This window comes from Pyrgilauda ruficollis, unplaced genomic scaffold (assembly GCF_017590135.1).
Source record: "Pyrgilauda ruficollis isolate IOZ18807 unplaced genomic scaffold, ASM1759013v1 scaffold72, whole genome shotgun sequence".
NCBI classification, from domain to species: domain Eukaryota; kingdom Metazoa; phylum Chordata; class Aves; order Passeriformes; family Passeridae; genus Pyrgilauda; species Pyrgilauda ruficollis.
The window spans coordinates 4,111,351-4,255,529 of NW_024529044.1; the positions used below are offsets into that span (position 1 = coordinate 4,111,351).

General features: G+C 39.9%; 1 protein-coding gene across 2 annotated transcripts; it reads right to left on the reverse strand.

Annotated features, from left to right (window-relative positions):
* Positions 1-19,134: 19,134 nt before the first annotated feature.
* ANKFN1 (ankyrin repeat and fibronectin type III domain containing 1) lies at positions 19,135-83,975 on the reverse strand. 2 transcript variants are annotated; one of them, XM_041485811.1, is made up of 17 exons: positions 78,818-79,004; positions 71,508-71,718; positions 66,526-66,720; positions 64,398-64,511; positions 50,373-50,470; positions 49,678-49,768; positions 46,310-46,417; positions 40,432-40,531; positions 39,165-39,297; positions 38,436-38,552; positions 34,850-35,065; positions 32,621-32,787; positions 31,070-31,220; positions 29,114-29,282; positions 25,547-25,713; positions 22,149-22,368; positions 19,135-19,931 (listed from the first exon to the last, which is right to left on the reverse strand). In XM_041485811.1, the coding sequence occupies exons 1-17, from the start codon at positions 79,001-79,003 to the stop codon at positions 19,135-19,137; spliced, it is 3,240 nt and encodes a 1,079-aa protein (XP_041341745.1). In that variant the 5' UTR covers position 79,004. The 2 variants fall into 2 exon arrangements, with proteins under 2 accessions (XP_041341745.1, XP_041341746.1); XM_041485812.1 differs by lacking the exons at positions 19,135-19,931; positions 22,149-22,368; positions 25,547-25,713 and adding exons at positions 79,125-79,139; positions 83,872-83,975 and having other exon boundaries at positions 29,091-29,282.
* Between the last annotated feature and the right edge of the window lie 60,204 nt (positions 83,976-144,179).

Sequence of the window (144,179 nt, forward strand, 5' to 3'; positions counted from 1 at the left end):
TAACACTTCAGCTGAGTATCTTTGCTGTCTAGCATGTGTCCTGAAGCCACCTCACCTTTTGAAGTACTTGTTCTCATAATAAACACATCAGCAGTTCAATAACATGCCACACACAATGGCATATATTTTAATATATTTTGACTATTATTTGTTCTCTTTACATGGGTCTATACATGTGCAATTGTTCCCATGCAGGAATAGCCTTCCCACTTCTCCCATTCTTGACAGAGTAGTGTTCCAAAGACACATGATCCTGTTCTGATTTACAAAAAGATCAAAATCAAACAAAAAAGAGCATTGCACTGACCACTCTGGAAGTGCCGCAAGAGTTCTCTACTTTGAACATGAGGGTTAACTTTGTTCAGCAAAATGAGCATTTCAACTCAAATATGAGGTGTTGAAACAGGCTCAGACAAGGGATTCAAAGAAGAGAGATGCCTCTGTAACAGAAAAAGAAGCAAAAGGAAGAATGCTGCATTGAAAGCATCTCGTGGCAGGGATGGCTTTTTATGCCACTTTCACTTAAGGTCTCCCCACTTTTCTCATCAAAAAAGAAGGTGGGAATAACCTTGCTCAGTAGACCATAATCTAAACTGCTCTCCCTAGGGAGACAGATATTGGAGTTTGCTACTCATCATTCTTGTGTGAGACCTCTTCAATAAAGAAAGAAAGAAAGAAACAAACAAATAAATAGCAGCCTTCCCTGATGAGTCAAAGAGAGCCCTGGTGTGCTTAGGTTTAGGTTCTGCCTGGTGCTTACCGCTGCAGGACCTGAAGGGAGCAGGAAGGGGGGCGAGCTGGGGGCAATCACCCTCCAACACCGGGAACTGTTTGTAAATTACCCTAAGCTTCCCTTAGTCATTATTCCATTAACTGCCTCTTGGTAGATCTGTCAGTAACTAAGCTGGGACTTATTTGTAGAGAATCAGAGGCTATTTGCTGCACTAAGTGAGCCATGAGAGCGAAAGGGTTTGGGATTTATTTGTAATTACAGTCAGGATTTTTTTCTTCTCCTTGCCTGGACCCCACTGGTACTTTCATTCACATTCCCTAAGCTGAAGCTGGCGCCAGGATCACAGGCTGGCCCTGTGTTTATGTCATTGAGACTAGGACAATATTTCAGTGTGGAGCCAGACCGCAGGGATCCACTCTATAAAACCCTCACTAAAAATAGACAGCCGCCCTGCCCCCAGGCCCGCGGACCGCCGGCTCCCTGCGTGGAGAACAGCCCTGGGCCCGGCCCGGCTCAGCCCCGCCGGCCCCCGGCCCTGCCATCCCTGCCATCCCCGGCCCTGCCATCCCCGGCCCCCTTCCATCTCCCGGACCTGCCATCCCCGGCCCTGCCATCCCCGGCCCTGCCATCTCCTGCCATCCCCGGCCCTGCCAGCCCCCGGCCCTGCCATCCCCCGGCCCCCTTCCATCCCCCGGCCCTGCCATCCCCGGCCCCCTTCCATCTCCCGGCCCTGCCATCCCCCGGCCCTGTCACCTCCCGGCCCCCTGCCATCTCCCGTCCCTGCCATCTCCCGGCCCTGCCAGCCCCCGGCCCGCTCTGCGCTTCACGGCCGTGCTCCCTCTGAGCAGCTCCTGGAGCCGGCGGAGCCAGTCGGGCTGCAGCCGGCAGCACCTTGAGGGATCCTTTGCTCCCTGACCGCTCCCTGAGCGTGGATGTGGTACCTCGAGTGCCCGGCCTCCCCTTGCCCCGAGCCCTGCTCTGCAGCAATCGCTGAGCAGCCCTGCAACATCTCTGCTCAGGCTGCAGCACCGTGCTGAGTTATCCTAAAATCCCACTGGCTGTAACTGGGAGACGCCTGAAAATATCAGTGCTTGGGACCCCTCCTTTCCCTCTCTAGCTTGTACTTAGAGACCCCAGTAGGACAGAACTGGGTCAAAGTCTTCACCTCTGTCTGATAAATCTTTCCTGCAGCAAATTAAAACATGAGCTGAACATTTCCATCTCATAGCTGTCAATTTTATTCAGAAGCATGAACCGGGGCAAATAATTCAGCCTTTTCAATGCCAGTGGTGCATGATCTCTCAGCTTGGAAAGTACAATGTTAATTGATTAGTTCAACAGCTATACCAGGTAGATACAAGGCACTTAATGCACAGATTTTAAAGGTAAGAGCCTGAACCTGCAGCTTAGATCCTGACATTGGAAGGGGTTTAATTCAAGAAGCCTGTGAAGTGACAGAAGACCCTCACATGCATTTTAATGGGCAACAGAACCTTCCAAAAGACAGCAACAAAGAGCAATCGAGCCTCTTGATTCCCTGAAATCCCTGTTTGCCTAGCTGATGAAAAAGCAGCAGATGGGAGTGTGCATGCTTGTACACACAGGTATCCTCAGCAGAGATGGTGCCAATAATGTTCAAGGGGAACAAACCCCTCAGAACATCTTCCTGTCACTGAACCACTGTCCTGGCATAAGTTCTCTTTATCAAGTCAGTAGAACCCCGATGTGCTCAAACGAGTGGCAAAACTACAGTGGGAAGAGGCAGATTTGGTTGGCTAAAGGAGCCCATCTCACCCTCCCTCCCAAGGCCCAGGACAACCTGACTGTTCTCCACCTGGCCTGCATGGCTCGTTGCTGATAGAGATGCAGCCTGCCCTGAACTGAAGAGATGGTTGCACAAGTCTATGATAGAACTGAAAACTGAGCTCTGACATCCCTGTCCGTGCTTTAAAATCCTGTAGTGCCATGTGCTGCTGCTCATAATGAAGGTTGACTTTGATTTGATTGGTTTAAATGAAATTATTCACTAGACAAAGAAGCCATTTTGTACAAGGAGATAAGGCTTTTGTAATACAGACTGAGAATGTTGGAAAAGGCTGCTTTGAAAATTTTCAAAACATCAAGAACATGTATACAGTAATATACAAGACAGCTGTAGTCTTGTAAAGAGATTTTTATCAGAACCATTGGTAAGATAATCCAACGGATTTCATATAAGCCAGTCTGTTTTCTGCACCATGCTATGGGTACTCAGTGTTTGCTCAGTGATTATTCTGTTGAGTTCAGCTCCTCCAGGTCCTTCTGCCACCATGCTCTTCCAGTGAAATGCATCAGGTGAATGTCAGTGCAGTGTAACCAGGATCCCTCTGCAGTGGGCATTGGGCATGTGTTGAACAGCAGGTCAGGGTGTGCATTCTTGATCCTCTCAACAGATAGCACAGACAAAACTTGAGAACATAAAAGGAAGTAAAGTAGCAAATCAGCTTGCCCAGGTTCACAAAACAGCAAAACCAAGAAGAGGACCAGTTCCCATCTTTTGTGGAGTATCATGTTGGCAGGGATAAACCACAGGGTCTCATGGATTTTATAGCATGTTCTGATTTAATTACAGTGGAAGTTACTCATCAATTAGAAATACATTGCTGCCTTTGTAATACTTCTCACTATTTTATCTCTGCTTTGCAAATATCCACCCTGGGGATAGAGAACCTTCAACTACCTTTAGTCAAAAATGTGATATATAAAGGAATGAAGCTGAACTGTCTTGGTGTGGAGGATGCACATTTTTGATACTGGACCATGTTCTGTCATGTGCCATTATTGTTTGAGAAGCAGCCTGAATTGTCCTCACACTTCATGTAGCACTTCATGCTACAGCTTTCCATTATTTGAGCAAGTGCCATTTGTTCCCCACACTTCTTTCTACAGTCAGTGTTTGCATTCCTTTTTCACCTCTGCGCTGGTGCGGGTGCACCTGACAATGGATATACAGTGAAAAGAAACTGTTGCAGAAACAGGACTCCCTGATTTGTTACAGTAATTAGATGATCTGACCCAAGCAGAAGATTGCAGGAAGATAAAGGCAGCACTTGCAGGAAGTGAACATCATCACAGAAACATGAATTCTCTCCCTGGGTTCTGCCATGAATCCCAGTGCAGTAGCATGAAAGCAACTGAAAAATTTCCACAGATGGCCACTTAATGTCTCTGTCTCATTTTCAACAACACTTAAGCTATGCAGCCTCACTTGGGCTCCATTCATAGCAGGGCATGCATTCACAACAGCTGCAGTGCAAACCAACTGGAAGTGAGCTTTGAACACATAAAGTCCTGGTATGAAATACCAGCTCTTAGGTGGTTTGAATAAGCACAGCCATATTTAGGGGATACTTGATAACTTTGACTGGAGACCATCTATGTCTTGGTTCTCTAGCCATAAAACAACATCACACCCATGACAATCAAGGGAGTATAAAAAAAAATTACATCCTTTGAAAGATTTATTATTTATTTTATCGTAGTACCTAAAAGATTGGACATGGACCAGCCATGTGCAGCTATGGGCCAGCGATGGACATGTGCAAATGTGTAAGAAGAAGACATTCTTGCTCCCTCAAAAATTTATAGTATAAGTTAAACCTCTGAGGTAACAGATGGTAGGACAGAAGTTAGAGAATGAAACAGAACTATCTTCTGGTTTGCCTCAGCACACCTGTACCTCAGCACCTAGGCTCAATTTTTGTTTCTAGATAAAACAGAAAAAAAGCTTTTTAAAAGAAGGCTTAAAAACATCAGATTCTGTGATATGACCCAGGAGAAACTTCTGTACAGCCTCTGCACAATGCTATACAGACTGTGCTCCCTACATTTTGATGAACACAGTCTCTTTCAAAAAGTCAGTGCTGTGAACTGCCAGAGAATTTAAAAGTTTTAAATAATGCTGAGAGCTGGAGGGGCTGTCTCCACACAGAAATGGTACCATAGTAAGAGGTAAAAAAACCTGTCTCCACATACTATAGAAAGTGATTTGAGTTTTCCACATAACCCCAAATAAAGTCTCTATTATAGTTATTTGTTTACTCTTTGTCTGCTGCTTGGCCACCCTGGTCAGGTATCAGAGCCCACTACCTCTGGCCATAAGCACAGAGATTGCTCCCATCACAATCACTTTATTATGTGATGGCTTTCCCAGCAAATTTGAAAGGCAACCATTTATCTTAATAGAAAGGTTGTTCTGAATCTGTAGATCTCTGCAAAGGGTACAGGAAGACCAGGGAATTCAGCAATCATCATTTAGCCATCTAATTTTGTACATATTTTCAAAGTATTGCAGGTATCTGTTGTGGGAACAATCTCTGGATTCACTTGGAAAGCTTATGGGAATGTATTCTTTCAAATCATTACCCAGCCTTTCTCCCTGCCCTCTACCATTTCAGGACAGAAGTAATATACAGTTCTCTCTTTTCCCTGGCATCTGGACAACTCTTCTACTGCCACCACCCTGGAGTCCTCAGCTGGCATAAGAATTCCAAAATAAACGACCATGTTGTAAGCAGGAGAAAAATATTGTGTTCTTGTGGTGTTGATGTTTTTGCAGCTCAGCTTCTCAATGGTCACCACAAGTTGAGCTGCATATTTCTTTACAAAAATATGCCTGCACTGATAACTTGGCAGGCCACTCTTTGAATAGACATTTAGCTACTTAACTGCTCACTGTTGCCAACAATGCTCAGTTTATGAACCAGGGAAGAAGGGGCACCTTGACGAGCAGCACATGGTGGCACCAGGATGGTGGGCTTTGTGGCCAGCAGACCTTTACTGCAGATCTGCTGGTCAAGAGGTTTTTAAGAGGTTCTGTAAAACCCAAAAACTAATATATGAGTAACATAGCAGAAGGTTTTTAAAGAGGCAAAGATACTGACTAAATATCTCCTAAGTTTAAGCATATTTCAAGAAACCACATAAACGAAATAAGCCTCAGCACATAATTTATAAACCTGCCCACAGGCAACTGAAGAAGAGCATGAGCCAATACTCAAACCCAGCACGGAAGTACTTAAAGGTGTTTTGCTGTGTACAGTCACACAGCCCAAGGGAACGCAGTACCCAGAGAACTCAAAGGGCAAGGATGGGATTTTTAAAGAGCTCACTGTTGGCTCAGCTCTGCCAACTTTCACTCCTGCCAAGCTGCAGCCAAAAAGGCAGGTCTTCCCTTTGCTCATCTCCCAGAACCAACACTCCTGTTGGAGCCACTTGACTCCCAGTATCTGTCACTTCTTCCAATTAGTGAAGTTCTGTCCCAGTTTTTAATAGAACTCGATGCAGAAAGTCTCAATTTATTTATTTTGTAGCCTCGGTGTTCCTAGACATGTTTTTGCCTGCCCCCATTAATTTACACCAAAAGAACCTTCACAGTGTATTAACTTGCACATTCAGTCTCTGCCTTCTTGCCAGCCTCAAGGGCACAGGGTAGAACCAGAGCTATGTATTTGTCAGGCTGGAAGATTTAAGTCAGTATCACACTTCCAATAGTTTTCCAATGTTCTTTCCAGAGGTCTCAGTGGATTGAGGAAAAGTTAACATGGAGAGCTGGATGAGATGCTCCCGCACCTGGGTGAGCATGGCACAGACAGCAAGGTCACCATCTGGGCAACTGTCCCTGCTGAGTGATGACAACCTGACCTAGCAGAGAAGCCCCTTGTGTCCCAAACTGGGGCAGCAGCAGCAAGGTATTTGTGCACTACAGCTCCAGGCTCTCTGCACCCACTGGAGGCCTCTGGTCATCAGGACAGGGACACAACGGGTACAGAGGAAGAGCTGCAGCCTGACTAAACCATTTTTTCTACAGCTGTCAATTTTCATTACAAAAAAGCAGAGAGTGTGTGTTATGAAAGTCCACAGAATGTGAAGCTAATAATAAATTGCAAAGCATCACATGGAGGCTAAAACTATGCCTCACTTTGGTGGTTACTAACATGCTGGATATTCAGCCTGGTTAACAATGTAGACCAAAATAATTTCTGTATGGATTAAAGCACAGGAGATACTAACTGTCCCACCAGCAGCACTGGCTAAATTGTGCTGAAAACATGTCCACCAACTTCCAGCATTGGGATGGGGACACTTGGTTCTTTCCACACAAATTTCACATTGAAGAGTGCAAAAGGCAAATCAATATTCAGCAAATGTCTTCAAAAGTTAACTGTACTCCATATTTCACTCCAAAGTGCTCCAGTACCCTGATACTGGGGTTGAGAAGGGAATTTCTTGTCCGTGTTAGGACACCTCTATGACCCAAACCCTCCTCATAAACTGAACAGGATGTGAACTAATAGCTCTTAGTCACCTTTTAAGTGAACTAGAAAGAGTTGCCTAAGTATCTTGCTCTAAGGTATGGTTTCCAACTCCTGAATCATTCTTACTGATCCTTCTGAACCCTTCTGAAGTCTTAACTTCCAGAACAGGATGAAATACTTTACTAATTGCATTAATATGCATTAATAAGGATCTGTATATGGTAAATCTGCTAATTTGGCAAAGAATTAAAGTTAAAATAACTGGCTAAACGACAAATGGAGGAGACATCTAGCAAGAATACCAAGAAAAGACATTAATTTCACACTTCAAATGAGATTTTTAACATGAAAGCTGAAAACTATATTATCGTCTGCTTGGACTGTAATCAGCCTCAGGTAGATTAATTTCTCTCACTGAAATGAATCTTCAGTTTGTTTTTAAAATTAATTGCCAAAACTAAACCACCTTTTCCCAAACATTGATTAAACTGATTTTTTTCTGTAAATTGATTTAGCAAATAATGTAGAGCAGGTTGAAAGTGAAATTAAAAGCTGTCCCAGAAACAGTGGCTCTCCCCTCAGCTTGCACATCCCAACAGCACAGATCTTATTTACTCCACACTTGCTCCAAAGTAAAAGCTATGATCACATGATAAAGGGTATTCTATCCATAAATGGTATCTATGGCACCTTAAATGTCATTTTATGAAATTATTTTAACAATGCAATGCTGGACATTGGATGCGATGTCTGCAGGATGTAGAACACCAGAGCATGCGATTATTTCCTTTTGAGCTGCCCCCTTTTCAGAGATTATGGGGAGTTTGTGGATTGATTTTAAGGAAGAACATTATAATAAAAACCTCAGCTGAGGAAATGTGCTTTTAAAAGCTTGTTGCATTAAGCCTTTTATTTTACCAACATTGTTACCCAAGTCCTGCCTTGACAGATGCCGATATAAGAACTGTGGTCTTCGGTTGGGTAGGTCCAGAACTGTATGTATGGATGCCAATATAAATTTGAGCAAGCAATACAGTTTCAGCAACCTCATCCTTTGAAAACCTTGGGACCCAAAGCCAACACAAAGCTCAATCAGAAATTGTTACCATCTGAGTTTACACAGCTTCATCTCTTTTCAAGTACCATGGATTGATGTTGAGGGAAAGTCAATAGTGCTAAATGCACTCTGAAGGTTAAACCCATGGATTGCCATGGCATTAGGGGCCAGGGATGAGCTCGGCCTGCTGTGGCTATGGCCATCTAATTCAATTAACATTTACATTCTAAAAAAACCGGCCCCATTTGCAAGTCCTAAGTAATATGGTAAATATGGAACAAATTATCAGCAACAGCAGGGGAGATTTAAAATATGCATCTCGAGTTTGAAGTCACTCAGGAACCTGCGGTGATGCAATCACTCAAACAGAGCGATCCTTATGAGTTTAGCTTTGCCAAGAGTCCCTGTGCTGACCATCTTCCCGAGCCCAGGCGACACACAGCTGCCAAAAACTCATCCACCAAGAACAACACCTGCAAGTTTTCGCACATCAGTTGTTTCCCAGTGACTTAAGAGTGGTGCTTCCTGACCGCTTTTTATCGGAAAACCTTTTTCAGCCCAGGGCAGCGCACAGTGCTGTGCAGCGAGCTGAAGGCGGGTGCTGATGGCTGCGCGTTCTGGGGGCTCAGCCTGGCTTTGGCGCTGTGCAAAAGTTCTGGGGGGCTCAGCCCGGCTTTGGCGCTGTGCAAAAGTTCTGGGGGGCTCAGCCCGGCTTTGGCGCTGTGCAAAAGTTCTGGGGGGCTCAGCCCGGCTTTGGCGCTGTGCAAAAGTTCTGGGGGGCTCAGCCCGGCTTTGGCGCTGTGCAAAAGTTCTGGGGGGCTCAGCCCGGCTTTGGCGCTGTGCAAAAGTTCTGGGGGGCTCAGCCCGGCTTTGGCGCTGTGCAAAAGTTCTGGGGGGATCAGCCTGGCTTTGGCGCTGTGCGCGTCCAGCCCAGGCCGCTGTCCCGTCCCATCGGCGCCACGGCCGCCGCTCACCTCAGCGTCCCGAGCGCCAACACCTGCGACGCCGGTGGCCAAAGAGAGGCCGCGATCCAAGCGGGACGAGCCTCAGCATGACTGGGGCAGGGACGTGGCGGGCCCCGGGCAGGGCTGCGGGAAGCACCGGCAGGGGTTTGGATTCCCCTCGCGTGTGGGGCTGCTGCGGGATCCCCCCTCAGGCGCTGCTCTGAGGGCACTGCCGGCGCTGGCCAGGAGGGGGCGCGGCGGCGCCCGCGGGACGCCGCGTTGGGCGGGCGTGAGGGGACACGGAGGGGACGGGCCGGGGCAGCGGGGGCATGCGGGCAGCGACCCTGGAGCTGTCCCCACAGCCGGCATGGCACAGGCTGTGAGCCCCGGGCTGTCCCACGCACACCCCGGGCTGTGCCACACCGCACACAGGCGGGACATCGGGGCAGAGAAGGGCGGGTTCAGCCCGGGTCCGGTACCGAGCCCCGCTCAGGACGAAGCTTTGTCCCCCTGCCGCAGGTTCGGTCACCGCAGCGGCACCAGAGGCTCCGGAGTGCCGAAGTGTAAATCTGGTGTAAAGCTGTGCAGCTCTAGGACTGACCCGGCGGGCGTCGCTTGAAGTTAATTAGGACACGCTGACTTAGGCTGGTAAAAATATATTTATGTTTCAGTGAAAAGTAAGTGTTGCAAGGGGTGTCACATTGGCACAGAGGGTGATATGGTGATTTATGATAAGCCAGGATGGACTGGTGTCCTGCAAACCAGGAGTCAGGCAGGAGGACAGCGCTGCTGTGCTTTTGCTGCTTTGTGCTTTGTGTTGGAGGAAAGGTCTGCAGTGCTGAGCATCAAAACTGGGCATCACCCTGCCAGGGTTTTTGTAAAATTCCCTTCTCTGGGTATCCAGGAGAGGGTAAAGCATGCTCGGCTTTGCAGTTGTGTATGGGTTTCGGCCCATGGCACAGCCAGGCCTCTCATCACTGCCTGTGGGGATGGGCTGTGGAGCCAGAATGACTCAGGACAGGACTGTGCATCTGAAGCCAAGCTGCAGAACCAGCTGCAGGGCACAGACTCAGGCTGGGACCACAAACACACGTGAAATGCTGGTTTGCCAGCATTTGTGGGGGATGCATCCAGCTCTCTAAGGCAGGACGAGCAGTCGGCGTCGCTCCGTGGCTGCTCTACAAAGTACCTGAAGCAGCGCTTGCAGCCGAGTCTGGATTTACGCTCAGTGCATCTTACATCTGGAGACAAGCAGCGTGCGGCTCGTGTGCTGGAGCCGGGCCAGGGTTAAGCCCCAGTAGTCAGAGCTGGATCCCTGGTAGCACTCGTGATGGGAGGTCAGGCGCAATGAAAGAGCCCTAGTAGTTTGAGAAGGAACACACCAGCACCTCTCCTGATGGGAGGTCAGGCACAGTGAGCAGGAGGGCCCCCCTCGTGCTGGCAGCTCCGTTCCAGTGTTTGGCTGGGCTCCAGAAGATTAAAATAGAGCCTTAGACTGTCCCCTCGGCAGCACTGCCAGCCAGAGCCCTGACAATCCTGGGGTTGTACTCAAACGTGAGTCCCTTGGGAGCGTGGGCTTTACCTTAACAGCTGAGGCTCTGAGTCGGTCGGAGCAGGCAGGGTTGTTGCTCTTGTGACTCAGACTCGAGGAAGAGAGGGATCAGGATGGAGCCACGAGAGAGCAGGGGATCAGGACCAAACTACGAGGCACAGAGGGGGGAAAGAAGCAAGTGTGACCCAGAAGAAAGCCTGAAAAAAATCCTGAAAAAAATGTTCTGCTGTGGCTGGGTTCAAAGCATGGGCAGCCATGCGAGTTGGGCATTCCTCTGTTTGAGCTTGAGTTCCAATTTAGCTCCTTTCTGTGACCATTTCAGGAAAAGAGAAGTGCAAAAAACCAAAACAATATTTTCCTTTCTCAAATATTTTAAAAAGCAGTATGGGAGAAGACAAAGGCCATGCAGGTTCTTGTGAAGAACCCCCATGTAGGTGGAAAAATCTTCTGTGGTCCAGAAATGATCACAGCTGCAGGGAAAAGGAGCCACATTCCTGTGATGAAGGGCTTCAACAAAATGCCCAATTTTCAGAAGTGAGGGGCACTCCCAAGTACCACTAAAATCAGCAGAAGTGGCAGATGTTGGTGTTTCTTACAGAGAGTGTTTCAACTCTTACAGAACTATTTATCACCATTTAAGGCATCCATACTTGAAATATTTTGCTTCAGGATTATAAGGAAGAGTGAGAGACAAAACATTTTGGCACTGCCATTTCCCCCCCGAGAAATAAAATTTGGTTGAAATTTTGAAAGAATCTATTTTGAAAATATCACATAGATTCAGTAAACAAATGCTAACATCACCAAATTCAGTGATTTTGATCTTGCAAGAAGAAGGATGTATATTTACTGGTATTAAAGGCTGTTTATCTTTAAATTTCTTTACTATTAGTTTATAAGGCTTAAAAGTTGCTGCTCCATTTATTATTATTATTATTATTATTATTATTATTATTATTATTATTATTTCTGTAATCGAGTGTGTGTGTGTGAGCAGAGAGTGGATGATTCTACCTGATTGTTTTGGTATAATAAAGATGAACTGGACAGTCAGAATAAAAAGATGTTACTCTCGCAGGTAAGAAAAAGAAGTCCTATTGATTAATTAGCACCAGTTAATTAGTATTTATTAGTTAAAAACTTTAAGAAAATAGAAACATTTTTATAGCCTTTTTCTAAAAGATATATTTATTTGAAGAGAGAGATTGAAAAAAGCAGTCTGGGGAGGAGAAGAGCAGCCTGGGGAAGAGAACAGCGAAGCTTATAAATGAAGATTTTTTGGTTTGTTTTCAAAACAAACAAAAACCCCAAATAAAACCCAAAGCTTTTATTTAAAGACAGAATGAAAAAAATAAGTTAATAGTTTGTCCAGAGAGATGAGAGTTTATATAGGTCAATACACTGGAGTGGAACAGTGAAATGGGTATCTTTTGCTGTCAGAAGAGTGAGTCACAAACATGCCCAGAGAAGTTTGTAACTTCTTTCCAGTTGGTTTAAAAGCTTTTCAGTAAAACAGCAGAGAACACAGAGGCAGGTACAGAACAGCGCTGTCCTTCATGGCAGACGCGTTGGAAATGTCTGGGACAGCTGCACTGCTCATTCACTGATCTTCTGAGAGAAGGGAGAATCTCAGCTCAGGGCAAGCAGAACATACAAACAACCAGGCTCCAAAAATGCATGGTACATGCAAAATGCACCAGAGGAACTGAAGCACATGCACACAAAAATCCTACTTTGTCCTGCAGTGTAATCCCCAGCTAATTTCTTAGATCACTGTACATGAATAATTACTTGCATTTGTTTTTTTTCCCTTTTACTAACTTAGTAAACATGGTACCAATCTTAATGTTTTGGAATTAAAAATCAAGGTAGTGGAAATGACAGACATGTTTTTTTCTTACATTTTGAGAATTATTTTGCTCTGTCACCTAACTCCACTTTGACCGTTTTTTTGGTTAAAATATTTTCCATAGGTGAAAATATCCAATATTATTCCAGTGGCATGCTGTTGTTTTTGAAGCTTGCATTGAGTTGGGATGTCACAGCTGAAATACAGACCATGGTCACCGTGGACATTGCCACATGTACCTGTGCACAGGATGATGATGCTTGGAGGATGCTAACCAGGAAATTGTGTCCCTGCTCTGCCACAAGCTGTCTGTGTGACCTTGGCCGTGACACTTACTCCAGTTATGGCATCATCTACTGTTAAAACACAGTTAGCAACCTGTGAGTCTGTGAAAGCAGGTAAACTGTGACCCAGAGCAGAACTCTTACAGTTTGACTCCAGCATTCAAAACAGAGTTGTTCTTGTTTCCCTTGCTTACGTACAGTAACACAGTTCCACACTGCATTAGAAGTGTCTTGCTTTGCTTTTTTGTGTACAAGAATATGTGAAAAGAATTCAGTTTCTGCTGTCTTTTATGGGAGGGTATTTTCACCCACAAGCCTGGAAGCCATACCTATTTCATTCAGGTTTTTGAAAATAAAGATTTGGAGACCAGATTTGAAAGCTTGGCCTTAGAAAAAGTCACTTTCCAATAAAAATAAAGGAGTTCAGGGAGAAACACAAGCTACGTTCAGATTTCCAGGGATTGTAAAGTTCACATTTGGGGGTACTTGATGATGGTCAAACACAGTTTTTTCCAAGAAACACTGTTTAAAGATTATGCACAAGTGCATGTGGTATTTAAGATCATGTGAGTGTACACACCAGCATTTCTTTGTTAATGAAGACTTGAAGTGCATAATTTTAGAAGATCACAGGAGTGGTAAGAATGCAAGAGCAATTCAAGTCTTCTAAATCTTGAAAGAGCTGAGTTTCTATGATATTAGATCAAACAAAAAAATCTATGTTAAGAATATTTTAATGGCAATGATTCACTCAAATAAACGTAAGATTTCTTTTACCAACTGATATTTTTTTTTCTAAAATAGTATTTAATATCTGAAGTTATAAAAAATATTTGTAGTCCTGAAAATTATTTTTATTGTCTATTTTATGTACTATTCATGCCTCTTTCAGGAATTATTAAAGAAGCATGAGTCATACGGCACTCATTTACTCTTGGCTTGTGGCCATCCTCAATATATATTTTGTTTTTTTTCAAGCCATTCACAGGTACATGAGCGTGAAAATATTGTGTCAAGTCCCAAGCTCACAGTTAGCACAGCATACATTGTTCATTGAGATATTTACAAAGTTTTAGAGCACATAAAATTGTGCATTATTTTGTACCAAAATTTAAACATTAACATACGCTTGGTTGCATATATAGAAACAAGTTACAATAAAAATCTCAACAAAGACAACCAATAAACAGCCAAATTGCTATGTACAAACAAGGCAGGAAGCAATTAAACACTGCCTCGCACATTTCACTTAAATTACTTTTTCTCAGAGGGGAAAAAACAAACAACCCCTCTTCCCCTCCCCCAAGTCCCCAATAACCCTATTAAGTCTTTGTTTTTATCAGCAAAGTGACTGGAACTCCCATTGCATTCAGAAGGGGATTCATTTGCACAAGATGGGAGAGAAATGTGGTCCCAGTTATAAGGAGCAATAGTGAATTGTGCAGTGAGGGCGTCCCCCAGTACAAGTGGTGTCACACAGGGTGGTGGGCTCACTCTCTGCGCCCGGCTCCAGCGATCCCTGTGACCTCCAGGGGAATATTCTGAGATCAAATGCCTTTTGTCTTCCTTACACACATCATTTTTTACACCAGCACAAATGTGTTGTTTTCATGATGACTCCACTGGTCCGGGTCTCAGGCACACGGAGCTGTGCCTCGGTGTGCTGGGCTGTACATGGTGTGTACCTGACCCAGCTTCAGAGAAACTACTGGTTTATACTGGTGCAAAGAACCTGGAGTGAGGCCCAAGGACAACAGGACTGTGCCCAGTTGAACCTTTACATAAAGTAAACCACAAAAACTCTGTGCATTCAGTTTCAAATCTGCTCAATTATTAATACAGTTCACAGTATTAAGGTAGATTAGTGCCACACCTACTTCTCCAATGTCAGATCAGTTTCACATTGCTTTTCTAAGAAAAAAAATGAAAATAACAATAAACATAAAAAGTTTGTTCCTAGTTTTTTGAAAAGCTATATAGGTGGTTTTCTGTAGCTTAGTAACAGCCAAGCTTAGTAACACCTTCCCCTGTTATGGGCTGACTGGTGTAAAGGCTGAATCTTGCCCAGGATGCTGTGGTGTGAAAAGACTGAGGAAGGCATTCCAGCCTGGCTCGTATTCACCCCAAAACCCAGGCTGAGAACCAGCTACTGGGTCAGAGCTCACAGACACCAGCACTGAGGAGAGGTGACCTCTGAGCTGGTGGGATCTCTTCAGCATCCAGCAATGATGGATGGGCAGCTCCAGAGCCTGATCAGATCAAGGTGATGCCTCCTGGCTTTGCAGGAGTGTCTGAGCCAAAGGAGGGCTCTGGGGGCTGCTCCAGGGAGGATGGTGCCCTGCTGGCCAGTCCCTGCTGCCAGCTCTGCTGTGCAGGATCGACCTTGGGGAGTGCTGCCCTGCCTTTCTGCAAAGAATATATGGGGCCAACAGCTCCCCTTGTCACTTCTGGGCATGATTCAGCCTTATGAATTCCACTTCATGCCATCCAAAGATAAGTTATACTTGCAAATAAAGCATTCTAGTTACTTATGTTTTTCTGTAGTGGAAAAATCAGAGACCCAACCTGATGAAATCTCCATTGTCTGAAAATTCAGGGCCTGTTTACTGAAAATAGTTTTTGCTGATGGCAAAGTTCAACACCTTAGAGAAATTCAGAGTAAGTTCCCAAACTGTGTACGCTATTTTCAAATACACTATACCTTTGTTGTTTGTAAGGCTGTATTGAAATTTTACATAACAGTCAAGAGCCATGCATTTAAACACCTTAAAAGAGTTGACCAGCAACTTAATGCATTTCTTTATACCATGGAGAATTTAAAGATGCACTGTCTCTTTCCAAAACACATGAATATTCAGGATAAAATATTCCATCTCCCCTCTCCCCCTTTAATGTCCGTATTCAAAAGCATTATTTTATAGATTTCTTTGTCTCACTATGTAAAAATTCCAATTAGTCTCTAAAACAAAGTAAAAAATACAATCATGGGAAATAAATGCTTGAGCCACATGTGTCTTGAGACAAACTGTCCATTTGCAGACTGCCTATCTGTGGATGCAAGAAATTTTGATTGTAAACCTTGCAGTTTATCTATATCTCACTTCCTACCAGCTGAAACAGGAAAGTTTGAGATCACTAAACAGGGAGATATGGTCTACATTTTTTTTTTTCTTTCTGTGGAGTCATAATATTAAAGCACTATATTCTTTTCTAGCCATTCCAAGTCATGCCTAGAAATAGGAGGGACTGGGTTCAGACCAGGAGAAAACATACTCCCTGAAAAATGAAGGACAAAATGGATGAGTTAGAGAGACCCAGATGTTGCAAAGCCCAAGTGCCCCTTAGAGAGAAGAGCTTCAACTGGTGCAAAGAGGGCACAGGCACCTTTGAATGAATGAACTGCCTGCTGGCCACTGGAACTGGTGTGGTGCAGCCTCTGAGCCGTGGCACTGCCCAGCTCTGTGCAAGAATTCGTGGAGGGGCACTCGAGCTCAGCCTGGATAAAGGGTTCCCAGTAATTAAAGGCCTGGACTCCTAATTTCAGTTTGATTCTGTGAGCCTTTGCTCAGCTCTACTCAGAAGAGTGACTGGTGGAGTCACTCTGTGGAGTGGGGCAGTGCTGTGCTGTGCATTTTCCAGGATTCTTTCAGTTGCTGAAGTTGCTTGTGAAATGTGTGTGTGATGTTCCTAAGAGAACTGCAGAAGAATTGTGATCTGTATTATGGCAGTACTTGAAAGGCACTGCTTTCTACTATTTATTTATCTCTGGGTGTTCACTGCTATTCTTTTAAGGAGACCCAAAATAGGTAGGGATAGCAATATTGAACAAAGAACATGTATTTTTACCTGAAGGTAAGTCAGTGCTTTATAGCCAGAAGTATTTAAAGCCAGAACTATCAATTAGTGCTTTGACTATTAAAATTTGTGAAAGAACTTCAGTCTGGAGGCAGTAGATCAAGGAAGCACATCCCATTGGCCATCACCTAAACACTACTTCCATAGCAAGGGTAAAACTAGGACAGGATAGATTTTGGCTGGTATTTGCACCCCCAGAGTCAAATTTCATCTCAGCACAGAAGATTATGATGAAGTCAAGGCCTTCCTTCAAGTAGAGAATCCAGTCCTTTATTAGCTACATCACTGCTTGTGGAAAGGTCCAGCAGCAGGAGCAGTGAAGAGATTGTTACATCCTTATCTCACCAGCAGTGTGTGCCTCTCTGTTGGAGATTTGGCTACTTCTTGCCCTCATTGTTCCTGATGAGCCAAAGAAAAGTGAGATGGATTTCATTTAGGAGCATCTTGTTTTATCACATCACTTCCTGCAAAAACATATGGCCTCAACGTATGGTTATTTTATTCTTTAATAGTTTTATGGCAGTTTTCTTTAGAGGCAAAACAGATTAGGGGAGCCCGGGCGAGGTGCTGAACACTGGAAAACTGTGTCAATTATTCTGGTTCTGCACAGGAGCATTACATTGTTTGTCTCTCCCTGGTGAAAAGCCTTCTGCTAATAAACAGAATCTAAAGTAACCAGCTGTGAGTGCCCTCAGTGACAGTCAGGCATCTCTGCTTGGCTCTGTGGTGAGTCAGGCATTCCCCATCCCCAGTTCCATACAATGTGTGCCCTTCTAGCTGCAAATGGGCACTGCCACTGCTGCTCCCCCTGCATCTTCTCACCCACAGGAATTTTCGGTGTGGGTCTCATCCAAACCCTGTGGGAGTGAATGGAAGTCTTTCCATCCTCACTGTGGATCAGGTAATGAATGAGTATTTTTTGTCCAAGAAGTTAACTTCCTGCTCCCAAAAAGAGAAGTTACAAATGTAAATCCCTTATAGAAAATTTTTGCCCTTCCTATCACTGCAAAGACTCTTCTTGGCTTCCACATACTGACCAAGCATAAAATAGTGAATAACATTTATTTTTGAATTTATGGATTGAGTTTGCAGGGATTTTAATAGCACTGGGGTTATGGAAGTGCTATTTTAATAAGGACCACAGATCATGGGCCCAAATCCTTACCTTTACCTCAAGGACTTGTAAACTCAACTATTTAACTCAAATCTCTTTATTGGGGGCCTTAGAATGTATCCACCTGGAGGCTGGAAAACTGAAAGGTAGAAGGCTGCACAAACACGGAGTGAGGGAATTTAACCAGCAGGAATGTGGCCTATAAAATTAAACTTCAAGAACTGTTTAAGAAAATTAAAGCTTGTGCAACAGCTGGGGTTTCTCTACACATTAGTTCATTTCTTAGCAACTCCAGTGTTATGGTTCTGATTAATGTAGATTTCATTTTTGAGATCATCTTCTGTAGTAGTTATTGTGGTTGCAAAGGACAAAACCCTGACTCACTTTTGTGTAATTTTGTGTTTGTAATTTGCCTTTACACAATACAGTAAGATCCCAACCTCCTTATCACATTAGTATTTTTTTGGGGCCCAAAGAAAGAAAATCTTACACTCAAACTGCACCCCAAACTTCCCTAATCTGAATTGCCAGAATATCCCAGCTTCAGACATGGTGATCAAATACCCCTGGAGTTTATGGTGAATATTCAGGAATAAAAATAAGGGTGTTTCTTTCCAATGGGTGTGTGAGAGTGATGCCAACAGAACAAAATGTGCTTTTGTTTGGTGGGGAAAAGAAAAGAAAAACTTTGCTTCAATCTCACATACACCCTGCATATTATTCATCTAGAACCTGGCCTCATTCTGCCTGCTCTTGACCTCAAAGTTTCATCTCCTGAGCTTTTAAAATAACTTGCTACTTAAATAATTTGGAATCTAAGCTCCTGAAAAAACAATTGTGATAATTATGTCAGGCTCTGACAGCATTCAGAGATGGTGTTGATTACATTTTCTAGATATTGAAAGAATTTTCATTTCTTTAAGTGGCTAGAAACTCTGGGTTATCAGTTTTACTAGACCAGTTAGTATTTCAGCTATATCCAACCTAAATTCATTCAAGATAAGCTGAAAAGTAAAAAATGCAGGAGATGGTGGCAAACAAGTTAATAGACTTTCAGGACACAGTCCTAACATAAGGTCACCAAGGATGTTACAACTTCTGATAACTTGCAGGCAGAACCACTCATGCTTAAAATTTTGCATGCTCAGAGAAACATGGAAATGAAGAGACCTGCAAAACCTGATACTCAATTGCACATTGTTACGTGGTGACTGTTATGACTCTGCCTACAAAGCTGCAGATGCCAGTAATAATAATGCTCACTTCATGACAGATGATACCTCTGTGAGACCAGAAATCTGACAAAGTCAAAAAATTAGGATTCTTTAGAGTGGCACAAGTTGCCATTTCAGGAGCTGGATTTTTACCAGTGGTTTTGAAAGTGTGGCCTTTGTGATCACAATGCTCATATCTCATGTGGAGTGATGGGAAGCAGTGCAGGATTGTGGGGTTAAAGGGTGCTGCTGAAAACTTCTGGGACAGCAGAACCCGACTGCTCCTCTGACCCCGGGATCTGTTGCATAGCACTGTGCACATCTGTGCCTTCTACAGACTCTGTGCCCATCACCCAGGACTCGCTCTCTTCATCCAGAAATGTTGTTTCATAAGGCTCCACGTGTATCCTGTGCACATCCTGCCTTGGTTCCTCATACTTGCCTTTTCCATCCTCTGGAAGGCTGGACGCATGAGGTACGAAAGTGCCCCGAGACCCATCGTTGGGAATGGTCCCCTGCTCGCTGGAGGTAGGTTCTTGAGACAAATCTGGAGATCTCATGAGATGCTGGGTGTAGACACCTTCTGACAGAGAGCCCGCCTGAGTCTCGCTGTGCACACGCAGCCAGCGGTGCTGCCGGCTGAAGTAGTTGTAATGCTGGTGTTTCCCCAACTTTTTTTTCCCTAAAAAGCCCAGCGGCTGCTTGGAGCCGGAGGACTTGTCCGTGCTTTTTGGTGTAAGCCCTGACATTGTCAGACTGCTCATCTGCTCTGTGCAACATTCAGCACTGGTGTCCACGACTCCGCACTCTGTCAGGCCTTCCCTCAGTGCCAGGCAGGGCTTCATGTCGTGGGCTTGGAGCACGTTGGGTGCACTGCCACCCAGGACACTGCCAGCCTGCTGGGAGATGTCCTGGGATGAGGAGTAAATCAGGTCTAACTCCCTCGGGCTCAAGGCATCGCTGGAGTCGTAGTCGCTGTCGGTTGGGAGGAAGACCTCGGAGCAGCCTTCTTCATCCGAGCAGGGCTGGGAGTCTGCAAGGAGAACTGGTTAACACTCACAGGACAAGCTCAGCAGAGACGTGGCTTAACTGTCATTTATGTTGGTTTTTGTCCTAATTTTAAATCTCCAGTGCTGGAAATGTATGTGTGTTTCCTCTGTGAAATTGCCACAAGCCAAGGGGACAGCAAAGGCAGTCAGGGAGGATTTGTCAGGGAGGAGTCACAGATGGGTTAGACAGGTGGTGGCAGAATTAGGAAAACCAGAAAGAATTAGTTTATTATTTTAAAGACAGGAAAAAAATCGAATTTGAATTGGGATTAAGTTCTGAGAGGACCTGTTTTCTTTTATTTTGCTTTCACTAAATTTCATAGACATGGAGATTTGTGAGAGAGAAAATCTCTAATCCAGATTCTGTTTTCATTAAAGATGTCAATTAAGTTACTCTAGATTTATATCTCTGTAATGGTGAGCAGTGTGCAACTATAAGTGTGGTAAGAGGCTCAAGGCACAACATGGAGGTTGATAAATAAAAACTGCCCTTTTGGCCATCAGGTGCATTGTGTGTTCAAATTCAAAACAGACACACAGGATTCAAATGCGAATTTGTGGACCAAATCTCACACTGGCACTGAAATTGCTGCTGTCTTTGGGCTTCAGAAGGATCAATAAGTTAATGAATAGTGGCATGTGTGATAGAATAGATTGATGCTCCATTGCCCTGGATAGTTTATCTGAGATTCCAGGAATTAAACATTGATTTTATACAGTGCTGACTGCTCACTTGGAGCTTGTGTAAATTGCCATACAGCCCACTAATGAACCCAGGGTGTGCAGGACAAGATAAAACTGCAGTTTGCACTGTACCAGAGCCAAGAATTATTCTGTATTCATGGTCTGCAATACAGGGGAAAAACAGCTCAGGGAGGGGTGCTGAGAAAGAGCACCACTGTATAATGGAGTGAAGCAAAGCACCAGCCTCTTCTTTCATGAGGTTAAAATAAAAGAAGCACCAGGTTTCTTTTCTTTTAAACTCCTGAAATCTAATCAGAATAGATTTATTAATTTTCTTTAACTGTATAAAAATGCCAATTTGAAAACCCCCCAAATTATTATTACTATAATGATCATGGCAGTTGTTTAATGCAGCATCTGTTGCCTTTGTTTCTACTGTTTCATTTACTTGTTGCTTAAAGACAGCTCAGCAGAATGATGGTTTATTTTTTCCTCCAAAGTCCTTATTCTGTTAGCAAAATGAGTGTTGCTGTTCCATTTGCTTCATTTTTATTTCCTGTGATCCATTTCTTTCATCAGTTTAATTTTCTGGCTATGCAGTGAAGTAATAATGGTCAATGAGGTGGGTACTTATTTGTGTAATTTGTGTAATTCAAAATGCTTCTCTAAAACACTGAAAACTCTGAGAAGTGCGTGAAAACAGCTGTTAAACTGGACTATTGGTCTATCTAAATTTGGTCTATCTAAATTGGTCCACTAAAATTTGCTCTATCAAAACAAAGCAAGAGGGGCATGAGAAATAATTGCTGAGGAACACTGAGGAACACTGAAAGCCTGGAAAGAAAATGGCTGTAATACCTGAGAAACAGAAGGTGGCAAATGGAAACTTTGGAAAAATTTGAGTTAGATTCTGTCAAATTAATGAAAACTGTGGGGAAGAATAACAGATACATGAATGATGAGAATGGATCAATAGCTTTTGCTAACAATTCATGTCTCATCAGTCAAACAGAACTCTGAACGTGTGCACAATTAATACACAGCTATTGTCAGAGCTCTGAAGAGCTTTTGGTAATGATCTTTACCACAGGCTCTGCAGCTGTAATTAGGACAAAGAGAAAGCTCCCTCCATATGAAAGAGCAGATTGTTGGTGTAGGCAAACAATGAAGCAGCCAGCTTTCACCATGGATGAATTTTACTGGAATTCTGGACATCGTGGAGAAGCCAGTGATAGCACTTGTCTCTTCCAACCTGCTCATTAAATGATCTGGAACAGTGAGGTGACAAAGTTGGCTGATGATGAGCAGTTATTCTGAGTAGCTGAAAGTAAAAAATGATTGTAAAGATTATAGAAGGATCTCAGTATACTAAGTGGCAAATGATTGGTAAAGTGATTGTTAAAATACCTTGACAGGCACGGGAAAAATCTACTCATTTTATGAAAGGACATACAAGAATTGTTATAATTAAAAGTGAATTCAAAGAGTGCTTGGTAAAAAAAGAAAAGTTCTCTTACCACTCATAGCTTTTCTCCTCTGGATTCTAGGCTCAGGAGAAGAGGGAGGTGAAGGAAGACAATCTAGATGTGAAGAGGTGGAGCTCATTTTCTTTTGAGAGTGCTCTTCTGAAAGATCCACAAGCTTCTTTATGGGCAGGCCTGCTGCTGGCTGCTTGTATCTTGCATACTGCAGTGCTTCTGTGATCCATCTCATGTCCCTCCAGATCTCATCAATTTGCTGTGAAGAAAACAATAGTGACAAAATACAGTTAAGTATGAGTATTAATTCTACCTAAGTGTGTACTTCTTCAAGTGCCCAAGTAAGTCTGTAGTCACTGCCAAGAGAGAGCAGCATCATCCCCCAAAAGAACATTCACATTGAGGAGGTCTGAACTGATTTTGGTTAAGAGGTACCTCAATTAAGAATGTGTAGTTAGTAAGGGTGAATCCAGACCTAAATTCTGACATGGAAAGAAAATTAAAATTGTATTTTGACAGAGTAAAAATTTGATCAGTTTGTAGCACACCTGGAAGTTGGTTTGATTCTGCACTGCAATAAAAGTGAGACTTGTGGAGCATCTTTGCCAACCCAGGTCAAAGCAATTGCTCAGGTCACACCTATTTTTTAACAAAGAACATACACATGTGCAGATACATCAGTGGAGAGCAGAAGTACAGCTATGAGCCAAACTGCAGTTTCTCCCTTACCATTTTAGTCTGCATACATTTTAAAAGTATAAATCTACACAAAAGCAGTTCTAAGACATGCCTTTTGATGGCAATAAGAGACAAGTGCCTAAATCAATAGCAGGATGTAGGTTTAAGTATCTCTGCAGAGAGGAAAGATGCTGTTTAATGTGGGTCGGAAGAGTGTTTTGATAATGGAACACTTTCAACATCTTTTAACATCATCTTCAAGCCATTCAAGATCTTTGATGGCTGAGCAAAAGTTGCAACCATCAAATGAGAGTAGCTGTGAGTAAATACCCTCCTGCTGCAGTGTCCTTTCTAGAACTTCCCTCTTACTTTTCCTGCAGAAGGTTCTGAGTGTCAGGTGAGCCTTCCTATTAATATTGCAGTGTTTGACACAAGCTGCTTTGCAGTTACACAAGCTACGTTCTGCAGGAATGCAGTGAGAGTTCAGTCAGTAAAGTGAGGGGAACTCTGTGCAGTGACAATTGTCTGCCAGGGGAGTGCCAGAGGGATCAGAGTGCCAGAGGGATCAGAGGGCCTGCAGACTGATGTTTGAAGATGACTTCTCTTAGCTGGAAATACTTCACAAAATGCGTATTCAAAGTGTGAAATTCACTCCCAAGGGATACTGTAGATGCCAAATTTGCTGGGGTAGTTCCTGATGAGCTGTGTTGGAGGCAGGATAGCTGGGCAGCTGGATCTTGGTTTTGACCTAGTATGGCCATTTTTATGTAAAGGTGAAATCCCGACTCCAATGATGTCAGTGCAAGTCTTGCCACTGAGTTAATATGAGCTAAGAATATCCATCAATAAGAATAGCAAATGGTTCAGAGATTAATTCATAATCCTGCATAATTTCAAGACTTCAGTGTAGCTCCATGAAGAGAATTCCAGTTAGCAAATATCTCACCTATTTGATTTTAGAGATTTTATACATCCTTTCTGTGATCCTCCCTCAACTCCAAACAAGAATCATCCTGCATGCAGTTTATTAAAATGCAAATCCTGTTGGTTTTCCCCCTGGTGCTGTTCTGCAGGACATTGTAATGAACGGTGGTTCTTTTATAATTTAGGAACATTTGAAGCATTACATGATATGAATTACAGCTTAACTTCAGTTTTAGTTTCAGTGTCTGTAGATTTCTTTCCTTTCTCTGTAACATTCTGGTAAAGACTCCAAGTACCTTACATTCTGTCAGGGTTTTTTTTTAATAATTTTTCCTTTTCAGTTGCCCTCTGACTCCTTTTCAGAACTGCATTTATATAGACTCCCTTGCTCTTTACAATGTTTGGTTTGTGTAGTGACTTCAACACTGTCTTAGATCTGGGATCACACAAATGCTCTTGCGGTTTCGTGATCACCACTGAAGATTGTGGTATGTGGTAGGCAGAGATATTTTTGCCAATAGGTGGAATACAGCTGGTTTTCATTTGAGAGGAAACCTGACAGGCCTAATACACTGTCACAATAATTCAGCATGAAACACTGAAGTTTAAAATGTTCTCCCATATTTTCCCAGCATAGATATGTGGCTCAAACACTTCAGAGAAGAGACAGAACTGTCTCTACAGTACCTGCATATTAACATAAAAATGCCTGGGTTTGATGTGAAGGATAAAAATTTTCCAAATTCTCCTGCAGATGCAAGAAAGCTAGATTTTCTGAGTGTGAGAATGGGGGTGACTGAGAGTGGAAGTACAGGGGATCTTCCCTCTCTGACCTGCTGCAGGCTGCCCAAGGCTCCAAGTGGACAAGGCAAAGGGGGTCTGCATGCAGAACAAAGAGAAATAGAAATATTATCCTTTTGTTCATAACCACGGAGGGCCAAACATCTTGTCAATGGGATGAATGGTGTCTTGGACCCTATTCCAACAGAAGATAGCTTGAATATTAAGAATATAGAGCTGAAAAGTTATTTGCATATCTCTTGTAGAAAGACAGGTCAACCATGCCCGTAGATATACTCTGCAAAAGTAATGAGCTTTATCTATAAATAACCAATTGTCAAAATCATTAGCAAAAGGACAGGCTTTGCTGTGCTACACAATGGAGTGTAGTTCAAAGAGCCCTGAGCTGAGTAGGTAAAGTCTTGATTTGGGAGCAGTAGAGGAAAATCAGGATGAAGGACAGAGAATAAGCAAATTGGACAAGTATGGTAACACTGGTGATCCTCCTGCACTGCAGGACTGAAGCAGTGCCACTGCATGGTGCTGGCCAGGCTCACAGCTGCTTTTGGGGCCAGCTTGACATCTGAAATGCAGAGCTGTGCTCCTGAGTGTGATATTGTTGGTGGAGATTGTCTGCACAACCTAGACTCAATTTTCATTTTAATTTTTTTAATTGCCACATTATCGGGGTGAAAAATGTCCCCAATTCGTACAGACAAAGAAAAACTCTTACACAAATGAATGCCCAGACATGGTGCTAGCTTACCTCCTTAGATGGGAGGGAGTTTTACAAGCAGACTGACACATTTCTTTATAACAGTCTAGTATAACTGTCATTTGATTTTACCCATAAAAATCCTTCTATAAAAGCAACAACTAAGGAAAGCATGTTCTGGGTTTGAATTTCATAAAAACAGAATTGCACTTTTGATACAACTGCTCTTTTTATGATGTCTGTGAATAATTCTCCATTTAGATTTCAAATTACAGCCCCATGCAATTTTTAAGAAAGCCACCTTAAAATCTCCTTGGAATAGTCAGAAACAGACTATTACCTGTATGTAGTCTATAACTTGCTGGTGTCTTTGTTTGGCTGCAGCTACTTCACTGTCTGAAATTGCTTCCCTCAGGGACTGCTGGGTTTTCAGAGAGTCCAGCTCTATGACAGCAGAAAGGCGGCAATACAGGCTTATAAATTTTTCCTTGTAACAGCAAAAATGAGCTGTGAAAAGACCAAGTGCAAAGGAAAATTGTTACATTCTGGTTATGAAATATGAAATCCTTAGCTTTCAGAACACAAATTTTATTAAATATAGTAACTAACTCTGGATGGGTTTCTTTAAGCTAGAAATGAATAATACAGGCTTCAGTTCTCCTCTCATTTACACTGGATTTACTCTGTAGCTTCACTGATTTCAAAAGAGTAATTTCTAATTATATCTAAGTGAAGGGATAATCAGATCCTTAGTATGCAGGTCCAGAGGCTATCTTGCCCTTGACAGCTTTGATCAGAAAGGCAATTTCTGAGGCCTTTATAGCTCATCATTTCTTTTATCAAGAAAGTAGTGATGTGGCTTGAAAATGAAACTAATATTTAATTTTTTTCTTAAATTGAGTGCTTCAGAATGAAACAATGAAAAAAATTTGAAAGCTGATAACTTTCTCTTGGGCTATGCTGGCTTAAATCAGAAACTTCAATGTAAATGACTCAGCAGGAAAAGGATTGCACTGATATCACAGTTTGGGGGAAATAATTAAAACTCTTTTAGGTGTTACCGTACATCATCCTCTGAACTCTCCTGCAGAAGGGTATCACAGAAAGTTCAAACGTGACCTCTTGCTTTGTGTAATTTGACTTTGGAGAAGCACAGAACTATCCTCTTTACCAGAGGTAACAGAGACAGAATAGCTACAGTGCCATGGAGCTTTGCAAATGTTAATTTACCTCGTGTGTTAAAGATACATTATTCCAGAACCTGCCACTGCTCAGGCAAAACTGAGCAGTTACCTCTCCAAATGGCAGTGCAGACGTACTGAAACTTGCTGAGGGAGAGCAAGTTTTCAGAAATGCTTCCCCATTCATTGGTGCTGCAGTAAATGCAAACAGACAGCATGATCTTGTTAGAGCAGCGAGTGCCCAGTCGGATTTACTGCTGCTGCTCTCCTGGACTGGGGCAGGGCATTTCCAAATGTAAAAGGTGTAAAAGGCATATATTCTTCTCATAAAAAATATTTTAAAAAAGAAATTAAAACAGCGTCTGCTTATCCCTTACAAACAACATTATTAGAATAATTGAGAAGAGTTTGTTCAACTGAGAGATCCAATCACAGAAACATTTTTAGCATTAACAATAAAGGCCTAATCTGAACACAGAAATCTCACAAAAAAGAGTGAAAGAATGAATTCTACCTTCTGGTTTCAGCAATGCCTAGATATTGCAGGGATCCAGTGTGAATAGTGTGTGGTCTTCCAGTACATATGCCATATGTGGTGGACTCTTGAGTGAATTACAGCTGCGGTTTCGGCTCCAGTGCTGAAGTTTCGAGCCTTTGTGGTTTTAAGTCAGACCCTTTAATGTTACTTTAACAAATGTTACTTCAACGTAGTCTTTTGTGGTTATGCAATTATATAGTTGGTAGCCACCAGCTAATGGGGAATGGAAGCTTCTAATATTTGAGATGTGAATCACAGTCACTTTATAGAACATCAGGGATACATATATAATAAGTCATATTGAAATGTCATCTGCCTTTGGCCAGAGGATTGCTTACTTAAAAAAATACTCAAAAGTAAGATTCAGCTTTCCATACTGTTTTCTCCACCATGAACTGCTTTCACACTGCAGCAACATTGCAGAACAGAAAAGGTTGCACCAGAAATGCCTTTTGGGAGATGGCTCTATTGCATGTTTGGTGGCACCACACCATCCCATGCAGGCTCTGTTGATTTGTCAGACCCATGTAGGCTGTGTCCCTGAAATGAGAGGCACTCCTGCCCCTGGCCTGTGTTCACCTAATGAGAATAAAATAGTCTGCACAACCTCTAATGAGGAGATTAATTGCATCAGAGATTAATATGCTCTGTGCATTAATTTGCGTAGCAAGGCAGCAGACCCCTCTCACCAGGAGAAATGATGTGCTCCATGCTCAGAGGCCAACAGGCTCCAGGGTGGCACATCAGAAGATAAAAGTCTGGCTTTAGGGCGCTGCAGCCATGGCCATGTGACCCAAAGCACTGAGCTAACTCTTACATTAGCTTTCCTTTGAAGGGGTAACTTTTCCTTGGCAGAATACACCACGTATTGTGTGGCTGTTCCACTCAGAATTGTGTGGCAGCTCAGCTGGCATCTGTCCTCCCACAGGCAGCAGAAACCCCCAGAGCTGTCACAGCACCACAGTGTGCTGTGGCTGATGTGGCATAAATCCAGTGCTGTACTCCTGCCTGATCCAAATGAAATTTGTGTTGCTGGGTGATGGTAGGTCATGGATGAGTTGTGACTGCAGAAACAGAGGCAAGGCAAGACACTCCATTAATATCTAATCTCCATAAATGATTTGAGCAGCACTTGGTACTGATACACAGGAGATAGGAAAGTAATGGTGTCACATAAGCATCTGAGAGGGACATCACTAGGGACACAGTTGCCACTAAGGCCTTTCCTGCAGTGGCTCCTGGTGCACTGACTTGATCAGTTTTGGCTCATATCTTTCTCTCTTCTCAAAGGCAGAGGAAAGAAAGATCCCCAGTTTTACAGGCCAGAAGAAAACAGAGCAGACTGATATGTAAGGCTCAGCAGCCCCCACATTTTAATATTCTTTCTAAAAAGAACTATTAAGTCTTTATGAGCTGCTTTTATGTGGAACCTTTTCTTTTCTCTGTGGACCAAGAAGAAGAAATAATGAAATAGAGGACCTTGAAGCTAAAGCATCTTATGCCTTCTGTGAAACAGCTGGAAAACTCTCTTTTGGAGAATTCTTGCCCAGTCAGCAATGCAGTGGAAGAAGGGAACTGATAAGATGTGCCTCCAAAGAAAGAGATTCAAGTTCAGTGCTTTGGCATTTTTCACAACAGGCTTTTGCTGCCCCACAGCAATAGGACAGTCTATTTTTCTAGGTATCAAAGGGAAAAAGATGCCCCTCACATGGGAAAATCTATTCAGACCTTTCACAAAGCTGTGAAGGAGTCAGACGTTGAGTAGGACCATCTATAATCAGGATCTGCCTAAATCCCCATTACAGAACCAGCCATGATCCTTGTGACAACTTAGAGAGAGACGACTTCTGCATCTCCTGTCACACTCCAGCCTTGCTGCTGTGTCATGTGTAGTTTCTCTTGGTTCTGAGTTTTAAAGAACATCATCTTGCAGAGAAGCTTATAGACACATAGTGGATGACTGTGGGCCTTGCTCTCTGCTTTGCATTTCAATAACGATGGCTACAGTGCATGCTTTAACTGCCCTGCTCCCTCTGTAACTTGTACAGCGTTATAGGGAGTGTTGTTGCCAAAGCCATCATGTGATTTATTGACTCTCCACTGGGACAAGGGGGAAAACAGATACAACTTTGTGATTTTATTATAAGGAGACTGGGTTAATATTTCTAGGTGAAGCAAGCTACTATACCAAGTTCAAACATCTGAAGAGGGAGGTTAAGAAATCCTGAGTGTGGGGTGTAAGGATTATTCTGTCCTGGGGCAGTGCAGACGTCGTCTGAGGCGGGGAGCAGGAGAAGAAAGGAGACATTGTGACCCAGTTCCAACACCTCCTGTGTGTACAGACGGAAGTGCTTAGCCTGTACAGGGACACGCGCGGGGGAAGGAATAGGAGAGAATTACAACATGGCACTTATATAAACAACACCCCAAATGATATAAAACATTAAAGAAAATTTGCACAACATCAAGCTCGGAATTTTTATAAAACGTAAATATTTGGGGCGGGGGGGGGGTGGTGGCTAAATGTGGGTTCATGTCACTACATAAAATAAAGATTTAAAGCTGCAATGTTCCACATTAAAACAACACACACAGGCACAACCCCCCTGAAAACAACATTTATGTTTCTTATTAGGCAGAAAATGATCACATGCCATGTGCTTTTCAAGATTATGATTGCATAATTATGTGAAAACATGAAAATGGATTCAATTAAAAACCTTTAAGATTCAATTTAGGGTTGGTTAAGAGAAATATGCAGCTCTCCCTCAACACAGCACTGAAAAGGTTTAACAAGTGCTGCAGCAAGAGAAAATGGCCCAGACAGAAGTGGCCTGAGGCTGCTCAGAGCTGCTGTGTGCAGCACTGCCTTCTGCCCTGGCTGTGCCCCAGTGCCACTGTCCCTGCTCCTAGTTACCACAAAAATAATAAAAATACATAAATAAATCCGTGGAATTAAAAGTGCAATTCATTAACATAAAAGTTTGGTGCTGAGCCATCAGACCGTTTGCATCTGTGTTTAACTGCCAGGTCATGTTGATGTCTATCAGGCACAATGGATGAGCTCAGATGCTTGGCTGAGCTGCAGCCTCAGGAACATATTGCACAGTGATTTCAATATTTTAGTCCCTAACTCTAAAAGAAGAAAAAAAAAAAAGTTGCACAAAAGGTATAACCTCTAAGCAAATGCAGTAACATAGAGACCTGTACAGAGCCCTATTGAATTAGAGTGACTGACCACAAGGCAGCACACCATCTGTCTTAATTTTGGATTTACTTGAGTCTTACTTGGCTCTTCCCTAGCTAGAAGGTGAAGCACTGATGGATTCCTTCTTAAAAGCAAAGCCTAAACCTTTCAAAATCAAGAAATGTAGAACCAGGTTAATTTATTTTAAGACCACATCTTTCTAGCTGGACAAACAGAACTTGAAGTGAATATAAAGATGATTTACTTCTACTTGAAGACCTCTTTACCTTTGCAGACCAAAATAAAATGGAATTCATGTAAACAAGAAACAAACTTCTCAGCTTATTTTTTCATGGATCTTTCACATCATAGATTATTCTCCCTGACTTTATTTATTCACATATGTATTTCTTGTACCTAAATGTAAAGCCAGAAGCCAGACACCTCTCCTCACCCACAGAAATCTGGTGGTCTGGGACTTTGTGTTTTAGAAGGGGTACATTCATCTGTGTGCAAAAGAGCAGCAAAATGCTGTGTCTTTACTGGGCCTCTCCTGCAGCCTCACTCGAAGCCTCCCAGAAAACTGTCACTTGCTGTGCTTGCCTGCAAAAATGCCTCTTTTCTTTGTCAGCTTCGTAAAGGTGCCCAAAACTACGACTTTCATGCAAAAGTGCCTATTTGGACCTGCCTGAAGTTGCACAGATAAGCTAAAAGATGAAAAAAATAGAAGTCAGTTGAAATTTGCCTCTTAATCCTTGAATGTTCAAATGTCCAGGATAAAAACTGTTATACTGAAGATGTTCCCCCTTAGAATAATGGAATACAAAACTTCTCTGCTTTGCTTTTCTTGCAACCCTGACATTGAATCCCTGCTTTTCAGTGACACAGTTTGTAGCTTTTCGTTGGTTTCTTAAGAATGGGGTTTTAAAAAGGTGATAAATCCACAAAGGCAAATACCTGATGCAGAGGTAGATTGATCTGTTTGAGGAGAGCTTTCACTGCTGTCTGGAGCTCAGACAAGAACAATTGAGTAGGGCAGTCTGAAGTATGATCCATACTTTCCACGGATTCTGAGCCAGAAAGTGTTTGGATCCATTCCCACTCATCTCTGTATGTTGAGTCAAGTTAAAATTAGAAATATAACAACAGTACAATGCACAAGCAGGAATTCAGTGTATGTGCATTTGGGATCTGTTGATACTTTAATCCTCATATACCAAAACATTCTAAACTTGCGCGATCTTGATTGAACTTTGAGAAGTTTTATTTTTCTAGCACATGTACATCAGGCTGAACATTCCTCTGGAAGTTTTACTGCCCTTGAAATATTTCAGTAAGGCTTCTCACTTCAGGCTTTCTCTTTCACATTCTTAATTTCTTATCTACCACAATATTTAAAAAAAATGCATTTGAAATTGCTACAATTCACAGGAAGTTTGATCTCTGTGAAGGACTATCTTCTACTGACTGCAGCCAAAGAACTTCCTGCTTTCCTCCACATGTCTCTATTTGAGACCTGATAAACATGGGAATCATAGTTCTGGATCAAATCCCTAATTCACCCTGCCCAGTATTCAGTCTTGAATAGCAGCCAGCATCAAACATTAAAAAAAAAGAATGTACAGGAAACCCCACTACAAGACAAGTAATAGTTGTGGTATAATCTATTCCTAAATAAAGATCTGATCTGAAACTTCAAGAGTCAGGGATTGCTGTAAACTCTGAAGCTTTAGCTTTTATATTCTTTCCAACATTGTTGTTAGTGTTCACTACTACATTCTGGGTATCCTTGTCTATGTAAATATCCAGTTCCTTTTTCCTCGTGCAAAATTCTCAGCTGGTTGCTGAAATGATACATGATAAAAAAGCTACAGAAAAAGTCAATAAAATGTGTTTCCCACTGGGCAAGGACCAGGCAGTACAAACAGGGCCCTTGCCAATGGATAAGGGAAGCAGTGGACAAGGGGAAAATGGCTTTCCCAGAGCACAGAAGTTTTCTGGCATTTATAAATATGGTTTTCAATTGCTGCGTGTTTGTTGTAGTTTAGGGTAAAAAACCCAGATATCACACAAGAGAATAAGCAGAAAAAGTCCCCACACCAACACCCCATAGTCAGTGAAAATCCATGGAAAGGGTGGCACTGAATCCACTGAAGGCTGTCAGGGCTGCAGGCTACAATCTTCTGAACAGGTCATTGCCCCTGTGCAGAACTGGAACAACCATGGAATACCATCCTTGGAAACCAATAGGCCCATAACCATGTGCTCTGGATAGGTCCTCAGACTGCAGGGAAAGCTCAGGTGCACCTGTTTGGCTCAGCAGGGCTCGCTGGGATGGCACACACTGGAGCCAAACCCTTCTGCTGCACACCAGAGCCAAACCATGCTGCCACCTACAATTTTGCAATGGCAGAATTGCCTCGGCATTAATATTTGATCAATTGATTCAAACCTAAAACAACTGTTCTTCACGTGTGTGTGTGTAAGTAAATCTATATATTCACTTACTTGGAAACGTTGCTGTTGTCTCGGATTTTGACGTGACACAGGACATTGGGCAGCTTCTGCAGCACAAGCACTTTGATCTGATCCACAGAGCTGCAGAGTTTAAGGTAACCCAGATACAAGCCGGGAGGGAGGCGCTGCTGACTTCGTTTGTGATAGGAAAGTATGTCCTGTTTTAAGAGAAACAGTCCTACATAAAAATCTCATATTTTTTTCCACATAAGCAGAAGAGTTTGGGAGCAAAAAGCAACAAATGTTTTTACAGCCGTCCCCAATTCAAAAAGCATTTAAGCACATGGTTAAGCATATGAATAATCTCTGGTAGTTCGGGTACACTTGGACAACTTCTCACTTAAAGCCATGCACAGGATCTCTAAGGTCTCTGTGTCATGCAGGAATTGGCTCTGACAACCTGAGGTTTCAATCTTCTGCAACCGTGGTGTTTAAACTGGCTTAAATAACCCCCACCTCTGCCTCCTGTCTGATCATTTCAGTGGTGAGCTGGGTCAGGGAACTGATTCCTCTGAAAAACAACTTGGGAAAAGGAGCAGTTGTTTTTCAGTAGAGCAGTTCCCTGGTTCGGGTTTGGTTCGTGACTACACAGAGGGAGCAGAGCAGCGCTGGGGAAGAGCTGGGAGAGAGGGGCTGCAGGAGCCAGGGCTGTCCCCAAGGAGATGCCAGCCCACATCTCTCCAAAACCTGCTCTGTATCACCTGCTGTCAACAGGAGGATCTCTGTCAGCATGGGAGTTGGTAGTTTGCAAAATTGAACAAGTGGCAGCATTTTCTGAACAAATGTCTTTATCAACAAATAGAGCTTAGAAGAAATTAGTATTGATGGTGAATTTGCTGAGGCCAGGAGACATTTTTAGGGCTATGTATAGCAGTTCTCCAAAACTACCTGAAAAATGATGTCTGCTGCCATCCATCCTGAGAAATGTGTGCTTCTGCAGTGGGTGAGGATTAAGACACCTGGCCCTATGCCTTTACTCTTGGAATCATCAAATTATCTGCCAGTGCTATGCTTGGCTCTGACCAGTGCAATTAGACCCTCATTTTCACAAGCACTTCATGAACAAAATACCCACTCGATGATTAAACAAGTAATAGAAGAAAGGGTGGGCATTAGATAGGAATGTGTAAACCATTAGGGGAACATTTTTTCCACTAGGATCTCTGTGGAAATCTGATCAGGACTGTAGTTTGCTTTTCCTAATATAAAACTTTTGCCCAGACTGACAATTTTCTGCACCTTTAACACATTGTAATACATTAAATCTAGCATAGCTCAGGTAAGTTTTATTGTCTTTTGGAAATTTTAAAAAATTCCTAAAACCTGGTAACATATATTTTGATTGCCTGTCACTTCCCGGTATGAAAAGTAGAGTCTGTGCCCCAGAAAGTGCCTCTAATTCAAAAATTAACCACAGCAGACATCATCTCACGGACAGTGCTAAAGAAGGGACTAAGACAATGATTTGTCTTGTGTTTTGGGTAACTGTGCAACAGTTTTAGGGAGATTGGCTGCTGTTACCTACAGAAAACATGTATTAATCTTAGCATGAACTGTCTCTGTTTAATGTGTGTTCAGAGATAATTCTTGAAGGGCTGAACCCCCACAGCTCTCAGGGGTGGTTACTGAGCTGAGTGTGCCAAGCAGCTTCTGAGATCAGTCCTTACCTTTTTCTAATTGCAAGTCTAGGATCATGTGATGCAGAAATTAAAGGAGGGTTTTGGTCAGTAAAGGACTCCTTAGCAGCTACACCAGGCTCCAAGGAACCCTGAACCCCACAGAACAAGCTTATTAAGTAGAACAGTAAAGTTTAAAACCTAGATTTAGTTTTCAAGGTTGGATGGAAAAATCTTACAGAGTGTAGAAATTCTAAGTGTCTGTATAGGTGCTTAAGAACATCCCAGATAATTTTAAAGCTTTTTTATATCCCTTGCTACAAAATTCCATAGCCTGGTTTCCCGAAATTGATAGAAACTACTATTCCCTGCTAGGACTTTGAAGTAATTTCTTTAGAATCTCATGGATATTTTGCATATTAAGGGTCTGATCCCAGATCCACTGGAAGTAATATAAGTCTTTGCTCTCAATGGGAGCCTTGCCATTGATTTTATTGGGCACTGGACTAAGGCCTAAAATTCTACAAGACGTTTCCAAAAATCAGGGCTCTGGCACAGGCTTTACAAAAGCAAATAACACACAGTAAGAGAAGCAAAGCACTACCTGGATTGTTATAAGCAAGATGTCTAATGCTGTTGGCTCCTCTGGAGTTGAGAGGGACTTCCTCTGGCTTTGTAGTTTGGATACCTGCATCCATTTGCCATTAAAAAATGAGTACAGACTCTCCACTTCTCTTACAGTAACTATCAGCATATTGCCATGTCGATCCTTGATTGGCTCATAAAAAACTCTGCCTAAATTGTGAGTTCCCAGCAAATTCTAGAAAACAAATACAAAATGAAAATTATTTATCACATATCAGGAGAGTATAGTTTGAAACTTAACTTTGTGCTCGCTGACATCAGTCCTATTGGCTTCACTAAGAACGAGACACACTGTGTTTCTCAAACCCTTGCCTTACAGTCATATCATTTAGTGACAAAAGGAAATGTTTTCCCTTAGGTTGTGTTTGTGGATTGAGTTGTGGATACTCTGATGCATTTGGTCCAGCAGTGTTTACTGCAATGTTTAATGGAGAACCTCAGAAAGACTATTATTACCCAATGACTTTGTAAAAGGCAAATTAATTCACTTATTTACTACAAAGAAATGCACTTATTTGGGCCAAACTTCCAAGTTTTGCCCAGTCATGTAAAGATGAAGGATGCAATTTTGGAAAGCACTCGTTGGCCTGCTGGTGATTCCTTTGATTTGAACTTGCTTAAGAGCTGGGTGCTTATCTGAACCTTCCCACAACCAAATGTCAGAGATCACATAAAACTCCTCCTTTTTCCCCAAATCACTCATAACAGACACTTTAAATATTTTATGCTGTGTTCATTAACTATAGTCTCCATTCTCTGCTCTCCATTTTAAAATGATTCATATTATTTTCAGCAACAAAAGCAAGAGTCCCTCCTGTTTGTATTGAATGTAAATAATTCTGGAGCTAAACTGTGGAGTGTGTTTGTGAAGTACAGGATTTGAAGAGACACAAATCCTTTTACTTCAGATACCAAGAATGTGCTAGACAAAACAGGCAGAAACTCACAAAACTACCAAGGCAAAGTTCTCCAGGAAAATATGTGAGGATTAAAGAAAAGTAATTTAAAAATACTCCACATAAAATACATATTTTGGTTAAAATCCCTTTCCTCACACAGTAAGGCATCTGCTTAGAGGTGCAAACACACTCAATCCAGTGACCAGCCACTGAAGAGATTCCCAGATGTTGTAAAGAAAAATGCATAACATTTAAAATATGCTCATTACTTTGTGATTTTTCAAGAGATCTACAGCAAGCTGGAAAGGGAGAAGGGTAGTGTAAAAGGAAAACTTGAATTCACAATGAACTACATTGTATCTTTGGGGAAGTGCTGTACATTAAGTTAATGACATTGTAAACTGATAGATTGTACTGAAATTAATTATTTGCACTTAGCAGGCAATATTTACTTATCAAGTCTAATATTATTAAATTGTTTATAAACTCTCAGTAGTCAGCACAGTGCCTGGATGTGGGCACTATAAATTGTCTATTTCAGCTTTGTGCATCTCTTTCCAGGACAGACTGTTAGTATCTATATAACCCATCCCCTCTGCCTTTTTTAACTGTTCTGTCTTTTTGTCTCCTTCTCTGACTGAGTCTGGGTGTCTTGTGTGTACATTTTGTGCTAATCCCTGTGTCTCCAGCTGGGGCAGATCCTGGCAGTAGTCCTTAGCCATCCAATTGTCATATTAATCACTGCAGCACTTGAATGTGCCCAGATGAAAACAAACAGTTCTTTATTGTCACTATGTTGTGAATGACATTCCAGCACAGGGAATGGGGGACCTACTAATATCAATATGGGACTGATCCATGCCCTAAAAAACTTTTGTGTCTGCTTAGCTTGCTACACCATCACTTGTGCTTTGTTTGCTGTAGTTGTCTGGTGGTAACAACAGGCAAAGTTGAGTCCCTCTTGTCTGTGAATCTACTGATCTAGTCCCTGAGCAGCTGTGTCATCACTGATCTTTTCCATTCTGTCCTAAATTCCTGCAGAATCAGTCTATTAACTACAATCAATAAAAAGTATTCAACCATATGAACTTTATTGAGATCCTTCCACTGGTGGATCCCATTAGGCCACACGCTGTTGGCAGCTGGGTGACAATCCCTGTGCTCCTCAGGGACCCAGCAAACAGAACAGGCATTTAGGGCAATAAATTCAGCAAAACGATCCTTCCACTGGTGGATCCCATCAGGCCACACGCTGTTGGCAGCTGGTGACAATCCCTGTGCTCCTCAGGAACCCAGCAAACAGAACAGGCATTTAGGGCAATAAATTCAGCAAAACTTCAGCAGGGAATACACCACACGGGCATGTTTGCTGTGTCTCTGTGTTTCAAGCTCTGCACTTTGCATCTCTGGTAGCCAATAAAACCATGATGCCCTGGGGATGTTGGGTATCTCCCAGGGTATTTTTTTGTTCAAGGGGATCTGCACAGGGGGGATGGAGCTGAGCTAACCAAACGTGTGCCACTTCAGCTGAGCCAACCCCACTGGAACACTCAGCAGATCCAGTTAAAACTTCCTCCAGTGACAGCTCAAAGGGCTGACAAGCAGCTGCTGCTTAACACAGGTGGTCCTCCAATAAAGGTGCAGCAGGCTGCTATTGATGTATTTCGGGGCACTTTGGGGAAATCAGTCCAGACAGGTGGCTGCCCAGGAAGGCTGCTCTCGTGCACTGCATGCTCACCAAAGGTGTAGAACAAATCCCACATGCATGTTGTAGCAATGGCCCCCAGTGTGTGGCTCTCCCAGCTGCTGCACACCAGGGCATTGTGCTGACCCAGCCCTGGGGGACGTGTGGCCAGCACAGTGTCCAGCAATGAGGGTCTGCAGTGATGCCAGGAGTGCACCACAGATTTTCTGGGAAGTTCTGGTGACTTCAACAAAAGGTAGGAGAAAGTGAGGCCCGGATATATATATTTTTTTATAACAACCGTGCACACAGCTTTTTGCAAATGTATTTCCCCACAAAAGTAACTATTTTAATGAAAGTGTCTGCCTGCCATCTAGAGATTTCATGTTGTTGTGAAACTCAACCCAACGCTTCAAAGCTTTACAATAAAGGGAGAAATGTTCTGCTGGAGAAAGTGTGATTTCTATTTGCATAACAAGTAGTGAGCTGAGACACAGAAGGATTTAAGTGACCTGTTCAGTAACACTCAGTTCCTGTTCAGTAACAACTCAGGTTGCATCCATAGCAGAGGCTGGAATAGAACAGACTTTAAATGCTTCATTAAGATATTAATAATTAATAGTGAATAGGCCTAGAAGAGGCTTTTGAGCAGCAAATATTAGGATTATAACTTAGAATTCCCAATCTGCAAACTCACAAGCTTCTCTGCCTAGTCATTATTTCCTGGTTTGTATCTGTTTGTTTCTTGGTCTGTTTCTTTTGTTCTTTCTTCCTATTGTTTCTTTCCTTTGTTGTTCCTCTTTACTTGTAATAGAACTCCCTCCTTCCTGGCAGGAGAGACTCATTTCTCTGGAGATGAGATTGCTGCTCCAAAGAACAGTCCTAGGGACAGCTGGCAGCTCTGTCCCTTGCAGATCAGAAAGTCACTGAGCTGGCAGGCAGAAATATGCCATGGGACCCACCTGTAGCTGTGCTGCTGCTGAGAGCATCTTCTGCCTGGCCTGGAGTGCTGTGGAGGAGGACACGGACACTGCCATGTTCTGCCTCAGCCACCTGATGTCATCCCACATGCAGGACAGCTGCAAAAACACACCCACTTCAACCAGTTGTTGTTCTCAGCATTTGCAAAAGCAGAAGTGATACTAAAATGCAATTTGGACTTGAAAAATCAGTGGATATTGCACATTTTGTGTTTCTGCAGACGGCAATCAGCTGACTGGATAAACATGGCACAGGCACTGACTCACACAGGAGGTATTCTGTAAGCATCATGAACCTGTTTCAATTGATTTTGGACTATTGTGCAAAACTGATTTACTGTTCTTTGTGGTAAAAAAAAAAAGTAGTGTGAGACAACTTGAGTGATGGCACAACCACAACACTAAATTTAAAACCCCTGGTTGTTTCATTAGGCTCTTGCTCTAAATGTCCATAAAACCTGTAAGTACCCACACAGCAATCACTCATCTAGGATCACACCTTAGGAGTTAATTGTATCACTGCCAGTGGCCCAGTCAGGATTTAATTCACATGACTGGTTTGTGAAAATTGCCTTTAACATGAGTGATAAAGCATTTAATAATTCAGCTTTTTACTGACATCATTTCATACATTCTGAATGATGAGCTAAGGCCTATGCATTGCTAGCAACAAATTTGCAGAAGCAATAGATGAAATTAGACTCCCATTACCTTTGTGAACCACAGGAAATCCTGCATAACTGAACTACTGTGAGAGTCATCGATTTCCACAATTGGGATTTGATCTTCATTGGTTACTAACAAATTGTCTTTGTAAAAAAGTATAACAGATAAGTAGAGTCCCCTAAAGAGAGAAGGAAACACTATCAAACACCTTTCATGTCTATTCACATCCATGCCAAATTTAGTCAAAGAATCATAGATGTTACGTTCTGATGAGACAAAGTGAATAATTTGCTCTGAACTTCTGTGTACTATAAGGTCATGCAGCTTCAGTCAGTGAATTCTGAAAAATATTTGGGAAGTGTATCACTTTAGATGATGTGAAGCTGCATGAATCTAAGAGATTATGGATCTGTGTGAGCCACTGACATCAGTTTCAGTGAGAATTTTGCCAGAGTACACAGTATACAATGGAGGCCTTTAGATATCTAAAATTTTACTAAAACTTATCATTAATGTGCTTAGTTCTGCCCTCCTTTACTTCAGAGCAAATCTGAAGTAATTCAGTTGAAATCAGGTGGGTTATTATGGATTTACATTGGTGTAATTGAGTGTAATTTGGCCAACATATCTGCAAACCTGTTTACAGAGATCATTCCTTTCAATATTTACCCTCACAATCAGTTACATATGTTAAGTAGTGACTGCAGGGAATTTAAAGACTCTGGAGACCTCTTCTGAAAGATTCAAAATCTTATCAAAATACAAAGAAGAAAATGCAAATTGAACACTCCTGGCAATGAAAGACGAAATAATCCAGAATAAGCAACTCTCATTTGCAAAACAAATGATCAGGGCTGAGAGCTGGGTGACAGTGGGCTGCAAACCCAGCTGAGGATGTCAGAGTTCTATGTGTGTAGCTTGTTGCCAGTGGTTCAAGTATTATCTGAGCTCTGTGCTTTATATTATGAATGAATAAATGTTGTAGTTTAATTAATGAGCAGCAACAGATGCAGTGCTTTCAACCAGCTCAGTAGCTGCACTTTGGGTTTGCGCTGAATATTTCACTCTGTAACAATTTGAATCCACTTCCAAAAGTAACAAGGAAAAAATTCTATTGATTTCAGTAGGAGCTGGAGCATTCTTTTCCTGTCAGCTGCACCAGTCTTAAACATCTGTGATTTTATCAGCTCATTCTGACCAATTGCTGTCTCATCAGTAGTGGCATATTCATACATATTTCTAAGGTTCTTTTCTGTAATACAGAACAACTGCCTAAATTCAGAATGCCTGGAACAGAGAAGGAATGACAAACCGTTTCAGAGTCTTCACAAACTTGTTTGATGAATGGAAAAGGTGCTTCAGGCTTCTGGAAACCGATTGCTTGCGACCAGCATTTTGTAATTTAGAACTTTCTGAAATGGGAAAAAGAAGCAAACCAAACCCAGCTCTTAAATTTCAGTTAGTGTCTCATAAAAAAACTTCTGTTTCTTGAACCACAGTACTAAATTTCAGTCAGTGCCCATTACATTCCTTTCAAAAGACGACATTTAGAAAGGTGCTCAAACGCAACTCTTTGATGGTGTTTTCATTACCTGAGTGATACACAGCAGCAGACAATTTCCTTACTTGCTGCAAACTCAGACAAGATAAAGCTGTTTTGCTCTGAGGCAAGCTTGAACCAGCCCTACACACTCTTAATGCTCAGAGAGGATGGGAATTTTACAAGTAGTTTCAAAAACCCAAGAAGGGATTTAAATAATCAGTCACCATTTTAGGGTGTTGTAATTTCTAAATTTCTTACCATATGTAGCTTAAGCTTCCAAGAAGTGAATAACTGGTGCACTGGCTGACACTGACATGCCAGCATCACCAGTGTAACCTAAGGAAAAGCTTTGAGGAGACCACATTAACCTTCATCTTTCTCTATATCACATTAAATGCATCTGCTGTTGCTTGGAATTTTTTTTCTCCATCACAACAACTTCCACTCATGTATTGCCTCAGAGCTTCCACAGTTACCTTTGCTTCCTCGTAATCTGGAGTCCAAGAAAGAGGTGTTAAACTCTTTTGTTCACTTCATGTCAAAGCTGAGACCTGTTGTGTGCCTGCCAGCATCCCTGGGCCAGCTCTCCAACAGAAGAATTTTATAAAATTGTCCCAATGTTCTAAGAAAATATTGTTAAATTTTTTTATACATTTTATTCTTTTTCACTTTGATGAATTTGGCTAAATGTCTTCCCTTCTCTCATGCATGGCCTTGTAAGCCAAGGAAATATCTTTCCATGGCCGTTGAAAGCCATGAGTTCTGTGTAACAGCTGTGAACACCCGTGTGCCTGTGAGCAGGTTTGGAGGGGACACCAAGAGGTGGCAATCAGGGACATGCAGGACTTCATAATTTACTGGCAATTGTTATTCATATCTGGATTTGAAAGCAATGGGCGTTTAACACTGTTTGGGTTTGGTTTTGGTTTTTGCAATGTCTGTGCTGTTTAATGTTATTTCATGTGTAAGAGAAACAGCAGAAATACATTGAAAAATTGAATTAATTCTTCAGATATTTGCAGTGATATGAAAAGAAAGACAAAACAAAAAATGTTACTGTGAAAGTGCATCTCACTTTTCCAGGATCTGACTGTTTGTTTGGATGAAGCATGGATCCCCATTCAGACTGAAGTGTGAAACATTTTGAGGGACACCCTTCTCCAGTGGGAAAAGAAATGAACTTCTTCATGACTCATGAAGAGCCTCTTGCTGAAAGCTGCAGATCATCTGCTTAGGTGTTCTCAGAGTATTTCCCACTTACCTCTGGTGCAGAATAGGTGGTGCCCGTCTGTGTCTCCCTGGTGAGTTCTAATTTTGAATATTTGAAGAACATCTAAATTTGCTGTTTTCACAACCCCATCTGTGGAAGTGCTCGGCATATTTTAAATGCTGAATAAATTTGCACCACGATTGGCACATTGAGAGCCCCAGCAAGCAGACACATTGTTAGCAATAATTACTGCTCTGTGGAACAGCGAGTACAAAGAGAACAAGGTTCTGTTGTGGGTGAAATCATACAGTTTAGATGTATGAGACTTATTAGATCATCAAATCCTTTGTCTTTCCAGTGCAAACTTATTCTCCATGGCATATTCTCCAATGCACTCTTCAGCTTAAACAGACTCATCCAAATCCATGACTATTCCTTTGTTTTCTTCTCCTTCGAAAAATATTCATTTGTATTTCTATCCATATCTCCTCAGATAATGGTTATTTTGCTGTGAACCTTTTTCAGTGTATTGCAGTAATGTAAACCAAATGCTACATGAAAACTCCTGTCTTACTGTTTCATTCTTCCAAGGTTAAGATCAATTTAGGAATATAAATTTCATTCTAATTATTTTCTTCTGTATTCCCTCCATCTATACAGAAGGAACGGAGGAGGAAATTACTGAAGGCAAAGCAACATAATTTTGTATAAAACACCAAGAGACTGCAGCATTAAAATAAGAGGGCACATTACAAGTGAAATGTATGTTATTGGTCTATTTAGTGGTTTGGGCTTATTCCACAGCTTTGCAGAAGCCAGCAGCAAAAGAATTAATGTAAAACTAGATGGATATGGTAAACTCTCTTATGTTGCTGTTTGCTTTTATTTTACAGTATTGTGTGTGTGGAAGCCAGAAAACGTGGAGCTGAGATTAGAGGATAATTTGGATCTGCAGGAAATGGAACTTTGTCTGTTACTTAATTAACTAATAAATAACATAGAGTAACCCTCATAGAAAAGCACCAGTAGCAATACAGTAAGTTTATATTAACAAATGATACAGCAACTGAGCTGTGAGCTCTTTTAATAGAAGTTTGGGAGTGAGCACATAGCAGCCAAGATGGGAGAATTTCCAGTGATTAGATTTAGATCAGAAGCATCCAAACCTGATCTGAAATAGGCAATTAAATAAAAAGGTGTATTTATGACATTGGCAGCCTTTCTCTTTGAAGGTAGAGGGTGTATAAAGTTTTCTTTGCAGTTTTTGATATAACTACAACCCATACTTAAAAGCAACCTGTTTGGAAGAATAAGAACCATCCCCTCAAACTTGTGTGCATCTGGGGTCTCTTCTTAAATTCTCAACCTGAACTTCTCAGTCTATAGCTTGGTTCTCAAGTCCACTTTTCTATATTCTCACAAAGAATTATAGTCTAAACATCCTAAATGCCTTGTGGAATCAGAGATCCCTCTCTTTGCTAAATGCAATTAAAACTATGTGCGCTGCTTGTGAATCAAATTAAAATGAGAATATTTTTATTTGACCTCTGACTTGTCTAGTAAAATACATTTCAACTGAATTTCAGAAGGAAAATATCTGGTAAGAATTCTACTGCAGAGTTGAGTTCCTTTCTTAATGAAGCATCACACAATTACTTAATCTACTCTGAACTGTTTAGAAAGAAAGATCTAAAAGAAAAAAAATACTTAAAAATATATTTGAAGTGTTGCCAGGACGTACAATTGTTGTAACTCAGTTATAATAGTCTGTAGCATGGAATTATAAAGACAAATGGGTGACTGTTATTTGTAATCATCAGGGTTTTCCAGAAGATTAAACATATGAAAGCAAAGCTTCCTAAGTAATTCCCTAGGAGATTTCATCATATCACAGAGCAGGTTCAAAAGCAACAGCTGATCTAATTCCAAAAGCTCTTAAACTCACTGTACATTCCAGTGTATTCTTCCTGGTATTTTTGTAAGCTTGTTTTCTGCAACGCCTGCAATGCAGAGCACAGGGCAAAAGGCAGAGCCTGAATGAACAGACTTGGGCAGAGATCTGCCTGGAATGTGGGAATGTCCCCTCCCAGATCCCGCAGGAGCAGCAGCACACAGCCTCATCCTCCAGCTCCTCTGGCTTCTGAGGCTTTTGCCCGCATTGTTCAGATAATCTCAGACCATTTATATTGATTACTCTCAGTTTTTTTCCACCTTCCTGTCACTTGTCCTGCCCTCTGAGCCAACCCGAGCAGCAGGAGCGCATTCCCCACGGGAATCACTGCGGGGCACTCGGGGTGCCGGGGCACCAGGGCTGACCCAGCCCTGCTCCCCCTGAGCCCTGGCTCCTGCAGAGCCCGGTTCTGCTCTCGCAGCTCACCAGCACTGCAGGCAGAGTCAAGGATCTTCCTCAAACAGCTGCTTTCCAGCTGTTTACTGACAGGGGCAAATCGATCCCGTTAATTGGAATGTGGTAAAGGGAATCATGGCAAAGAACAGCAAAATGCCTGGGCAGGTCCTCAGCCTGTGTGCAAACAGCAGGGCCAGGCTGACTTCCACCCTGACAGTCACTCCTGCTAATTTACATTATTAAGAATAGAGATCAAGCCTCTGTATTCCATGAAGTGAAAGCTGTTGTTTGGGGTTTTCTGAGAAGCTTATCTCAGATCCTTGATCAAACTCCTCAGATTCCACCGAGGTTGATAAATATCAGAATAAAATTTCTGGGTCAAAGTGATGTCATAATTCTTACTTTTCCTGTAAACTTTGTTTGGATTCCTTATCAAATTAGTGAAATAAAAGGGATTGACATCATCATATATTTAAGGAAAGTTCCAAAGGTTCTCCTATGATGATACCATGCTGATTTATCCAAAGTATACTACTGTATAATGCTAGCATTACAAGCAATTATGAGATTTTTATTTGGTTGGAGGCAAGGGTGTTGCTCAAGCTGACTCCAGTGTGGTACATGTGAGGTCGCACAGACTTTCAGGCACAGAAGAAAATGTTCTGAGCTAAATATATTTCCTGTATTGTAATTTATTATTCAAGGAAAAGGTGTTAGGAAATCAACAATGAAGTGATCTTTGCTCAGTTTTGAGACTGGGGTTAATTTCAGGAGCAGTGGAATTTTATAAGAAGCAGGCACTGGTGTCAGAATGTCAAAAAGGAGGTATTTTCTGCATGTTTATAACTGCTTTTGTTCTGGGCTGCTATGTCAGTAAAACAATTTATACTAAGAATATTTTCAGATGTTCCATCACTTAGTCCCTGTTGACTGGAAAGGTGGCCTGAAAGAGCCGAGATAGGCACTAACTCCAGAAAGGAAAAACTGTACTACAAAGAAACCCTTCTTAATAGCACAAAAAGCCATGTAAGAGATAGAATACATCATCTGTATTTTCAGTACCAAGACCACCTGCAAGTGATAATGTTTGCATGAATTTTAATTAGAGAAACAACATTTTCTTGCAATATCTCCTTTCCAAGCATCATAGATGAATAGTTTAAGTTGCTATGGTTACAATGGGATGTGTCAGACCATGGATCAGTGTGATGGTTACAAATTTGCATGTAAAGAACAAAGGCTGCATCTTTTCATTTCAGCCAGATGATTTTAGCTCAAAATATTTCTATGATTTTAAATCAGTTGATATAACTTGACATATCATTCATACTAGGTGAAGAAAAATGAAAACTTCATGATAGTTTAACTTTTCTGTTTAAACTAAGTCCCTTTGCAATGAGGCATTATTCCAGTTAGAAGTTTGTTTTAAGAAAATAAATAGTACTTTTCAACAACCCATATAGAACAGGAGTTTTTATATAGGCTCTAAAAAAAAAGAATGCCAAGATGTTGCCCTGGCTTTTGAGCTATTAAAGGCACAGTCTGTTTCTCATGAATGAAGATTGGCTGAGATTTGAACTCTCTCCTAGTTTTGATCCATTCTGTTTTGAAATGTAGCAATCTTATCTTCCCATTGCATTGTGAAAGTATTTTTCATTATGGATTGGCATGCCATCCACTTAGTGTCTTCCATTTGGAGGCAGCCAATTCCTCTCTTTTGATCCAAACCAGTTGTTAACTGTCTAAAGTATTTCTTTATATGAAAAGACAAAAAAGCCTTCCTTAAAACATTTTAGTGGAATCCTGTGTGAAACTAATTTGTAGGGAAAAACAAATCAATAGGTGTGTAGGGTATGGAGGGAGACAAACTGTGCCTGTGTGCGCACATTGCAGCCTTCAGATGTTTTCATCCAACCGATTTCAAGGGTTAAGAGCGAGATAGTGTGCTAAAGTGATTCCAGATGGGCCAATATTAATATCTTTCTTTTCCTGATGAATGAGAAGGTATGACCTAGTTAGAAAACTGCTAAAAACTGCAGGCGCCACCGAGGCTTCAGCTGGTGCCCTACCAGGCTGCTCCTGCTCCTTACCTCTGCAGTTGTGGTGCTGATGAGCTGCTCGGACCTGCTGCAGGAGGCGTTCCAGGGCCTCTGTGTGTCCCCTGTGCCGGGGCTCTCTTCCACTGCAGTCTTTCCAGTCTATTGAACAAAGGAAATAAACAGAAATGAAACACAAAGGTGCAGGAGAGAGTCTAAAAATATTTTCTTGCCTCTGGTACTTCTCGGCTCTAGAGGAGTTTTGCATCTCGGCAGGCAGGAGTCGTTTCTAAGTCTGTTGTTACTTGTACACTGAGGTTTCTTTGCCTTGTGCCAGCTGGGTAATTAATCATAATGATTATTAACAAAGAGCTCACAAGCAGCTCTGAGAAGCTGTGTAGTGACTGACTGGACCGTGTCTGTTTCTCTCCATGAATGGGCTCTGGTGCTGCAGTAAGGGCTGCTCTCAGCCTGTCCTGGCACTAAGCCCCTCACCAAGGTCACTCCTGCCAGCACCAGGAGGTTCCACAACTTGCCTATAGTTCTGCACAGTAGAGAATGAACATCTTCCTACCCCCAGAGCTTGCCCTGTAGCCAGAGAAATGTGCTTGGAATAAAATCACTTCTGGAGATCTGCTCCCAGCAGAGGCCTGAACAAATGCTGGCAGCTCCTGCCCTGGAGCCACGGGCTGCTCAGCACTGCACTCCTGAGGCAAAAACCTGCTGTGTTTGTCCCACACACATTCAACCTCCAACAGACTTTGTTTCCACTCACTTGCTGCTAATGAGAATCTCAGTCTACATTTTAAAAAACAAACTCATCACAAATAGGAAGAAACGGTGTGTATCAGAAAGGAGCTCTTTAATTCCAGACTTGGCTATTTTCATACTTTGATTATAATGAGAAAAGCTCATTGCACTCTTTTCGTGGCCCAAAGGAGTGGTGGATCAAGGTATTAAGAGATCTGTCTGCACAGGAGACATGCTCCCATCTTGCTGGCACAGAGGCCGTGTACGTACTCGTAGCCACCAGCAGTTTGCTCACTCACTAAATATACAGATCCAGTTTCTAGTGCAAGTTTGGAGTCAAGCATTCCTTCCAATGGGCTCACTATGCCAGGGATATAAATACTTGTTTATTTACATTTAGTGTAGCAGCCAGAGTAAGCCCCATGAAAGGCTGGAAAGAGAAGACATTTGGTATCCTGATAGCCTGTGGGCAGTGTGACAGCCGCAGAGGGGCTGTCCTGTGTGCTCTGTGCTACTGCAGACATCAGGGCCAGCTGCATTTACTGCTCTCTGTGGGGAAAATGTCCTTAGAGCTCCTGGGAGCAGCAGGAGGGACCAGCTGGAACTCACCAGTCTCAGAGTGCTTTGGTGTTATCAGACTGGTAGAGTTTCAAACAACCTTGTGATTTCTCTGTCCTAGTGGTTTCCAACTTTTTGAACCTCCAGATTGCTGACTACCTTAAAAATGACACAGGAACCAGACCAGCTTCCATCACTGTCCATCACTCACCTGATAATGAATAAACCTAGAAATATTTGTCTACTGGGATTTCACAGAGAAGGTGCACAATGCTGACCACCACTTTAGAGGCTGCTGCTGTGTGGGGTAAGCGGCAAGTGCTCCCTGTCATCACACAGAGACACATCTCCAAGAGTGTCACCAGCCTTTGATGCTCTGGGATTGGACTGGATCAGCTTCAGGCCCTGAAGATTTCCTTTCCCCTGCATATTCTCATAGCTGCTGTTGCAGACAACTTTGTAGAGCATTAATGTATTCCCATTTAAATTTTAGCTCAGGGCCATATTTTGTTATGCAGCACTGGTGTAATGTCAGCTTGCTGCCTCCTTTCCAAGCACAAATCTGCTTTTCAAAACCAGTGGTGAAGGCAGTCATGTGAAGAGGGAAGTTCTGCCCCCAGTAACTGCAATGGTGAATAACATCTTGTCTCTCTAATGTGAGTATTACTTAATGAAAAGGTTTGCACTTAGGTTCTGCTGGTCTTACTGGAAAGCTTAAGCATGTGGCCCTAAACCCAGCAATTAGAGAACTTTCTGTACTATTAGCACCCTGAGATACTGTACAAGGGGAATGAGCAGAATTCTCTCCATGGCTTTTGTGCTGAGCCACTGAAATCTGCAGGAAGATTTCCTTCACACCCCAAAACTTTGGAACTGGCACATAATGTCAGATTTCAGAAGGTTAATAGCAGGGGACTATAAAAAGGGAATAGAATGCAATATGCTGAAAGCAAAATTCACATCATACAAAGCTGCAGTCTTAAATACCACCTGTCTTGCCAGGAGTGCTCCTTCTTTGGGGATATTTGGCTGAATAACTGGCAGCTACTGTGAAAGAATCTGTCCCCCAGCTGATGTAAATTTTGGGTTTCTGGGGCCAAGTCCTGTGTAGTTACACCTGGCTATAGTCAAGGTAATTGCACATCACCAAGTTATTCAGTAATCCACAGTAGATTTTTTTCCCATGACTGTAGCCCATTTTTGTTCTCAAGCAGAATATTTCTTTAGCCTAGTTCTGGTATTGTTCTGGAGAAAACACAAGAAAAAAATTGAAGCAAAATGGGACAATGGTAATGCAAAAGCCTTATTTATCCAACCCTCTCCATTATGACTACTGAGAGTAGGTACAGCTAGTTATATTTTTTCACATTAGCATGCAAGGTTATTAAATTGCTACATTAGCCTGATAAAAACTAGTGTTAATGCAATAAAAAGAGAAGTCCCACTTTACTGCAGTAATCAATGCAAGGGGAGCTGTAATACACTGAGCCAGTTTGGCAGGGAACACTAAGTCTGGAAAAGCAACTAACAATACAACGTGATTATAATAGATTAAAAATTACAAATGACAACTCATAGCCCTAATGAAGTTTGAGGAGACCTGCCAGAGATTGGAAAAAGAATATTTTCTTTTTGACATTTCTGCAACATTTACAGGCGACATCCTACCACCATGTGTGTCCTCACTGGAGTATTTTATGTACAGGATTCTGTAAGAGAGGTCCAGTGAATGGGATCTATAATGCTACAAGGTGAAGCACAAAATTACATGAGATACTTGTAAGTGTTTTGCTTCTAGCAGCTCAGAATCAGGTTTTAATCCATTAATGTACTGAAAAATGAAGTTCCATATATCAGAACTCTCCTAAAAGAAATGAGGATTAAAATATTCCTAATTTTTTAAAGTGTTCATGACTAGAAAACAATTATCTGTCAAAGGACTGGAGAAGAATAAAAGCTGAGACATAAATATACATCAATTATTATTTTGCCTAATTTTTGGGAGTTGGAAGGAGTGGAGTTTTATTATTTATTTCACTCCTAGATGGCATGACAATTACGTTGTGAACTCCAACATCACTAAGCAAACTGGAGGCCAGACCAACCCAACCTACTTGAAGGAGAAGCATATTCAGGAGTAGATTTGCATGGAGGTCCCCATCCTCTCATGTTGTATGCTGAGACACGGACATAATATCTCTGGCCCTGCAAATGGAAACAACTGGAGTCAAAACTGTCACTGGATTCAAAATCTTGGCTGTAACAACTGCAAAGCAGTTCCTCACAAAGATTTTTTTTTTTCCAACTTAAATAGCTTTAGTAATTTAAATGCACCATGATCAATTGAAACATACTACAGAGATTTAAGGATAAGGTTTGAGACCCAATTCTGTTTGGTGTAAAATAGATATGCAAGGAGAAATAGCAAAAATGAGAACGACTGCATCAACATGTACACTTCTGGAAGAAGGAGAAGAGAAATACTTGTTATTTGAGGTATTGGTCATCAGAGTCAGGTCGAGATTTCTCAAGAGCCTTTGATCTGCACTGATTATCCTATGATCCAGAAAACAGCAGCTCTTGCTCCAGTCTGTCCCAATTTCTTCTGAGAATGATAACTCAGAAATTGGTTCTATTCCTTTTCGACTTTTGGATTGGTTACCAGACATATCGTGCTCAATCACTGCAACATGTTGCTACAAGAAAGGCTCTGCAGAGATTTCCAAGGGGTGGTGATGCAAATTCTCATGTCTTTGTATCACTGTGGGGACGAGGCCATGAAGGTCTAAATGTGTCCTCTGGAACTCACCGTCCTGAGACCTGTGATGGAGCACCTCAAAGAGTGAAGATTATCCATGATTATTTCCCCAGCCAAAGGAGAAAAGTCTTCTGAAGAGCTCCATTGCACTAGAAACAAATAGGAGGAGAAAATCAAGTCAGGTACCAGTCCAAGCAAAGAAGCCAAAGGACTTGAATCACTCACAGGTTAACTTTTCTCCTAGCAGTTTTCCAGTCCATGTGAGTACTAAAAGTCATTTTTAACAGTAATGTAGAGCAAATACACAGTGATTAAATTATATCTCTGTGTATGGGAGATAAACCCAAAATATTGTTCAAAAGCTTTTCAGGAAAGAATGCTTAAAAATAGACTGCAATACAAATTACTTTGAGTCACCATTGCCCTAATTTAAGCAATTTCCTTTTAAAAACAGAGAAGCAGTTAAAAAAAAAGAAAAAAAAAAAAAAAGATGGTGAAGGAATTGGACCTGTTAATGCCATTTGGCAGTTTATACATCCTAACCAACAAAAAGCATTGGATTTGCACCGACTTGCATTTGATTTCCACAGGTGGGCATGGGCAGAGAGTCCTTTTGGCTTCTCAGACCCACAAACTACCCCTGGCTAATTAGGATAGAAATATTCTCCTTGGACCAGACACTCACTGGAGCCTCCTGGTTGGTTTCAGTAGTTCTGGCTCTCCTGGCCAGGCCTACTGCTGCTCTGGTCACTGCAATTACAGAGCTCCAGCAGGACCTGGTAAGCTGAATCCACTTTCAGAGGGATTGGAGTGCTGCTGGGCTGACAGACCCCTCCCATCTTTCCTTCAGCCCAAATTGTCATGGGCACCTTCACCAAAGTGCTCCTGTCACCCCTGTTCCTGCTGAGCTCAGGGGTTATGGAACCAGCAGTCCTGCTGTCCATACTCTTCCTCAGTACTTGAAAAAATTATTGTGCACATAAAATAGTATTGAGCAGACCAAGAAATAATATTGGATGATTTTGAAAGAAGAATATATGCAAGTGAGGAACAGATGGCTGCAGGCAGGAAACCAGCTTTTTTTAAAAGAAGAATGCAAGTGAGGAACAGATGGCTGCAGGCAGGAAACCAGCTTTTTTTTTTAAATTATTCCTTATTAATGAGAGGTGTCATCCTCTTTAAACCTGGAGTCATACCTCTGGGATTTAGTGACCTGTACCTTCAGATTCAAACTTCCAGGAAAACCTGTCAAAACCATAGTGAAATTAATCTCTTGAATTATTCTGCAGTAGAAACTGGGAAATCTCATGAATTTCCTGGATTTACACCACAGTATTCAATATAAAGCTTTCCTTTATTTTGTGAAATCTACTCTCAAAATAGTTTTTAGACAGTTTATTTGTATATTCATTAGTATTGGAGTTGATAATTTAGAATGGATCAGAGGATATAGGTATTCTAATTTCAACATGTGGAATTTTCATCTTCTGGCAGTGTCATACTGATATTTTCATGTTAAAAGAAAACGGCTTCAGAGAATTTCTTGTTCAGCATATATAACATTTAACTGCCAACACATTTTTCTGAAACAGCCAAGTATCAATAGCACAACTCATTTTTCCTTTCTCCCCTAATCACTCCTTTTCTATGATTGCACTTTGTTTCTATAATTGCACAGCATGCTCTGCAACATTTCTGTGTTTGCTGCAATGAAAAGAAGATTGGTTTTTTATATTCTCATTGAATTTTTTCACCATGTATTTTTCTAGTTTTCCATGGGTTTTAAATACCCAATTACTGCCACCCTTAGTAGAAGCTATCTCTGCACATTAGTAGGAAAATGTAGAGACTGTTGCAGTACCGTATTGTAGGGTTTTGTTGACAGTTTAATTATAGGAATGCTTAAAAGCAACATTGAACTTGATGGCCTGTCAGAGTTTTCATTGTAAACTGTGATTTTCAAGGTTTCTAACTGCACTCGTTTTAAGTCACTGCAGACACTGTACACATGCTGCAGACTTAGACACATTTTCTGTTTTCCAGAAGGAGAAACCCTGTTCAGACTGCTGAACGTGTTGTCAACAGGCTTGCAGTTGCTTCAGACACCAGTCAGAATCCATTTTCAAGGATTCATGTCAAGCAAGACAGTGTCACTCAGGACAGCTTCTGCCAGCAAATCCTGCCTTCATTGGCATCCCCAGGTGTGCCCCAGTGTCCTGCTGCAGGAGAGGGGCAGTGGTTGGGCCACACTCCGGGCAGCACAAAGCAAAAGCCAAGGATGAGAGAAGTAGCTCTAAGCAGCTTTTGATCTTCCCAAATTTTTAACTGTTCCATGGACTGGAGGCTGCCCAGACATAACTTGGTACTTTGAGAGGCATATTTAAATTTGGGTAGCTTACACAAACAAACATTGCAGCCTTGTCCTTGATGTGGGTCCCCTTCCACTTGCATTTGGCATTTAGAGGAGTGCTCCTAAAATTTCGAGATGCTGGCACACTGTCTGAGGAGGAGTTAATGCCTTAATCTGAGCAGGAGTGCAATCCTACCTGTCTGCAAGCCTGTGACCAGCAGGAACACCACAATACTGTGACTAGCAACAGCATGGCAGTTTATTCTCAGAAATGATCAAAGACTGCTGAGTTCAGGGAGAGACGCTGAGTTTCCAAGGGGATAATGGGCTGACATGATCCTCAAAGCCATCTCAGGAGCAGCAGGGAAGTTTGAGAGGTTTTGTGATAGTAAATCACAGGGCTTGCTCTGATCTCCCAGGGCAAGCTGCTGCCCCAGCTGGTGTCATGCGCCCCTGAGAGCTGAGTGACACTGGGATGTCCCAGCCCCTCGAGGGACAGCAGCTGCCTCGGGAGAGTGTCCCAGTGTCCCAGTGCTCATCCTGCCAAGAGGTGCTGAGGTGCACCCTGGGTGCCCCGTGGTCCCCCCACCATCCCATCCTTCACTGGCTGCCAGGCTGAGCCTGTGCTCCGCTGTGCCTCTCCTTGTGCAGCCAGCAATGCCAGCATTTTGCTTTCTTTTTAGCTTAGCCAGTGGTGGCTGAGCCCCAGGGAATCGAAACACAGGAATATGGTATGTGCCTGTGGATCAGGTTATGGTTATCATGGTTGAGAACCTTCCTTTTAAGGGATATTTACCGAACAAAATGGTGTATCCAAAGTTACTCAAAACTTAATTTTCAAATATATTTATTTTAAAACCTCACTTTTGGGAAAAAAACCATCCCCCAGTTTCAATAAAAATTTCCATAACTGAAAAATAAATATTTTTTCAACAGCTGTGTTGGAATAGTGCCTTCTTTTCCCCCTCATTTCAAAGTATATCTGTCATAAAGAAACTCATAACAAGTTTTGGAATTTTCTTGCTTACTTATAATTTTAACAAACTTTTTTCCTCCCATGATTTTACTGACTCAAGTGAGAAGATGACATGATACAGCTTTAAAGAAATGCAAATCGATGGAAATAATTTATCACTTAGGTTTATATCTCCTGCTCTGCATTGCCAGTTTTCAGCTCTCTACTGTAATGGTCATCTAAAAATAATACATGATATTCTGCTATACTGATTCGTTGGGCTAGAAACCTCCTAAGAGGACATGGATACCAGTTTTCCTATTTAATAGAAGTGAAAATGAAGTAAGGAGGGGTAGAGCACCTTCTTCAGTCAACAGGTCCCAAAACAAGGGCAGAGTCCATATATCAGGCCAGTGTTGCTCCCACTGCCTGGCCTTGTGGGATGTCTGCAGCTCTTCCTGGTACCAATACAAAGCCACTCACTCATGGTCTTACCCTGGTGAAGGATCTGGACCTAAAAATTATCTAATTTGTGCATGAGCAACCCACCATGAAGATTTAGCTAAATCTTTGCCTCCTTTGTGAGAGGGAGAGTGCTAGGAGAGAGCAAACAGAAATTACCAACCATTTGTGTCACACTGAAGTCCTTGGGACTTTAAGAAGGAACAAAAGGCTGCCTCACCTCAGCATGTAAATGCTGAATTATAAACATGCTCAAGTATAGAAAGCTGAGGATGAAGAGGGTCCTTTATAAGAGCCCAGGAACAGGAGCTGGTCTTGTAGACTGCACCAACTGTGCTGTAAAGGACCTGAAAGCTGTTGGGTGAATTAAGGATGGAGCATGTTCCAGTCCTGTTCTGAACACCCCAAAGGGCTGCTTTGTTGTGAACGCTGAATGTCTTTGCTGTTGCGGCTTTCCATCTGACACTTCATGTTATGTCAGAGCAGGGCTTTTTTGTGTGTTTAATATATTGGTGACTATGTGTTTTAATGAAGGTGCCCTGTATTCCAGAGCTAGCAAATGCACGATGTGTTGCTGCGGTCGCCAAGATAAGTAGTAATTTTTAAATAAACAGCAGTATAAACAGTTACATAAAACTCATGTAAATTGCTGGCACATAATTTTAGACTGGCTTAAGTTATGTAACTTACTTGTGGCCAAGTTTTTTTTTTCTGTTTTTTTTTTTTTTTTTTTAAATACTCAATTCACGCACTTTAAAATAAAGGGAGAAGTTTATTTTCACCTGTTTCTTTTCCACTCACAGTCCTTCTGTTATACTGAGCATGCCTTTAATAGCTTCTCAGAGGACAGGCAGACAGATAAAGGGCAAAGGGAAGACACAAAACATCTCCTGACCTTATTGTAGATTCATTCAGGAAAGCACCTTCTCTTGAGTCAAGTAAATAGCCTGAGCCACAGTAGAATTTGTTTCTTGTCTTGACATTTGTTTTTCCTTGCACATATGTTACTGAATTGCTGAGTAAATTAATTAGACTGAGGAACAGGAGTTCTGTTGCTGCTTGTTGGGGTCTGCAGAGTAGTGTATGGAGCTGGAATTCTGGATTTTATTCCGGCATTTGCCACTGACTTGCTGAGTGACCTTGGGCAGTGTGTTCTGTCACTCAAGCTTTTAAGGCAGGCTTGAGCAGCAAAGGTTCTGTCTCCTTCCCCTCCTCCCATGTCCGGGGCCTAGGCTGATGGTGGTCTTATCTTGTGTTCCCAAGGACCTCCAAACAAATAATTGTGTTATTTATTAGCTTCCTTAGAAATAGAAAACAGACAGAGAGCACCACCAGAAACCACTTCACGCCATCTTTTTCTGCCTGCTGATCTTGAAAAAATTTTAATGATTTACTCTCATAATGTCTTAGCAGCTGGATTTAAAGACATTAAACTCCGCCATTTATATGAATAAAATCAGGATGAAGGACCCTAAACAAATATTTATCAAACAAGTGAAAAGACCTGAACATTAGTGAAAAGCAGGAATCTGTTGGCGTAGAAACCAGCTCTGATGGAGAACATTGTTTGCAGTATTTGGTCAGCTCCTCCTTGCTGTTTTCAACTGTTGTCTCCAGCCTGATTTAGGAAAGGAACCCCATTTTTTTTCAGATTTTCAGTTCAGGCTGTGTTCATGCCTCTCTCATGTTTGGAAATCCTCCAAGAAATGATAGGAGAAAGACAAGTCATACCAGCTGGAGGGACTACTGACAGCATAATGCTTCCATTAGGAAAAAACAAATGTTTGGCACTGAGCAGTTTGTGCAAACACAGAAGTTAAAACACAGTCATGGCCTGGGACTTGGATTTCTAGGTACAGCTTAAATTAAAACCTGAGCTCCAAACTTCTCTAAACACTAGTGTTCATTATTTTGGATCTTATCTATAATTTCAGTTATTTCTGTAAACTTATTCAAGGCTCTTTGTACTGGGTTAGTAGAAGTATCAGTAAAGCTGAAGAGGAATGAAAAAAGACGCAAACAAACAGCTCTGTGCCCACCTGAGGCAAAAAAGTCACTGCTGTGGTGTGGTGGGTAAGAGCTGCAGGGGGATTTAAGGGCCTCTCAGCAGAACGAGACAGAGCAGTGCAAGACAGTACCAAAAAAAGCATATCTAGACTATTCCTAGAGAGCACATCTTCATTTGGAACTTCCATGGCTATAAATCTTCACATTACTTATTGCGGAGATTTTTTTCTTTTAATAATCAAATACTTTATTTGCAATAAATCTTCTTCCCAACAGCTCTGGGCTCCTTCGCGTTTTACGCCTGCTAATAATAACCAATGATGTTAAATAACCTTTCTTGTGGCCCTGTTTCTGGATGTTCCTTTGACCCAGGCCAGAATACTCTATTTTATGTCTTGACATTTATGGGAACCATTATGACAGCAGGCTGGGTGCCAAAGACACATCTTTGCTTGATCATGGTTTCATGACTAGTTCATCTTAAAGCAAATCTGCATTATATAAATGATTTATAAGATACTATTTTTACTGAATTTTAATAAAATTCTCACCAAGAGAATATAAAAAATAAAATTGATCTTTTTTCTCAAGTATTTGATTAGCGTTTTCTAAATCCCAGCAATTCTCTATCTGTTTGCAATAAGGCCAGCTATTCCAGTACAAGAAGGAATTTTTTTCCTCTGTTAGTGAAAATGACATTTCTTACTAACATTTTATAAATAACTAAGAAAATGTGCCGTGTGGGTGCACATGCAGCCTTCCAATGTGGGCCAGTGGTTAGAAAGCTACAATGGATTATAATAACAGCCAAGATTTGTTTCTCAGCCCTGAAATGACAAACATACGCCACTGTGGCCATGGAAGGAAAAGTGGGAGAGAACATGTGTTAGAACTGTGAGAGTGGATTGAAGAATAAATGGGGTTCTTATGCAGAGGCTTCACATCCTAGAAAAGCTTGGCATGGATTCTGCAAGCTTCCCCTCCCAGTGGGAGCGTTGCTCTCCTGTGCTCTGTGCAGCCAGAGCCGCGGGAAGCTGCCGCGTGCGAGGACCGATCGTCGTCGGCACAAAGCGCACACGGGCAGGCTCAGCTTCGGCCCAAAACATGACACTAAAATTGAATTCATAATCAGCAGCTGGGAAAATGCACACAAAAAAGTAATCTATCACAATGTAGGAGGCAAAGCAGAGCACTGCAAAGTGTGGGGAACAAAGGGAGGAAATACTCAGAGGCTAATTCAAGGAATCTGTTTAATGACATTGCACTCCTTGTCCTCTAGTTCCTCTGTGATAGGATGTCACGGTTTGGATGGGACTTTGCTGCATAGACATTAATTAACCATATTTAAGGCTTTTATTTCTTTATAAAATAATCCCTTCAGTAACTTAAAGAGCTTTCACCTTCCCTAGAAATGCAGGTAGGTGTGGCAGGCAAACCAGCCTTGATCTGGGGAGATTTTACTTAATTTAAATTATTGCAAATTAACACAAATTTCTAATAATTCATTCAAAGTGAGAGGAAAGTAAATATACTTAGAAAAACGTCTAAGTGAACACCTTCCCACCATCTTTTCAAGACTGAACTTAACACACTTGTCCTCCCGCTCTCCTACTGTCGGCTTCCTTTCTATCTCTTGGGGCTTTCACTCATTGCTGGGTTTTCCATCACACTGAGACATGGCCAGCAGCACTGTGAGCAGCACATGGCTTCTCCTGACCTCCATCACTCCTCAGCTGCCCCTGGCTACTGGAAACTGCCATCCATGCCCATCACTGTGCTCAGGAGTGAGCCAAGTGGGTGCTCAGGTGTGAAGTGACCGAGCTCAGGCTGGGTTAAGAAGGAGCTCATGGAGGAGCAAGCTGGGTGTTCATTAGTAAATTAACTGGGTGCTCGTGCACAAACTGCTGGGGTGGTCATGCCTGAACTAACTGGACACTCATGCATGGAAGCAGGAAACCCTGCAGTTTAAGCTCAATACACAAGGTAGGAGCTTGCAGCAGGTCCCAAGACCTGGTTCCAAATATACAGACAGGCATCACTTCTGGGGGTCAGATCTGATCACTAGAACAGGATCAGGCTTTGGCTGGGCAGGCAAATAAGACCTTTGATGCTTCTCAATGGTCCAAGAAAGTCCATGATGGGCCAGAGAAGACTTAAGATGGAGCTATGAGCGGGAAAACTTTGTCATAAACCCTACGAGGACATTCTGGTTTTGTTCAAGTCTTCAGTGAGTCTTCATTCCCAAATCCATTAATCAAAATATCTGCTAAATCATTGACCTCCTTCAAGACAGAAGCTGAAGGTCTTGAGTCCCAGTCCTGCCACTGACTACAAGGAATTCACCTCTTCTGAGCCATACCTATGAAATGGAAGCTGTAACAGCCATATGCAAACAATTAAAAAAACCCCAAAAGCTCAATAATTTTGGTAAGTCAAAGCAAATGTAAAAGGCAAAGCAGCGTCTAAAATTCAACAACATTATGATACGAGCCTTTTTCCTCAGAAATGAAGGCAGACAAAAGTAGAGACTGTATGTCTGGGTTTTCTCATAGCTATTCATCCTGAGCTGCTGTTCAAAATCCTTATAAAACACAAAGCAGGAGGAAAGAATGATTCAGCTGAGTAACTGGTGCTTGATTAACTACATTAGTTAATTACAGCATCACTTAATAAGTGATTCATGTTCAAAGGTGATTTTAAATACATAACAAACTTAAATAATAGAAGGTCTTAAATTTTATGTTAAGTCCAGCACATACTATAGACATTGACAGGAGCTAGAAATAGAAAGGTTTGTTTTAACTTTTATACATTTCTGTACTGGCTGGGCATAAAAATAGAAGTCAAATTGCACAGTCCTGTTAGCTACCAAAATGTAACGTGCAAATAAAGTGCCCGGGAGACCTAATAAAATGCCATAAATGAACTACTGTAAAAAATATCAGACCACACCTATTCAGCAGGATAAATTCAAATGTCTTACAAAGAAAAGTATTCTCTTTTCTTTTTATGGAGCAAGAACTGTTTTGAAAAAAGAGAGAATGAATTTCAAAATATACAAAGAAACTTTGAATAATAAGTGGAAAGGGTTCAAGACCAAGTACAGAATTCTGCTCAATTCCTCTATGGACTGGACCAGAATCAAGCAGTGACACAGCATCTACTTTAGAGAGACAGAGGTATTATTATTAAAGAGCTTTGTTTTCTTGAGACTCGCTTCCACAAGCATTCATTTCCATAACCAGGGTTCTTCTGGAAGTCAAAGAAAGCACAGGCTTGCTGCTTTCCACTCTGACACTGCTGTGGGAGCAGATAGTTGCCATCAAAGTGGAGAAAGATATATATATATATATATATATAGATATGAATATAGCCAAAGTGGAGAAAGATATACATATAGATATGAATATAGAGATATAGCAATATATCTGTATATTTAGGTCTTTGAGGATCACTGCAGGGAGCTTGCTATGGAATAAATCCAAACTTGGGCAAACATGGAAGGTCAACTTTTGATAAACATATCAAACACATAATTAAAAAATGTGGTATCTGCTGTTTTGTATGTGTTCATGGGGACAAGCAGAAGCCCACACAAAACGACGAGATTATTTGGTTGTGAAAGGATTACCCCCAAGAATAAAACATGCAGAATCACACAAAATTTATAGATCACTCCTGTAAAGTCTTGGAGGTTTTTCACACTGAAATCTTTATGTAAATTTTCCATCGACTTGGTGAGAAGCCAGCTGAGAATCGCAGGTCCATGTTTCTTTGGAGCTCGGGTCCCACACAGGCCCAAGCTCCTCATTCCTGAGCACAGGTGCTGACCCTGAGTGCAAAGGCAGCTCCCCCATCCTTTACTGGGACTCCCAGTGACAACAGCAAATTGTACTGGTCTGTTCTGGGCTGGAACCGACCCTTTTCATGCAGCTGTGTGACAGCAACATCCTGGGGCTGCTGCATATCCAGCCAGGACTGAAACAGTGACTCAAAGATAATTATTCTCATTCAAAAAAAATTCTGAAATGGATCACAAAGGAGGCAGGGAATGACCTTTTCTCAAAATTTAAGCAAAACATGACTCCTTCCTTCCTGATCTAAGCCAACCTGTTTGGTTTTGTTTTGTGTTTTAAAGAGCTACACTGACTGAAAATAAAAATCTTCCCTCTATCCAAAAGAAATCCTGGAAGGCAGCTGGGAAGTTCTAACAAACATGGAATACTCTGCTAAAAGACCAAACTAAACAAAAAGGTAACAAGGGCTAAAGTGGCCCAGACAGCTCAGCATCACTATCTGGAAAATAACTTGGCATTCACAGCTACAACCAAACAGAGAAGATTAGCTTTGTTTGCTACATCAAACATGTCTTTCTTCCTCTCTCTTCAAACATAAATAGTTCCAGGCTCTAAAATAAATTAGCTCAACTTGGGTTATACAAGCTGTTTCATTTTTTTTCCTTCAAAAGAGAATATAGATGTTTGTTTAAAAATTGTAAATAAAATATAAACAGAGATCTTTCATTGCATGGTGATCCTTTCCAGTAGGTAGTATCAGCACTATGTCCATTTTTCTTCCTTATCCTATACTTTGGTATCACAGCATTATTATGACTATTTCTCATGGGAAATGGATGAAAAAAATAATGCAGTAAGAGGAGGCTTATCTGTACTTATTCGCTGTAAAAGTAAAATAATAATCAGGTTTAAAATCTACAGAAAATAAATGGGACAAAATTACTTAACATTACTTTTAATTTTTTTTCTTTGAAAAATCCTTCTTTCTTTATGTGCATGTGTTGTGTGGAACATGCAAACCCAAAAAAGCTGGTTAGTGAAAGACAACAGTCCTTAAAGCCCAGCAAGCACTTGCTGCTCATCTCTGGTGGGATGTTCCTGGGAGCTAGTGCTGGCTGAGTGCTGATTGTGCTGCTGTGGGACGTTTTTTACCGAGGTGGTTGAAGTGCTGCAGCTCTGGGATAACAAAACCTCCTGCAGTACCAGTGTGGTGGTGTAAACAGAAAGCCCTCCCTGGCTTCAAACTGCGGCAAGATGTTTTGTATGTTAACGTGGAACGTTTTGATTGTGTTTTCAAAGATGTAAAACTAAAGCAGGTCCTAAGTACTTCCATGGTGGGATGTGAAGTTTGGCTCTAGGGCACAATTAGCCAAGGGTTTTTTTCCCTCAATATTACAGTGATGCTTCACATCCTTCCTAAAACTGGCTGGGATGAGGTGTCTCTGGCTTGGAGTCTTTCTTAGCATGGAGCAGATTATTACTTTTATTATTGATTTATGCCATGCCTGTCTGCTTCCAGCCTCAAAACACTTTACTAAGTTACAATATACTTAGGAATCATTTCACATCAGCCACCACCACGCTGCAGCCTTCTCCAGAGGGAAACTGAAGGGAGCCATTAGGATGGTGCCTGCAACATTAAACAACAATCCAGGGGAGGAAGTAAAGAATACTCTGGCTCCTTAAAGCAATGGCTGAACAGAATGCAGCCACTGAGCTGCCATCCAGCTGGGACACCAAAGTCAATACCCATTCACCGTGTGTGGTTAAAATTAAATCTCCTAATGAAGTGAGATGGTTTTAGTGGTTAGAGAGTGAGTGCAAAGTATTATTCTCCTGTATGATTATTTGTAAGTTATACAGCTAACAAGGGAAAAGATCACACACAGGAAAACAGCAGACAGTTAGATAATGTTCCAAGCCCAGTTTCTAAAAGACATTTGGGCAAATAAAGCTTTGGGCAAAAAAAATACACGACAAAAGAAGGAAAAAAAAGAGAAAAAAGAAAGATGACACAGGACAAAGTAAATTGGCAGTTTTTCACTGTTTTTAGGGAACTAAACTAAGCTGAACAGAATTGATGTCAGTTTTTATTCCCTATAGTTCAGGTCCAGAGAAAAGAACATTATTAGTTTCTGTTAATGAGCAGGTATTCCCTAAACACTTGTGCAAATGCTCCTGGATTTTAATTTGCTTAGAAAAAGAAATGGTAAAGTATTGAGGGGAAAAAACTGCCATATTAACAGTATTTTTTTTTAAATTTTGTTTTGTTTTGTTCCTGAATTAGCAAAATGCTTCGGAGGTTTATATATCTGACTAAAAAGATCCTCACACTTTGTTATCAAGCTCTCCTTTCAGGGCTAGTAATTGCTAGCTGGTTCTAATCATTCTTGCAAGTGATCATTTGAAAGGTTCATTTTATGACCCCTCAAAGTAGCACAAAGAATCTCACTCCATAATGTAATAAACAATTCTACAACCAGTGCTTAATTAATTCCTGAAAGTCACCAAAAGGAGCTATTAATGATCTTTCTTTTTATCTAACCATAAATATACAAGTCTCCTGGGACAAAGGATTAAAAAAGAATATTCTGGCAAGACTAACTGTCAACTTGATAAAGCATAAAATGATCATGAGTGAGGGTAATTCAAAATACAGGGCAGTGCTACCTGGTCTGATCAGAAAGTTAGGTCAGGTTGGATTAAATTTCTCTGAATGCTGTGTTTATCAAAAACAGGACACCACTGACATGGTACAAACCAGACTCAATCCAAATGAATACCCAAGAGAAAAGTACTGCAACCTTCACAAAATTATTTTTAAAAATTAGCTCTGTTTGGGATTTAGATTTCCTGTGAACATACCAAGAATCATTATAATTAGAGGGTGGAAAATGTTTCAGGGTTATTTAAAATACAACTATTACAAAGAACAGTCTGATATTTTCTAGAGAACTTTGGTGTTTTAGGAGCCCAAGTATTGTTTTCACAAGTAAATCAGGCAGTGGGAAGCTCTTAAATGAAATTTAGTTTCCTGGCAACACAACTCATTGCTGAAAATTAGATTTAAGCTTCTAAAGGGCTTTGATGTTTTTGGAAATCACACTTCCTGCAGCACTGCACAGCTGACTAGATGTAATACATTAATTTGCCTTCCACTGAGGCTATCAGGGCATTATCACTTTGATGGCCTCAGTAGTGTCTGGGAGGTTGGGATTTTTTTTTTTTTCATAGAATGCAAAAATTTATTTTGCTGGGCATAGCCAGTGATGAGTGGAATCTGTGACCAGAAGCAGGAGGAGGAAGGAAAGAGACAATGTACCTTTTCCAAAATAAGCTCCTGTAGTGCTTTGGGAGCTTGTGCTGGTGCCAGGGGAGCCTGTGCACTGCCTGTCCCACCTTTGGAAAGGCTCCCTGAGCTGCTGGACCCTCGAGGAACGGGGTCTTTCTGAATTTCTCCCCTTGAAACCATCCCTGGAACACCCCCATGGAAACATGAAACAGACTTCCCACCACACAGCCAGGACAGTGCTGCCTGTGAGGATGGAAACTTCAGGTTTAGGCACCTCTGAAAGGAGTTTTCAATGACTAATACAAAGAAGCAAACACAGCAGGAAGCATGAAGAGAGAAACGGGGAAATAACTGAAGAGGACTTTCAGGCTCCCACTCCTTGACTCCCCTGGGCAGGGCCAAGGAGGCTTCAGATCCCCAGTGCCTTGCCCTGTGGGAGGATTCTTGCTCCCACTGGAAGCTGAAGGCTGTGGATTGCGGTGCTGAACACTGAAGAACTTACTGTTCCAAAGATTGTAGAAAACCTGAAAGTTCCTTTAAACAGGAAATTTAAAAAATTCGCATTTTTGTTCTAATCTTCAATAAAACTTGCTTTTTTTCGTAATGTTGGAATTTCCTGTGGAACAGAAATTCTGTTTTAAAACCATCTCTATTCAACAGGGCTATTCAGATGGAAGCATTTTCTTATTCATTCCACTTTGCAACTAACTGGTGCCACCCCAAATGTATCACTCTTCCAAGAATGATGTGGCAGCCCTGGAATAGCTAATTAATTGGGCTGTATGATGCCTGTGCCAGAAGTTTCAGCTTCCAGAGGCATTCCTTTAAGGAATGGTGGTGTGGGTTTGGCTTTTACAAGGATACACATGGTTTCAGGAGCCCACAGGCACCAAAAGTTAGTTTGTGTTTTGTAACTGCTCATCTCAACCCAGTCATTGAGCTGATGCCTTAACCACAGTGAGTCAAGCAAACTTCTTCAAAGCACTCATGGAGAAAGCTTTTGGTTTATTTATTTTTTTTTTTTAAGTAAAATTTTTCTCCTTGGGTAATCTTTCAAGAAAATTCCACTTCTATGTCTGTTTACTGGGAAAAGAATTACATTTAAACACTACTTGCATCATAATATAACCTTTTGTAGATAAATACCTTTGCCACTTAGCCCTCAATTTTTCGTACATTGTTAAGGGGAATGAAAGGTGTCTAAATCCAGTACCTTTATACTTGGTCACCACAGCTGAGTTGACACTGAGGGGTTCTTGGAAGGTGACAGTGAGTGATGTGCTGCTCGTTACCATGAGACAGACATTGGTTGGCGCCTCGGGGGCTCCTGGGAGAGAAGAGAAAACATCAGCTCTTCAGCACAACAAATCCTATTCAAACAATGTTCCTGAGTCTTCAAAGAACCCACTGAAAATCACCCTGCAATTGTGAGCTTTGGGTTGTAGGTGTTTGTGTTTTCTGCCTTTTGAGCATTTTAATTAGCGACCCTGCTAACAATATCCTGCAGACACCATTTGTTTCTATCATGGTTTTTGGCTCCTTTTTGGTTAAAAATATCTTCCTGCATATATGTAACTCAATAAAACAGATCCATGCTAATTATGTCAATGAAAAGCCCCTATAAATCTCTTGGGGTGGATAAGAGGAGAGGGAAAGGACAAAACCACAAAGAGCTAATGAAGCCTTGATGGTTTCACTAACAAATTCAAATTTATCACAAACCAGAAAACATTTTTATGTTATTGGGATTCAAAAATTGCAAATTTCACAATTGTTTTTGGTGTAATAATTCCAAAATACAGTTGTCAATTGAGGTCTAACATTTTTGTTTAAAAAAAGAAAAGGAAAAAAAAAATCTTTATTTGCAGAATATCAATCAGACTCAATTCAGAAATCAAACACAAAAATGTCATGACTTACTGCTGGAATTGATTTAAAAAGTCAGTATATTAACTTTCACTATTTCTGTATTTCCTGTATTTAGTATCTAAGAGAAGGAGCACTACATCTGTCTTGAAGAAATAACATACAATAAATTTGCAAAAATTATTTGTGAGTACATTTATATAAAGGTGTTTTTAAAATGTTAATGGAAATTATTGTATTTGATCACATAGGATACAGCTAAAATATCCATGTGTCTAGAAAAAAATTCAGGCCTGTTTACTTCTTCATTGGGGCCCAAATTCCATTTAATTTGGATACAGACTCACTTGTACAACTGTTTAAAGTGACTCAATTTGTGGCTGGGGTGATGAAATGCATACCAAGATTAAGATTAGTGCTTATAAAAGTTAAGGTTACATTTTCACAATATTTATGTGCAAAATGAAATTCCACTGTTTGATCAAATATTTAGAACAATCCCATTCCAAAATAGTAAGTTCTTTTGAAAAATAATCAAATTACAACAGAGAAAAGGCCAATGTCTCCATCCCTCTTCCTGCCTATTCATATGTTGTTCTACAGCATCCCGTTTTAAATTCTGAACATGTTAAATGAGATCCAGGAGTAAATGTGGAAAGAGATATGCAGGGCAGAATCATTGCATCCTGAATGAAGAGTTGGGATGTTGGATGTTGTATTAATTTTATGCAGCTTAAGGCGCCATGTGCTTGTTTCTCTCAGATATTTGGTCCTTTATTGTTCTAACACCCATTTTCTTCTCCCTCTTGGAAAGGCCATTTCACCTTTGTGCCTCGGTTTCCCCATCCCAACCTCCTCCAGCTCCCACTCTCAGCTGTGCCATGAGGATCAGCATCTTTGGAGAGGGTTCTCAGCTGCAGATTCCTGCCTGGAATTTTGCTGTTTCCTGTACTTGGTGTCATTTTTGCCTTTTTCTGTTTTATATGTTCCCTGTATTCTCCACAGATAAATTTGGAGCTCTGTAGCCTATTGTATGAGTAGCTAGTTTGCCCAGTACTTTTCCATAGCCTTTCCTTAAGCAGAAAGACAAAACAAATTCCAGAGCTCCAAGCCCCAGGAGGTGCAAGGTCCCAGTGCTGTCTTGGTTCTTCCTGGGAACCAAGGCTGAGAACAACTCCTTGAGATCCATGTCATGGACCTAGCACAGCTAGTGCCAAGGGGGACACTCCAGAGAAAGGGCTTGACCTGGGATGGAATTGCATCACCACTCATCCTCCTAATTGGTGCTTTTTACCCATTGTGCTAATTTCCTGAAACCTATAAAAATGCACTCATCCCTGTAGGGGTGGGCTTTTGTGGTCATCTTTCTACAACTGCCCCTGAAGGCCTTCAAATAAAGATCCTCTTTTTTATTACTTCTTACTAAAATGGCCTCGAGTTTCATTTCCAAGTTGAGAAAAAGGCAACATACTCACGGGCATGCTCGTAGCCGGCCTGCATGCGCTGGTAGAGTCTGGCCCTCCACTGCCAGCCCTTGAGCTGCTTCTCCCTCTCGGCGCTCTCCGTGCCCAGCCCTTCACTCGCTGCTTGCGCTGATAGCTCCGCCACTCTCTGCTGGGCCTCCTGCACCAGCGTGCTCAGGTGCACAGACCTGCTCTCCACGGTCACAACTGCCAGGAAAAGAGGGAAACAGGAAGTGCTTGGCAAAATTTTGGCCGTGCTCAGAACACATCTTAGGTTACAATGTAAGATGTACCCAAAAGTGTGTCTTCTATCACCACCTGCATAAGCTGTTAAAGCTAGTTGGGGCAGAGTTCCTTATTTCCTTCATGACTCATCCCTGATAACTCTGAGGGATGTCTTCTGTTAATGGACCATTGAGTGTCACTGCATGACTGATAAAATTACATTATACCATTGGGAGATGCTCCACCCAGGGGGAGGAACCAAGCATTCCTACCTGGATATGAACTGAGGTTTGGAACACCACAGCAGCCTTTTCCCACTGGATTCTCAGAGGACAAGACCTCCATAACCACCACTGGACTTTCAGAGGAAAATTGAGTCCTTCTACAGGATCACTGCTTCAACAGAACCACATTTGTCACTCCAGGAGAATTGCAGCCACCATTTAATCTGACTGCTACCAACACCCTGAACAACAGGGCGTCAGGTTGTATTCTGGCAGTGTTTCTGTATTATTGCATTTATTTTAATTTTCCTTAAAGATCTGGCCACTTAAATATCATTAACAACATGAATAAATTTTCCACATTTTTTCCTCTGGTATTTCTCATATGCTTAAAATTGTCTTAATTAGACTGAAATTGCCTACCTGTTGTAAGTCAGAATATGAAAACCAAGCTAAAATAATAACCTCTCTCTAACCTCTGCTTTGGTATAATATCGTAAACTTACATTCAAAAAAAGGAGATTGTACTGGTTACAAACACAATATATAAACTTCAACAAACAAGAAGAGATCTGATTGGCAAAATTAAGAATTTTTTGTGCCTAAAGTCCACGGCTGGTAAAGAATTGATCTCTTTCCAGCTTTTTGTGCTACAGTTTTGTCCAGAGCATTTAATTAGTCCTCTGACAGGCGGTGAGCAGCTTGCCACATGGAGATTTTTTCCTCCCATGCTCAGAATAATATTAATTTGATGTTTAGCAGTTCAGATTTTCTGTGTGAACTACTGTGGTGAACATCAAGGTGAAAATTATGATCACATAGGTTACAAACTAGAATAGGTTTGATTTTAGCCCAAGTTCCTTAACAAGCCCCTTGATTGTACAGTGAAATATGGTGAATCAAGTCCTATTTTCAGAGTTGTTCTTAGCCTAAAATTGTTCAATCTCTAGTTTAGAAAGTAGGACTTGTAAAGATGTTTAATTTGAAAATAAATGCAGGTATTGATTTGATTTTCAATATGCAGGAAAGAGACACAAGAGAAGGAATTCTGAAATCACAAAAATCACTTTGGTGTTTGGTGTTTTTTGCAGAAGAGCTCTGAGATAGCCTTAATTTAAAGGGCCTCTTTTTACCATAATCAGTGCCCTGGCACATGTGGCTTCTCTTAGCAATAGTGAGGAATTGCTAAGTAGAGACAGGCAGGCTATTGGTTGCCCCAAGTCTTTCACGGGAACAGCAGGAATCTTACACAGACTGAACCCATCATTCACTTGCACAAGTCAGGAGCAGCAGACATTTCTGAAAACATAAAACAGTACCATAATAAAGCACCAAGGCTCTCAAAGGTTTTTCACACCAAAATACCACAGGAGCAAATATGTGTGTGGATATGAATGTGTTATTTCTAAACTGGGATTATATGGGACAAATTAGATTGGAAAGGACCTTCACTAGACCAGTCCTCTTCACAACAGGCTCAGGCAAGAGGTAAGACTGAGTTTCTGAAGGTATTATCCAGTCTGGTCTTGAAAACTTCCCAGGATGGATGGAGATTGTTCCACTGCTTCACTGTCCTTATAGTGAAAAAAAAGGTGTTTGTTTTATTCAGCCTGAATCTCTCATTTTAACTTTTGCCTCTGTCTCTCATAACAGTGTGACAGCCAGAGTTTAGCAGAGTCTAAGAATAACCCTACTGATGTGAAAAGTGGCCTGGAATCTTTACAGCCACGGGAGAGCAAAGAATTACTCAACACCTCTGACATCCAAAGGGTTGTTTTTGAAGAATGTTTGTCTCTAAGACTTTGCTTTCAGAAGCTGGCTTGAAGCCATCCTTCTTAAGTTTGATCATTCTTCATATGGACATCAGGGACATATGGCCAGGCTCCCTGGAACCTGCTGGTATGCTCAGAACTGTTGTTTACTGGGAGGCCAGAGGTGATAGGGTTTCCTGGATCCATGCCTACAATAAACATGCAACACATCTGATAGCACAACAGGACTGAGGAAGGAGATTTTATGTGCCAGAGCTTCAGGTGGTTGAGCATTGGCATTGGTTCAAGTTCTCACTAAGGATCTGGCTCTATCTGTTTAATCAAGGCTCAGATCCACATTTGTCGAGCCTCTGATGTCCAATCAGCCAGTGGGACTTTTAATCTTATTTTTATTTGGGTTCACATGAACAAGCCAAACCATGAGTATATGATGAATTATATAACTGAAATGATAACACTTTGTCTTCTCCCCAACTAAATTAATATTTTAAACGTTCTACTCTCTGATCTTAGTTACTTTGTTTTTAAAAGAAGTTGGGTTCATGTTGAGATTTATACAATCTGAGTTCCATGTGGAGATGAAGATCATAGTTTTACTTTTCTATTGCTTTATCTGCTGCTGTTCCAGGCAGAAATCCAGGTGATACAGATGGAAACTATCTGTTCTCCAGATCCTCTTTTCTACAGAGTTAGGTTAGAAGCTATAATGAAATTTCAGCTGAATCACTGCAGCTAATATACACAATGAAAGAGCAGAGGTTTTCTGTGAAGGAAGTTTTTTGTTTGCACTTGGAATGAGGAATTCCTCCATTTCACCTTTTCCCACTCTGTGCATCTGTCTTGTACACTTCTAATCACATTAACAGAAGCTGTGTCCAGTCCCCAAACTGGGTGAGTCAGGATTTTACCCTCCCATTCAGCCTGAGGAAGTCTTGCTCAATTGCCCACCACAGAGGAATGAAAATGCTTCTGCTGGGTGCTGGATCATGTTCCTGCAGCCCTGAGATGATACAAACAGGATTTAATTTGAACAGGGTAGTTGAGTATGAAAAGCAGAGCAGAAATCTGGACAAAATAGAAGGTGACTGCCATCAGTTCCACAAGAGTGAAGCCACGCACAAAGATGCTCTGAACTTTTGTTCTGAGGGCTGAAAATAACTTTTTGCATTTTACTCTCAAACAGCCACTGCAAACCCTTCAGGTAAGAAACCCAAACAAAATGATCAATTGCTTTTTACTGGGAATGTTTCATCCATTATTTCAATCAGAAAAACTAAAAATCAAGATAAGTGAAGTGGAAATTTGGTGGGTATATTTTGAAATGGAAATGAGGTGGTTATATATTCATATTCTCTGTGTTCATAGGCATGTTTGCATTAATTACAGGAAATGAATACTAATTTATGATTGCCCCTGCTCGCCATCAGACTGCATTTATTTACAGATGAGGTCAATGAAAAATTAGTTTAGTCTTTTTTACTGCTGTTTAGAACACTCAAGACTGTGTTTTCCTCTAGATTTGTCATGGTTAATGAATGTTGCTTCAGCAGTCAATCATGTACTCTAAATGCTGTCACACTTTTTTTTAAAGCCTCAGTCATGAACCATGACAGAAAAATAAACAAATAAATATAAAACTAAAAAACTCTTTTCACTGAGCAGCTACACTATGCAAAAATCTCCAGGGAAGGTTAAAGGAGGCCAGAATAAATGATAATATAAGTGCTGTGGATATAGAAAAGCAATAAAGGTGTACCAACACTGAGGGTCTGGCAAAAAAACTCAACATGCACATGCACACACACTCTCCAGTGAAAAAACTGGCAATGTTAGTAGCCTCAAGGTGCAATTTCCTGGAGCACTGAGATTGACATGCCAGCACTAAATGTTGTTAATTTAACTAACTTCAAATTAATGGCAGAGTCTGCAGTGGCCGAAGCGCTCAAACACAGTCTCATTATAGCCTTGCTGGGAATGTCCTAAATATAGGCATTGACAGTTTAAAACAAATTCTCTTACATCGGGGTATTTTTAGACCCACGTAAGGCGTCAGAGTTTGTGTCATGGTATATGGTTGATTAATTGGGTTGGTAAGTCACCCTCCAACCCACAAACTGGGCATAAAAAGGCCCATGAAGGAATACAAAGAAGTTTTATAACTACAATATGTAGTTATAAGCAATATTGGTGTTCCAGTAAAGTGAGAAGGTCTGTTATGTGTATAGGTTTTCTCTGGTTCTGTAGAACTTTGAAATTCTGATTTAAGTGGGATTTTAGGCCATCTGAAGACTAGTAGTGAGGGGTCTGTGGGGAATGGAAGTGATAGATTTCGATACAACCGGCCTCCTGAAGGCAGCGCAGCCAAAATCAAAAGGATAATCAAAGAAAAGCAAAGTCTAGACAACCCATCATCCTTTCATTTTTCATTACAACCTCTGCCAAACCACGATCTTTGAATCAATGAGTTCCTCTTGCCATATTTTTAAAGATTTTTTTCTCAAGATTGCTATTAACCCAGCTGCCCCAGTGTTAATCACATTAGAAGCTCAACATGATTGATTAGTTGGTGTATCTGAGAGAGAGAAAAAAAAATCTACTGAGCACATATTCAATGAGCAGATATTACTGCAAATATCCTCCAGCATTCTTGTTGTAATCATCTTTATGATAAAACTGGGCAATTTTTGTGCCTCGTGTAATTGATTTTCATTAACAACAGCAGAACTGATCTCATACAAGCAATTATCTAAGTCAATTTATGTTCTTTACTTACAGTGTGGGCTTTCCTTTGCCCCAACGTGCAGAAGGGTCCTGGCAATGGGGACGTTGTTTGTCAAAATGGCAATATCCAAAGGAGTGAGTCCCTCACTGTTTGGTGTGTTCAGGTCCAGTTCCTCCAGGGTGTATTGATAAAGAAGAATCTGAACAGCATCCAGGTCCTGCTGCTCTACAGCCTCAAACATAGCTTCATTGCACTGGAAATTCTGTGTGTCAATAAAGACAGAAATTCAGTAAAACTTTTCAAATATTAGTGCTTTAAAAATAGAGAAAATTTGTGTTTTGTGAGTTTGCTCCTGAAAATAAAATATTGTGCCTCCAGCCCCAACTTAGGCTCAGCTTGCAGCAAGACAAATGTTTGCAGTAGAACTGAGCTTGGTCTACCCCTGGAGTGCTTGAAATTGCTTCAGGTCTGTGGGAAGATTCAAGTGAGATTCAAACCCATATGAAACAAACACATTTTTATTTAGACATCTGTCCTGTAATCAAACTGTATGAGCAACATTATGTTTGCAGTGTGAAACTGGATGATACACTACAATTTTGGCAGAGCTTTGGACTACTGAGTTTTTCAAACTCAAAATTTCAAGTACAAAACTACAATCAGATGATGAAAATCTAAATCAAACAAGCAGTTCTGCAGATAAACCTTCCCAGTTCCAGCGTGACCCAGTGTGTTCATTCTACCACCTCAGTAATTTCTAGATGCCCGTATTGTTGCATTTAAGTCGTAACTAGAAAAAACTCTGAAATCTGTAGGCCTTAAAAACAGAAGTAGAAATGGGACTGAAAAAATGGACTGTAATGTCTGAGCAGCAGAGAGAACAAGCAGCCAAACCCGAGGACTTCCACGGCACCAACTCTCAGGCAGGGAGAACCACTGAACCTTTTCCTTACCAATGTCAAGGAGATAAAAGAATGGCACAATACAAAGGCCCCTGTTGTTTCCTAATTGAGCTGGGGAGAAGCAGGTGCAGGAGAGTAGCAGGGCCTGCAGGTTTCTTTTATGAGAACATCCTTCTGGAGCCTGCAGTAATGACAAGTTATTTGCCAAGATTCTTTAAATTCTCTCCCAGTGTCCCATTGCCATAATTACGTGATAGGATTTTTCCCTCTTTGGAATGAAATAGCAGGAGCAAGAGGCCCAGCAAGTCAAGGAGGGCTCAGAGCACAGATTCAGATACACAGTGTAAACCAGCTCTCTGTGTCCCAAAACCACTGAGAAAATTCTCATCACAGAATGCACTCGTTATTCCATGAAATACATATTGAACCGAAACCATCTTCTGCTGTGATTAGAAGTTTACACTTCAACCACACTAAAACTTCATTTTCTTTTTAAAATATCAATTTATCAATAGTTTTATTGGGCATATCTGTGTCCAAGTTTAATCTCAGTGAAAAAGCATTGACCTTCTGGAACAGCTGTGTCTCCTTCTAAAGCACATGGACTGAGGGTTTCCAAACAGTTCTGGAAACTGCAGTCCCCATCTCCAACTTGGAATTTGATCTGTTCTACGGGAGCTTTTTTTCACTGTGCTTGAAGTTAAAAGTGTCTTCCAAAATTTTCAGGCCTGACAGGGGTCTTCTGGTCTACTCTTTGCATGTGAAATATTGGTACCACACTAAGAAATTGCAAAGGTGATGTTAGCTAAAAGTTTTAGTACGGACCCCATCAGTGCAGAATATTGGGGATCAGCAGAACAGGAGGACAAGCGTGCAGAAGTGCCCTGTATCCCAAACTGCCAATGTAAAGAAATGAGATACTTATGTTAAGATGACAATCTAAGGGTGAGATGAGCTATGCAGCAATAATGCAAATCTGGGACAATAATGCTGACTTGGGAATCACCTTGTAGACACTGAAGTACAGAACAGCTCATGCTGGAGAAATATTTTTTCTGTAGGTTTCCATGTAGAATAAAAGATATGACTTAAACATCAGTGCTGTTCATGGGGTTCTGTCACATTCTTGGGTTTAGACTCTTCTCCAAATGGTAAGATTCAGGTTTAATTTTATAATCAGATACTTAGGCCACACTCCAGGGTTGGTATAAGATAAAAAAATCTCAGAAAAAGGGGCAGTTGATTGGTAAGCAGCTCTATTTGCCATTCTTTTTTAATGCCTTTGATCAAGATAAAATTGGTTTGTAAGGACATACACTGTCATTAGGCAGAGCACATGTCCAGAAAATTTTAGAAAAGAAGACAGCACATATTTCTCTTGTTATAAGGGAAAACTTTAAAATGTCAGAAATTTTTACTGCAATGCAGGAATACTTCTTATTATTCCAGTAGTTCCACACATCTGCAGTCTGGCTTATGTAACACCTTTATAATCTTGATATCAGAGACCTTACGGTTATTCTGGTGTTTTGCCCGTACTCTGAAATGATGAAATGCTCTTGCTAGAAATCAAAAGAATTTTAAGTAATTATAATTACAAAATATTTTAATTATTGGTATGATTCTGATACTTCTGTAAGTCTTCAGCTCCACCCAACAGTGATATTGATTTAACAGCTGTATGTCACTGTACTGTGCACTCAAAATTAACATACAGAGAGCACTGATGTTTGAAGTACAGAGCAAAAAGAAAGCTTGCTCTTCACTCCATGAGACTTCATTATTATGATACAGAATTGTGAACTGATAGACTTTTTTTTCATGGAAATTATTAGAAATGTAAAATCAGAAAATCACAGAATGGTTTGGGCTGGGAGGGACCTTAAAGACCAACTTGTGCCAACAACCTGCCATAGACAGGGACACCTGCCTCTAGAAACACATTCACCAACTCTTCTACATCAGCACTCTAAACAGCATTAATTTAATCACTATTAATGTCCATTTCAAATTCCTTTCCTACTGCTACTGGAACTTTTTCTACAGTGTTGTTTGTGGGAGTACAGGATAATTATGCTTCAGAATCATCTGGATTTTGATCCAATCAGAAAACAAATGAAAGCATATTACTCTTGTAACTGATCACAGCTATGAAAATCTACTTATTTAGCAGTGGATTAATAAAGAGCATAATACAAAGGGAATTGGTTGAAGGAAACAAAATTACTGCATTGGTCTGCGTTTCTTTTAGTTGAGTTCATTTTTGGAAACAGTTTGGGGGCAGAACAAAATGTAAAGCTGATGGTATTACTGAGTGAAAGGCCGTGGTGCTCACTCAGGACAGGAAGGTAATTATTTCTCTCTTCACATTTTTCCTTCTGTGGCACTGTGTACACACATGGTTTTCCCTTTTCTGAAAACCAGAATAAGTAATTATCTTTTAATTTGCTTTACATATGTACACAAAAGTTAAATGAGTTAGCATTTGTAGAGTGCTACCTTAAGTGCTCAATATCATTATTTGGCTTTAATTCAAATTTTGTGAGAAACTCAGGAAATCTTGCACTACATCTCAGAAGTTTCTTGCATTATATAAGCTAAAAATTCACTATCACATGATAATAAAAGAGAGATGGCCAACTTCACTATTATAGCTGAAAGTAACCCAAATTATGTCAGACAAAAGCATTTTGTACTTTTTAAATACACACACCCACACAGCCCTTAACAGATTTTACCTACCTGTCAGATTGCTGTAAAACTTTTAAAAAAATTTTGATTTAAACTGGGTTTTTTTAATTATCATGACTTCGACCTGCTGGTGTGCCTTTGAAAATGCATCTTCAGACTTGTGCTTGCCAAATGAAATATCTGAAGTATTTGTGAAATTTTGGCCCTAAGTAACTTGCTAAGCAGAATCTAAGCCCATGCTTAAGTTAAATTTGTTGTAAACGCTGTTGCCAACTGACCTGCTGGCAAGAATATTTCACCAAAAGGGAAAAAAAATACTAGCAAATTTCTATTTCTTCATTTCATTAGAAATCTGACTGAAAAAGCTGCACTGATTTAAATGAGAAACAACATGACTATTATAAGCTTCTTCATCCAATCCAGACAATTACAAGATCAAATTGCAAATATCAGGTTTTCCAAATGAGCAATTCAGACACAAGCAATAGGCTGAAATACATTGGCAGTCTTGTAACTCCAAGGAGTGTAAAATCACGGCAGCTGTGATGTGGCCTTTCTAAATGGTCATGTGTGCATCCCTCATCCATAGAAGAGCACCTCAAACTCTGCTAGACAGTCAAAAAATATCCTGGAGAGGCAGCAAAGTATCTATTACATATTCACCCTTGCTAGTGTACTGCCCCATTTGGAAGTCTGCATCCAGCCCAGCTCTCCAAGTCCAGAAAAACATTCTACACATCTGACCAACTTTTCCCAGCTATTTGATTTCACACAGAAACCAGAAATATATTTGAAAATTATATAGTTTGCTGCAAAAAGCTTATCACATTCCATGCAGAGGACTCTCTAGTATTGCAGCATGTTTCAGACATCTGCAGCCTTGGGATAAGAAATCCAAACAAGTATAAGGAGTAATATTTTTAGACCCCAGTGCTCTATTTTAGTCCAGCTGATATTGTCACAAATACCAACAAGAGCAACCATTTACCTTTACTAGATAACTTTCTTCTGCTCTGAAAGGACAAAAGCATTGAATTCAAAGAAAAAACTTAATTACATTTAAAAGTGATTGGGTGAAGTTTAGGAGCAGTTTTTCCTTGACTCAGTCCAGCAGCCTCTAATCATTAGCTGGACAGCTGTGCTATGTGATTAATTTATTTAGGTGTTACTGTGATGCACAAATGTATATACTGAAAAGAACTACAGTATTGCTTTGCAGTAAGTAATAACCATGTTCCAGTAAGTGATTCAGTGCCAGAGTGTTTAGAAATGCAATCTTATGTAGCTTAATTAAAATGAAGTGCCCCTTTCAAGCTATTTGCTCTAAGTTTGACTGAAAAAGTCCACTATGTACTACTGGAGTTGGAAAAAGTGGTAAAGTAGTTTCTGCAAAGACTTGTTTTGATAAACATGAGTTCAAGAATAAAGCTATTTTGGGACATTGCTATGTCTGCAGCAAGACAACAATTTACTGAATGGAAAGTGTTGCACAGCAAGAGAGAGTGGAAAGAAAACTCTTCACAAGCCAAAGCTGAAAGAAAACAAATTCTAACAAATGTTCTTCACTTGTCTGGAGACATGATTTTACTCCTTGACTTAGCTCAGCAGCGCAGAAACTCAATTATTAGAAAATACATGAGCTAGCAATTTAACCTGGAATATTTCCACCCCTTCACTAATAGTTTTCTTGCTGTTTATTTCTAGGGAAAACTGGAAAAACAACAAGCAGAATGGATAGAATGAGATCCAAAGCCTCTCAAGTTTAGGGGGAGTCTATTCACTGCCTGTTGTGGACACTAGCTGAGTCCCCAGACTGGTGATACCTGGGGTTTCTCTGCTGGGCTTTTATCAGTGACAAAAGCTGTGACATTCCCAGGACAGTGTAGTGGGCTGGGAGAACAAAGTTAGCACAGATGTGTCTGTGTCCCATTAGATCCCCATGCACACAACATAAAATAAAGTCTCCTAATGATGATGGCTGATGGAATAGGCACTCCCACTGCTGACAGATCAGAGTGAAAAGGGACAGATCTGAGGCTCTGAGTTACTGGCTCAAGGTTAGCAGAAGACTTGGCCCCCAGAAGCAGTGCCCTGCTCCTCAATCCTTTGGCTCAGCTCACTGGCAATTTCTCTTCTTATTAGTGAAGTATGACAGAAGAGCCCATGTTTGAAGGAATATGTAATCTGAAGGTATTTAGATATTTATTTAGATAAACACTGGTCAGAAGATATGCTCACAGACTGGCATTCATTCAGCCTGCATGTCAGTCTGCTCTGGCATCTCCCCAGGGCTGGTTTGTCCTCCTCCTTCACTCCCTCAGTCATGCTTGAAATTGAAGTTGGGAGAAAAAAAAAAAAAAAGACAAGATAAGATAGTGGCTAAAAAAATTCATCTAAAGAATCTTTCCCCACAGTTCATACTTTGAGGCCTGAATTCAAATCATCCCTACAAACTGAAAAGCATTTGGAAACCCACAGCCTCAAAAGCACAGCTGCTGACTACCATGAAAAGGCTGTCCTTCAGCTCACAAGCCTTGTTTGAATTTCAGGCTTCTCTTATGAAACAAGAATCTATTGGCTCTGGAAGAGCCGAGAGGAAGCAGCCGTGGTCCCCTGCTTCCTTCAGGTCATGGTTCTTCTTCATAGGAGAGAGACAACAGTCTCCACAGGTCATGCAAGGGTGTTCTGACTTTGGGAAAGCACAATCCTGGGGGACAGCATCAGCTAATTGAATTAAAAGTAATTTCTAATTCTTGCACTGATTTATGTAATACATCTCTTACATAACTTGTGAGTATTAAAGGAGTCTAGAGTGTCCTTCTGACAAAATGTGATATTTTTGTTATCTGGCCCAGCCATACTGCAATGCACTAAGCATCTGATTGAGTGCAGCAGAGCGCTGGCTCCAGGGGGCATCTCCTGGTGCATTCAGACAATGTCATTAGACTTTGCTCATCAGAAGTGGAGACAAACTCTTTCCTTCAAAATAATTCAGAGAAGTTGAAGAATGTGTTTGTTTTTCCTATTTAGGAAAAAGGAGGATTTATTTTGTTTTGGCAATATCCACAAGCAGGTTCATCTTCCTCCAGCAAGAAGAAAAGATTCTGTTGTACATTGAATTTACACTGGACTGTTATTTCAGAGACAAAGTCCCTCCCCCAAAATGTATGCACTGGGGGCTGTGTAACTTCACTAGCACTCGCAGCAGTGGGAGCCCTTGTGAGTGCTAATCCCAGCAGGTGTTTCTATATTTCACTGTGCTGGTACCAGAGTGCTTGGCTGGCATTTGGATGGGGGTACCCAGGCCAGACTCCTTGACATGTGATCTCTTTCTTCCATGGTGTTATCTACTGACCATCACCACAGTCTGGTAGTAGCCTTACATTTATCTGTCATGCCTGGAAGTTCCATTTGCTCTGTCGTTTGGAAAAATGGGAACTTCTATTAAAAGCCATCTTCACTTTTCTCAAAACATGTTTTATTCTTTTCTTGTAAGAGAAACACCTGCATCTATAGATTTAATTCACGTTTTGTCATGTAAGTGCCAAGTTACAACCTTACTCCTAAAATAAAGCACCACCACTTGAGCGGGTAGCCTGTCTTTACCCTTCAAGAAGGTCAAACTCTGTTTTGACAAAGGGTCATTAACGGCAAGGCTGGGAAGAACACACGGAACAAAGAGAGATGATGAGGGTGGTACAGATGAAAGGCCGGCTGATGAAGGACACTGAGGGGACAGCGGAGAGGCAGTGGCGGGCCGGGCGTTACCATGGAGGCCTTGCGGAGGCTGAGGCGGTCGCAGCGGGACCTGAAGTAGGCCTCGTCAAAGGACGTGTGGCTGCCCTTCAGCTTCTCCGACAGGTTCCGGTACAGGCGCTTGGCAGCGCTGGGCGATGAGGGCATGCTGTGCTTTTTGCTCTGCAGGAGGCTCAGGTTGTGCATTTGCTGGGTCATTCTCAGCCGGGGTTTTCTAAAAGGAAAAGAGCAGCCGTTTAGTGAGGTTTTGCCGCACCGACACCATGGATCAGAAGTGTGTCACCGAAACACAGTGCGAGGCTGCTGTGTCTAAAATCACTTTCACACGCAGCTCCTGCACAGCGGCACAACTGGGGCTTTTTCAGTGGCAAACTGCTCTTTTTGGAATTAGACCCATGAATATCTATGGAGACAGAGAATTAAAAACAGAAAAATAAAACAGACCACCTCAGAATAATTTGCCAATTCGTATAAGGATGAGGAGTTTCAATTAATGAGGGAAACAATGCTTTTGCAGAGTGAGTTCTGGTAATACAGGTGTCAGAAAAAAATGACACCCAAAAGAAAATGTTGCTATGGACAGTTTCTAATGAGTGGCTTTTTCCTCATGGAATGGGCAGGCACTGGTTGTGTCTATTTGTTGTATTGCTTTATCCTGCTCTGTGTTTGCCCTGTCCATTTAGAGTACAAACCCTTCCAAGAGGGACTGCTACCTCTCTGACTGCCACCTCTCTGACTGCCTCACCTAATTGGATTTACATATTATCTCATAATTAAACAATACTTTCTATGCTCTATCATTACATTCATTTTTCTGTATGACAAAAAATTGAATTAATATTTAACTCTGGAAGTACGTTATGTGGAAATAATTTTGCCTTTCTGAAGGGAAACTAGAATCAGATTTGACCCAACTGCAGGCAAAGGAAACTATCCCTATGGATTTCTAAGTGAAAAAGTGACAAAAATGCACCATTTCTTTGCATATTCCTTTTCCCCTGACAAGTGTGTACACATATATAAGGCAGAATGCCTCTCTAGGAGATTTCACAGTTGTAATAGCAAACCTGGCTACCTTTTCAGAGCATCTTTTCTGGAAATCATCTTTAATATTTTTTTTGGTACTATGATAGAAATTCTTTTTTGTTCTAATGGTTTCAGCCTTCTTCTGAGCAAATTGGATGGCAGACTTTAAGGACTATTTCCAGTAAAAGCATTCTTTACTAAACAGTCATCCTGCTGTGGAGGCTGGTTTTGGCAGGTATTTGTCCTTAAGATTAAAGACATCACCCAGGTTTCCTAAACTTTCTACATCTTACTTTCTTACAGTACACTGTGGTGAGCAGACACCCTGAGCATAAAAGTATCTCATTACAATTAATTTCACATATTCTCCATGCTCCTGGGGTACTGAAGAGAGACCAAGTCTCTGAAGAAAGAGAGTCAACACAATTGTCACATGGGATGAAAAGACTTCGTTACATTAGAACAACAGTGGGTGCAATCAAAAGGGAATTATGTGAGCTGCACTCCTGAAATAAATGTGCAAGTGTGGAAATGACCAGAAGCTCTCTGGGACTCAGGAGACAGCAATACTGCAAGGATTTTTGACTGGTTTTCACTGAGTTTGTGGAGTAAACTGATTAACCACCTCCCACTTTTCTATGTTATTAGAATTTTAAAGAAACTCACGAAGTTACCAAGTTTAATAATAATTTAATTCTCAGTTACTTAGAATAACACTTTCAATTCTGTTAGTACATAGTGCTACAGATTGTCCCACATAAATTTCTCCCTTTACCACTGTTTTCAAGAACTTCTTCTTTTCATCAATAAAGTATGGGTCAAAACACAGACCCAAATAGTGAATAAAAATAGGCCAGGGAGTGCCATAGGCATTTTTGTAAAGGAAGTTTCAATTTCCCAAAATAATCTGATTCCTAGACTACAAGTTTTGAATACCAAATACCACACACAAATGCTAACACACAGTTGGTAGTAAACACAGGATAGAAAGAAGAGTTTGCATTTGCCACACAAACCTAACCACCCTCAAGATGAGGACAATGAAGAGTTCACCAAACCAATTCTTAATTCAAAGGCAGGTCAGCCCTCTGCACTGTCTGCTTTGGGATTATGGGTTTTTATTTGAAAAGCAACAGGCTGAGCACATCTGAGTGGCACAAGAGAGGTTACAAGGTTCATGAAGCCAATATGGGAATTTACTGAGGGGTTGTGTAGATATTTAGGAAGTATACATTAAAAAAATTAGGAACATCTACTTAGTAGGACTTCTCCTACCTATCATGGTATTAGTTAAACAAAACAAGAAAGCCTGGTATTAATTATGCCTCTGTCAGTGTTCTCCAGGCTGACAAAGTTCTCCCCCTGTCTCACTAGACCAAACTACCTGCTTGCTTACTTTAATACTCTCAAGGATTTAAATAATTACAAAAAAAAAGGAATTTTGCCAGCCAGACTCCAAAAAAGCCCTATCTCATCTACAGCCTTCACTAATGCAGGAAGTGTATTTGTCTCCATCTTCTTAAACTCAGTTGCCCAGATGTTTTTCACAGAATCTCTTGGAAGTCATCGAGTTCAAGTTCTCTTTTCTTGAGAATGGAGAAGTTGTTTCCAGAATCTCAAATAAGTTCAAGCTTTTCTTGAGAATGGAGAAGTTGTTTCCAGAATCTCAAATTTCTACAGAGAACAACTTGACAGCAGCATTTTCTTTTATGAAAAAATACTAACCTGAGCAAGTAAAGGAGAAGCACCTGTCAGTTTTCCAGGAAATCAGTCTTTGGGAGGGGTGCTCCAGTGACACCTCTCCCAATATACATTCGAAACTCAGACAGTTGGCAGGGCTGTTTTCTCTGTTCCAGTGTGTACACTGTAAAAAGAAACTGGAGCCTCTATTACAGCATTCTAGAATGCTGGTGTAGGCTTTGAACCAAAGCAAATTTAGGCATCACTGGGGTGCTAATCTGTGTCACCAACCCAGAAAAGTTTCAGAGCAGTTAACTACCAAGCCTATTTCCCATGGCACAGCTTACTGTTCTTATGGATTGTGACTAAACATAATTTGATTCCAGATATTACTGTTCCTTGGGGTAGCTGGAGTCCTTCCCACCTTGATCTGGCCAATGAACCAGGATTTATCCATTCAGAAGAAAAGTGTGTTAGTAACCACCAAAACAACAGCATCCAAGACAGTAACCACTGCCACACCTGGAAGCTTTGTCAGTAAAAAGCCAGAGCAGGTCCAAAGTGTGTTAGTAACCACCTAAACAACAACATCCAGGACAGTAACCACGGCGTGCCCCTGCCACACCTGGAAGCTTTGTCAGTAAAAAGCCAGAGCAGGTCCATAGTCTGACACTGATGGGAGAAGAGAACAGAATCTTTTCTAATCCCATCAATGTTTCTGTGAAGTCAAGAGCAGTTGAATCTACAGAGAAGCTAAGCAAACACTCTTGAAATTGCAGCTATTTAACAATGAAACAGATGGCAACTTTGCTATCCACACAGAATTGGTGAATCACAAATGACTTGAAACATAGATGTGATTCCTGTATACTCACCACCAATATCCCAACAAGTGCAGGGAATAACTGTGGAACAATAAAGCAATAGCTGGAATGACATGATGTGAACGAGCTGCATTTTTCACCAGTGTACTGAAACAGTAAAGTGCAAAATGCCACTGCAGATTATCACACTTAGCATCCTTCCTAGTCACATACAAGGTATGAAATGAAAAAAAAAGGCAAGTAGAATATTCTGTAAAACTTTCTGGAAGTAGGATCTTATTAGGCTGTAGAAATGACTCACAGTAGAGCAATGGGAATGAGATGGGGCAAAATTGTGGGTGAAAAGCATAGTAAGAAATAAAGAAAAGAGACAGCTCAATCCACATGATTCTGTGATGGAAAGAACAAGGTTTTTTGGATGCTGTTATTTTTTTACAGAAATAAACTAGTTCATGAAAGCATTTTTAGGCTCCTTAAAAAAGTTATTAATTTTATTTCTTTTACAACCATATCCTTGCCTCAGCAATCAGGTGAAGACCTGAAATGTGCCTTGTCCTGATTGAAACAACAAATAAAGCTGAAATGCACTTAGCCTGAGGATGTGTCATTGTCAGAACTAAAATTTTTGCAGCACCTGGAAGATTAATCATTTAGAAAAAGAAGATATGCAGAACAGCCCCATTTGAGATTTTCATCAGTGGAAGCCTCTGCACAAAGCTGACACGGGTCAGGATGACATAAGGACCTCTCCATATGGTTTGGAGTAGCCCTGGGTGATCTAATTTGCACCCCCACAGCAAGGTGAGCACTGCAACAGGCAGCACAGCACCAGGTTTTACTGGGAAAGGCAGGACTAGAAAAAATAACAACAGTAGCTCCCCTTATAACCAGACATAATTAACAGCAGTTTTCATTTCCAAGAACTAAAAAGCACAAAAGTCTTGCAGCAGATCTCTGGGGAAACAGTTACTGCCCTGCCCTGGAAATACCCATCAAACCAGTCTGTGTGACAGTCACTGTGCTACAGCTAGGAACCAAACCAGGAACCAAGGTCTCCCTGGTCATATTTCATATTTCATTCTGCACATCCTGCAGCTTCATCTTTCTGATTGAATTTCTACTTGCACTTAAGCACTGAACCATTTTATTCCCCATCACCAAGGTCCTTTAAAAACCAAATTCAAATACAAATGAATATAAAATAGTTATCTTTACAAAAGATTTGTGATTTTTTTTCCTTTTTAATTGTCAAATACTGACCTAATATTCATGTCCCTCAAAAACATGTTGCAGAGAAAGAAAAAGAAATGCCTAAATTATAGATCACTCTCTGTTGTTTGTGGCACATATATGCTATACTCTATAGACAGGTGCACTGGTAGGGCACAGCACAGCTGTAAAAGCATTCTCTTAGGATTTTAGGAAAATACAACAGCTGAGAAACCACTCAGCAATGTATGTTTATGAATCAATCATACTTGAAACTAATAATTAGGAATATGTGTATTAAAGAGTTAAATTAAATTAAAGACTTACCAGCTTGGGCTATCCAAGGCAAAACGTGAACAAGTTGCTGGTAATTGTCCCCACTCTTCCTTCAATGAATCACATTAGCTCTGCTGTCTCTGCTGGCTCAGCCTCTGGGCAGAATGAGTAAATCTCTTCCTTACACTGCATGAATGATCAGATATGAAAAAGCCTATTACTAGTAATTACTGAAGTCCAAGATTGCTGCTAAAACCTCAGAGCAGAACAGTATTTAAAGCAAGTAGTATTGTATCACAGGTAGAATGTTTGCTGCCTTAACTCTGTCCCAGTTACCTGTGCAGCTGTAGGAGTGACTAATATGTGAAGTCTCCATGTGAGAGATGCCATGACTTCCGTGTGCTTTTAGCTTGTAGCCTTTAAAACTGATCAGCAGCACAGCGTCCAAGTAAAAAAAAATAATTTCTTACAGAGTAAACAAAACTGCGATTGTAATTAATTTGCCATGCAGTATGAGCAAAAAGACATTGATGCAACCATCCTCAAGCAGTTGGTTTTATGCTAAAAAACAGCGAGAGGAAGGGGTAAAAATCACAGTGCAGTAGTGCTTGTTGCATGTGATGTATTGTTTCTTCTTTCTCCAAGCAAGCTACCACTACAGCCGACTGCAATCATAGCAACAAAAGCAGCAGGCATAGCCATAGCTGTGGGACATCTGCAACATCATTGGAAAGCTCCCAGCCTGAACAGGTTACGCCTCAAAAAGATTATTAAATGGATAACAAAAGCACACTCTACGGATGCTAAAGCAGATCCTGTAATGTCTGCATTAGGAGATTCCAAAATAGGAGAATAGTGATATTTCAAAATCTCTTTTTTTTTTACTATAGGGCAAAAAATGCAATTGCTGGAACCCACAGAAACCCACAAAAAATGTTACAGAGTCAAATGTGGAATATTTAAAATACCCATATACAGAATTCTAAAAACAATGGAGGTGGTAATCAAAGATAAACAACAACCTAGAAAATTGTTATCCTTCTAGACGGTCCACTGGGTTAAATTCATGCAATCAGAACACTCCAGTGCAACATTGGATAATAGAAAAGAACCAAAACATGCCAATTCCTGGGTCCTAGCCAGTGACCATTAATATCTACAGAAAAAGTATTTTGGATATTTTTAAAGAGATACCAGAGCTACTCTTACAATCTGCTGAATTTTCTTCCCTGGTTTTATTCAGACATGATTTTTGGAAAATGTTGGAAACCTCCCAAAAACTGTTGATCAGCCTGATTCTCCCACACTTCAAACCTCAGCTAAGGGTGCTGTGCCTCATACCCAAGGGCATTCTTTTGCCCAAGTAGCTGAAGCTAAAATGTAGTCCTGGGTCTGATGTTTGTATGCCATGGAACTTGAAGCTAATCTATTTTTTAAACCAATCTGGATATGGATCAAACCATTCTTTGGGTGTTTTCTATCAACACACGTGCCTGCCTGTACATGTGTGTGTAAACATGCACACAGACGTGTGGGCATATGAGAATATCAAATGCAAATAATGAGAATATCAAATGCATATAGTTATAGGGCATAATGAGAATATCAAATGCAAATAGTTACATGCTTTGCTGCAGCAGAGAATTGTGAAGTGCTATTACAATATTCTATGCACAGCATTCCTTCTCCTGTACCTTGAAAATCACAGGCCCTCTGTTTACAAGATTCCCTCTTTTGTTCTGCTCCTTCCAAGGATCATTAGTAAGAGAGCTGACTGAGGTCACTGCTCCTTGCCAACAGGAGGGAATTGGAAATCTTTCAAAAACCACCAAATACCTCTCTAACACTGAGATACTATCTGGAAAAAAACATGCTGAAAATCTGAAATGTCTAAATCAGTTAAAAATAAATGTAAGCCTAGGAACTCCATTTTCAGTGCTGTGCTAAATATGGATGATTCTTCTAAGTCAAAGTCCCCAGTTAAGTTTTGTTTTTTTTATTTTGTTTTTTTTTTTTGCCTGTATAGACTTCACCTATGCAACTCACTTGTAAAGGAATTCTCAATTTCCAGCTGTTTTAAGGGGAAAACGTAGAGTGAATTTCCAGAAATCAGTCTATTCTTAAACATTTCTAGCACCTTCTCATTGTGGTTCAATATTTCTATCTTCTGCTTTCTCCCTTCAGCTTTGTAGAAAGCAGCCCTTTTACAATTGCCATTTTGATTTTTTTAAATGCTTAGTCCTTTTTCTACCCAAACAGTACTTAGTAGAGTAGGAAAAGTTAAAATGTTTTCTTGCCCAAGCCTAGTTCTTGTGAAATACAATTAGCTTTTTTGTCTCAAGAAAATATATTTATAATCTTCTTGACCTACGAATATAAATTCTTAATTAGCCTGTTCAAAATCCAGAAGACACAAAACAATGCTCAGTAAGGTAAAGAAAGTAATAATACATTTATAAAATGATAAAAATGAAATTATTAAAAATTACTATTCAATGTTTGTAAGTAACTGCGAGAGGCTCCTGCATCCAGTTCTGGAAATGAAGAAGACTAAAAGACCTTCAGAAGTAGCAGACCCTGGGTTTCTGATGAAACACGTGGAAGAAGATCCTTTAGCCTGATCTCCTGCAGAAACCTGCCCATCCTCAGCCTTTGATGCTTCCATCAGAGGACAGAGAAGTCATCCAGTTCTTACTGCCCTTGCATTCCAGTCTCCATAGCCGCACGGAGCGTTCTGCTGGCTGTACTGACCCTGCTCCCTTAACCTGCTGCCACAGGTTTTCCTTCCGTGACTGGTGAGTCTGAAAGCTCCCTGCCTGCAGCACACAAGGGCAGCTGATCCCACCAGCTGCTCTTGCTCTTACTGCTGCTAAAGCTGCGTGTTTTTGGGAAGATGTACATTCAGTACTACACTTTGTTTAAAGAGGCCCCCCAAGTTGGCTGATTCAGTGACACAGTCCCCCAAACCTTCAGCCTGTGTGTTCTCAGCTTTACAGGTGTTTTTAGCGTTGTGTTGGCCATTAACTCCATGTAGCAAATTCTGCTCGTTCCTCCCAGCCATGGGGACGTTTCTGGATGGGGAGCTCGCTGTAAGGTCGGGGTTTCGCGCCTGCATCCATCGATAGGTGGCAGCGTCCCCCCAGCTCTCCAAAGGCTGCGCGGGCCCGCAGCGGCCGCGCCGGGAGCGCCCGTCCCAGGACGCGATGTCCGGCGGGCAGCTCCCCTCCATCCACACCCCTGGGGGATGTTCCCTGTTCTGCATCGCCTGCCCGTGCTTGTGAAAAACATTTGGGTTTTCCCACTAGAAACCGGGTGGGAAGTTCGGAGTGAAGAAACTGACGTGGGGCCTGACTTCACTCGCAACAATGCCAAAGCTGTTGCCATCATAACAGACAAAGCTGCACTTTAGACTGTTCACAGTCCCACAAAAGGAACAAATAATACCAGATCTCCATCCACTGATGCAGCAATGGAGCCAGGCAGATTGGATACCTGGGATTGGGATCTCCACCCAAGGTAACATGACAACATGGCTAACTCTGACGCCTGTGTGCGCTCTCGTTTTAGAAACCCTTTACTTGAAAGGCAGTTAAAGTGACTCTTCCCCCTGAAACAAGACAATGGGGTAGTTTTTTTCATACAGTCAAAACTATTCAGTGAGAAAGGTAAAATAAGAACCAAACCAAACCCCCAAACACATGAAAGTGTATGTTCCTTTGTCCCCACACTCATTCTTTCTTGCACATTTTTATACATATAACGTACTGTAGTTAAATTCCAACTCTGGTTTTGGCAATTCCTGCCTCTCTGGCTCTTGTTTACCTATCATCTTTCACACATACCCCTTTGCCAATTTGTTTATTCTCTGTCCTGTTCCCTGGTTTCTTGTGTTTCTTCAAGGACATTGACTGGAGTCTTACTGTTTCACTAGTTACTTTAGCCAGTGTTCTTGATCCAAATCCACAGCAAATAACCTATTATCCACAAACACACAGAAGTATTCAGTGTGCTTATGAAAAAGACAAATATTTCCCCGTTGATCAGTCACAGACATGATCAAACTTGAAAAATTCTGAAATTGTGAGTGAAGAAAAAATAATTGTGTTTGGACTAAGCTTAGAAATAATTTTCCCAAGTATTCTGAAATATTTGAGGCAACGTGATGTCAGTGACCAAGTGGAACTGGGCTTGGCAGCCCTGGCTCCCGCAGGTTTCCTCTGCAGCCACAGCTCCCAGCCACGGTCCCGTCAGCCCAGCCTGGAGCCCGGCACATCCAGGCTCTTGGCAGATGCACCCCTGCCTGGGGCTTGCACATTCCCAGAGGAAGGATGCAGATGGGAGGAATTCTCAGCTTTGTGGCAGCTGTGGACTTGCTGCTTGTACTTCAGAATATGGTTTTAAGTGAGCTAGCAGAAATTCAGAACTGTTTGGTCAGAATTCTTTAAAGATGGCATGTTTTTCATACAGTCACAGTGGCTTGTTTACCCATGATAGTCTTTTTACTTGGAAAATTCCTGAGAATAATAATTCCTGGCTGCAGCGGAATAGAATCAGGCCTGGACTGTCAGAGCTACAAAACTACTGAGTCATTTGGGATCTTTTGGAGTGTAAGATAAGTAAACAGAAATAAAATAGTATAAGAAGTCCACCAGAGCCTCAAAGCCCTTCCTGTTTGAACCAAGGAATCAAAGGGCAGCTGCTGTTACCTAACAGGAGGTGTGCAGCAACTCTGATATATGGGAATGCTGCTCTATTGCAAAACCAATGCAGAGCAGAGCTCTTTGCTGATGGTTCTTGCAGTTGTTCCCCAGATTAGGAAAACTCTCTAAATCTGTGCAAACACATGCAGCTTCAGGAAGCCTATAAAAGTACACGAGGCCATTGGATGTGTCTGAAGATATTGCTGGTCCTCAGAAACAAATTACCCATCTGAACATCACGGAAATAATGAAGTTGTCAGCAACAATAGGCAGCTGTGATGTTTTGTCAGCCTCCTGTTGATTATGTTATCTAGTCAGACACTCCACACAGAGATAATTTATGCCATGTATTGTTTAGCCATGACTGCTCCCAGCTGCACTACATTTAATTCAAGTTACACCAGAACATTTTACAAACAGAAATTAACAAGCTTTTCATAGCTGGCAATTTCTAGATTAGGAAAGAATGAAGAAAAAAACAAAATTTAGCAAAGTTGAGCATGGAATAAAGCTGAACCGAGGCAGGCACACACTATCCCAGAGAAGCACCTTCTTTTTTTAAGCTGAATGCATCTTTAGGCTTGTGACACAGTCCTTAAAAAGACCAAAAAGAACATACAAATATATAGATAGGTGTCACTGCAGCTTTTGTATGATTGTAGTAATTAGCAGTATACTTATTAATATAAGGTCTGTTTCTGAAGATTGATTCACTTTTCTTCAATACTTGTATGAGAGCATCTATTATAAAGTACTACACAAGTGCCATTATTTTTCATACTGAACAAAGAAAGAACTTTGATAACAGAAGAACAATGTCCTGCTCTTCTGTGAACCCCAAGCACTGTTTATTTCACTAAGCAGATACTTAAACAGCAGCTTGTTTGCCCTGATTAAACCAGAAGTCTGTTTATGGCTTTTAGTGACTTTAATATATTAAAATCAGACATTGGAAAAGAAACACATACACAAAAACAACAGCAACAAAAAATCCCCCACCAAACCACAAAAAGACCCAGAGTAAGGTACCATATCAGGAAAACTGTGCTACTGAGGACAAAGAGTAGGAAAAGAGGGGCTATTTTCAAAGGGTAACATTTACCTGGGGTGAATAATTTGTCCAGATCCTGATGGAGACAGATTGTTCAAGATAACAACAATTCAAACCAAGAGCCTATTTGTCTGCATTTTCAGAGGAAGAACCACAAGGAGATCTGTCTCCCTGGACCAGCTTTTGTGAACAGCCCTGTAGGTTATCTTTGCAATAGGGAAGCATACCCCTGCCTGGCTGTGAGAATTTTCCACAAGCTGGAATTCATACTGCAGTCATTTGGTCTGATGTCGCTGTTCATTTACATTTGAGTTTAAATTAAAATAACTCTAAGGAATTCAACACTAATGCATCACAGGAGCAATGCAAAAACCCAAACAGAATAGAAAAGATTGCTGTGAAGTAATTCTTGATTTGCCAGTGCCATTCTTTTTCGCAATAAGTTCAAATGAACATTTAAACATTCATTTTTTTTTGCTGAGAAGTTATAATAGCTTCACATCATGAAGATCCAAGGTTTACTGCAGAGGCAATGCAAATGGACATAACAGTTTTTGTTGAAATCTCTTTATACTTTAGAGAGACAAGGACATATGATTGTTTATCCTTTACAAGAGGTGTGGGGCACAGCAAAATCACTGGCAAAATTCAAAAGATGGAATTGTTCTTTCCTCAAGTGCAACATTTCAATAAAAATGAAATTAAAAGGTAAGAAGTGCAACTAAATCTTGTCTCTTTAGAACACAGCAGATCTGTATCGTGCTTTAACAAAAATAATTATATTTTTACTGTAGTGGAGGCTTTTAAAAACGGTAGTAGTGAGAATAGCAGTCATGAAAATATCTTCCCATCACTTTTCTTAAGCTCTAAACCTGATGAACCTGTTCCCTCTCAATTAGTCATGCCAGCCTCTCACTGAGCAATAAACATCAGTACTTGACCTTGCTGTGTTGCCATGTTGCCACAAGTCCCATCTCCTCACACAAACCAGATAGAATATAAAGTGATAATTGCTCCCTAAGGAGCACACACTTTTTGGATTAATTTAGTTCACAGCCCCTCTTCCCATTTCTCTCTCTTCATCACATTGAACTAATGCATCAATCAACTCCAAAGGTGAGAAATTAATCTGAAATAAACTCCTACTTTTCATGGCTGAAATGTTCATTCATGCTGTTTCATTGCAGCATGACTTGCTCTGTTTTCCAGCAGGTCAAAGAGAATCTGACTCAGACTGTAAAACTGTGGGCTTTATCTCCTATATTCAAACTCTGACTTAGCAAAGTCCTTGGAAAACAACTATCAGGCCAATTCTTCAAGGAGGGGTTGTGGTATGGGCCAAATCCTGACGTGTTGGCAAAAGTCTGTATGAACTTCCATGCTGTTCATAGACCCTCTGGGACGTGCTTTACTCCTTCTCACTCACCCTCAAATCAGAAAGAACAGTGCTGGTTAACCTCAGGGCAGGAGGTGCTTAGAGCACACCACGGGGCTCTGGCAAGTGCCCAGATTCACCGTGGGTGGGACAGCTCAAGGCCAGAGCTGGTTCAGTCTCAGGACTCTTTGTTCTTCAAACTCTTTGTTCTTCATGGTAAAGCACTTGTTAGTCCTAGAACAGAGACACTGGCTGGGAAAACCTTTGAGATATCAGGCTCACCCTGCCCTAAGAGTTTCCTGTATCAAGAATGTTTGGTTATCACATGCTCACTTATGTTTCAGTTACATGCAGAAAATTGAAAATATTAAAAACTTTAAAAACTATAAAACCCCAACTCCCCAACAGCTTATTATAAATAACTACTTCCTATATTTTATAAATTAGGTACTTCAAAAGAGTTTGTACATCATCATCCAGTTATTACATTCATTAGTGCTGTCACAGGAGACAGATGGGGAATATAATTTGCTGCTGTGTTAAAAGATTGAATATGGATTTGGAAACGAGGACTCCTGGTCCAATGAAACAACACTCTCTGCAGCCAGAAGTGCTGATCTGATTTCATCTGAATTGTGTTAATAAATATTTGCAAAACCAGGCAGCTTAGGTGGCTTATTTAAGAAAACACTTGCTTTTCACCTTTAGTAATTAATTTCCTTCAGGGTCAGCATTTGGTGGTCTTACAGCTATTGCCCAAGCTTCTACACACTTTGGGATGATTAATGATCTCTGTTCTGGAAAATTATGAGGTGCTATAAGGAAAAATTAACTGAATTCACACAATGTGAAATCTCTCACTGAGTACCTTTTCTCTGCATTGTTTATTTAAGGGGCATGGTCTGTGTGAATGTGTGTCATAGAAAACTTGTAATGAGCTCCCCACAAACCTGCTCTGAATTCTCACATGGCAATGCAGCCAGTCCCAGCTATAGGCGACACTGAGCCCAAGTGAAATCTCACAGATATTCAGTGCTGGCAAGAGAATTACCCTTCAAGTAGCAGTGATCAGTGTGACACCTGAGCCTTGGGACAGAAATAAATGCTCGGGGTTTTACTTCAGATGCTCTTCTTGGTTACAGCTTCAACCATCCTCCCAAAACAGCCCCTCTCACACACACACAAAGCACAAACACAAAAATGTCCACATTTATCACACCAGTTTTGATATCCATTTTGTGACTTTTTAAAAATTGGTAAATAATATGCTTTAGGCCATATTTTGCAGCATTTCACTCAATGCAGGTCTTTTGAATGATTGCAACTGAGAATTATTTTGCATCTTTGCAGACACCATTCTGGAAGAACTCATTCTGGGCCTCTATCCACTTTTCCAAACAGGCACAATTGCAAAAAAATTCCATGCAACATCCAGTGTTGCTATTCAGCTGGAAAGAAAGCCATGGATTTGCAATGAGGTGAATAACAATTTAATATATACAATCCTCTAACAGAAAATCTTGTTCTCCAGCATTTTGGAAGCACCTGATCTGTTCTTTTGCCTGTACTGTCTAATAGAACTGTGTAGTTTGGTTTTAATTAGGGGCCATAATTATTAAGAATTTGAAAACTAGCCACTATCAGTATGCAGGGTGAATTTGTTGTCTGGCTTTGTCTTTTATCTAAATTGGATTAAAACCAGAAGGTTGATTTGGTTATTCTAGATGCACTTGGGAAGAAGCAGAGTTCAACATGATTTACTGGGTTTGCTCTAAGAATTGCTGGTGCAGATGGCTCTGTTGCCTGATGTTCAGTACAAATAAGGTGACTTTTCTTGAGAGAAATATTGAACTACAGAGAGGGGGAGAAAAAAGCCAAGCTGGTATGAACAACTTTGAATCATAGATAAAGAGAGCCACGAGAAAAATATTAAAAATCCATTTTAAATTTTTAACAAATAAGCTTTCTATGACAGAGTAATTTCTTTTATAATATTCTACCAGAAGACTGAGACACATTTTCTTACTGACTCCAGTGAGATGGGTTTTTATACTGGAATTACTGCTCTGAGTACAAACACTCAAAAGTTTCATGGACTGCAAATAGGTGGAACAGCAAAATGAACATAGGGGGAGTGAAGGGAGAGTTTATCTAATGGTTACTCAGTGGACCTGTGAGAGAGCTGGAATTGGACATTAATATTGTTCCAGTGCCTATTTATCCTTCCTCCTTCCTAACAGAAATGTTGGAATTTTGTCCAATTTTGGCTCATTTAACTTTCATTTCACACCCGCCCCCCTTCAAGAAGTTACCATGGAACTGAATTTTCAAATTACTGACATGCCACATTGGTACTCGTGTTTGAAAAGCCTGCCAATTAGATTACATTAAGTTAGAACAGAATAAATCTTGTGGCCAATGGATGATTCCATCATTTTTGTTTAAATGAGTCTATATTAAAAAAAAAAAAAAAGCTTAACACTAGGAAATGAACCTGCACTTCAGCAAAAGCTAGAATTTTAGTATTTTGATATCATAGGAAATTTTGATTACTGAGCCAATTATTATGTCACAATCATCTCACAGTTTAAATACAACTGTTAGACTGTGATATCATATTCTTAAAATATAGTTCTTTGGGTTTTCTGAAGAACGCCCAGACACTCAAAAAAATTGTTCAAAGAAGTGCAGTACTTAAAGAATGATTTTTTAGAAGGGTGAGAAATCCAGCCTAACTACCAGCCTCTCCTGAAAATAGGCAATCTAAAAATTGAATGCTCTGATATATCAGCACACAAGCTGTGCTGGGAGAATACGATGTTGTGAGACACACAAAAAGACAAGTGAAGCAGTTGTGTTTTTTAACACTCAAAGAAGCACAGATTCAAGCTTAATAGTACCAGTCCACCGCCACAAAGATTGCATAGAATTCCCTTTACTTATACCAGAATTTAGGTTTTAAATGTAAGTAGTAGGAAAACCTGATTAATAGAATTCCAAATAATTTTAGAGCTTAAAGAAATAGTTATACACCATTGAAACCAGAAATTTTGGTCAGAGCTTTCCCCACAAACCTATCAATGAATCATTGAAGGGCATTTTAATAAGCTGCATTTTGTTCAGTAGGCTTTTGAAAATAATGTGGAGAATACAACTGGTATTTTCAGCCAGAATCATTCACAGAGCCCTCAAGAAAAATAAGGAGTTCAGGCTTAAACGTGAAATGAATCTTCTCTAATTTTACGTGAAATTCCACAGCTCCATGTAATATGATCTTCATTCCATAATGGGGGCTCCTATTTAGTTAGCAAAAAATAACAACCTCTCTAAATTACTGCCTTTTGCATATCTCCCACAGATCCGATGGCTCAGATCTTAGGTTTGGTTAGGGACAAACTCGCAGTGGGTTACAGATATGAAACCTCACTGCACATGAGAAATACTTACTTTCATCTCCTTCTTCAACCCTAGATTCAGCCACTCAAAGGAGAAAATCACAGCACAAACAGCAGCCCTAGGAAACCTTGGCAGCACTGAGCTACTGCAGCTCTGTGCTGTCAGTCAGCTGTCAAATGGAAAAGAAAACTGTTTCTGCGTTCAGACAGTATTTCCAAATGTGCATGTGGTGCTCACAGGAGATGGCAGTGCGAGAATTGAATGTCACTTGCATACCAGAAATACTTTTGAAACGTGAAGCGGGAAATAAAGGAGTGATCACGAGTACACAAGAAAATCCAATAGGATTGCAGTGGCAAGCTTTGAATTTGCAGTGAAAGTTGTCTCCCTGCAAGATGTGGTTTTTCCAGTGCATGCTGCAAAGCACAGTCAGTTCCTTTTCGTTTCCTTCATCTATCTGTCTACACAAAGCAGCATCTGAACTGTATTTGCAAGGAAACAATTATATAAAACCAGGTGTCTTCTCAGAAAACTTTTCCTTGAAAAGCAATCAGGAAAATTAAGGAATTACTGTACTGAAAATTAAAACATCTATATGTGTCTATCTGAAAAAAAGTGACTGACAGTTAGAATACATTAAAAAATGAAATATTAGATACCCTAAATCAGTTTTCAGATATTATTAGAGAGCAATTTCTGAAGTATAACTGTCAGGTAAATAATTTGCTGTAAATAGCACTTTTGAGAAAACTGCTTGCAGAGGATTTCCAAATAAAAAAAGGTACAATTCACTGTAGCATTTGCTTCGAATTATACAATCAACTAATTATGAAGTAGTGTCTTTCAACATGAAATAATTAATACAGCCAATTAGCATACACAGATGGGTGAGAAAATTAAGCTTATGAGTGAAGTATGAAAGGAATGGAAATCTGAAAGTAATTACAATGGATTTTCCCCCATTTTCTCTCTATAAAGAGTATGTTATGTTAGTTCCATATAAACTAATTTTCACCTCTATCTCTGACAAAACAAGCAGGAAACTGTTACACAATATCACCTATTTGAAATAACACCAGATTTTACACTTCTTTTTTAATTGAGGAACAAATGGATAAGGAAATAAAAAAACCCTCAAATTGTGTTTCTTTACAATTGACGAGTCATGATTTAAAAAGGTCAAAAAATGACATCTGCATTATCTGTCTTGTTCTGAAAATAGCTCTGTATTAAGAATAAATTATACAAAAATATCATCAAAAAACTTTAACAAATGAGAAATGAATAGATCAGTCAAGGATCAGAAATTCCCATCCAAAGCTACTGAGCACTGTTAAATACAATAGGCTCTGAGCCAGTCAGCTTCTCCAGGAGCAAGTTTTGATTGGTTTGATTCTTTTGCTGGACAGCACAGAAGATGTAGAAGAGTTTTCTTAGCCACAGGTTGGACACTCTGCAACTTTTTGCTAATACCCACTACTGAAGTGTCTTTGTTCCTTATTGGCACCTTGTATGAAATCTGAACAGCCAAGCAGAAAGTCTCTTTAACCTCCACTGATACCATCACAGTAGCTGTTAGGGAATCCAAATGTGCAGCATCCACCTATGATTTGTTTGGAGATAGATTTTCTTTTAAAATCCTGAAACACATTTTCTTTAAAAATTGCAAAGGCTTAACAATAGTGATTTCATAAGGGAAATCACTCTTGTGTCCATAATTTCTTCAAGATAAAGTTCAGGGCAGGAAGAGATGCTGAAAATTGAATCAGTAGCAAAAGACAGAGAGAGGATAGATTATAGAGAAACCAAAAGAGATGGAGATTTAAGTTCAGAGATGGAATAATTCCTTGCCTTTCAAGTAGCCATATTCTTGGATAAATAATTCTTACCAGTTAAAACTGATACAATTTCAGTCAGTAGAAGAAAGCGAGGTGCTGTTTTAGTAAATAATTGTGTAAGCCCCTATAGATGTGTATCTGGATTATTTAATGAGAAACTTTAAAAGAAATGGTGCAGGATGTGTTAAGATTTATCTTTAGAATGGATTTGTGACAGGGTAAGGAAAACATGCAGGGGAATTTTAAAAGCAACTTCTGATCATAGTTCTTCAATTACAGCAGCAGTTCATAAACAGCTGAAAAAATAGGACACCCTCTCTGTTAAGTGTATTCAGTGTCAGAGGAAATAGGAATCTGCTTTTCCAAAAGCTAAACTAAGCAAAACTACATGGACTCTGTGTAACAATGAAAGCAACACTAATTTATTGGATCTTGAGAATATAAGCAAACAATCCAGGATCTCTGCTTGAGTATGGGTATACATGTATTTATCTCAAGCTTTTTGTCTTTCTGGAAAGCCTCCACAATCTCAGTCATTTGTATGAACTATTATATAGGGAAATATAAACGATACCAAGTTATTAAAGAGATGGGTAAAGAGCTGTCCTGAAGATTTTAAGTAACAAAAAGGTATTTTATGATAAGAAATCTGTGCAACTGTTCAACTTGCAGTTTTCTGCTGCAATTCAGCAGCTGTTCTTTACAGTTTGAAGATGCTTCAATTATCACCTCTGTGCTGCCTGGTTATAAGGTCATTGAAGATTCCTTTAAAAAAGTTGCATCAAGTTTCCTAAAGAAAATATTTAGATACCTGTTAGATTGTGTCACTCTCTCAGAAAATTAGGATCTTGATTTTCTTCCTGCTTTGATGGTCACCTTAGTGACAATATTCCTGTGAAACACAGTCCTTCAGAGAGGGATTGGGACAAACTGCTCTGGGAGCTCTTCCTTTTGTTTATGCTTTCTATTGAACAATCAGAAGTGTGGTGCATTCACTCAGCAAGAATTGTCAGTGCCTTCAACACATGCAAGCTCTTATTCAGCAGAGCTGGCTGCCACCCAGAAAGACACTGCACTGTCAGTTTGCAAGCAGGTTAAAGCAAAACAGTTTAGTGATAACTTATACCCAGAAATTTATTGCAATGATCAAAATTGCTTTCTCGCATTTGGAATTTAAAATATAGCATTTTTTAAATTACAGGATAACATTAAAAAGTCTTCTTTCACACTACCACTGACCATAAAGGTATGAATTTGGAGGATTTATGAAATAGTGGAATGATAGCTTGGATCAAGCTTCAAAGTGCTGGTTAATATCTCATTAACTTTGCTACTGAAGGAATCAACCCTTTCTACTGATGTCTTAATTATGTCCTAAACAAACCATAACATAGCAATTTCATAAGCACTGGTACATTTCCCTTGCCTCACAGCAGCAAAGCAAAACAGTTTTCTTACATATATTCCTTACTCTGTAAATTTACAGGGAAAAGACATTTGCTTGATAAATGTAAGAGACACATTCATGATAAAATATACAAAATTGTCAGCAAGAAGATGTCCCACATAAATGCTGTGTCCCCAGGTAACCTTCTGTGAATCTTGAATAACTGTGTGACATAGAACTGCTTCAAAAATGAGGCAATTGAACATATTTTTGAGCCAATTTACATGAAATAATTTTAATGCAATTTGAAGCAAGTCTGCTAGATTATTAAACAGTGACTTTAATAGTCAACAGACACTCCTTTAAGTTTCTAATGTAGCTGAAATAACTTCTATCCTAGGAAAAAAATTAATAGAATGAATCCTGCTTTAATCTACATTTTCAGGCTTTTATTAAAGTTGTGCTTTTAATATTTCTTTCATCTGCCTTCAGCCTGCAACAGCAAAGAGACCTACAGCCCAGTTCCACCAAAGTGTGAGGCTTTGCACACATTGAGGCTCATGGTTTCCCTTCTAAATTGTATTAAAGCACCTACACAGCCATTAAACCTCACGTTCCTGCCCCAGAGCCGCTTCAGCAGTGACTGTAGGAAGAAATTGTTCTTTGATGACCTCCCTTGTGAATGAATAATTTTAGACTCTTCTTTATGATTACTCTTGTTTTGCCCACCCACTTACAACATCAACTATAATAAGGCTATTTATGGTAACTAGTACAAGATAAATTAAACCCACATTTGTGATTTGCATACACAAACCCAGCGCTCCACTTTACAGGGCAAAAACCTTTGTGCCTCAGGAGGGCACTGGCTGATGTGTGACTAAGAAGTGCAGCTCTGCCATTTTAATATGTGCCTCTCCAACCCTTTTTTGTGATTTTTGAGGCACACAGCACGTGGCATTAAACAGCAGAAGCATCCACACAGCTGCTCTTTGGTATCAAGATCAATGAGCCTGTCAAAATAATCAAAGATGCCTCCTTGTTCATGCAAAAAATACTGAGATTTCCAAGCAGGGGTGTGACACCAGGATTCACAGTGCTGTCCTGGAGCCTGGTACAACTCCAGCCACATTCAGAGCAGCAGCTTTTCGCTGCAGCTTTTCACTGAATTTCATACCAAAATACATCCCCCTTTGTTCAGGCCTCAAGAAGGCAGTCGCTTCATTCAACACTGCTGGTGCTACTGGATTTATAGGACGTGTTTTTAAAAATACTGGGAACAACTAGTTTGAGGTTACAAGTGGTATCTCAGTCCCTCCTCTCCACTCCCGTCTGCAGCCTGGGAGTTTCTAATTACTCCTTGATCTGCCTTTTTCAGAGAAGAAATGTAGGTATGGATTGGAAAATTACAAAACCAATGTACAATGGTCAAAGTTTCCAGTTCTCACATCCCTTAGTCAGAAATTCATCCCTAAGCCCAAGAAAATTACTCAAGTGTTGGTATCATTGTGTTTTGATAAAAGCCTCAATTTTTATAAAGATCTTTCAGTGAAAACAGTACAGTAAGAATACATCATTAACTCCTATTTAGTGTGATGTGAATGCACCATAATGACCACCCTCTGTTTTGTGCATGAAACCAGCTGAAAGAAACTCCATATATGAAATACAGAAGCTTGGAACATTCTGCAGCGTGCACAGTGGTTTGAAACAGGAAAAAAACTGCTGCCGAAGTCTTTACAGTATTAAGATATGAATAATGAACATAAACATGTAGTACCTGGTGACTAATGGGCATAAAGCTTTCATCTTTCTTTGTGGGAAATCCTATGGAAGGCAAATAAACCCATAGAGACCATTGTAGAAACCCATACCATTTGAGAAAGCTTTCTTTTATCCCAATAGCTGGCAACAAAATATATGCATTTACAACAGATTTCTTCTCTTTCCTTTTAATCTGTAGCTAACTGCAGTTTTAAAGCCTCTCATTTGTTTAACTACCAGGCTGAACAAGCAACGTTGGCATTTAGAAAAAGAAAATAAATCAAAATCCAGTTAAATTTGGCACCTTCCTTGTTCATTCTGCCCCAATAGTCCTGACTTACGAGTGGTTATTATCCTTTCTCTTCAGATCCTTCTCTAAGCTCTCTCACCAGGATTTCAAAGTTAGATGATCAAATGTGCAAAAGAGGCACCTAATTTCTCACAGGCACTTCTGAAAGCTCCTGACTAGGTCTACAGTGAACAATTTTCTTTCTCTTCCCCTGCCCCCACCTTTTTTTTTTTTTTCCCCTGGCCTTTGATCTTTAGAAAGCACAAATGCCATTACAGTGAATAAAGTCATAGCCCACAGAGTCAATCCCCTACTTTTTACCTCCCCCCTTCCCCAGCCAGCCCCCAGCCCAGGCAGGCTGGTTAGTTGGGCTCAGAGACAGCAGCAGGTATCATCAGCACTGTGACAAATGAGAATGTGTGTCAGGGGAGGCTGTTCAAACAAACAGTTGGATGCTTGGGAACACAGACACAAGAGCTAAGATCTAGCTTGCTTTTTTTTTTTTCCTCCTCTCTTTTCTTTCTCCCTCCACCTTCAAAACAGAAGATTAAGTTTGCTGTGAACATGAGCTGATGAAAAGAATTCAAATAGTGCTTTGAATAGTGCCACTGGGAGTGTCACAGGAGAATTACAAATTGCTGCTGGAGACACCAGTCTCCCTTTACAGAAAGTTAACATAAAAGTACACATATCTTCTTTCTATAAGGTACTAACTTGTAAATTAACCTTTAATGGAGTATAAATGATGTCCTGAAAGAACTGCTTATGCAGCTATATTTATGATCTAGAAAATTGCAAATATTTACAAGATTATAGGTGTTAATGGTCTGTCAAAAATGTTTGTATATTGTACATGCATTAAACCTAAGTTTAAGACCACCCTGCTATAAAGACCACCCCATTTCTTGTCCCATATAGAATTTCATTTGATTCCATATATTCCATTCCTTATAACGAGGCTAGGCCCCAGCATGCACCCAAAGCACTCCAGACAGGGAGCTGCTCCTCTGTGGGACCCACTGAGAAGCAGAACAAGTTTTAGGCTCTGCTCCCGGCTCCCTGTGCAGCCAGGGCTGTCTCTGTCATCCACCTCGCTGAAAGGCTGGAGAAGGGCTCCTGACAAAGCAGAGCTGGACGGGGTCACCGCAGGCTCAGGAGGCCTGAGCAGTGTTTCAGTGCCCTGCGAGGAGCATCTCCACCTGCCAGCCCTCCTGCCTCAGTTTCCCCGCTCCTCGGGGCAGCCAGAAGGGAAAGGGCTCAGCAGAGCCTGGCTGCTCCCTGCCTCTGTGCTGCTGTCCCCGCAGCAGGTGGACCCAATTCTAACTTTTCATTTTCTACATTCAGAAGTGTTATAAAACAAACAAAACAAAAAAGTGTTCAAAAATGTTTAATTACTATTAATAAATTTTTTATACCCTTTAAAAATTTTAAACCTACTTTACCTTTCTTGTAATCCCATCTCACAGCAAAAAAAAAAACAAAACAAAATATTAATAACTAACCAACACCAAAACCTATCACACTCTTTAATACATTAAAAAAAATCTTAAAAAAATCTTAAATTAAGAAACCAAAACCACTACGACGTCTCAGATCTGAGATTTTTGGTTTTGTTTTTGTTTTTTTATCTTGTTTTTGTTTGTTTGTTTGTTTTGGTTTTGGTTTTGGTATTTTCTTTTTTCCTTTTTCTTTTTTCTTTTTTTTTTTCTTGCGAAGCTCATTATTGAAACTGTAATTGTCTTCAAAAGATTTTGCATTTGAGGTTTTCTATAAGTGCTACAGTGAAATAAAAAGAAAACATCCCCTCTTTGAGTTAATTCTGTATTTGTCACTGTCTCAAATTTTGCTTTGTAAATAATTATTAATATATCTTTTCTGGGCATAAGTTATGGCAACAATAATTTCAATACAAGCCAAAATATATTTGCTACTCAAAGTGAGACAATAACTTGTTCTCTGTTCTCTGATCTATTACAGCTTCTTTTCTGGGCAATTGAGTAACTTTCTGTATTAGAAATTTGATCCCAACTTCTGAATTGAAATTTCTTTTTCTGAAAACATTGCAAAATAAAAAACAGTTGGACCTTGTTAGTTGTGATAGTGAAATTTCAGAAAGGTCAAAGTTTGAATTTTGAAAAAGGAGAAACTTTTTTTTGGAAATGCACATAACTCCAAATGTTACAATTATTAATTCTTGCTTTACAAACATCATTGAATTCACGCATAAATACAGCTGGGGAAAAATAAATACTTTGGGAACAAATACTTGGGGCTCTGCCCAGGTTTTATTGCAACAGATTATTTTCTTTTGTAATTTATCATTTGCTGTGCATTATCTTGCTCAATGACTGGAAAAAACCAACGTTCTTCTTTAGGACAAAAAGTCAAAGGAAAACTTGAAAAGGCTCTCTCCTCCCTGACCTCGTGCACATTTTTATTGATATCAAATTGCTCATATTTTTTTGCCTTGCCATTTTCATTTTTATACCTGCTGGATCAGATCTTCAAATGATGTAAACTGGCATTGGCCTAATGGTTTCCATGAAAGTATCAGAGCTGGGGATCTGGCATTAATTATTGGGGATTGTCTGTTATCCAGTGAGATAATGTAAAAGCAGTTCCTCGCTGAGCTTGAAAGAGAGTGATCTGTGAGTTAAGTACAGAGATACAGCTTAAGTGAGGTGATTTTAGGGAAAATTAACTTCTGAGATTTTACACAAATCTTCAAATGATAATTATTTTATGTCATAATCTGTGCCAAGACAGAAACCAAGGTGAAGCTTCTTCAAATTATGAGACATTTTGCTTTCTCAGAAATACAAAATTCACTTACATAGCTCAATGAAAGGATGCCATTTGGAATTTTCTTGTTTTACACAGAATGAGCTGGCTTACATTGGTTTGGCTGCTAAAAGTGGTGGAACAAAAACCAAAGATTATATATAATTTTTGGTTTTCAGGCATTATATTTTTGGCAGACATAACTACACACTTTACAAGGTTCCCAGATATTCCTCTCATTTTGAGTGCTTAGTTTTAGTGAGTCTTCTCTCCATCTTCTTCTAAGATTATTCAATCCAAAGGGCTTTTTGTACAAGTACCTAGGAAAACATCAGGATTTTATTTTCATCAGGATATCTCCCGGTGAGGGATATCCAGAGAGAAGAGATCCAAAGACCAAGATTTCCCACAGGTAAATGAGAGGTTTTTGTTGCAGGCAAACACTGCACGTCACATTTTCTGTATTTCCAAAGGCTATTTCCCAGTAAACCAAAGCATTATAAACTATGTATTTATAACCCTGCTGTAGAACAAACAAAACCACTACACCACGATGTGTCTGGGTCAACAAAATTTGAAGGCTCTACAATAAATTTTTAAGGATGGACACAACAACCTGAGATACCTCTAAATTTTCTTTCATCATCAGGGTACTGAACTATACATTTCCATGAATATAATTTTTTTTTTCCTGCCAATACTCCCACTGGAAGAGTCTTTTCCATCAGCTGATGATCACATCCTGATTTACCTTATATAAACCTATGTATTTGGGGGTAGTTTATATTATGTTAATTTTTTCCCAGTATGTTTGTTTAGACATGTATATCTAACTTAGGTGTCTTCACTCCTTTTACTTATACAGAGAGTGATTGTGGGCTTTGAATCAATTAGTTGATTTCAACAGCAGTGAACTGTCCTTATGCCATTCAAGTTTCTCCTCTGTAAAAGGAGGATAAAACCTCCTTCCTTTCCTCTCCTCTCTGTGTTAATTTTCAGACTGTAACTTCTTCTGAGCAAGAATTCTGTTGATCTATGCTGGTTTAGTGCCTGCTACAATAGGTATCTTCTCACAGTGGGGTACTACTATGCTACAAAAAAAAAAGTAAATATTACTGATGGTAAAAATACAGCTCATCGACTAAAGGTGCGTGAAAAGAATTTTGTCCTGTAGGACATCAAAGTTCTTAAAAATTCATATGTCAAGTATTTCCATCTGAACTAAATTAGTTTTGTAGAACTAAGATTTCATGGCAAATAAAAATAGTATATCATCTTAATAAAAGCATCATGTGCAAAGGGAAAATAAAAGCAAGAAAGATATAATTTTATAGTACTTGCACAGTTCTTCTTACTCTGCACTGAAATTCAAAACTACCAAAGAAGCAGCCATCAACAGCCACATAATCAATCTCCTGCAAAGCTGGTGCTGGTCTCCAACTTATTTGATACAAAGGACAGTGGAAACAATAGGAAAGTTTGCAGGAGTGCAGTAAATAACTCTAATGCTTTGAATTGCAAAGGGTAAGCAGCCTAGCAAAAGTATTTATCAAAGTCATATTGGGGGAAAGAAACATCACCAAGCAGAACAGTGCGAGCCAGATGCTTGGAGATTAAATGGGGTCAAAAATGCAACCCTAATTTTCATAACATCCTCATAAAAATTCACAGGAAACTGCTTTCTGAATCTGTTTTGGAAGAGATTTTTTTTGAAAGTTAAAGGGGAGTTACGGAATGAGATTCTACTGAATGAAGTCAGAATTACAGAGGAAGAGAAAAATAACCTGTTCATTAAATAAAAATAAGAACATAAAAATCAATACAGAACAATGACTAAAAGTAGCTGACAGTTATGTCTAGACTTGTGAGATCAGATTTACATGTTTCAATCTCCACTGGTGTTGAAGGTTCAGATCAGTCAGACCTTTAACCTTTCCAATGAGGAAACCAACCCACTTGACTTTTGTGAACTCACCAGACTTACCCCTAAATATAAATATGAAGTTTAAAAAAAATAGCTTTACTAATATTTTCAGTTCCTTTCAACCCTAGGGTCTCTCCCCTTTATATACACACACTGTGCTTGTGCCTCATCCTTCAGTTCTTTAAACCAAGGTGTAAAGAGTAGGAGCAAGGCTCTAAAACACTTCACTTTTTTTTTATATATATAAACCCAACTTAAAGTCTATTGAATATAATGGAAGATGACCTAGACTGGCAAAAGACACAACATCATCTTCATGAAATAATTGAGATGGAATCTCTCCCACATGGAAAGACCAAGATATCAGAACTGTAAAAAAAAAAAGTTCATATTATTCAATAGCTCTACAAATAATGAATGATTTTTTAGTACTTAAAGGAAACAGATTTTTCAAGTTCTCAAGGTGCCCTGTAGTTGCCATTCAAAAAGCCATCTGACATTTTCTCTCACTGCTAACATTTCCTGTGCCAGCAGCACCAGGACAATGCTCACAGCAATGACAGGCATTTAATTTTCAGGCTTTGATGTTGCAAAACAATGCAGTAAAGAGAAATTAAAACTTAACAAATTGATTGACAATTTTCTTTTAGACTCTTCCCTTTAATTTCTACAATACCAATTTACCCCCTGCTGACTTGCAAAAGAAACACAGGGTAATTAATTTGCCTTAGTGGACAGTGAAGGAATACAGAATGCAAATATGACAGCCACAGCCTTGGTGTATTTTGGCTGACACTTAGGCTGTATTTATTACCTGACAACAATTTGCATGAAAGTGTAATTTCTAAAGGAAATTAATTTTCTTAAGAGCAGACAAAGAAGTTTTTAAAAAGTAAAAACCAAGCACATCTGAACATACTGGCCACATTCTTTTAGTGAACAGAGAATTTAGTGAGGTTATGATGTTTATAGGACATGCAGTGTAAATAAACCATGCAAAGGAGCAGCTACACAATGCAATTTATTTCCACCAACAATTAAATAGTCTACCACGGTCAACTTTCTTTTTCTGTGGACATTCAGGAAGGAATTTTCTTCTGTATTTGAGAAGAAAAATAATCCTTAAACAATAGTGCAAGTGAAGCACAAGTCGCAGCTCACTGTGAGGCACGCAGAGCGTTCGCAGAGCAGGGCTGTGCTCAGCGCTGCTCAGCCTGAGCCCATCCTGAGCACGGCCCTGTGCAAACCTGGCCCTGGTCCTGCATTAGTGCTGGGCACGCTCTCAGCCCCAGGCACAGCTGCTGCTGGGGTCCAGCCCTGACCCCATCTGCTGCTAGTGGAGCAGTGCTGCATTAGCATGCGTGCTGGTGGTTACCTGAGCACACGCACGTACAGCTGGAGAGTCAGGAGCACTTTCTGTGACAGCAGAGCTGGTCTGGGGTGCTCCTTCCCTCCCTCATCTCTCATTCATCCATACTGTAACAACTCAGCACTCTGTTTCTACAGATGGCAAGTGCTTCAGCTAAGTGTGAGACAGAGCCTTTGGGGTTCCTACAGTAAATCCAGATTGCAGTACTTACAGATGTGCTGTGCAACACCTGGGATGTCAGCTCAACACCTGGGAAACATCGTGTCAGACCTTCTGGGTGGGGATCATTGCTGTGCACACAGAATAGAGAAATCTGGGTGTGCAGGGGAAAAACAGACAGAGCTTGTGGAGTGGGTTGGGTCCTTCCTGAAGGATGTGACTTACTGAGTGTACCTGGAATTGAAAGCACTTGTGGTAGGGAAGGTCTGCCCAAAACTGGAGAGTGCCAGTTCTACTGCAGGCAGACAACAGCTGTAGTGAGTGCACTCAAATATTTCTTGTAAGATCTGTTTCACTGAAACTGCCAATTGATGCAGTTGCTGATGCTCCAGTTGGCCTCTCATGGTACCTGGATAAGTGTTTGAATGTGTCAAAATATTGGAAGCAAAAATTTGAAGCTAAAGGTTTCAAAATATTGGAAACTTTTCACCTAGAAAGGAAAATCTGGAGGTGTGGCATCCCATATTTCTTCACAGTAAATGCCAACATGAAGAATTGTTTCAAAACAGAAATTCTTGAGTTACTGTAATGATGATAATATTAAAGCATGTTGTGACCCAAGCACAACAGCTAAACTTTCCCATACTGGAATTATGAGCTGGTGTCCATGTGTACAACGTGGACAATATTTCTTGTAGCTGTGGGATAGTTAATTTCTCTCTCTGTATCCTTTGCTACTCTTACAGTGTAGCACAAAGGAAGCAATCTCACTGCTCCTCCTCTCACTACAGCTTGATGCAATATTGAATGCTTGATTCAGAATTATAGAATTAACTTTCTTTTTTTTTTTTTACGAAATAACTTACTGTAAGATGAAAAGGTTGTACCAGGGAAAAGAGTCCACAGAGTTTATAACTTAAGCTTAAAAGCTGGTACAAGTTAATTATTCATCTTGAAGCTAAAACAGCTTGAAAAAAGGTTTCCTTTGACAGTCATCCCTTTATCTAAACATTTGGTTGCAGAAACCTAAGAAATTTACAGTCCTTCCCACACACTACACTTTTGTCTGGAAGCAACTAGAAATGCAACTTTTTTCCTATCATATGTACAGAGGAAATAAGGAGATGATAAACTCACTATTCGTGCCAAATTCATTTTGTCTGATGTGCTATTTTGGTGTTAAAATACAATTGGAAAGATGGTTTTTGCAGACAAAATTAGAAATCTGATATTACACTTACTAACTAATATGGTAAACCTGCCCATTCAACTTATCTTACTGAAAATTTTGGTGGTGCTCCTTGTCACACGCAGGGTACAGGGGGTCCAATTTCAGTGGTTGAGCTTAAGAAACAGGTGAGCAGAGAGGTGGAGCAGCAGTGTGGAATACTGGATAACACACTGGACTTGGGAGTGAGGAGACTCCATTTCTACTCTTGTTACAGGACTGTGACCAAGTTGCTTCCTGTTTCTCTGACCCCTTCCACCCTCATCCATCACCTGCCTGCACAGCAAGCCTGCCTTCTTACAGGCAAAACCTGATCAGATAGAGTCTGTAGGTGATCCTGTATCACCAATAATATCTGTACAATGCTTCTTGCCTGTGTTTATTAAGACATATTACCTCCATTATATTCTATGGCTGATTCAAGACATGGCAGCACATTACTGCCAGACTCACAGGAAACATTATTATAATCCTAACTGCCAGTGGCAAAATAGTCTTACAAATACATGAAACATTAATGATGCTAAAGACTTGTTATTTCCTTTATAGTCTGTAAATCTACCACATATCAACTGCTAATGCCTTTTCAAGCACCAATTAATGTATTTTATCTTACTTATTGAAGTGTGTGAAAAAGTTGGTCTTTGGTCACTACCATATCTGCTTACTATTGTTTACCCATATTTTAAACCCACAATTTCATCTATTGTTCTTCTATTTCACATAGAAGTTGATTTTTATGGAAAAGACCATCAGGAATTACTGGTACTTGATAGTTTCATTGTCTCAAATATTTGTAACTTTTATCAACAATGCAAAGAGGGAACAGAAGTTCTGTTCAAAGCTAATAAAGACTGCTCTAAGGATTGTAATACAGCTCCCTAAGAATGTGAACAGTAAGAAAAATGGCAAAAGATAACTGGAGCTCTGTCACCATTAGCTGAAGACCAAAATGACAGTGTTTATTACACACATACTTAGCTATCAGCTGCCACACAGTCTCTTGAGCCACGTGTCAGCTCTGATCAAAACTCCCTGGTTACAGTTCATCTCACCAGCAGAGTCAAATGCAACGTGCTAGACCCTAAAATGTGTTCAGCATTCTGGCCCTAGCCCTGGAAACCATTAAGCACATGACTTTCTTTAACACCTCAAAAGTCTCAGTATTCCAGTGAAAATGAGACCACTTAAATACTTGAAAATTAAGTGGAAGCTCAGGTGGGCTGCTGGATCAGGACCAACACTCCTTGTAGATCTATCCACTAATTCACATCCTTGTTTTTGGTTCCATTTCAATCACCAAGCTTTGTGCAGCGCTTGGGACAAGAACTTACAGGGAACTGCAGAAGCAGTTTATTATCTGATAATAAACATGAGAACACAAGGGTACAAACCTAAACCTAAACTAATGAAAAACCTATTCTGAGTAATGTGATGAGTAGTTTCTATACTTTAGGCACCCTAAAATACACAAAGGTACTGCAGTAAATAGTCATCAAACATTTAAGATGGAATACCTCTACCAAAATTACTGCTAAACAACAGTGAAAGGAAGTAGCTTTTTTAAACAGAAAATATCTGTGTGCTGCCATGTCAGGGACCAGGAGTCGTGGGCAGAGCTCTGTGTGCAGATTTCACTCCAAGTTTCACATCCTCACAGCACCAAAATCACTGTGTATGTGTGAGTCGATCTGTTCATGTGCAGCATCTTTTCTCCAGAGCTTTAAAAGTTTGGAAATCCTGAAAAAAAATAGTTCAAACTCTCTTTATTCTGCTCCAATAAGTTCCCAAGTAAAAATAATCCAGACTCATTAAGTATGATTTGTCATAATTTTATGTGTTGCCCAAAGGGTCTTATGGTTTTTGCTTGATAAATACATCCTATCTCTCACTAATGTCATAGTTGAAATTAAAAATAAAAATGACAAAATATAGTTCGTCCTAAAATTTACCACTTACAACTCCATTCAAACAAATTTCATGACTGGAAAACTCAAAACAAATTCTCTTTTTAAAACATAGTCTCTTTAGAATGTAAGACTATTTTACGTGTTTGGATTTAAGAAGTAGAAAATAAAGCTCAGCAGAGCCATTTAATGGGAACAATCTTAAGGCTTGTCCACACAGGAAGTTAAGCTAAATTAGCTGAAAGGTGTGAATTTAAAGTGCATTAAGGTAAAGTGAACTACAGTCACTTTATTTCTGAATGAGAACATTCACACCAAGCTTTAATGCACTTTAACTAATATACTTTAAAATCATATCTTTAGTTAATTTGTCTTAACTTCCTGTGCAAACAACTCTTCTCTAGCACTTACTGAGAGCCACAATATAGATTGATGTGGTTATATTTATAAATATGCCTATTAACCTTAAGACTCTGAGTCAAAAAAAATTTGGGATGTTAAATAAAAATAAGAATTATGTCCTTGCATGAACTTCCTAGTGCTTTGAGAGTGCAAACAGTCCTAATGTTCCTAGTGTAAACATGCCATTAATTTAACCCTAATTTATATGAAAGTATATTAGCTATTCAGAGCCAGGTTTAAAAAAACCCACAAACACTTGCATATTGTGACTATAGTAGGAATTTATTTCTGAAACAAATGAAATGTAACTAAATAGAGAAAAAGTTATGTTTCATTTAAATACAGCACATGTATTGAGATTCACCAAGACACGCTAAATATAAAGGACTTTGCCAGAATTTGCTTGTAAAAAAAGGCTCTAAAATGCTTTCTTTTCTGAGGGGTGTCTGAAAGTCTTCGTTATAAAGGATACCTCAAATTATCTAGAGAATGCAAAACAAGATTTTGCCTCAGATAACTTGTGAAATCAGTACTGTGTTTTTCCTACCACTGCTGGAGTTCAAAGAACATTTTCAGAAGCAGTTCTTGTAGAAAGAGAACAGGGATGTCCTGAACTCCCCACGTTTGCTTAGGGGGAGACTCAGTGCTCTGACAGCCCAGGGCACAGTGGCCTGGCACAGCCACCACTGCGGGGATTCTTGGGCCCTACAGACCAACACACTGGGCTCAGCTACCAGGAGTGAAAACAGGGGAAAAAATATGCCCTTTGCCAGAGCAGGAAAATAATCTGGTTTTGCAACCAGTTTGGAAGGCTGACATTGTGTCCCCCAGTACACAGGCAGCCCTGGGTGCAGCCCCACACAACCTCAGGGGCTCTGATTCCCCCCAGATCAACTCAAAGTTCTTCCTCTCTCTTTGAAAGCTGGTGAATAGCACAGTTCAAAAGTAAAATACAATAGTGAAGAGACCTTTCTTTTTTTTTTAACTGATGATGGAGAGAATGGGATAGTGGACCATGAAAAATTAAAAACATCCTTTTTTTTTCTGTTATTTTAGCAGTCTTTTAAAAGAAGACTGCTAAAATAACAGAACCAGGGAGTTTTAGAGCCTAAACTTTTTATGAAAGAAATCTGCTGCTCAGCATACAGCACATTTTCTAGTTTATCAATTCACAAGTTCTACATGATTCAAGCAGGTGTTCTGACTGACAAGGCTACAACAGAATAGGGATGATAATAATATATCCATCAGGTGATAAATAATTAAGTATTTCCATCAGCCTTCATGAATATTTTGAGGTGTTCTGTATTCTCAGAAAAGTTCTTTTAGTTAATAGGGACCATCAGTTAAAAGCTTCCTTAACTGCAGTGATAACTTTCTCTGACAATTTTGCACAGTAGCACAAACTTGCACAGGTGGCAAAGGTGCAGCCATCCACAGCTCAACATGATGGAAGGGACAGTTCTTGCCCAGATGTCCTGGTACTCTGAACATTTGACAGCTTTTTCTGAGTGCAGACTGTTGCTTTGGCAGCACATAGCCTTGAATTTCAGCTGGAGTCACAAACCTCTTTCAGTCCCTCTTGTTTTCTGATATCCCCTCCTGGGCAGCCCATGGCCTATTTCTGAGCACTCAGGCTAATGCAGCCTTTGGGCAGGCTTCCCATAGCTCAATATCTGCATTTTGTGCTGCCATAGCTTTTAAATCATGCTTCATTTTTGTGATGAAAGCCAGCCACAAACCTAAACTCCCCTGTATAAACTAGAAAGGCTCACCATTAGGTTAAGAGTCCCAGGCAGAGGCAAAAAGCATGTGTGTGGCAAAAATGAGCTGCCTGTTCCATAGACCCTGTTTGTGTAGTATCTTACTCCTGTCACACCTCACTTGGTACTTTCCCTTCACTGCCAACAGGTTCTCTTTGGAGCCCTTAATTCTGGTATATGTCATGGAATAAATCCAGAGAAGCAGCGGTTGCTGCTTTTGCCAACACTACAGCAAATGCAGGATTCCTTCAGGATCCTCCTGGTGTTTTCCCTGAGCAGTGGCACCCACAAGCTAAGCAAACCACACATCTCAAGGCTGTCAAGTGAAAATGTTTGGTCATTTTCTGTTAATGCAGAAACATTAAGAGTCCTAATTTTGGGGTCCCATATTCTTTCTTCCAAGTTCCCCCAAATTAAACTGTTAATACGGAGACATACCTTAATCTATAAAAAGATGTGCATCAATTTTCATAATCCCAGATATCACATCAGAGAAATACAAAAAAACCCATTCAAGCAGCAAAAACACTAAGAGCAAATGCACCTGAGACAGGCAGATGTGTCTAATTTGCACCATCAAGCACTTTACAAGCTAAAACTTTAACTTCTGTGATTATGCCTGAGGCATTTAAATGGTTTTAAATTATAAGTCTAGCAGAAGTATTTTTCTAATAATAAGCCATTAATTCTGGCAGTTTCAGACTGTCTGAATCTAGGTGTATAAACTGTAGCTGCATCAATCAGTGCTGTGTGTCTGGCTATTTCAGGCATTCCTTGTTAGTATGAAGAAAGAACAGTTTGTCCCCTAAGCACAACAGCAGCTGAGATTCCTGTTGATTGATAACTAAATGTGCCGTAGTGAAAATATATTCGGATAGAGCTGGAGAGGGAGGCACAGCAAAGACGTAATGGGGGCGGAGGAAGGAGGGATGGAATTGGCCACAACAGGAAATTCCTGCTCATGAGTCTTCCAACTAGCTGACAAGATGGATTTCATTCCTGCAGGTAACAGTGCCTTTATATTTAATCTTCTACAACATCTGTAACCATGCAAATTCTTCACTGCTCTATATGCAAGCTCAATTACTGAAAAGATGTTCTTGCTGTTCAGGACATTTCTCCACTGTACATTCATGTTGTTTCATATACAGAATCCACTGATGTCAACAAAATTGGTGTGTCCCTAAATATAAAGGGAATTTACTCTAACAGTTGAAGAATCCTTTACTGGGAAGATGGTCATTTCTGAAAACCTAAAGTGGTTTATTTAGAAGCTTGTACTGTTTATTTCCAGAGACCCAAGGATTTTGCAGCTGAAAACTGGAAGAAGTTCACAGAAGTCACCATAATTAAGTTGAAGAACCTTACTTTAAAAGATGTACAATTCTAAATAGGAAAGGAGTATTTTTGCTGTGAATGTCAGTCTCAGTGTTCTACACTGTGACAAGTAAACTTCAACCCATTTTCCAGTTTGGTGAAAATTTCAAGCTTTGGGTTCTCAGTTAGTTTTTGGCTTTTTAGTTTCTTTCTGATCTTTGACAGCCTGAAAACAACTTAGAAGTTTCAGAGCAACAGATTTCTACCATTTGCAAACTGTGAAAATCTACGCTTTAAAACATTGACAGACTTTGGCTCAGGTCCTGATTTCATGGAACAAGTAGGCAAGCATCACTAGAGCAGTCAGTAAGACAAGACTGGAATCTCCAATTGCATTAGTCTCTTTTCTAGCATTCTTTCAATCAGTATGGGAAAATATTTTTTCTCCCAAGCAGTAAAATACTAAATTATGCATTTATGTTAAATAGATGCAGTCTTGTTAATGACACAGATGTTTAAAGTGCAATAAATACTTACCTGAGAGGCAGAAAAATCAAGTAATCAAAATGCTGATGTAATCAATCCCCGTAATCAAAATGCTGATGATAGCTCTGTTGGAAGATGTAGTGAGGAAGGGACAATGAGCCCACCTGTGAGCAGTTTCCCTGCTCCAGTTAAAGTCATGTCCCTATGGAATTCCTTTGGAAAACAATTTAGGAAACAATCAGACTGCAACAGTTAAAATGAAGACATGCTCAGGTGCCTGGCTTACATGAGCCATTTCTAATCTTTTTGAACCAAGGCAGAAACTATGGTCCCACTCCTACACCAACAGCAGTTTGTGAGGCTGCAGTTCACTAAAACAGAATCACATCCAAAAATCTCCACCTATCTCACAGAGGGGGCTGCATTTCATTTTCATAGTTAGCAAATAATTTATTTTTTGCCGCTTTTTCCTAACATGTCTGACCAAGTATAAGCCCTCCCCACAAACCATTCACTAGGAGAAACTAGGCAAAAATCATATTTCACTGTGGAACCTCCTGTGCAGATTAGTCAGATGCAAGGAGGGGAGGTCTGCTACCAGTGATTGTCTTACAGAATATGAAAACAAACCCACAAAGTTGCTGATAGGCTATTTTTACATTTCTACCCATACAAGTTTGGTCATGGTTTCTCTAAGGATGCATAGCTGTCCTCATTTGAACTTGTAGGCGATCTCAATATCCACTTTTACGGATCGTGTTTCCTTTCTGTTCAGCCAGATGGAAACTGGGGGGATTTTTTCCAGCTTTGCAGTCTGGATTGCAAGCTGAGGTTTGCTTGGCTTTTCTCTGTTCCTTTATTTCCCTTTCATTTTCTGTTGCATTTGTCTATCCAGAAAATTACTGCAAATTACTCTGGGACACAAATTTACAACGCACCAATTCCTTAGCAGAAATTCCCTGAGTTAATCTGATCACTATGCCCCAAATCTTTAGGAAGTGGAATAAACTTCCTGGTACTTACTGAGTGTTCTAAGTGATCACACAGAGTTGCTGCATTCTCTAGCACACAGACTGACACCTTAGCTGCCTTTGCAGATTTTTTCTACTAGCTATTAGCTATTACCTATCTTAGGTGACATTTCAAAAATATCTTCAGACAGGTATAATATGTGTCTGCTGGTGCCTGGTTTTGCATGTTAATAATCCAGTTCTTCCTGTACAAATCTCTGGGTCCAACCTTTAAATCAAGAAATGAAGTGACTCCCAAGAAAAACAGATTTCTAAAAGCCACTGTTTTAAAATACTCCTTGTACAGGAGAACAAGCTCTTATTTTATGAAATGCCTACTGATCTCTCAACACTCAGAGCTGTCTCACACACAGGGAACGTTGCCCCACATTTGGGAGAAGCATTATCAGTGGCCATAGTGAGAACCGTGAGTGAGAACTTTCCCGTTTAAAATTTAACCAAAGAACAGGAAACCATTAATGGTGAATTTCACCTGTAGAATCATGTACAAACTATTCATATTTCATTAGGGGAAGACAATAATTGATCTGATTTACTCTACTCTTCTAGCCCTGAGTCAATTTTTTTTTATTGTCTACAAGAATTTCCCTGATCTTGCCAGAAAGACAACGACAGCAGAAGACTCCAGTAAATCTTTTGACAAAACCAAGGAGTGTCTCTCTTCAATTTCCCACACTTACCAAACATGATGCACATTCTGTGTTGTAGCATTGAACTATTGAAAACTGACAATGCAAATTCAGTAAAAATCATAGGATCATAAAATGGCTTGGGTTTGGAGGGGCCTTAAAGCTCCTGTCATTCCACCCTGCTGTCATGGGTAGGAACACCTTTTTCTAGGCTCAGAGCTCCATCCAAACTGGAACTGTATAAATGACAAACAGTTACTAATTATTTTTTTCAACTCTACAGAACAGAGAACTATGGACAGAAACCAGTATTTCTAGAAAGGAGAAAAATTCTGGATTTGAACAAAATTGCTCTTATGCCTGCAATACAGAAATCTGAAGGCAATGATAAAGACTGTGTTGAATGCAAAAACTGAACTAAGGTCTGTGAAGATCCATAACATAATAGATTTTGGATGAGGGAAGGAATATACACTACAGAGTAGTTTGGGGTTTTTTTTCAAAATAAAACAATTTAGTAATACATGGACACATGGCTTGCATTTTTGTTCTGTTTGTTACGATTCTGGTATTGCATGTCAGTTTTGGGGAAATAAAGGTAACTCCAGTTGAAAAGACTATTGTTGGCAAGCTCAAGGACACAAACCAGTTATTCTGTCCTTAGCACAGCAGCCAGCAGGGCACATTTCTACTGCAATCGGAAGTTGGTCAGCTCTAAACCATCTAATTAAAGCAATTATTCTAGGCTTTAATGGTTTGTTTTTATTACTACAGTATCAAGAGACCCTGCTGAAACTGGGTCTATACCCTCTACAAACAGTTACCAAGAGAAAATGCTTTGCCTTTTAAGCATTCTGTATAAATAAGTAAGACACAGAGGAATCAGCCAGGTGAAGAGATGAGTTATCTGTGGGTTTAATTACCTGTGCTGGAGACATGATTAGCAGCTGATCCTGCTTAGTCCCATTCCTGTGTCTCACCACTTGGGTGTCTTGGGTTTTACGTGTAATTTTGATATTTAAGGACAACAACAACAACAAAGGTAAAATGAAGTATGAGCTACTAATTCACCTCCATGGGCACCAAAAATGTCAGGATTCTGATCCTAAAGACCATGGAGTTTTTAGTATGACAGAAAAAATTATTACCAGTTTCATAAATGCAGTATGTAATTAAGTAACTAATTCTCGAAAACATCCCTTGAAAGTTCAACACAAAGCTCATTGAAATCAGCTAAAGACTTCCATAAGGTTCAGAGGCTTTTGCATTATGTTCCCTTTCTGACCTAACAAAAACCCTTTATAAAATTAATTTGAAATTCCAAGATAAATCTAAATACTTTCTTTAAGAAATATAGGGGTTTAGCTAACTTGCAATAAACAATCCAGCCACTTTTGGGAAGTCTATCAGTGTTGAAACCTGGGCCTATAAGGCAAACTTTGTGAGCAGGATAAAAGCCCCAATAAAGTTGGTTGGACACTTTGAAAGAATGCTGGTACGTTACATATTTTATTGTTCACATGCACAAACTCATCAGTGTCCTGAAGGCAGCCATCTTTCTAGATCATAGATTTAAAGCAAGAAAGCAAATCAACACACTTATATGTCTAAAGAACTGAATTTGGTAAGGTAAGACCCATGAGGAGGTGTTTGCAAGAGTAAGGTCTGAGACATACAGTTTACAGAGAGTCTGCTCCGTTTACTTTACAATAAAACACACTTTATGTCAACAGCTGAAATATGAAGTCAAAAGCATCACCTTTTTCAATATCAATATTAAGCTCAGCCAAACAATGACCACAGTTATTCTCAATGTGCAATTTGTCTAGCACTAAAGCTGTGCATTACTATCACCTTTCTGCTTTCTACATATTCCTGCAGGGCAGTTAGTTTTTAAATAATTTAAAAATTCGCTATTAATCAACCTAATGAAAAACATGTCAGAAGTTGAACAGAGGTTCATAACAACACAGCAAAGACAGAGAACTAATTAATATCTATAAATAACTTTCAGCTGCAAGTTATAAAGTTTGTATAAACCCACATACATCTATCTCTCACTTGGCCATCTCACCTGGAACGGCACCCTGGACTCTGTGACTGGACAGCCAGGCAGGCTGGGAGTAACACACTAAAATATTTTACTTTTCCCATTACCATCCTTCTATAGCATCTCTTCTGTCTCTACCGCAATGCTTTCTTTGTCTCTTGAATGATGAATCTAAATCTGATCCTAACTGGCACTGTAATCAGGCTGTGAGGGCTGACTATGCTCAGTGTAAATAATACCACTTTCACAACTTAACTGTGGGTTTAAAGAAAGAGCCCTATGAACACGACAGCAAATACCAAGTGGGGAAAGCTTTTGCCATTCTGTTCCATTCCCTTAAATAGAAAATAGCAAGGAGTTAGTGTTGCTTGATAGGGACAATAATGAGATGGGATGGGAGCTGTCCAGAGCAATGGTTATCCCTAAACTACAGACAAGCAGTGACAAAATGAAAGAAATTTCAACTCCTTGCACAATTCTTTCCCTTCATCCTGTTTTTCACTTCCATTGCTCAGAATCTGGTATGGTCTCTGAAACTTCACCTTCCCCTCAACTTACGGAATTTAAAAATGCCTGTAGCATGTCATGATGTAAAATAACATGCCTCGCTATAAGACATCAAGTCTTGCAATTCTCTGCTTCTTATCATGTGAATGAAATCGAATTATTGTTCATGTACTGCTGCAAGAAACCATTCTTTAGCTAATATGACCTGTAGTAGTTCAATTAAATTTGTTAGTGCTGAAACTTGTTACAGCTGAGGCGCAATCCTTACCCCTGTGAGCACTCAGACAGCCACTTGCTGTCCTTAGTGCTCAAAATAGATAAAGATAATGACACAAAAAGTAATTTCTATAAGAACATACCATTATTATGGCATTCGCTTTCAGTCCCAAATTGGCCACCATGGTCAAGTTTAGGCAGCATCAGTCTAAGTCAATACAAAGTTATGCCAGAAAATGGAACACTTTAAATAAACTACATAGAGACATTCAACTGCCCAGTGATGCCACAGGGTTTCTTTGTACACAGTACAGCAGTTGAAAGCAATCAGGAGGCATTGGACAATGGAGGCCACTTCTAAAATAATCAACATTAACTAGCTAGATGTGGCATATTTCATACTATGTCAGCCCATTCAGTTTCCAAAAGCCCCTAAAGATCATTATCTGCTTGAAATTCCAACTCAAAGTAAAGCACTATGTTGATTATTTTTAAATAATAACTTTCTGGGTATGTATTAAATAAAAATTGAATGATTACTTTTTCTTTTGAGCCAAAAAGTATTGTCACACTGGACAGAATCCAATAAAAATGGCCAGTTCTTTTCCATATTCTTTTGCAAAGATCATAGATCAAATTTTCCATATACAAAATGCCTAGTGATATATATATATATATATATTTTTTTTTTATTTAAGAGGTACAAATGGCTAAATGGAAATTATAACTCAACATTGACTTCTGAACAAATTTGATACACTTCATTATAACAATTTTTGAAATATGGTCATAATTTTAAGTATTCTTACATAAACTTCCCCAACCACTGTAATCATACATTCAGTGAAATATCTCAGACTCCTCCTTCACTTTTCAAGTGTGCGCTGGTTGCATATGTCAACTTCTACAACATGTTACTTTAGTCATTAAAACGTTGGACCTGAAATTTCTACCTATTTCAAGTGACAATCTGACCGATCTGAAACTTAGCTTAGCTACAAAAACATCGTGTTTCAGTCTGCGTATCTACTGTCCTTTTCTAAAAGAATTTCCTCCTCCCCTGGTGATGCATGATGGCTGTTGTATAATCTTGTACTGCCCAAAAGAGAGGCTATAGAATCCAGCCTATACAAGCAGAGATTTATGAAGTGGCAAATATTTGCTTGAGACAATTGCTGACCTCAAAGGAACATCTTCAGGAGCCCAGGCCTGCTGAGCGTTGCCATATGAGTCACACAAAGATTAGCTCGGAACAAAAGCTGCAGCAACTTTGCATTTAGAAGAAACTTGGAGTCAGGTACATCTTCTCAGCTTGACTCCATGTGAAATTTAAATCCGTAAATCATTAATTTCAATATTGTCAGGATACAAAAGGAAAAGGAGACATTAGCCTTAAAAGATTTAGAAAGGAGTGCTTTAGGATCCCTCTGCAAATTTCCATCTTTCCTAGCTCAGCCTCTACTTGTAAGGCAGGACACAAACACTGACCTTGGAGCTGTTCTGTGTGCCTGACGTGGTTCTGGGGAAAGCAAGTTCAGACAACAGCTTCAAGTTCATCTTGAACTCTTCTAAAATGCACTCCAAACTCTCAAGGTTTATTAGCACAGAACAAACCCAATCTGAATCACACATGAGATGATCCTTAACACAGTCTTGAATATGACACAAGAGGAGACTACAAAATCAGTGGTGGGCTTTCTTCTGGTAAAAAAAAAACCCAAAAACCAAAAACCAAAAAAAACAAAAACAGAAAACTGGCATGACATAGGAAGAGAAGAAAACAGCTCCTCAAATCCCATGGCTAAAGAATTTATTGAAACAGGACATAAGGTTCTCCAAAAAGCTATCCATTAAAACTCTATTGATAACATTCAAGAGGAGATATCAAACATTAAGTCTTCTCATATGCGTTATGTTTATGAATCTGAAAAGACTTTAGGATGAGTTTTGTTTATCCAAACTCCTTGCTTGAACACTTTCAGATATCCCACCTACTCTTGCACTTTAGAAAATGTATGTGTGCTACTCATTGCCATTATATTTTCAGCACATCACATTGTTAGTTTTACATCCTAATTGCTGGGGAATATGTATGTTTCAGTGAAATAAATCTTTGGACTCTAAAATTTTCTACTTGTCTATGCAGTACAGTTTACGCCATGTCCAATAAGCCAACGTACCACTTTAACATAATGGGATTGTAGCAAATTTTGTCATAAATGAGTTAACAATGGCAACACTAGGAATGAAGATGTGAAAACACTGGATTTAGTACACCTTAGAAACAAGAGTGTTCTCATGGGTCTTTGAAGAGTTTGCCTTCTCATCAGCCTGGAACAAGCTAAGCTCATTGCTGCAGTGTTTTTCCAGCTGCTGTTACCTCTGTCAGTAACAGCACACTGCTCTTATCTAATGCCACAGCAAGAACTGTGCATGGCTCAGCAATACAACATTACTAAATGGGGGATGGGGGAAGGGGCAATGAAAGATTTGGGGTGACTTGTCCTTTTTCAAACCTTCCATCTGTTTAAGCAAGTAGCTGGCCCATTAGTCCCATGGGCTAATTGGCATTTGATCCACATGCATCTCTCTAGCCACAATACAAAGTCTGCAAATTAGACAATACTCAGAGTCAGGACTTACATGGCCCAAGTATTCAGAGTGTAGCTACAGCCACAGACTGTACATGGTCACTGGTCCTGGCTTCCTAAATCATTTAAGGCTCTCTGAGAAAGCCAGATCAGTTCCAGGATTGGAAACACTTGCATAGGAACCATTCACAATTCCTAGGTTTTCTCACTCTTCCCACAAAAGATACTGAAAAGCTTTTACAGAAGAGCTTTTACAGATGCCCCCTGCCCACTGTGATAAAGTAGTGATGTATTTTAGTGAAGGATTAGACAAGTGATAACAGGTTGCAATGGGCAGCACCACCCCACACCATCACACCAATCCTTTTTCCAGGACTACAACATAAAAAGCCATAAGCCATACACAACCTAATATAGTCTTGCTTTGTATCCAGAGGTATCTTGAAGGAGTTAACCTGCTGATCTTTTAATGAGTAAATCAGATTGAACAAAGTATTATGTTATAAACCTTGGCTTTTACTTGGTGTTGAAAAATCATATAGTATATAAAAATGGTGAGATCCCAATATTTGATCTGTGTGAGATTATTCTTCTTGCTAAAACCATGAAACTTTGCCAACTCCTTGGCTGCCAGCCACATAAATCAGCTCCTCATGCCTCTTCCTATAGGTCACTCACCATACGTGTCTTTAAGACTAACATCCACTCTTTCTCCTGTTTCAGCTTAGTCTGTATTGACGTAAAGCATCAAGAAACAGAAATAGGTGTTGTTATCAATCTGTTCTGCTTTGTCTTCACTTCGTTTTCTAAGACATATAACACTTCTGTACATCATTGGAATTCTTATTATTTACTTAGTTTCTGGATAAAGTGATCCCTCGGTGTTACTTCCTTGTCTTCAGATTTCTGGGTAGGCTGCATTTATCCAGTGCACTTCAAATGCTGGGATAAAAGCTACAGTATAACAACTGCTAATAACAGGACAAACTTAGTAAATGTAAAGTTATTAAAAGTGCTCTCAGTGGCTTATTCGTACAAAATCTCTAACTGCAGACCTGGCAAGAGAACGGACATTTTTTTACATCTGAATGAAAATTGAAAATAAATTCTAAATGAAAACATTGAACAAGGAAAAACTGCAGAACTAGATACCAAATGAGGATGGGGAAAGTAATTAAAAAGATCAATATGCAATGACTTAAATTTTTTGCTAAAAAGACCCCCACACCCTAAACGCAGGATTTTCTTCACATATTGCAAAAGTACAAGCCAAATTGTTATTAGGAACTCAAACACTTCACACTAAACATAGAATTTAATCCTGTACCTTAGCTAGTATCACTGATTCAAGCAGTAATATTGTTTGAAGTAGGGTATAAAAGGATAGAAATATAATCCCAGACAGGAAAGGGAAACAATTAATTTCAGTGACTCATTATTGCCTTCCTCTTTATTCAGAAACATAGCTTAATATTATTCATAAAGGTGCAAACATGGCAATTTTTCTCCATTTAAATTGGAGCTGAGAGACAAATTGTCAGTCCCCACGCACACGGGAGTGTTGTGACTGTTGTCACCCGTGATCCCTGGGAAGAGCTCAGAGGTGCTGGCTGCTGTACCAGCACAGAGCAGGGGATCTGTATGTTTGTGCTGGGCGAGGAATAGGAAGAGCAAGGACAGTTCCTTGTTGACGGGACTGTGGGGAGCTGGTGTGTGACACTTCTGCAGCTGCTCTGCGCATACAGTTACAGCGACTGCTTTTGCCTGCAGTAATCAAATCACATCTGAAATACAAGAACTAAGTTGCCTGTAGTGGAAATGCATTCACTGCGACACTGAGACTCTGGGAGTATGGAATCAAAGGGATTCTGCATCCAGATGATCAGCATGCTGCACAATTTGTCGAAATATGAACTTGGACGCCTGAATTTTAATTCAAATGTGGTGAAAAATTGTGACCAGAAGAACTTTCTACATCCAGTTAGGAAAAACAGAGACAAATTCATCTGTTATGCAAGTCCCCCACAAAATAAACTGGCTTAACATTGGAATAATTCAGATGTCTCTTTTTAGATAAAATGACTGCAAACTTAGGGAGTTTATGCGTTAGGCTTTTCCAACTGAGACTGGCTAGAGCTCTGGTAATACACAACACTTTAGGGACAGCAGTTAACTTCAATACATACAAAGCTTAAATTTCATTATTTTATAGTATGCTGGATTTCACTGAATCACAGCTACTACTTTATCCCTGCTGTAGCTATTTTGAGGGAAATAAACATCTCTATTTCTGTTACTTATACACCAGCATACATAAATTCTTTTACCTAGGCACATATATGCAAAAGCACTACATGCACACATCTCTTCTTCCGTACTGAGAAGAAAAGCAGCTAGATCTATCTACAGGAAAGTTAATTCAGTTAAATTCACAATAAAAGATCAATATTTTATCTCAGGTTCTGCAAGCCTTATCATCAACTTCAAAAACAAATACAATTTTGACAAGCAATATAATCCAGTACTTTACACTCCTTTTGAGATCCTCATGGCATATAATCTCTTTTTAATGGATGAGGAAGGAAAACAGAGAGGTGAGATGAGATGTTCAGGACTGTAAAGGAAGTCAGTAGCATGGTAAAGATAGAACCCTGTTATACTAATGTTTCCAACCCCTGACATGCAATCCCACCAGAAAAACAGGCAAGCATCACACTAGTGCCCCTGCTTCAAGCACACATGCCTACTGGGAAGTGCTGGACACTTCTGGTTGCCAGCCAGTAAACTTTCCCCCTCCTCAGTGTGAACTCTGATTGTCTGCCAGTTCACTTACCCATGATTATAATTTTTTCTGTCTGATGAGTGTAGAACAATTGCCCCTCAAGCACGGGTTAGCCAGAGCCGGAAGAGCTGCTTGCCTCCAGCCCAGCTGTCGGAGACTCCATGCAAGATGCTGTGCAAAATGTTGAGTTAAAAGAAAACACGAGTAGGGGGAAAAGAGAGCTCTCTGAGAACCTCCACATGGTTCCTGTTGCTAAGGGAACCACTCCCTTTGTCTGCATAGGTTAGGAATGGCTGCTTCATTTGGAGTCTGTCTCTTAAGTACTGAAAACAGCACAACAATTTCAGAGAGAAAATAAAAAGTCCAGAATGTCTTGCAACCTTAGAAAAATGGAACCACCTAGGAATTCTTACATTAAAAGCATCTATTAATAGTTGATCTGCGTGACTCCAAGGAGACTGTAGAACTCTTCTGTGCCATCTGATGGGACAATACACTGCTGCACACGGTTTCATTTAGTTATTGTAGTCAGCTTTTGTGGATGAAGATAGCTGATTACAGAGAGATAGATCAAGAAATCAGGTCCAGTTTACTACAACAAATGGAGACAGATCAGCAGTAACAAATATAAGCATTTAACATGTACTCATGATTGGCTATAGAAGAGATGTGCCTTTACTTACATGGGCTCCTATAAAAATACAAGCCCAAATCCTTAACTCTGATTGCTGTAGCTGCTCTGCCCTGCTGCCTCTCTGTCCCCAGACCCCGCACTGGCCGTATTTCTCAACTCCCAAATATTTGAGAATCAACCTTCTATTGAGGCCCATTTGGCTCAGTCCAGTTCAGCACATGCAGTTAGTAACCCCTGCTTCTTTTCTTACCCTCTGAGGTATTAAGGCATACAGTAGGATGTGTACTTTGTATAAACATGATTTCACTGTGAGTCTGAGGCCCTAAAACATGAAGAGCTGATAGAAATTGTCAGGAAGGTTGGTACATGGAAACAGAAATTCCCTGAGTCTAACCTCAAACATTTTGTTTGCATGAAGAAAATCAGCCTCTTTCTGACAATATACACCACAATATGCATTGCACAGCACAATCATATCCTACTTTCTCTCAGCTGATGCCAAAGCCAGCACCCCAAAAGACTGTCAGTGCAATTTTTTTTATTTCTGTGAATTTACCTGTTTTAATACTGTAGTATTATGGGGTAGAAATGGTCAAGGACTTAGATCCAGATACAAATTTTCAAGCATACACTTTAAGTTTCTTGACATATCCAGAGAACAGTCAGAGAAATGAGTTACATTATGTTTGGATAAATAGACAAAAGTTCAAAATCTTAGATGATGGGCTTCTGTATGGAAAGCAGAATTTTCTTTTTCCACCAGAGAGCAGCTGTGAGTGCCTGGAACAGTGGAGGGGGTCAGTTCAGTCTTACAGTAAAGAGCTGAGCTTCACTTAATGCAAGGTAGCTGCTGAGGAAAATCAGTGCCAGTGTTCTGTTTTCCAGGGAGCTGAGCTCTTTTCCCCTCAGCCAGATTAGAGTATAATCTTAGAGAACACCAGAGATGCTCTTAGATAGAGCAGATAAGAGTAATAAGATGTTTTTGCTCACATACCCCAGTCCAGCACTGACTCTTTGACATGGAGAATTCAGTTGTCACTTCATTGCACATGTTGAATTGTATCTGCAGTATATGAGTTGCAACGCCCTCCTGTCTTCCTCTCACCCCAGTGAGTCAAATAAAGCAGTCAGAATTGCTTTGTAGAGAGGCCTTTCTGCTCTTCCTTTCAAAAGATTAGGAGATTAGAGAGTGCAACCCAGACTTCAGTTTAGGGACTTTAGAAAGCAGCTGTTAATGGGTTTCCATTGCATCATTTTTATCAAGGAACATTTAATTGGAAACCAATTTAAAAATTTGTGATTATATGCATTATTTTCCTTTCAGAGGATTAATTTGAATTGCTCAATCCTGCCGTGTATGTGTACACACAAATACACTCATCCCATTTTCTCCTGCTCATGGATAGACTGATGTCAAGGCAAATGCAAATAAAAGATCTTGGGATTCTCTGCAGCCTCAGCAAGGGAGACAGTGGGTTTTATGACTGAACTGATGTTTCTGCCAATACTTTACCCACTTTCTTCTGCTGCTTGCAACCCATGGATCCTTCTTCAGTGTAATTACAATGACAAGAGCAAACCCATGCATGTTTAGAGATTCAAAGTGAATTCCTACCATAGTGAAATTCTTCAATGCCAGGGATCAATGCACAGTGAGTCTAACAGCACATTTATCTAAGCCTACAAGTGTTTGGGTATATAATACTATCATTAATACAAGAGCATTCTGCTGATCATTTCCATTTTGTTGCTTCATGATAAAAAGACATGGGGAGCAAATTCAGATCACATTTGTGAAAGAGTCAGGGACAGCACCAATGTAGCCTCCTGCATTACTACACAATGTTAGCCCCCAAAAAACAAAACAAATACCAATGTTTCCCCCCTTATTTTAACAAAGATAGGTATTTTCTCTGTTTAATAGAGATTTTAGCATCCTATACAGGACATTTGCTATTTTCCCATTATTACAAAAGCAATACATTAGACTGGCAGTGAGGCTCAGATTTGATGATAACCATGTGAATTTACAAGAAGTGAAACTCTACTCAGAAACCCTTCTTCAGTGAAATCTTGAACTGTATCTATTACAATAAATCCCATCTTCTCAACTGAAAAATAAATTGCAGTAAGTACTAATGTCCTAAAGAGCACAACTTTGTTATGCTAATCCAAGGCATTAAGAATAGTCAGAAAAGGAATCCATTAATGGCTACTTGAATCAACTACTTTTTGTCCCAAATGTGAGCACAATCCTGCAGTCAGAATTTACCTACACAGTGTGACTGAAGCTTATTTATTTACTTACATATAATAAGCAACTGAGCAGCTTGTAGTTCATGAAGTGAGGCTATGGAAAAGTACATTACAGTGCTCCTGCTTCAGGGCCCTCTCAGTCAGAATTTCAGTATATGTGCCTATTTTCTGTTTATCATTCAGGCAAAAAACATTGAAACCTTATCCCCTCAGTCCACTTAGCGAGCAAGAGGAGATTGCCTGCCTTATATAAAATGGCTCACGAGGAATTTTTAAAACAAATATTTACAAAGCTCTAAAAATATTATCTTGTTTTGTTAAGGTTAAGTGTGTAAGCACTGTACCTGTTACAAATATACCTCTTGTTATGCAGTGAAAGAGAGAAGGCAGATGGAGCTGTTGATAGCCTCAGTGACAATAGTGAACATGCAGTTGCACAGGAACCAGTATTCACCTTATAAGGAGAATTTTTCATATTCCCCAATTTCTTTTTTTCAGTCGCAAGTTAGAATTAAAATTCCGACATGAGAAATTTTCCATAGGAGGGTCATATTTAAAAGACCCTCTATATAAAAAAAGCCCTTTACTTTGAATGAACTGACATGGATTTAAATGACCTGTGAGAGTATGTGTACAGTTGTATGTGCATGTATAAGGTTTCTTGTCCACTTTCGAGAGCCCAGACTCCCATCCCTCGTGGCAGTCTGCCAAACAGGCCAGGAACGTGAAGAAACTTGACTTTCTGGCACCATTCCACATGAGATGCCGGGGAGCTGAGAGCTGGGAAAAGCGGGTGAGCTGGCAGCAAACCAAGAACATTTCCATCAAAAATTTCATTGGAATAGACATTTTCATGCAACGTGTTAGGTTTTGGTGAACCAGCATTAGCTGAGAGAAAAATGTTCCACTGGAAAGTTTCCAGTTTGTCCTAGTGCTAAGATCTTGATGCTTAGACCTAGTATATTTCATTCAACTAAAAAAAAAGATTTTTATTTCCTGGTATCATGCACAGAGACAGAATGTAGTTTACTGTACTACTGATTGTCTAAAATAATTTCTCCTGATACAGTAAAAAAATATTTTATTTTGCCATCTGCAGTGAGTGCTGCTGTCTCATGGCTCTGTGATTTTTTGCCATCTCCCCACCCCTCTTTATCTCATCTAAATGGATCACAAGAAGGAATGTCAGCAGGCGAGGGATTCAGTTGTGAAAGCACCACTTTGTACTCACAGGCAGATTTAAATAACTATGTCTTGAACAAGATTTCCATCTTACTTTCTATATTAGTTCAGTAGGGAAAACAGTACATCCCCACCTTGAAGTGTTATTGAAATTCATAAATATGGATTATAACAATAAACCTGTAACAGTTCTAAGAAATGTATAAAATATAGTAGCTTCCACTACTAAACTGTAGAAAAGTAAATTATTTAATGGTATATTGAGTACAGATGGCACAAAGTTGTGGCAGAAAACTGAAGCAGGGAAGGCTACAGCACTGGATGAACAGTCAACTCTATACTGAATGCAATGCACACTTCAAACATTTGATTTCACATATTCTTTGACACAAAAAAGTGTATGCAATATCTATAATTTAGTTCATCTCATTCAAGCTGCATGTGTGACAATTCTGAGCTTATTGGAAAACTTGAACAAAATTCAGCTTTGTCACTGATGGGCTATGACAAAGCTGGGCCAATTCCATGTGCTCAGCTTTTGAACCTGCCTCTCAGAACACTTATTCATATTACACCCCATTCAGGAAATGATCTCACTGGAAAATCTGAGCAAGGCATAGGACAGAAGTTCCAGATTCAAAAAGCTAAGGAATGTTCTTTCCCCCCCTGCCACTTCATCCTCTTTCAAATGAATTTAGTCCTTGTGAAAATAATTGGATTGACAGCCCTAAGAACCAGGGCTGTTGTGGACAAGGACACATTTCCACTGTCCTCATTTCACATCAGTGAATGTTCACTCTGAGCTGTGTGTTTAACTTCCCACCTTGGGCATTGTAGGACTTCACCCAAAACTAGTGCAGAGATAAGCACAGAATTCTTCAGCCTGAGAATAAATAACTTTATCATCCTAAACAATAATGCAGTAATTCATCCCCTATCTTTTGAGTTCTCACAGTAGAAAAGAAACCGAACACCCAGTTCTCAACTGAGCTGTAATACATAATTGTTAATACTGGTATTGTGATAGTATCCTTTGGTCACTAGCTCTCTCAATTTTGAATATGGCCACCAAATCTGAGGTAAACCCAGCATTAAACATATGCCTATAAGATTTCTACCTTGCTTTTTCCTACTGGTAACAAAATGAACATTAATGCAGTAACAAAGTGTTATGCAAGCTGGAGCTCAATAAGTAGAATATATCCCAATCCTAGACATAGCACAGCATGTCTTAAGGAAGCCTCTGGGCATTCCAGTAGCTTCGTGTGGCTGAGTTAATTCAACTCCATGTCTCCATTTTACTTCTCAGAATTTCTTCTTCTATTTGGAAGAGTAATCCACATCATTTTCAAATGTATGAAAATTCTTCATCTCTGTTTCAAGTTGCTGTCAATATTTCCAGGCTGTGTAACCACTTTCCTCAAATGAAATTGGCAAAATTGGCCCAAATAATCAATTAATTTTTCAGCACAAGAAATAGAAAGTATTCCAAGACTGCTGAAATTGATGTGAAACTATCAAAGAAAGTACGTGCACAGAATCAGCAAAGGAAAAGTCAGACCTGTGGATACATGTTGGTCGATATCTCAAAACAGACAAAGAACTCCAGCTGGTGCTCCCTGCCTCTACTTGACAATGATGCACATTTTCCACCTCCTCTGACAAGAGCTGACTTCAGATTTGTCTCTGCTGTTTATTTCTGTTCTTTAGAAAATACAGAATCAGAAAGCTCTGCCACCCACTTGCAGCAAATTTAAATATCTAAACAAGTGTGAAGTTCAGTGATAGCACTGTGAGTGAAGCTGCTGAAGCACAATTATTCTCTTTACAAAGAGCAAGTCTCTCATGCTATGTGTAAGTTTACACATAGAGGTAGATACATACATACACAGATTAAATTTACTGTACTATGCTTGATTTCTCTTCACTGTAACTATTTTCTGTGCCATCACTGAAGGCATTTCCAATGTATATATTTGCTCTGACACCTCCAGATATCATCATGTTCTCTCATGCCCTTGAGTGAGATTGACTCACTTCCATTTCTTCTGTTGCTGTGAAAAAAATAAACAGTAGCTACAAAGCTGTCAAAGAACTGGATTTCTTCTTCTGTCTGCTTTTAATTCTTTTTTCTATATACCTGAAGTAGCTTGTTCTATCATCCAAATCATATTCATATTTTACAACTCTTGCCCAATTTTTTGCAGAAATTTATACCTGGCCCTTGTGTTACTTTCACCTTTATTAAAAGCCAGAAAAAAGAGCAAAATAAAGCAAACTGACTACATGTAATGCAGCAGCTATGACAAATTGCTCAGAAGTAAGAGTTTCAGAGAAGCAGGCCTTCTGGGGATGCTCCCATCATTGAGCACACACAGGTAACTCCTTTCTGTGTCTCATAAAGCAAAAAGAACTCCTGAAATTGAACTTCACCCACTCCAATCAAAATGCCACTCAACTGCTGATTGAAATATCCTTCATTCAAATCAGAGTGAGTGCCTTTAATGGCTACCCAAAAGGCTGTCAAATTAAATAAGAAACAAAATGCAAATAAATTAGCATTCCTAGCTACTGATATGCTATAAATATTTATGAGGAAAAAAAGATGCTGTAATTTCAAATGATACCACAGGCCTATTTTGTACAAACAGTTAAAACAGTTATACATGCAATACTGTACTTTGCAATTTTTTTCCATTTCACATCACCATAATCACCTAATAAATATTTAAATGGACCCATTTGCTGTAACTGTAAAAGAACCGTGTAAACTTGTTGTCATCTAGACACATAAGCCGCAGTGGAGTCAATGAATTTCAACAGTCACTTAATATTGCAAGCCACAAGCTACCTTAAACCTGCCAGCAACTGTCTGCCAGGAAGCTACTGTAGCACCATGGCTACCTCCTCCAACCCAGGACACGAGATTCATTATGAATGCTAGCATTGCTACTCTAATTAGGCCTGGGAGAGGTTTAACAACCATGCTACAGTCTTGCTGCTGACAAATATAAAAATAAAGCCTTGTTCAAATTAGCAATGTGAAGTGAGAAGGCCTAGAAGCAGCAACTGTCTGACCAGTAGTGAAACAGTCCTAATCTATAGTGAGGTTATTTTGCTTCATAAACTGCTAGTATGTTACCTGCAGGAGGTCTCCCTGTAAAATGAATTATAGTAAGCTATATGTGATAATTAACCGTGCATTAGCAAATATCTTGAAACAGGGGGGCTCTGTTTTCTCTGTATTTTGACTAATAAAAGCATGAATTTGTTCAACAAATGATCATTTAGGTTGTGGAATGCTAAGCATATTGGAAGAACACAGTAAGCAATAGAATATTGTAGGTGGACTAACAGTTTCCTTACAAAAACAGGCTGTTTAATAGGCTGGCTCCATACTACGTTATTCACAGTACTAAAAACCACAGTGTTGGGAAGACAAATACAATATACATTTAAAATAATATAAACCTTGTACTCATATTTACTTTAAAAATGCCATGGATGTGACAATAAAAAAAAATCCATAAGCAAACGTTTATCTCAGAAAGAGAAAATCCCAAATGACTCTTTCCAGAATGTAAACAGATAGTGAGGCAATTGGTATGGTCATCTTCTCTAGAGGGGAGAAAAATGTGGCTGAGTTTAAAATAGTCTACATCGTATGAATGTGAAGCAAGGCAAAAAAAAAAAAAAAAAGAATTATGTACACTGCTTAACACAATAAAAATAAAGTGGTGCTATAATTTTTTTAGCTTCAAATATATCTTATGAAAACATACGTAACCATAATGCTTTACGGAGCTGTGGCTGTACCAGCTCTCTTGGCTGTGAATCAGAGGTCAGAGCCACTGCAGCAGACACAGATTGACAGTCTGTGCCTCTCTACTCATACTGTATGGACTGGAGCCCAAGATTCCAAACATCACAAAGTGAATTTCATTGAACTACAGGCAATCTATCAGCTTTAGCCAGGCTCCACGTAGCAATGACTCATGATAGGATTTGGCTGTACCATGGCTGGATACCCAGCCCCAGTGTCATGGGGATGAACCGCAGGTAAAAAAGAGAAGTTATTGGACAGTTCATAAAGGTCAGCATTCAGAAGTCTCTCAAAATGTTGAATATATTTAAAACATCAGAAGTGTTCTCTAAATGTAAGACAAAGCTGAGCTCAGCTGTACCTCTGAGCTGGACATGTCCATTTCCCTCTCCCAGCACAGCTCTCACCTGCCCCATACCAAACCACACACCCCAGTGCCAGGTCTGTCCCTGCAGCACGCCTGGCCTCTTCAGCAGGGGCCCGAAAGAACTCCCTGATTTCTGAGGCAGGGAGCTCTCAGTGAGATACCAGAGCTCTGAACATGCAGCAGACATTCAGTCTGAGATCATGGTAAGATACTCACACTGCCCAGAGAAAACCACTGCAGCATCCTGTGCCATCCAGTCAACAGCAAGAATGCTCCTCACCAGCTCCCTGCAGCCTTCCTTCTGAACATCCACTTGGTTCAGCCAAAGGATATTGCCTTGATATTTGCTTTCTAATATCTGTTTAAACTATTTTGGGGGGCTAGTAGACCCAGATATATCATATATATGAAATATTTTCTATTTGTAGAATTAAATTATTTTTGCCACCTAATTACAAAAGATGGGTCAAGAACACATTGCTGAGGCAACATGTAGAAAGAAAACAGGCATTCTTCTTACAGAAAATACTCTATGAAGTAAAAAATTACTACAAATTAATGACAAGCACGTGGCTACAAGTTATTTCTTCTAGTTCACTACAGTAAGATAAGAAGTTCTAAAACAAAATTTTCATTCCTCCAAGCTAGTATAGAGATTTTGTCTCAGGTCTGTAAGCGCCAATCATCTGGTAAAGGAGGATGAGTTTGAGATTCTGTTTTCCCCTCAATCTCCAGCATAAGCATGTTTGCCTTATGTTCATAAGGAATTTAAGTATATTACTTTTTAATGTATGTCCCTCTCAACAACATGATTTTTCACTCTAACTAAGGCCATTGGATAATTTTAACCATCGCAATTTGAAAGTGCCCACATGTATCCATACTGTTACAGTTAATGAAGTTTGAAAATCCAGTGTCACTTTTAAAACTTGCTTTTCAAAAAGAAAACCAAACTCTTCGATGTTTTTTACTATTGCACTAACCTTCAGTTCTCTAAGGTAAATGAGAACTTAGAAAGTAGTGTGCTGCATTTTCTCAGTTGAATTATATTTATAGACTTCCAGGCAGAGGGTAAGATTGCCCCCTTTTGGAATTTTTCAGAGTAACAGTCCAAATAAAGAATTGGGTGCAAAGCATTCCTAATCCCTACTCAAGATATGCATCTCATCAGGGATTATTTCTGCTTCATGCTGTTGTGTTCTCATGTTACTGTGTATGTGGCTTCACATTTCTTATTAAAGCAACAGGCATGAAAGAATTCAACTGCTCTTGCCAGCAACCACAAAGGCACAAAATCTGAAGTCAGATAAAGGTAAACATATGGAACATTCCAAGGAATGCAGTAGTAAAGATGGAACATATAGCTGAATTCTCCCCTTCTCTGCTCTGTAGGTCAAGATTTAGAGGCAGTAATTTGTAACTACAGTGTCCCATAAAGCAGCATTCTCTGATAAAATTCAGAGACTGTAGCATTCTAAATAAGAAATGGAATGACTTAAGTGCTGAAAATAATCAGGACAGTTCTTCTTATCCCAGATTTAATTAAATAGCAAACTCACCCTTGGTATACTGATCTAGTGGTCGGGGTTTTTTTGTTTTTTTTTTAATTGTCAGCTTTAACACCTAAATCGTGGTTGTTAATCAAGTGTATTAGTCCTTTAAAGAGATGTTCATGACCACAGGCAGAACATGCCCAATAACCAGGAGTCTGAATTGACATCTGTATTTGCATTAAAATCTTATTTTTATTAATTCGGTGCCATAATGTCAAATATATAAATTATTTCTTGCTGAAAACAATGCAGGTTAGTCCTTTTAAATAGTTCATCATTAGTATAATTTGCAAATGAACATCATTAGTCTGTAACTTGACCTGCATCTTCTTCCAGTTTTAGAAAGCTAATCTTTATATAAGGCACAATTGATTGCATTAATCTGCACATTTTTGTTTCAAAATTTATTTCCCAGGGATGATATCTTTAAAGCTCTTTCAATTAATAAACTCCATTCATTCTCATTCTAGTAAAAAGTTTAATCTAAAGAAATATATTAGTATGGTTCAACTAGAAGTGGTTCAACAGCCAGCTCTCCAAACATGGAAAGATCTCCAAATGGAGGCAGACTGACAGACTGACATAAACCAGCAACATGAAATCAGGGAGCATTAGTAGGAGCTTCACTGATGTATCTCATTATAGCTGGAACAAGATGTCTGCTCAAGCAAAGCAAGAAGGGCAGGATGTCAGTGCACCGCACCAGACACGAAGGAAAATAGAATATTTAAGGTGTGTGATTCTCTGAAAAACTCATTGCCCAAATTGTGTGGGCAGTATTAAATAACTCCATCCCATTCATCTGTACCAGTCACAGACTCTATGGAATACAACATTTCGTTTTCCATCCTATTACAATCAATTTGTATCACCAAAGGCTATTGTCTTCCAATAATTCAAGTATAGTTCAGTGAACTAAACCAAGATTACACTAGTTCATAGGAAACATCATACTTGAGTGTCACTACTGATTTTAAACTCCACAGGACAACACTACAGAGCAGTGTTCTGTGGATGCTATAAAAATGTCACCATGCCAATAAATTTCAATGCAAGTGCCTCAGGAATAAATCATGTCACTCGTATTTCAGTTTTTAAAATTTTAAAAAGCCATCAGTAACAATTTTTCCTGTGGTTAATATTTTAATATTCGTAATCTCTGAGATACCAAACTTTTAAGAGTGATTAAAGCAATCCTTATCCCTTACATATGTTTTATTTTTGCTTCATGGTGAGTAGATTATCACAATAAAGGAGATTAGGCATTGCAAACTTTTATGTCTCCATAAAAAGCTGAAGTCCCAGGTTTACTGAGTGGAACTCAGAGTAAAAACCACCATTACATATAAAGCACCAAGTGTAACAAGATGAACCGCAATGTAACTTTCCAGACTGTTTGCCCAAGCTGTTTAATGCCCTGTGTATTTCTGTTGAGGGAAAGTGAGAGCTTAAGTTGAATTATGTCCTTGCTGCCTTCAAAATACTTTAAACAGTTATTCAAACTGTAGCCAGTGTGTCATGCATTCCAATACAGAATGTAAGGATCTATGTATTTAGTGTCACTGTAAGACTTTACTTAGAGTTTTCCTTTCGGTGCTATGAAGTTAATCATAAGGAAGGAATGCACATTTTGATCATGTTAATTAGCTCAGTGAATATGACTTCTAAAGAGATCACTTAATGAGTCCTCAAGGATGCTGAAAACCATTTTATTACGAGAAATGCTTGGTTTCCTTTACTGACACAGTCATTGGACCAAAAGGCTGCCATTAAGTAGTGTGTAGCTGTCTTGATATCTATATATGGACAATGCAACCACTGAAGAAGACACACTGTAGACTTAATAACCACATCCTGCAGCCACTGAAGAGTACGAGGATAAGGATAGAAGCAGAATAGTCACTTATGCTTTCAGAAAATATAAATTTGAGTATCTGAAAGCATAATTTTTTTACATATGAAGCACAAGAATCAGAGCTCTGGATCACTGAGGTTAATTCTGTGCTTTTATTTTACTTCGTTGCCCTTAATGAAGGGCACAAAGAAGCAATGCCAACTGATACAGAGTTTTCCTCTTGATTACAAATGTGCTTTAAAAAATTGTCAAATGCAATAAACTTTTTAACTGCTCCCTTAGGCTAAGAAAAAAATACCTCTGGGTTTTACCATGGCTCAGAAGTTCTTAGGATATGTTGTTATCTTTGCCATGTGTTGATTTAGATTCATCCTGTTGTGACACCAAGTACCTTTTTATGGAGTGGGACTCAACATAGCCAAGGTCTTAATTCAGTTATTTTGCTTGGGTGGGAAGTTGGCCAAACATCCCCACCTACTGCTGCCTGAGTTTTCTCTGCTCATTCTTCCATAGAACATGAGAAACAAGTTCCACCTGATAAATAAATTGTGCTCTTCACTCCTTTTCTGTGCTCCCAGCAGGGGTGGAAGGCATTGCATCTGAAACACATCCCCCTTCACTGCACAGCAGTTGTCACAAGAACAGTGCTACTTGTAGGACAGGTAGGAATTCTGTTTGTTTCTTTGTTTAGAGGGGAAAAAACTGCATCATTAGGAATTCCTTCTGGAACCTGGCTGAAGCACGTGCATGGGCTGATATAATGCCACAGAATCTGAGCATGTATAACAGAGAATGATTTTGACAACAAACTCTTTGTGAGTGTAGGAGAGAATGCTTATTATGTGCTTCCATAATCATATCTTTCATCCAAAATTAGAATACGTTGAGTAAATCCCAAAACAATTCATAACTTCTCTAGAGCAATTCCCACACTTCCCAATTGTTCTTTAGGCAGCTTAAAGGCCATGTAGCTCAGAATCTGCTGTAGGCTGCAGAATGTTTTCATCTGACCTTCTGATGAGTTTCCACTCTGTTTTTTCAAAGTTGAAAACAGAGGATCTACTGCTGGACTCCTGAATACATCCAAATGCTGGAGACTGGCTATAGGAGATAGCATAAAATTATTGAAAGCTGTGTTTTAAATACAAAACTTTCTTGTGTCTATTAAACATTGACACAACTACCTTGCCTGTATTTTTTCCAATATCCCCAGCATTTTTCCAATACACTGTTGCACCCACTTAAAGAGATTTAACAGTGTTTGCAACAAATCATATAATTAGCTGGGCCATTTAAGCAATACATTTGGGTTGCAAAGCAGAAATTTGGAATAAGTGGGTGGGGAACATAGTAGAACAACATTTCTGCTCAGGTTTTTGATAAACCATTAGAAAGTTTCACACTGATTCACCAACGGCTTCCAGTTGATGAAATGTTGTTCACTTAAAAATAAACTAAACTAAAACGTAGCTCTAACTATTTGAAAAAGAACAAATTTACAACCAGTGTTTTCTGCTTGCCCTTTTCCTCTTCTCACCCTTCTTCTGCCACACATCAAACAAGTGCTGCCTAATACTGAGCCCCACAAGCACTGACAGCTGAAACAGACACATAAGAATATTTCTCCAAGTTAGTGAAAGTCTGTCATTTTTGCCAGAATCACACACAAACACATTTAGAAATATCATTATGCTGGCAATTCAAATGACCTCACACATCTGAATAATGCTTTCAAAAATAGTGCCTGGAAAATTTAATACTTTTTATAATAAATTGATTTTTTCAAAAAGATTGAAACCTGGGTCCCTTTATTTCTTAGAGAGACATCATAATCCAGATGCTTAGATTTTAATATTAAATTGGAGAAATTAATTAGATGGGTGATTTCAAAATACCTGATCTCCCAATACAAATATTCCACAAAGGTTTTTTTGCTGCAGATATATAACCTAATCTTTGCTTTCATGGAGGATTTGGATTTTACCCTGCATTATATGATAGCTTCAGATTACAATAAACCTTAAAAAAAAAGAACAAATCCCAAAACTTTGAGGGAAAATGAAATGAAAAATTGTTTCCTAGTTTTGATAGCTTCAGTTCTGTAACAAACAAAGCTTTAAAGTCTCTGAAGTGTTTCTACCAGGTACATTCAGCTGCATGTGAAACATCAGAATTGGAGGTAAACACATCCCCAAACTGGGCACCTACAGAAGGACTTTCCCTCCCTGACAAAGGTACTAAAAGGGCAATGACAAACATTGGAAAGAGCAAAGAGACAGAGAAAGAATGGGTTTAAATTTTGGATAGCTTGGTTTAAATTATGGAGCTTGGTTAATCTATTCAGTTGTGAATTTAACCCTATCTGACCATCATTACTGATATTTTATTTTTTTTTTTTTATAAACACAGAGTCCACAAGAACACTATTGCAATGATAATTAACAGTAAAACTTGCAATCAAAACATTAGCAATTCCCAATTCCTTCACCTTAGAGAGTAATTAGTTTTCTACATCAAGTATTATTGAGTTTATGACTAACACAAAATTAACACAGTTGTTGTAAAAAGCTTTTTATATGTATTCCAGAGTTTCGCTGAATGCATTGATTTGTTCTATAGGTACACACTAAAAAACCAGTTTAGAGTTCAACATGAATTTTGTATGGACTAAACTCTGCAAAATATCCTAAATATAGCTGACCGGTGAGGTTTAATATTAGTTTATATAGGAACTTTTTCAGTAATAAATCTGTAGGGAAACTTATTGTCACTAAAACAAAAATCTGTCTTATTTTAGGGGGAGACCAGTTTCTCAGAAAACCTAAAAAGAGCTTTAGTTTTTGGATTTCACAGCAAAAATACCAAAACTGATTTGATTTTGGGGGAAAATATTTCTAGTCAGTCCGAATAACAGGGAAAATTCTCTGTCATCATTCAGTTTGGCTGAACAAGAAGCTGTCAATTTATTCTATAAATGCAGAAAGTAGTTGCAAGAACCTATATTTACAACATCTAATAGCATCATCCACTAAATCTACACTAGGAAAGCTCCAGGAACAATAAAGGCAAGAAGTGCAAGAGAGGGCCTGTTGAGATTAGCAGTAAAGACTCAGTGTAATTGGACATGCCACCACATTGAAAACAAAGGAAATGGGTATTAATTCCTCTGTGAATTGCTGGCCACCCTTCTGTCATTGCTTATACCAAGCTCTGTACAAAGTTTTAGGTAAGTTCCATGGAAACTGTTTAGTTGCATGAATCACTCTTTATCTAGAGCCTCTGACAAGAGACAGTCAAATCAAAGTCTTTCAGACAAGACAGATCCATGCAAACTTATATCCCTCTTTTTCACTCCCAAAAGGCATCTTAATCAGTTTATGAAACATGAAAAAATCTAGCCTGCTGCAGTGCTACATAAATATTCTAAGAACTTGAAGTGCTGTTGCTATAGAAGGCACATGAGCCTTGAATCTGCTGCTAATAGACAGTGCGTGGAAAACATACTGAGAAATAATTGCAGGTTAATAACCAGGTTTCAGAAATTTCAAAGGATCCTCTTTTATTCCATGTGTCACAGCAGCCTGAGCGTGCAATACAGTGCAACCTAACCTCAATTATCTTCCTTAATCTTCCATTGGTTGGAGTTGATTGGTTCTATTCAAAACTGGTCCCCTAAAGTTTTTGGTAACTCCCAAAATTACTTTTTCTTTAGTTATCACAAGCTCACACATCCAACTCCTATGTTTCTGCAGAGAATCAAAGTAAATAAGAACTTTTCCTTAAAAATAAATCCCAATTTGTCTTGGACTGCCATAAACTCTACGCATACTCATTCCAGGTTGCCAGTTTTTAGTACTGGGTTTGCTCATGTGTAAATGCAGGTAAATTATTGCTATTAACACCCTCCCATAAACTGGCTCTTGAAGAAAACAGTAGAAAATATAAACAGTTCCATAAATAGAAATTATGGACACCCAGTCTTAAATATGATGATTACTGGTTTATAAGTATGCCCCATTGAAAGTATTGAACATACATCATAGTATCAGTATATACTCAGTTTAAAACAGTAGCATTTACTTGGAAGGCATAACAAAATTCTTTTCTTCCCAACAAATACTTCAAATTCCATTCTTCCTATAACATATTCTACATATTTAGAGAACAGCAAAGAAATACTCTGCTCTTGCATCATATTAAATGAAATGCAATTTTCATTCTTCAAAGATGAAAAGTATTGTCTAGAAATGCTATCTGTTCATCAGGTAAGTGAACTAAAATTATTTGAGAATACTTACATGCAGTGACTCCAGTGTGCTTTGCCCCTTTTCACTTCTGCTGTTCACTTCACTTCAAGCCTCAACTGAAACAAATTGTGTTTGACAGTTTGCATTTCCTCAGAGCTGCTCTGTCTGTCTGCAATTCCCGGGATGAACACTCTTCCAGTAATTTATATCCCTATCAGAGTTCTTCTGCTCCCCAAGCAGAGGCAGCACGGTCACTCTGTCATCTCCCACTTGCTGAGCTTCTGCAGCACAGAAACAATAGAGGGGAAACCGACAACTGATAGTGCCCAACTGCTCAAGGAAAAGCAACCTGAGACCAGAAAGTAACATATCAGATGGTAAGGGTAGACTGAAATGTGTCATCTGTCCTCCAGTGGCATTTTGAACCCTCAGAAAAACTATAAAATACTGACAATAAGCTTGGGAGGGCACAACAACGCTGGAAAAGGATTTTAAAGCAATCATTGTCATGAATATCATGATATTCAAAAAGTAGATGTTCCTTTAAAATGAAATTATGTCTTAATAAAAGGAAGAATTCTCAATTCTTCTTTACCAGGACAGCACCAAAGGCTGAAATACTCCTGACAGGTTCTATGTTCCCTTCAATAAGTTAAATTACTCTGTTAATATTAGCACCATCACATTGACAATTATGTTGCATGAGGATTACAAGCAGTGTAACTATTTAAATAATAAAATCTCTGTTTTTAGGGAATAACAAGAAATAATTCTGGTATTTTGATGAAGGACCATATTTTTAACACAGTCTCTTAAATTCATTCTAGTGTATGAGATACCTCAATTACAATAACTTCTGTGGTGAAAAAAGTGAACAGATGAACTGTAACATGAATCTTCAAGGCAAGCTCTCCATCAAAAAGAGGTCTCCTCCTCAATATTCAGTTATATGAATCAATAATCATTCCCACAGCCTACTTATTTATAGTGGTAAATTTCATTCTACATACAGGAGTTCACAGAATTTTTATCAGATATTGCTAAGGTTAATAAAGCATTCAATTTGGATGGAGAGTTTGGATTAGAATTAAAATCTCCATTGGACCATAATTAATGCACTAACATCTATTAATAACCACAAAAACTGCTAGAAGAGGCAGTTCTGTTACTACTTTTTTAGAGTTCAGTAAAACTCATTTTTATAGACAGGACTAAACATTTCTAACACTTATTTTACAGCCTCCTCTGGGATGGTATATACTGCTGCCAACTCGGCACCACTTCCTGACACTTTAGAGAAAAAAGAATGAAATATTAGGCACAGTGGCAGAAGAAAAGTTTAAGTGCCTAGATTAATTTTTCTGCATTGGAATCTGACCGAGATAACACAGCTTTTACAAGAGGGTATTACCTTTTTGAATTGAAATCAATGAGTTGGGATTTCTGCCCCCCACTCTCATTGTAGAATACACAGAATAATAATCTTGATATTTGGATAATTTGTATTATTGGGAGAAATAATAACTTAAAGACAGGAAACATATAAGGATATAAATTCAACAATGTCAGTAAATTTTCAAGAAAATATTCCTATCTAATAGTCCCCAAACACAGTGCTCAAGTGCCAGAAGTCCTTTAGGAAATTAAGTGAAGATATTATCAGCTAGAATCACTTAATACCATGACCTCATTCACATGGCAGTGTTGGAGAGCAAGGAGACAAAATAATTACAGTCTCAAGGGTTTAAGTGTGACCTTCTATGGACAAATCTTGCCAGTGACAGGCTGTTTTCATCCCCTGGATACATAATAGGCTAAAGGAGAAGGGAGGAGAAAGGAACCTGGTGGAAATTTCATTGTATTCCTTGTTTGAATGAAAGATTCTCTGGTGCAATTCAAAGATAACCTGTTTTGCAGTAAATCTTTATTTCTTATGCTTCATGCAAAGAACTGATAGAAAACAAACCATTTCACAGCAGAGGTAAGGAAAAGCCTCCCACATTCGAGCTATTTACAACTCTTAATAGAACAGATCTTGGCATGCTGGAGATGCATCATGTATAGCTGGAAGAAGCAATGGAACATGGTGTGTCTTCTGTTTCAGGGGGAAGGCAAAATCAAAAAGGAGACTGAAATAGTTGCCACTTGGAGACTCTTTTAGAATGCAACAAAGTGTTCAGGCACACTCCAAATTGTGTTCAAGGCCCAGGGCAAAGGTCTTGGTCAGTGGACCTCGCAGGAATTACAGTAGAACATGCAGTAAGTGAAGCTTTGAGAGCCCCATCTGAAGCCTTTTCCAAATTTTTTGTCAAAGCACTCCCAAACTTTTCCCAGCACCAAGGGTAAGCCACACTGCTGTCATCCTATGAGGGAGGGTCAATTAATATTTTCACACTTAGAATAGAATTATTTATTAAGAAGTTCACAAGGTTCTTGAGATCTTCAGCCAACAAAGTTGAAAAAATATATTCAGATTCATTTTAGCAATAGAGCCCACAGATAAAATTTGTAAAAATGTCAGGTCTAACCTTCAGGAGTGATTCAGTCAGATTAGGTATATAAATCACTTGCATGCATCTGAAATTTGTGCTTGAGACAAAGCCAATTTAAGGAAAGACTATATAACCAAGATTTTCTTAAAGAAACACTAAGTAATGTAACTAGGCTAGAAAATAACAGAGATGTGAATATTGTTTGTTGAAAAATTGGAAGGGATAGCCGAGATAAGATTTCCTACGACTTTATGCAATTGTCAGAAGCAAAAGAATGAGGCTATTTTTAAAGCAGCTGCTGTTTATAATGTTCTCCTTTAGATCTCCACTTCTAAATCCCAGCCCATAGCGCAGCAGAGACCCTCTGCTGACACAAGAAAATTCTTGAGTCAGTATTTTCCTTCCCAATCTGTCAGCTGACCTAAGCATCTCCTAACACTTGCCAGGCTAAAATGACTCAACACTACAGTTAGATAACATTTTTTTTCATTTCTTCCTGAAGTTCAAATAATACACACACAGTTTTTCACTCCCTTCAAGATCAAAACTCAGCAGACAACTTTCAGCTCCCTGCTTCTCTGAAGCACCAATTATTCAGCTTTGCTAAGGCTCTGACAAGAATGAGTCAGACATTGACATCCAAAGAAAGCAGTGTCCTGCTGTGTCTATCACTATGCAGGAAAACTCGGGCAGAAATTCCAGGCTCTCATTCCTTTGACATCCAATTGTATGCCTAAATAAAGTCGAGTTTTCCCTTTTCTAGCTCCTCCTGATAATCAATCAGCTGCAGCAGGCAATCCAGAAGTGCTTTGCTGGGCACCAGATCAGACTCATTTAATCTTTTCATTAACCCTGGAGGCAGAGTTTCTCAGGGCTCATTCAAATTCTCATATTGTCCAAATACAGTTATCAGAATTAGGGAAACACTAAACCTACGGAGATAAGACCAAAATGGATATCCTCAATTTTCTGTGTTGTTGTACATGTCCAAATGAAGGAAAAGAAGTTCTGCCAGAGTTTTGGCAGGTGTCCAATGTTCTGGACCTGGTCAACACCCACAGAGACTCTTCCACAGATTCAAAGTGGAATTACTGAAATGTGTATGAAGCAAATTTATATTATCAATTTCACCAGTCCCACATAAACCTAGGTTGTGCCAAGGTGAATGTCACCCACCGAATACCTGCAGCATAACCTTATTCAGGAGTGTATTACCAACATTATGAAATCTCAAATCAATCCAGCTGGGGTGTTTCCCATGTCAATAAGAGCAATAATGTTTTTTTGTTTAGAATATCTAATCTTTCCAGTTCAGGAGCAGCACGATTCTATTTCAGAAATGGGGAAATCAAGTCACAGGAAAGGTACTGACTACATAAAAGTACCCAGTAGCTCAGTGGCTTAAGGCTGGATTAGCACCTGAATATTTGAATTTACCACCCAGATCCTCACTAATCAGCCTCTCCAGAGCTGCCAGCCTCCCACTGCCCCACGCCAGTTTCAACTTCACCTCCAGTGGAGAAGTTCAATCCCAGCAGCCAATTCTGTGTGTACCTTCCACAGGCACTCACTGCCTGCAGGGGCATCTGAGCAGAGCTGGCTGTTTCTGACTGGTATTCCCAGCTCCAGCTGAGCAGACTCTGGAGAGTTCACCTGACAGCACTGGCTCAGAACAAAGCTGACACAGACACACAACACAAACAGGAAGAAATGGAGAGAGAGAGATGGGGTGTTATTGATAAAAGATTGTATGTTTACTAGGCTAACAGTGTCTGCACATTCCTGTAGGTGTGTGGAAATCTCATTTAACAATGTCACGTTCCTGAAGGGTGCAGTTGGCCTAATGCAGATAATGCACTTTAAATAAAGCACACATTCCCTTGTCATATTGTAAATTAGGCTGCAGCAGAGTTAAGATAGGGAAAAGGTAATCCCATGGAATGCCTTCACTTCTGATGCTGGTTTAGCCACCATCATTCCTGTCAAGCCAGACTAATTGCTTTGTTTTTGTGGGCTCCTAGGGAATAACACACTTACAAATTTGGAAAAAATAACAGCATTGACTGTGGTGACTTTTGATCAATCACCACCTAGCTGGGAATGTCAGACCTATTAAGTGTCCCCTCTTTGCCAAAAAATTAATGAACCAAAAATAAGTACCAGAGTTTGAAACCAGCCCTGTCTCAGCTGTATTCAATGCCACAGTCACACTGGAGGCTGAGGAAAGGGAAAAAAGGAGTGAAAGAAGAAAGAAAAGGTTAGTAATAATTGCAGCACATTTTCTTTTTCTTCATTAAGTATGAGCAACTACTAGGACTCAAAGTGGCCAAAGTGAAGACAGGTTATTTTTGATTGTATTGATCAAAAATTCAAAGAGATTAAAATTTAGGAATGAACAATAAATAGCTCTTCTTGTCCATCATTTCACATACACATGGAGTTGAACAGAAGGAGTTAGCCAAATGAACCAGCTTTTCATAAAACGAAATTCCAACCCCAAACTTCTGAATAACTACAAATTAAGTTGTAGTTTCCCTCCAAGTTTTTAATTTTTTAGATCCTCATGAATTTTCAGGAGACTGTCGCAAAACCTTTGATTTGAAAAACAAATTTCTGGTTAAAAAATATTAAACAGACTTTTTCTATTAAGTTTAAAAGAAATATCACAGAGTCTAAAAATACCACCAAGAAACTTTAAAGTAATCCAAAGAGGAATGATTTTTTAATTTCCCGGATCTTATCAAATTTTAACAGTCACATATATGGGGTTTTTTGTTTGATTTTTTAAAATTCAGTACCATTGCAGCCTCTTTCCTTTTATTTTCCAAGATCTTTGGGCAACAATAAACTTATTTGATTTCCTTTTAAAAGAAGGTCAGATTGTCTCAAGACAATTAAAAGGAACCATGCTGTTTGAAGTAACACTGCCATTATCCTGCTAATGAGCCCTTGTAATCCTGAAGTTATGGCAGGAGCAAAAGAACTTTGGTACAAACAATGACAGTCAG

Coding starts and splice junctions, on each gene's coding strand:
- ANKFN1 (XM_041485811.1), bottom strand. CDS start 79,003: ATGACCCAGCAAATGCACAACCTGAGCCTCCTGCAGAGCAAAAAGCAC. Junction 39,298..40,431: donor TTTGTGAAGACTCTGAAACG/GTTTGTCATTCC, acceptor TTCTCTCTTTAG/GGGACTCTACTTATCTGTTA. Junction 32,788..34,849: donor TCTTGCTTATAACAATCCAG/GTAGTGCTTTGC, acceptor CTCTTAAAACAG/GACATACTTTCCTATCACAA.